A 121,896-nucleotide genomic window follows, 5' to 3' on the forward strand; every position below is an offset into this window, starting at 1 on the left:
ACGACTGAGCAACTGATCTGATCTGATCTGATCTGATGAGTTAGAAAATAGCACAAAGCTAGCAGGACTATTTTCCTATTCTAAGGAACATTTTTGTATAGGAAAAAAGAGATGTTTCTTCTAGTGGTGCCTAAATTTAAATTTCCAGAAGTTGGAGCCCGGCTGTGCTTATAGAAGGCAGTATATTATGCTGAATTGTCAAAGTCCCAACTTGTATTGCTAAACTTCTGCGGCACAAAGAAGTTCTAAATTAGCACATTAATTTCAGATGCTTTCTCAAAATTTTAGTTATTTTGCATTTTATCTCAATTTTAGAACTTATGCTATTGCACCAAGATATATTGGTTTTAAACTACTACTTGATTTTAAATTACTAAGCACCTCTTGGATGTCAAATTGATAAGCATCAGTTTGAATTTTTGCAATTAGTGCCCATAGGCACAGTGATAAATGACTGTCCAGAAGAGGTAACTGAACATTCTGAGATGTGTATAAATCATGTCATAAAGAGAACTATGGAAAGAATTAAGGCTGGTGATGGAGGTGTTAACCTTGAATTTCTCAGAACTATTAAGGGCTGTTTTAAGTGTAGAAAAGACTATTCAGAGGTTGGTTAAATTTTAAGAGTCAATAATAAATTTAAAATCATATTTTCCCTTAAACTTTAAAGATTAGTCTACGAGTCTTATTTTGTTTATAATCCAACCAAAGTTTTAAGTCACTTGTAAGTGTCTTTGAAGGCAGGAGGAGAAGGGGAGGACAGTGGATGAGATGGTTGGATGGCATCACCGACTCTATGGACATGAGTTTGAGCAAGCTCGGGGAGTTGGTGATGGACAGGGAAGCCTGGTGTGCTGCAGTCCATGGGATCACATGACTGAGCGACTGACCAGACTCCATGGACTGCAGCACAGCAGGCTTCCTGTCCTTCACCAACTCCCGAAGCTTGCGCAAACGCTAATCCATCGAGCAGGTGATGCCATCCAACCATCTCATCCTCTGTCATCCCCTTCTTCTCCCGCCTTCAATCTTTCCCAGTATCAGGGTCTTTTCCAATGAGTCAGTTCTTCACATCAGTGACCAAAGTACTGGAGTTTCAACTTCAGCATCAGTCCTTCCAATGAATATTCAGGACTGATTTCCTTTAGGATGGACTGGTTGGATCTGCTTGCAGTCCAAGGGACTCTCAAGAGTCTTCTCCAGCACCACAGTTCAAAAGCATCAATTTGATGCTCACCTTTCTTTATAGTCCAGCTCTCACGTTCATATATGACTAGTGGAGAAACCATAGTTTGACCAGATGGACCTTTGTTGGCAAAGTAATGTCTCTGCTTTTTAATATGCTGGCTAGGTTTTCTTCCAAGGAGCAAGTGTCTTTTAATTTCATGGCTGCAGTCACCATTTGCAATGATTTTGGACCCCCCCAAAATACAGTCTCTCACTGTTGCCATGGTTTTCCCATCTATTTGCCATGAAGAGATGGGACCAGATGCCATGATCTTAGTTTTCTGAATGTTGAGTTTTAAGCCAACTTTTTCACTATCCTCTTTCACTTTCATCAAGAGGCTCTTTAGTTCTTCTTTGCTTTCTGGCATAAGGGTGGTCTCATCTACATATCTGAAGTTATTGATATTTCTCCCAACAATCTTGATTCCAGCTTGTGCTTCATCCAGCCTGGCATTTTGCATGATATACTCTGCATATAAGTTAAATAAGCAGGGTGATGATATATAGCTTTAACATACTCCTTTCCTTATTTGAACCAGTCTGTTGTTCCATGTCCAGTTCTATCTGTTGCTTCTTGACCTGCATGCAGATTTCTCAGGAGACAGGTCAGGTGGTCTGGTAGTCCCATCTCTTTAAGAATTTTCCACAGTTTGTTGTGATCCACACAGTTAAAGGCTTTGGCATAGTCAATAAAGCAGTAGATGTTTATCTGGAACTCTCTTGCCCTTTTTGATGATTCAAAGGATGTTGGCAATTTGATCTTTGGTTCTTCTGCCTTTTCTAAATCCAGCTTAAACATCCAGAAGTTCATGGTTCATGTACTGTTGAAGCCTGGCTTGGAGAATTTTGAGCATTACTTTGCTAGTTTGTAAGATGTGTGCAATTGGGTGTGGTAGTTTGAGCATTCTTTGGCATTGCCCTTCTTTGGGATTGGAATGAAAACTGACCTTTTCCAGTCCTGTGGTCACTGCTGAGTTTTCCAAATTTGCTGGCATATTGAGTTGCAGGACTTTTCCAGCATCATCTTTTAGGATTTGAAATAGCTCAACTGGAATTCCATCACCTCCACTAGCTTTGTTTGTAGTGATGCTTCCTAAGGCCCACTTGACTTTGCATTCCAGGATGTCTGGCTCTAGGTGAGTGATCACATCATTGTGGTTATCTGGGTCATGAAGGTTTTTTTGTACAGTTCTGTATATTCTTGCCACTTCTTCTTAATATCTTCTGCTTCTGTTAGGTCCATACCATTTCTGTCCTTTATTGAGCCCATCTTTGCATGAAATGTTCCCTTGGTATCTCTAATTTTCTTGAAGAGATCTCTAGTCTTTCCCATTCTATTGTTTTTCTCTATTTCTTTGCACTGATCACTGAGGAAGGCTTTCTTATCTCTCCTTGCTGTTCTTTGGAACTCTGCATTCAAATGGGTATATCTTTCCTTTTCTCCTTTGCCTTTCACTTCTCTTCTTTTCACAGGTATTTGTAAGGCCTCCTCAAACAACCATTTTGCCTTTTGCATTTCTATGTCTTGGGGATGGTCTTGATCACTGCCTCCTGTACAATGTCTTGAACCTCCATCCGTAGTTCTTCAGGCACTCTGTCTCTCACATCTAATCCCTTGAAGCTATTTGTCACTTCCACTGTATAATCATAAGGGATTTGATTTAGGTCATACCTGAATGGATTAGTGGTTTGCCCTACTGTCTTCAATTTAAGTCTGAATTTTGCAATAAGGAGTTTATATTCTGAGCCACAGTGAGCTCCAGGTCTTGTTTTTGCTGACTATATAGAGCTTCTCCATCTTTGGCTGCAAAGAATATAATCAATCTGATTTTGATGTTGACCATCTGGTGATGTCCATGTGTAAAGTCTTCTCTCGTGTTGTTGGAAGAGGGTGTCTGCCATGACCGGTGTGTTCTCTTGGCAAAACTCTGTTAGCCTTTCCTGTTTCATTTTGTACTCCAAAGCTATATTTGCCTGTTACTCCAGGAATCTCATGACTTCCTACTTTTGCATTCCAGTCCCCTATAATTAAAAGGACATCTTTTTGGGGTGTTAGTTCTAGAAGGTCTTGTAGGTCTTCCCAATTACTGCATTTCAGACTCTTTCATTGACTATGATGGCTACTCTATTTCTTCTAAGGGATTCTTGCCCACAGTAGTAGATATAATGGTCATCTGAGTTATATTCCCCCATTCCGCTCCATTTTAGTTCACTGATTCCTAAGATGTCGATGTTCAGTCTTGCCATCTCCTGTTTGACCACTTCCAATTTCCCTCAATTCATGGACCTAACATTCCAGGTTCCTATGCAATATTGTTCTTTATAGCAGCAGACTTTATTCCATCACCAGTCACATTCACAACTGGGTGTTGTTTTTGCTTTGGCTTTGTCTCTTCATTCTTTCTGGTTATTTCTCCTCTCTTCTCCAGTAGCACATTGGGCACCTGCCAACCTGGGAGTTCATCTTTCAGTGTCATATCTTTTTTCTTTTTCACACTGTTCGTGGGGTTCTCAAGGCAAGAATACTGAAATGGTTTGCCATTCCCTTCTCCAATGGACCATGTTTTGTCAGAACTCTCTACCATGACCCGTCTGTCTTGGGTGGCCCTACACATCATGGCTCATAGTTTCCTTGAGTTAGACAGGCTCTGTTTTGGTTATTTAATGGATTTGCCAATTAAACACTTTCAGAAATTTTGCATTACATTTATATATTTAATATATTTCACTTCTTTATCTCTAAAAATTGTTTGACTAATGAACTTTCCCAGGGGAAATAATTCTTATAAATTCAACATATTAAACTTAAATGCAACAAAGTTAAAATTCTCTTAAATGTTCGTGCTATTCCCCAAATTTAAAAGATTTCAATGCTAAGTAACAAGTCTATATCGAGTACTCAGTTAACACATATAAAGTATAAATTGGAAATTTGACACTCTAATTGATTTGATTCTCCTAAGTATTCCTAATACAGAAGATACTAAATTTGCACATATCCCCTAATCTCATAGAATGACAATATGGCTTTGATTATCTTAGATATTTCTGTACTTGATTCTGAAACTTCCTGGAGTGGAAAGATACTTCTCCCCAGTGGAAACCATTTTACTGTCCAGACAGTTTTGGTATTACTGTCTCGGCTTGCCTGAGGCTAGACAACGGCTGGAAATCTCAGGAGGTTTACTGTATTCTTTTTGGTGACTGTGATGGGACACACTATACCTGGTTCTTGCAGCTTTGACTTTGACTCTGTGATTTCCGGAGCCAAGCAGTCCTTTAACCCTCGAACATCTAATCGCTGCAGGGAAGTCTGCCATGCCTCATTCTTTGACTTTTAAGATTTGTAAATAAGTGACCTTTACATACAACTCTGTAACACTTCAAATTGTATGGAATCTCACAGAGCTCTTGTGCATTTTGAAATGATATCAAATTGAATTTTAGATCTCTCTCCTGGCTGCTAATTTTCCCCAGCTTCCAGGGTCACAGTCCTGAGAAACCTGTCAGGGATTCCTGTGTTACGCTGCTAGAGGACTTGCACAAACCCTTGTAACCAGAGGTAAAACATCCATGATTTTTCTCAGAACAATTTTACTTGTTTACCAGAATCAGGTATCTTCATTTTGGAATAGGAATAGGTGCTTCATTTTGCCTGTATAACATGATTTTCAAGTTATATTTTCAAGATTTTCAACTGGCCATCCAGTTATGCACTATTTTGGTTTTCAGCCCTGGATTATGATAACACTGTTCCTCCCCTCCTTCCTGGACCACCATCCAGCCTCCCACTTCTTCTTTTCTCTATAACACACGATAAGTGAGTACTTGCTTTCAGCTGGGTGTGGTTCTAGAATAAACAGATAAATGAGATAGAGGTTAAGTCAAAAAACACTAAAAATGGCTTAAAACTTTAAAAAATTGAGATAAAACTTTCATATAGTAAGATGCACAAATTTTAAGTATTAATATAAGCTCAGTGAATTACCAACAACTTAGAAGTTTTCATACATTGGCCTTCAAACTGACAATTCAAGCCAAAGTTCATTCATTTTATTGGGATATTGTGCTCATTGGCATTGAATTTTTAATAAAAATTCAGTTATCCCCTTATGAGCACAATATCCCAAATAAAATGAGTGGACTTTGGCTTGAATTGTCAGTTTGAAGCCCGTTACTCAGAAATTTATGCATTGCTGGTTTGGAGCAGGGTCAGTATATTTCTATTTCTAGTTCTGTGTGGCCTGAGAGCTAAGAATGGTTTTTATATTTTTAAAGAATGTAAGACAAAATAGAAGAAGGAGGAGGAGAAAGAAACAGAGACTATATGTGGACTGCAAAATTTAAAATATTTACTATCTGACCCTGTACAGAAACGTTTGCTGGTCCTGGAGCCATAGAAGAAAGCAAGCTAACTGTCAGCCAAGGATAATGGTGGCTTTTCTCTGCTCTCTAGCCCAGGAAGCCAGATGTGTCAACAGCTTTCCTTTCTGACTGGTATTAATATGTTGCTCAATCAGAAAAGTGTTTAAATTTTTACTAGCTTGTGTCAGCCCCACCTAGTGAAGTTAAATACAAGGAAGAGTTTGCCCAAGCACTGTGCCAGAACCACTAAGTCAGGACACAGAGGTCATTGACCTTAATCCTGAAATGAACTCAACATTTCAGAAATACAGGAAGAGTTATGGCTATGTCGAACTATTTTTAAGGCTGTGAGTGTATTTTGAAGACTTTGTTATAGATACTGTCATCATTGGCTGGCTAAGGGATCCCCTGGGACTTTTGCAGCAGGTGTGTGTGTGGTGGGGGCGGGGGGGGGGGCGGGGTGGGAGGGGGCGGCGGGGTGCAGAAATCAGGGAGTGGATGCCAGGGGCTGTGAGTTGATTTCCAACCTTATTCCCATCTCTCTTTCTCCAGATGATCCAAATGCCTCGTCAGGTCTGTCCAGTTTGCAGTGTGTTTTCGCTGTCAATCTTCTCCTGTCCAGAGGGGAGTTCTGGTTCATATCGGGCAGCTGGACCAGCTTTGGGTCTGATAACTGAAAAAGGTCAGCAGGGGAATTCCAGTGGTGATGTTGGAATTGTTGTTGAGGTTTGGGTTGGTCTGTATTGTTACACTGAGTATGGTTACTGGCATACAGAGGGTGAGAAATAACCGGGAGAGTTCAGGTCAGTTCAGTCGCTCAGTCGTGTCCGACTCTTTGTGACTCCATGAATTGCAGCATGCAGGCCTCCCTGTCCATCACCAACTCCAGGAGTTCACTCAAACTTACGTCCATCGAGTTGGTGATGCCATCCAGCCATCTCATCCTCTGTTGTCCGCTTCTCCTGCCCCCAATCCCTCCCAGCATCAGAGTCTTTTCCAATGAGTCAACTCTTTGCATGAGGTGGCCAAAGTACTGGAGTTTCAGCTTTAGCATCATTCCTTCCAAACACCACCCAGGTCTGATCTCCTTTAGAATGGACTGGTTGGATCTCCTTACAGTCCAAGGGACTCTCAAGAGTCTTCTCCAACACCACAGTTCAAAAGCATCAATTCTTAGGCGCTCAGCTTTCTTCACAGTCCAACTCTCACATCCATACATGACTACTGGAAAAACCATAGGCTTGACTAGACGGACCTTTGTTGGCAAAGTAATATCTCTGCTTTTGAATATGCTATCTAGGATGGTCATAACTTTCCTTCCAAGGAGTAAGCATCTTTTAATTTCATGGCTGCAATCACCATCTGCAGTGATTTTGGAGCCCAAAAAAATTAAGTCTGCCACTGTTTCCACTGTTTCCCCATCTATTTGCCATGAAGTGATGGGACCAGATGCCATGATCTTCATTTTCTGAATGTTGAGCTTTAAGCCAACTTTTTCACTCTTCACTTTCACTTTCATCAAGAGGCTTTTGAGTTCCTCTTCACTTTCTGCCATAAGGGTGGTGTCATCTGCATATCTGAGGTTATTGAGATTTCTTCCAGCAATCTTGATTCCAGCTTGTGCTTCTTCCAGCCCAGCGTTTCTCACGATGTACTCCGCATATAAGTTAAATAAGCAGGGTGACAATATACAGCCTTGACGTACTCCTTTTTCTATTTGGAACCAGTCTGTTTTTCCATGTCCAGTTCTAACTGTTGCTTCCTGACCTGCATATAGGTTTCTCAAGAGGCAGGTCAGGTGGTCTGGTCTTCCCATCTCTTTCAGAATTTTCCACAGTTTATTGTGGTCCACACAGTCAAAGGCTTTGGCATAGTCAATAAAGCAGAAATAGATGTTTTTCTGGAACTCTCTTGCTTTTTTGATGATCCAGCGGATGTTGGCAATTTGATCTCTGGTTCCTCTGCCTTTTCTAAAACCAGCTTGAACATCAGGAAGTTCACGGTTCACATATTGCTGAAGCCTGGCTTGGATAATTTTGAGCATTACTTTACTAGCATGTGAGATGAGTGCAATTGTGCAGTAGTTTGAACATTCTTTGGCATTGCCTTTCTTTGGGATTGGAATGAAAACTGACCTTTTCCAGTCCTGTGGCCACTGCTGAGTTTTCCAAATTTGTTGGCATATTGAGTGCAGCACTTTCCCAGCATCATCTTTCAGGATTTGAAATAGCTCAACTGGAATTCCATCACCTGCACTAGCTTTGTTCATAGTGATGCTTTCTAAGGCCCACTTAACTTCACATTCTAGGACGTCTGGCTCTAGGTAAGTGATTACACCATCGTGATTATGTTGGTCATGAAGATCTTTTTAGTACAGTTCTTCTGTGCATTCTTGCCACCTCTTCTTAATATCTTCTGCTTCTGTTGAGTGAATGTAGACATTCTAGGAATCAGCAAACTAAAATGGACTGCTGCTGCTGCTAAGTCGCTTCAGTCATGTCCGACTCTGTGTGACCCCATAGATGGCAGCCCATTAGGCTTCCCCACCCCTGGGATTCTCCGGGCAAGAACACTGGAGTGGGTTGCCATTTCCTTCTCCAATGCATGAAAGTAAAAAGTGAAAGTGAAGTCACTCAGTTGTGTCCAACTCAGTGACCCCATGGACTGTGGCCCACCAGGCTCCTCCATCTATGGGATTTTCCAGGCAAGAGTGCTGGAGTGGGGTGCCATTGCCTTCTCCAAAATGGACTGGAATGGGTGAATTTAACTCAGATGACCATTATATCTACTACTGTGGGCAGGAATCCCTTAGAAGAAATGGAGTAGCCATCATGGTCAACAAAAGAGTCCGAAATGCAGTACTTGGATGCAATCTCAAAAACGACAGAATGATCTCTGTTCATTTCCAAGGCAAACCATTCAATATCACAGTAATGCAAGTCTATGCCCCAACCAGTAACGCTGAAGAAGCTGAAGTTGAATGGGTCTACAAGACCTTTTAAAACTAACACCCAAAAAAGATGTCCTTTTCATTATAGGGGACTGGAATGCAAAAGTAGGAAGTCAAGAAACACCTGGAGTAACAGGCAAATTTGGCCTTGGAATACGGAATGAAGCAGGGCAAAAGCTAATAGAGTTTTGCTAAGAGAACGCACTGGTCATAGCAAACACCCTCTTCCAACAACACAAGAGAAGACTCTACACAAGGACATCACCAGATGGTCAACACCGAAATCAGATTGATTATATTCTTTGCAGCCAAGGATGGAGAAGCTCTATACAGTCAACAAAAACAAGACTGCAAGTGGACTGTGGCTCAGATCATGAACTCTTTATTGCCAAATTCAGACTTAAATTAAAGAAAGTAGGGAAAACCACTAGACCATTCACGTATGACCTAAATCAAATCCCTTATTATACAGTGCAAGTGAGAAATAGATTTAAGGGCCTAGATCTGATAGATAGAGTGCCTGATGAACTATGGACTGAGGTTTGTGACATTGTACAGGAGACAGGAATCAAGACCATCCCCATGGAAAAGAAATGCAAAAAAAACAAAACGGCTGACTGGGGAGGCCTTACAAATAGCTGTGAAAAGAAGAGAAGTGAAAAGCAAAGGAGAAAAGGAAAGATATAAGCATCTGAATGCAGAGTTCCAAAGAATAGCAAGAAGAGGTAAGAAAGCCTTCCTCAGCGATCAATGCAAAGAAATAGAGGAAAATTACAGAATGGGAAAGACTAGAGATCTCTTCAAGAAAATTAGAGATACCAAGGGAACATTTCATGCAAAGATGGGCTTGATAAAGGACAAAAACTGGGAGAGTAGTTAGGCTCTAATAAAAATGGGTGGGTCTTGGGGGAAAGTTTGCCATGGAAAGGAAAATAGCGTGCGAGCTAGGAAATATTGCAAAAGCCAAGTTACACAGGCTGAACTAAGATGCCTGGGGTTAGAGACATTGCCATTTGCTGGGTTCCAGGCTCAGTAGGGCACGCTGCACACCAGGCTTATGGCAGGAGAATGAACTACCCGCCCTGCTCATTTGCATGGTCTCTAGTAGCCTTGGCCTGGCTGTGAGGCCTGAGCTTGTTGGCTAGAGGCTGGATACAAGTAGTTGGGTTGGGTTGGTAAGGCCCAGGATGGACGGGACTGTTACCAATATTATTGAGTAGAATATTTGATGACGCTTGTCATTTTATTGAGCAATTACTATGTGACAGACATCTTATGAACAATATCCCTACTCATTACTACAGGCAAGTTGAACATTGCCTTATTTTACAGAATAGACAACTACAGGTCAATGAAACAAAGTGATTAACTCTATTCAAGCAGCTAAGTGGCAGAACTGGGCAATGGATCCAGGTCTCTGAGTCCAAAGAATAAGAACCACTTAATTTTATACCCAGTGTTCCTTCCATAAGGGAAACTTACTGCATGCAATAACCAAAAGACAAAAACCAAAGTCAGTCATCATACATCCTAGAATATACATACCTACCCATGCAAAGATTGAGATCTATCTAAGGACTTTGGATTCAAAACAACGCTGATCTCAGAATCCTTTGAAATGTTTGCACAATGAATTTAGACAATTTAAACTGAGCATCTTTTTTGTGTGGGTCAGTCACTATGCTAGCTGCTGAGTTTGTGGCAAATGAAATACACATGGTCATGGCCCTCACCGAGCTTCCAACAGAAGGTGTTGGAGAGGCATTAAACAAATAAGTAAGATAATAGGTATGTAATTGCAAATTATGCAAATGTCTACCAAGAACAGGACTGGGGTGGTATGAAAGGGAGATTAATAAGGGATTGTACTTCAGATTAAGGAACAGGGAGGACCTTTTAGAGGCAGTGACATTTAAGTTGAAACCTGAAGGATGAGCTGGAACCAGCTAGAGCAGTGGTCCTCATCTGGGGACATTTGCCAGTGCCAAGAGACATTTTGGTTGTCACAGCTGGGCAGGGCATAGGAGGGGGGTTGGTGGTGTTGCTGGCATCTAGTGGGTAGAGGCCAGAGATGCCACTAAACTTCCTACAGTGCAAAAGACAAATTCATGGCAAAGAATTTTCAGGTCCCCAATTTTCAGGCAATGGTACTGAGGCTGAGAACCAGCATGTGGGAAAATCAGCATTTGGGAAGGGTTCTGGTCCCAGGTGGGCTAGTGCTTGACACAGCCCAGAAGTGGTGAGAACAGCGGCATGACTGAGTCAGTCAGTGTGGGGGCGCCAAGAAGGATGAGCCATTCATCAAGAACCACAGAATGGGTCATTAGACGGCTTTAGATCTCATTGCAAATCCTCAGTGAGTCTGCGCCTTCATCCATTTCAAAAGTAGTGATGTGATCAAGTTTCTGTTGTCCAGGAATTTCCAGATGGATCAACTTCAAATAAGAAGGAAGTGTCAGGGTATGGGGAGGAAAGAAATAGGTGAGGGGGATTAAGAGGTACAAACTTGCAGTAACAAAATAAGTGAGTCACGGCATGAAATGCACAATGTCGGGAATATATTCAATAATTATGTAAATCTCTGTATGATGACAGATGGTAACTAGACTTATCATCATGATCATTTTGAAATCTATAGAAATATCCAATCACTGTTGTGCAACAGGAACTAACGTGGTATTGTAAGTCAATTATACGTCAAAAGCAATCAAACGAACTCATAAAGGGATCAGATTTGTGGTTACCAGAGGTGAGGGGTGGAAGAGGGGAATTGGAGGAAGACAATCAAAATACACAAACTCCCAGCTGTAAGATAAGTTAGTCCTAGGGGTGTAATGTACAACATGGTAAGTATAATTAGTACTGTCGGATCTTGCATAAGAAAATTGAGAGTAAAGTTTTTGTATTTCTTTACTCTTGTATCTGTGTGAGATGATAGATGTTCACTACATTTACTGTGAGCATCATTTCGTGAAGTGTGTGAGTCAGATCATTATTCTGTACACCATAGCTTATGCTGTGTATCAGTTCTATCTAATAAAACTAGGAGAAAAGAGATAGAAGGGAGCCTGGGCTGAAGTACTACATTAACACGTTCCTTTTCTGCTTTTAGTAATACAGTCTGTAGTAGAAAAGCATCTAGTACATTTTGAAGCACAAATTACCAGGTCAAATGCTGCCTATTGACTTTCTTGTACCTTTAACTAGACTTTTCCATCACCTTCATCTCTTTTACATGTGCCCACAAGTTTTTGCTGGGGTTGACAGTGTAACCCTATAGCCAAAGTCAGACTGAGTCACTTTTAATGGTTTAATATATCACCCATTTCCAGAAAAATGCAGTGTTATGAAAATTCCCATAAATTTTTCTACGTAAGTAGGAGCAAAAAGGTAAAAAAAAAAAATTCTTGCTACAGATGTCAGTGGGTAACATTGCACAAGCTTCAGAACATAAATTTTTTTAATCATCTATGAAGTTGGCATTTAATTAATGGACTGGTTTCTTAACTATTTTGGTATTGTTGCATTTCAGAGAAAAGGTTGGACGTCCTAACTACTTCATGGAGGGGACTAAAGGAAGTAAAATATAAAGAAAAAGAGGGCATACCCTCTTTAATTCTGCCAATGATAAGATTTTAAACCAGCCCTCGAAGAAGCAAGTTATTAAAATAAAGATATATTTATAAATATACGAATATGAAACCATATATTTCCCATATATAAGTATATACATATGAAGCTCTGCAAGTAAATAGATAAAAAAAAGTAAGGACACGGCAGAAATACTAATGTATTCACTCCTGAATTCTCTTCAGCCCCAGCATTGCACACAAGCTGGTAATTCTCAGCCCTGGCTACATTTCCTGAAACTTTCCCCAACTAACCTTTCTTACTTTGCTGGGAACTCCTGGCACCAGGGACTGCTTCTTTCTTTTTCAATAATTTTTAAGCTCATTTGCCTGGTGCCTCAGTAAGCATCCAAAGTGTCGTGACAGGTGGATGGATGAATGGATAGGGGAACTAGATATTTAATTTTGAACTGTCCTATCCTTAAGTGTTTATTGGATCTGGAGGACAAAACACGGTGGCCTCTTCTGTGAGCTCTGCAGCCTGTCCACATGGTAATCAGCTGACACAGTCGCCAATGACTTCTTGGTGTAACGTGGAGTCCTTTCAGCCAATGTCCTCACGACATCCAATCATTATCTTTCAGACTGAAAAATACCATAACATGGGTGGATCTTGAAAATATGACACTGAGTAAAATGTCAGAAAGAAAGACAAATACTGTAGACAGAAAGAAAAACATATAGTCCCACTTATATGTGGAATCTAAAAACAAAACAAGAAAACAAGCTCATAGATATAGAGAACAGATTGGTGGTTCTGGTGGGAAGAGGGTTTGAAATGGGTAAAGGGGGTCAAAAGGTACAGACTTCCAGTTATAAGACAAATGAGTTCTGAGGATGTAATGAACAGCATGGTGACTATAGTTAATAACAACTGTATTGTATACTTGAAAGTTTCTAAGTGAGTTGTTGTTGTTCAGTCACTAAGTCGTGTCTGACTCTTTGCAACCCCATGAGCTGCAGCATGCCAGGCTTCCCTGTCTTTCACTATCTCCTGGAGTTTGCTCAAACTCATGTCAATTGAGTCAGTGATGCCAACCAACCATCTCATTCTCTGTCACCCACTTCTCCTCTTGCCCTCAGTCTTTCCCTGCATCAGGGTCTTTTCCAAAGAGTCGGCTCCTTGCATCAGCTAAATGAGTAGATCTTAGAAATTTTCATTACAAGAAAAACATTTTTATAATTGTGTATGGTGATGGGTATTAACTAGACTGATTATAGTGATCATTTTGCTACCCACTCCAGTATTCTTGTCTGGAGAATTCCATGGACAGAGGAGGCTGGCAGACTACGGTCCATGGGGTCAGGAAGAGTAGGATACAACGGAATGACCAACACTTTAACACACTTTTGCAATATATACAAACATTGAATCATTATATTATACACCTGAAACTAACAGCACGTTGTGCTTGCATGCTCAGTTGCTCAGTTGTATCCGACTCTTTGCAACCTCATGGACTGTATCCTGCCAGGCTCCTCTGTCCATGGGACTTTCTAGGCAAGAATACTGGAATGGATTGCCATTTCCTCCCCCAGCGGATCCTCCTGACCCAGGGATCGAACCTGTGTTTCCTGCATCTCCTGCATTGGCAGGCATATTCTTTACCATTGAGTCACCTGTTGCATGTCAGTTAAATCACAATTTAGGACTTCCCTGGTGATCCAGTGGTTAAAGCTCTGCCCTTCCAATCCAAGGAACACAGATTCCATCCCTGGTTGGGGAACTAAGATCCCACATATTGCATGGCCTATGTATATATTAGATATATATACACCACAATTTTAAAAAGTGAAAAAAAGTATAGTGAATGATAAAAATAGACTGAAAGGGAGTATTAGGATTTTTCTGTAATGTGTATTTTCTGTGTTCTTCATACTCTTAATTGCTTATGATTTTAGGTTTCAGGAAATAGAGCTAATTATTTTTTAATCAAATTTTTAACTCAACCCTACAATACTCACCAGGGTACATGAGAATTTTAAATGCCACTCTATGAATTTAAGCACAAATTTTAGTTCTTAGCTTACATATTAGAATTATTTAAATGCTTTGGTATATACATATTCATATTTTTATTCCTGATTTCATTGTAGAGCAAGATTCTGTTACTTCCCAACATGTAACTCTGCCTTTCCCAGCACTTGACAGAGGGGCTGGTTTCCATTCCATCTTTTTCTTTCATTCAGATCCTTATCTCTTAACCTTGACTGTTGGAACTAGAGCAAATGTTTTCAGACACTATAAATATATCAAAGTAAACACAATGTTGACAATTTAAGGGCAGTGTAGAGATCTAATCCTGATCACAGAGCAGAAACCACCTTCTCTGACAAATAGAACCAAGAGAAAAATATGGTTCCTGGCGTCTACTGTGTTCAAAAAAGAGAGAGAAGGGAGACAGTCCAGTTATTAAATAAACTCTTACCATCTGCTTCACAGGCAAGCAAAAGCGCTAACATTTGAAGCAAACTGAGAAGAAAATGCCTACTTTTGCAAGGCAGAGGCATCTGGTTGCTAGACCAGAAAAGAGACGGAAAAAACTGGGACTAGGAGAGTGGGGAATGTGTGAGAAGTGGAGGCTGGGAAACAGAGAAAATGAAGACTCTTCTTTCTCCTTGGAAACACGGGGCCCGAAGTTGCTCCGCACTAAGGCGTGGAGTGGCACGTGATTGTTCCTGTGGGCTTATGAATGTTGGCATTCATTCATTCACTTATCTTCCAGCAGATGTTCATTGAGCATTCACCACTAGCCAGGTACTGTCTAGGTGTTTGGGATACATCAGTGGATGAAACAAAGATGCTCATCTTTGTGGAGCTTACATTGTAGGAGGGAGAAACACAGAATACCTACAGTAAATAAGTAACTGCAAAGGGAGTCAGAGGTGATAAATGTTATGGAAAAAAAGAAAAACTAGAATGGGATCAAGAGCGTGAGGTAGATGCATGGTCAGGACTTGATACGACCTGGATTAGGTGGCCAGGGTAAGTACGTCTCCTTGAGAAGGAGATCTGACAAGTACTTGAAGCAGGTAAGGGAACCAACCAAGTGGCAGTCTGAGGGAAAAGCATTGCAGGTAGGGGGAACAGCTCGTGCAAAGGCCTTGCGCTGGGAGGGCAGCTGGCGTGGAGGGGTCAGGGTGGTGGGGGTGGAGAGAGGGAGTGTGATGGGAGGGGAGGAAGCTGAGAGCAGGGTAGAGCACTACATGTTCCCTCTGTCCCCTTCCCTTACCCCACCTCCTCCCCTCCCCCAGCTTCTAAAACCCTCCTGTGATTCTCCCTGGAATTAATGATCAATTATCACAAGGCATAGTATCAGACTAGACATACCTCAGTTGGTAAAGAATCCGCCTGCAATGTAGGAGACCTGGGTTTGATCCCTGGATTGGGAAGATCCCCTGAAGAAGGGAAAGGCTACCCACTCCAGTATTCTGGTCTGGAGAATCTCATGGACTATGTCCATGGGGTTGGACACGACTGAGCGACTTTCACTTTTCACTTTCAGACTCTTGTCATCTTGTTCCAATGTGGACCCTACTTCTTTAGCAGCCCTGCAAGGGGGATCTTCTACAGCTCTCATATCACTGGGCCTGAGAGCTTTTAAGGTATTCTGCTGGGCAAATCCTTTTCCATCCTTTCACACTCAACTTATACAATGACTAGGTGTGGTCAATTTAAAAAGTGATGTTTGGGAACAAAATCTGAGCTCAAGTTTTTCCTGGGACAGTTGACAGTGGACTTTGGCAGGTCATTTAATGTCATATCCTCAGTTTTATTCCTTGTGAGATGGGGATAATAAAACCCTGTCTCTCAGGTTTGTAAGGAAGGTGGAATGTAGCAGTGTCTCTGTGAGCGCTTCCTGAACTACTCAGGGGTGAGCCTGGTGACCTCCTGTGGTTTGCAGGAGGTTCTCAGTCATTGCCTCCCCCTGGCGCTTCTGTCTCCATGCTCAAGCCTGCTCACCACCCGAGGGCTTTATTCTGGTCCTGGAAGAGTGACCAGCAGCATGTGGGGCAAGCCAGGGTCAGAGCCCTAAACCAGCGGTGGATAAACACCCCGGCTGCCCCGCCCTTGGCTGGGACAACTGTGCTCCAGCTGTGCCCTGTAATTGCTGACTGGATAATACACCCTTTAGCAGCTTCCCTCCATCTCCTATTTTATTTCCTTACTCCCTTTCTGGTATTTCTTGATATTACCTTCCAAATAAGTGGCAGAACTAGAACCTGGTCTCAGCCTGTCTGATTTCAAATCGCTAAATTATAATGCCTCTGATGTTGCTTCAAATATTGTTTTTGGGTAAGGGTTATGTCACATATGTAAGTGGATTTACCTACCTCATGAACTTAGTCAAATTCTTTTAGATATTCATATTAAGTTGAAGACAGTTCCAGAACCCCAGCTGCCAGATTTACAAGAAGTCTAATAGTCCCCCTTTTTTGGTTCCTTTTTATGAGTTGTTGAAATAAAACTCCAACACACCATGGTTACCTCTAAAGTCTGAAAAGGGCCTTTGTCTAACCTTCACAAGTGATGTATCAGCTGCTGCCACTTTCTCCACCCTGCACACACTGTTGCAGAAAAAAAGAATCCTCCCCACTCTGCAGGTGATGGTGGTCAGCTCTGAAATGGTACCTCCTGGGTAACTCCCAGCAGTTGGTTTTTTGAGGGTGGTTGGGCCATCCCTCCCCACCCTTCCCTTCACCTCCCCTCCCAACGCATCGCATCTCATCTCATCTTGTCTCATCTCATCTCATCCCATCCCATTCCTCCCACAGTTCTAGGAGGGAGGGAGGTGCGTCCATGGTTCCTCTCACAACCCCATGCTTAGAGCTCGCTTTCTGGATCATCATCTCCTGATCCTGCTGGCTGGCCAGGGGGCGTTCCAGCATCTGCAGGACCCAGGTTGTTTGTTTTCATTTTTCTTCTGTGTGTTTCCATTTTGTTAAACATATAAACACACAAAGTCAATCTCTTATGACTTAAGATCAAAGCAGTGTTTACCTTGGGAACAAACATCCATAGCAAGAGGGAGTTCAAAGAGGACTTCAGGGTGCTGGTCCGTCTTGATCTAGGTGGCGCCTACCTGGGTGCGATCATTTTGTAGAAGTTCATCTAGCTACATAATTGTAATGTGTGTCCTTTTCTATATGTATGGCATCTTTCAATAAAAACGGTTTTACAAGTAAAAACAAAAATATTAAAGAACTGTGAATTATGTTTCCAATTACATTTGGTATATCCTAACTGATGCATTTTTAGATCTCTCTATGTTCTAGGATCCAGCTGTTAGGTTTCCATGATTATGGGGACATAGCACCCAAGTTAATTTCAGCAATCATGAGTTTCTTTTTTTAATATAACTAACAATGGCTGCTTTTCTTCCCTTCAAGTATTATTCAGGTGTAATGACACATAGCACTGTGTACATTCGAGGTGTACAAGATACAACATAAATACATCATGAAATGATGACCACAATAAGTTTAATGAGCATCTGTCATCTCATACAGATATAAAATAAAAGAAAAAGAAGAAAAAGTTTTTTTTCCTTGTGATGATAACTCAGGATTTAACTCTTTTAAATTTCATACACAACATACAGCTGTGTTAATTTATCACATTGTATATTACAACCCAAGTACTTACTTACAACTAAAAGTTTGTAACTTTTGATACCTTCATCCAATTTAACTTCCCCTCTCCAAAATCACTGCAGATGGTGACTGCAGCCATGAAATTAAAAGACACTTACTCTTTGGAAGGAAAGTTATGACCAACCTAGATAGCATATTCAAAAGCAGAGACATTGCTTTGCCAACAAAGGTCCGTCTAGTCAAGGCTATGGTTTTTCCAGTGGTCATGTATGGATGTGAGAGTTAGACTGTGAAGAAAGCTGAGCACTGAAGAATTGATGCTTTTGAACTGTGGTGTTGGAGAAGACTCTTGAGAGTCCTTTGGACTGCAAGGAGATCCAACCAGTCCATTCTGAAGGAGATCAGCCCTGGGATTTCTTTGGAAGGAATGATGCTAAAGCTGAAACTCCAGTACTTTGGCCACCTCATGCGCAGAGTTGACTCATTGGAAAAGACTCTGATGCTGGGAGGGATTAGGGGCAGGAGGAGAAGGGGACGACAGAGGATGAGATGGCTGGATGGCATCACTGACTTGATGGATGTGAGTCTGAGTGAACTCTGGGAGTTGGTGATGGACAGGGAGGCCTGGCGTGCTGCGATTCATGGGGTTGCAGAGAGTCGGACACGACTGAGTGACTGAACTGAACTGAACAGAACTCCAAGTACTCCCCACCCCTGCCTCTGATAACTGAAAATCCGATCCCTTTTTCTACCAGTTTGTTTGTCTTTAAACTATAATTGACACCCAGCATGGTATGCAGCACAGTGATTCAATATTTCCATGTGTGTGTATGTGGCTGTGTGTTTGTGTTAGTTGCTCAGTCGTGTCTGACTCTTTACAAGCCCATGGACTGTAGCCTGCCATGCTCCTTTGTCCATGGAATTCTCCAGGCAAGAATACTGGAGTGGGTTTCCATTCCATTCTCTAGGGGATCTTCCCGACCCAGGGATTAAACTACAGTCTCCCACACTGTGGGCAGATTCTTTACCAATGGAGCCACCTGGGAAGCCCAGCAATATTTCCTAATCATCACAAAATGATCAGCCCAAAATGATTTGTGGGCTCCAAAATCCCTGCAGATGGTGACTGCAGCCATGAAATTAAAAGATGGTTGCTCCTTGGAAGAAAAGCTATGATCAACCTAGACAGCATGTTAAAAAGCAAAGGTCCCTATAGTCAAAGCTATGGTTTTTCCAATAGTCATGTATGGATGTGAGAGTTGGACCATATAGAAAGCTGAGTGCCAAAGAATTGATGTTTTTGAACTGTGTTGGAGAAGACTCTTGAGAGTCCCTTGGATTGCAAGGACATCCAACCAGTCAATCCTAAAGAGAATCAGACCTGAGTATTCATTGGAAGGACTGATGCTGAAGCTGAAGCTCCAATACTTTGGCCACTTGATGTGAAGAACTGACTCACTGGAAAAGACCCTGATGCTGGGTGAGATTGAAGAAAGGAGGAGAAGGGGACAAGAGAGGATGAGATGGTTGGATGGCATCACCGACTCAATGGACATGAGTTTGAGCAAGCTCCAGTAGTTGGCGATGGACAGGGAAGCCTGGTGTGCTGCAGTCCACGGGGTCGTGAAGAGTCAAATATGACTGAACGACTGAACTGAACTGAACTGAGCAAAATGATCATCACTGAATCTGTTTGATGTAGCCTTTCTCTGTTAACTCTGGGGCAGGCTCAGCTCACCTGTTCAGACCTCTGCTAACCTAGAATTAATTTAATTTCAGGGTCATTGTAGTTCACCTTGGCAGCTTCCTGTCTTCACATATCAGAGAACTAGGGATGGTTAAAACTTCATTTTCTTGCCTCCCAGAAGACCCTGAACTCACTCAAATCAACCCACTGTCTCCTTCCTGTCTCCCTAGTTTTAGATTACAAGGCTTTCAGCCTTGATTGAGACACAAAATTTGGGTTCCATCCTAATCCCAGGACAATGCCTGCTTTCTTCTCCTGTGTTTGCCAAGAAAGTTCACTCATGTGACTGTCCCAGGGCAGAGCAGGCTCACCTCTCTGGTACAAATCATTTGAAAACTATTCATTAGTGCACACTTTCAATCCCGGACAAAGCTTTGAGGCAGCCTCTGTTTAGGAGGTTTCTCTCAGAAGTTCTGATTTCAAAAGAAGAGCGGATTAAGATAGAGAAAGGCTTTCCTCCTCCTTGAGCTGGGAATAGAACATGAAGTATTCTATTGCCCCTTCTCCCAGCCTCTAGGAACCACCATTCTACTCTCTGTCCCTGTGAATTTGACTAGTTGAGGTAACACATATGAATATGAAAGGAATCACACAATATCTATTCTTTTGTGACTGGCTTATTTCCCTTAACATAATGTCCCCGAAGTTCATCCATGTTGTAGTGTGTGTCAGAATTTACTTCTTTTTTAAGGCTAAATTATATCCCACTGTACCGGAAGCGCCCCTGGAGAAGGAGATGGCAACCCACTCCAGCATTCTTGCCTGCGAAATCCCATGGACAGAGAAATCTGGCAGGCTACAGTCCATGGGGTCAAAAAAGAGTCAGACACAACTTAGTGATTAAACAACAACAATTAATGTATATACTACATTTTTGCTTATCCATTCATCCACTGATGGACGATGCTCGGGTTGCTTCCAGCTTTTGACTGTGGTGAATAATGGTGCTATGAATGTGGCCACAAACATCTCTTTGAGACCTTGCTTTCAGGTGTTTTGGATATATTCCTTGAAGTGGAATTACTGGATCCTATGTGGGTGTGTGCTAAGCTGCTTCAGTCATGTCTGACTCTTTGCGACCCCATGGACTGTAGCCCGCCAGGCTCCTCTGTCCGTGGGATTCTCCAGGCAAGAATACTGGAGTGAGTTGCCATGCCCTCCTCTAGGGGAACTTCCCAACCCAGGGATCGAACCGAAGTCTCCTATGTCTCCTTCCTTGGCAGGAGGGTTACTTACCACTAGCACCACCTGGGAGGCCCTACTGGGTCATATGATAATTCTATTTTTTATTTTCTGAGGAACTGCCATAGTGTTTTCTATAGCAGCTGTATGCTTTTATATTTCTACCAATAGCACACAAGGGGTTTTTTATATTATAGATATAAACTTTTATGTACATTTGTTTTATTTTTAAATATTCTCATTCACTATATATTGTATCTACTGGATTTAAATCTTGTATTGATTAAAATATACTGTAAACTTATACTAAAAATTAATTTTCAGGAATATGGTATCTAAAAAGCCAAGAGGGACTTCCCTGGTGTCCAGTGGTTAGGACTGTCTACTTCCTCTGCAGCGGGTACAGCTTCCTTCCCTGGTTGGGGAACTAAGATCCTGCATGAGGCTCAGCATGGTCAAAAAAATAAATTAAAAAAAATTGAGAGTTAAAAAAAATTAAAAGCCAAATGGTACACTGTTTAGGAAAAGAAGAAAGAATTCATGCAGAAATGGATTGCTTTTGTTACAGTTTAAAGGTTTGACTTAACAGCATTTCAACCGTTGAACATAATCGTCTCTAATATTAACATTATTAGAATAGAACAATCATGAAATTCAGAGTGAACTAAAGCATCTTTTTTGAAATATGAAGGAAAAATCGGACATACTAGACATTTCAGAATCTGGCTACCAAGGATGTGAGCAACAAAGTAAGAAACTGCCTTTTGTGATAAATTTTGATAGTGCTCTGAACTGGCCACCAATTTCCAGTAAAAGAAAAATGATTTAAATAGAACATAGATTTGGGGGATGATGGAGGCATTCAAAATCTTGATTGTGATCATACAGTTATATGCTTTTGTGAAAACCAATAGAATTGTATTCTCAAAACACTGAGCATTTTCTTTACTCAATGAGCCTTAGACTTGATTTCAGAGAAGTACATAACAAATTCTCTTGGGGAGGATGTGGTAAGAAACAGGTAAATTGGTAGGTAAAGATTCTAGAGACAAGGAGGCCAGTTTAAATCTGGTATGATAGTCCTGTAGAAACTGTTCACTCTGAATTTCTTTTTGTCCTTAATTTTTGTGGAGTTCTTCACTCTGCTCAGCTTCTTTTATGGCCTATTACGTAGGTAACATCTCGTTTTTTTTATGAGATCTAAATGTTCCTTGCTTGTAACAAACCTAAGAAGCTAACTGGATGCTCCGGAATTGCCTAACTCCACTGGAGGCTGGGAGTTCAAGGGACTCTTAAGAACACACATTTTCTCAAGGTTGGGCTTAATTACCTTTCAGTAAAACCTTGGCGCAGGGACAGCCATATTCAAGGTGCATGTCAGAGCAAAGGCTTCTCGTCTTCGGAGGTTTTCGCCCACATCTCAATTATGTTTTTCGTTATCCTTGGCAAGCTGGCTGTATTTCTAAATCATGTGGCGTTCTCCCTAAGACTTTGTGGATTCTGAGGTTTATGTTTTCCTCCAAAGCAACTAACAGTAGTCAACTGGTGAACAAGAATGTGAGCAAGAAAGTAAGAATGTGCTGTTTGTAATAAATTTTGATAGTGCTCCGAATTGGCCACCAGTTTCCAGTAAAAGTAAAATGATTTTAATAGAACACGGATTGGGGGGATGATGGAAACAGTCAATATCTTGACTGTGGTTATGTTTACACAACTGTATGCTGCAGACCCTTGCAACTGTATGTAAACTACTCTTTTCCACAGTCTGGTTCATAGATAGAGTATACGAATCCTTTTTTAGAGGATTATGATAACCCAGAGTTGGAAGAGGCTTGAGGGTCTCGTTGTTGAAAATGTGGTGCACCGTTCAGCATCTGTCACCTGGAGGTCTGGGAGAAATGCAGAATCCGGGCCCAGTTCCAGGCCTAGTAAATCAGAATGCACGTTGCAACACAGCTCTACCCCAACCCCCTCCAAGTGTGTGCTCACTGGAGTAGCGCAGCGGGTTGTCATCTGGCCTCACCACCTACCTGGACCTCAGCTCTGCCTCAGTAGTCCTGCAAAGAGCTCAAGCAAAGTTAATTCATTGCATTTTTTATCTTACAATATTATTTATACAATATTTGCATAATACAGTGTTTATATAATATAATATGGACATTGAGCAAGATAGTGAAGTCGCTCAGTCGTGTCCGACTCTTTGCGACCCCATGGACTGTAGCCTACCAGGCTCCTCTGTCCATGGGATTTTCCAGAAGAATACTGGAGTGGATTGCCATTTCCTTCTCCAACAATCTAATATTGAACAAGATAATACACTGATTATTTTGGCTGTCATTTATCATGTCGATAAATGTGTTTTAGCAGAAGTTTGCTCAGCATGTAAAGCAGTCATGGATCCAATCAGATTGCAGTTGTACTGCATTGCTGAGAGCTATCTGCTTAATATTGGGTTGGCCAAAAAGTTCACTCGGGTTTCTCTGTAAGCCGCCTGAATGAACTTTTTTGGCCAACCCAATATTTTCAGATGGAGGATCATCACAGAGTAACAGGCAAGAGCAAAGACCTCTTGTGCAGTTTCTTTACCCTTCACCTTGTGAATCCTCTGGTCATGTAGGGGGCAAATATTAGCCTGGAGTCATACTTGTCACTGATATTCCTGAGACTTGTCCTAGGAGTAGGATTATGTACATTCAAATGTACGTAATATTCAGAATTTAGAAATATGTAATTCTTGATGCCTTCACCCTAAGTCACTATATAAATGGTTCAAATTACTCAAATTTAAGCAACATATTAATTTGGCCTTATTCCAGTTTCTCAAAATTTTAGGATTCTTTTTTTTCACTTCTGCCTGCCTTAATTTAAAGTTATTTATACCATTCCTCTGCCAAGCTGTGTATTTACATTGAGGCCATCTTTCTAAGTGTGGCTCCACAATCCTCGATTGAAACCACAGGACAGAGGTGTGAAGAACACCAAGTAGGCTACAGTTTATTATGTAATATTCTAATCAGGGTCTGCAACAGCATCCCTTAATCAAACATTAAGATTTCCACTATATATGAAATAAGCAAGCACAATACTTCATATTAATAAAAGCTCTAAATATCTTCTTCTTGGATCAGATAAAGTTTTTGCTGCAAAATTGACTACATTGTTTTTTCTGTTTTTATAGTTTTTGTTTATCATGTTTATACATTTTGCAGTTGTGGATAAAAAGGGATGGATTTTTTTATAACAACAAAATGAGAGGAAATTTGAGGCGTGTTTTAGCTTACCTTTTGCCTGTAAGTAGGAAGGATTTAGCAAAAATTAGTGTGAATAGGTGTTTATCAAAACTAGGATTTCTTGGAATAGTCCACAACTTTCTCGGCGTTAATAACCAACATAGTCATAACATTTATCATTTGACGCCAGGGCTGACCCTCCATCTCCTGTCAATTTTCATCCCCTCTATCTTTCTAAAAGAGCCTTGGTTTTATCTAGAGTGCCAAACTAAAATTCTTTGCTTCCCCAGACTATCTCGTAGTTACAGGGACCTTGTGACCTTGCAGAGTTCCATGACATGTAAGCAGAGAGTTGCTGTGGAAGCTTCTGTTTTCCTGGCACAAATCCAGCCCCTTCCTACCTCTCCTTTCCTTCTTCTCCTTGTCTGGAATTCAGATGTGACACCCAGAGGTGCAGCAGTTATATTCCAAGAAAGTGGTGACAGAATGAAGACAAGTGAAAATCAGAAAAGGCTGTTTAGCCTGCGTACCAGCCTCGGCCTGCCTCAGACTTCTTGCTACATCGGGCAAACTTAGTACTTTTAAGCAGTGGTTTCTGAATTTCTGTAATTTGTGAAGGTGAAAGTGAAAGTCGCTTAGTTGTGTCCGACTCTTTGTGACCCCATGGACTGTACAGTCTATGGAATTCTCCAGGCCAGAACACTGGAGTGGGTAGCTTTTCCCTTCGCCAGGGGATCTTCCCAACCAAATGATTGAACCCAGGTATCCCGCACTGCAGGCGGATTCTTTACCATTTGTAGCTAAATGTATTTCTAAATGCTATGGTGTACTGCTGTCTTGTTTCTCCTATTGATTTTTAAAAATTATTTACTTATTTATTTTTGCCTGCACTGGGTCTTCGCTGCTGCACGTGGGCTTCTCTAGCCGCAGTGAGTGGGGACTACCCCAGCTGTGGTGTGCAGGCTTCTCATTGCAGGGACTTCTCTTGTTGCCGAGCACAGACTCTAGAGTGTGGGCTCAGGAGTTGTGGCATATATCCTTGGTTGCTCCACGGCATGTGGAATCTTTCTGGGGCAGGGATAGAACCTGTGTTTTCTTCATTGCCAGGTAGATTCTGAACCACTGGACCACCAGGGAAGTCCTAATTTTTATATCAAATTTATTGACTCTCAGTTCAGTTCAGTTCAGTTGGCTCAGTTGTGTCCAACTCTTTGTGACCCCATGGACTGCAGCACACCAGGCCTCCCTGTCCATCGCCAACTCCTGGAGCTTGCTCAAACCCATGTCCAGTGAGTTGGCCATGCCATCCAACCATCTCAACCTCTGTTGTTCCCTTCTTCTCCTGCCTTCAATCTTGCCCAGCATCTTTTCCAATGAGTCAGTTCTTCACATCAGGTGACCAGTACTGGAGTTTCAGCTTCAACATCAGTCCTTCCAATGAACATTCAGGACTGAATTTCTTTAGGATTGACTGGTTGGATCTCCTTTCTGTCCAAGAGACTTCTCCAGAGTCTTCTCCAGCATCACAATTCAAAAGGATCAATTTTTCAACACTCAGCCTTCATTATGGTTCAATTCTCACATCCATGCATGATTACTGGAAAGACCGTAGCTTTGACTATATGGACCTTTGTCAGCAAACTATTGTCTTTGCTTTTTAATATGCTGTCTAGATTGGTCACAGATTTTCTTCCAAGGATCAGGTGACTTTTAATTTCATGGCTGCAGTCACCATCTGCAGTGATTTTGGAGCCCAACAAAATTTGTCACTGTTTCCATTTTTTCCCCATCTATTTGCCATGAAGTGATGGGACCGGATGCCATGATCTTAATTTTTTGAATGTTGAGTTTTATGCCAGCTTTTTCACTCTCCTCTTTCACTTCCATCAAGAGGCTCTTTAGTTCTTCACTTTCTTCCATAAGGGTGGTGTCATCTGCATATCTGAGGTTATTGATATTTCTCCTGGCAATCTTGATTCCAGCTTGTGCTTCATCCAGCCCAGCATTTCACATGATGTACTCTGCATATAAATTAAATAAACAGGATGATAATGTTACGAAGCTCAAAAGTCAGTAAACAGGCCAGGTTGGTGGGAAGAAAATTTGCTTTATTTCAGATGCTAGCGACTGGGGCGGGTGGGGTGGTGGTGTTGGCAGATATCTGTCTGAAGGCCGACCCCTCTGACAAGCAAGAAGTGAGAGGTTTTATAGACAAAGTTGGAGGTGGGTTACGTGTAGAAACAGTATAGTCATCTTCAATTTGATCATCAGTGGTCTAACTAATATCACCTTGATTGTTTTAGGTACAGTTAATCTTCAGTTCCAGGGTGCACTTGTTCCATTTCTTTGCGGCCAGTTCTTGGAATTGTGGTACCTCAAGTCCTGGGTACAGTCTGGTCATCATGCAGTTAACTTCTCCACTTGGTGTTTTGGTATTTATAAGACAGCCTATAGGATATGGCTCAGAATATTATCCACAGCCCTTGAGAAAGAACTAAAGGTCCTTGACTGTGTTTAATGACTACCTTATTATTATTTAGTCTCCTTAGACTGTTTTCTTTTATTTCAGTATTTCTTATTTCTCCGATTAAACTTAGTCTTTGACTACTGAAGTTTCCCACAGGCAAAAGGCAGGCAGAAGACATGGTCGGGGGTGAGGATTATAGAGCCCTGCTCTGCTTCTATCCCTCCTTTTCTTTGATATTCCTCAGTCTTGAGGAGGGACAGGTGCAGAACAAGAAAGGCAGCAAATGTGCATAGTACCTGCACAAACATTTGAAAACTACTAGACATATTACAATGAGGATAATAATCAAAACGTACTTTGTACTATTTTTTGTCTTAATGATTAAAGCAGATGTACAATGTATGTTTAATACATTGTTCAGTAGGCCACAAACAGGCTGTTTGGGTTAGCCTAAAGTTTAAATTAAATCGTATATAGGCCAGAATGATTTTCTCATATCTCAATATGTGAAAATTTCTTTAATCATTTTTTTTCTTTTGAGTTGTAACTCTTTCCATAGAGAGCATTGCTAATCATTTTTTTTTTTTATTGTCAGAGTGATTCATTTGTCTGCTCTGGATCCATCCATGTTGCTCAGTGCTAGGCCTCCTTTTTATTTATATGTTTGTCTCGTGTCCACGTTGGGGGAAAACTAATCAGATATCAGAGGTATGTTAAAAGGAAAAAGTTTTAGAGGCCATATATTTTATCATTTATATCCAATTGTCACACAAAATTGTACACGTGCTTTAAGTAATATACTTAAAGCCACCAATATCACGAGCAGCTATAGTTGGTGACGACTTTACTGGACAATTTTTCCATCCTGAACACTGGGGTCAAAAGTATGATTAGAAACAAAACAATTACTTTTTATTAGAAGCTGTTTTTTTACTAAATCAGATCAATATTTCAGGAGAACTTGGTTTTCTTTAACAGAGAGAAAAACCAACTTTAGTCTTGCATCAGTTTACTGTTAATAAAATTCATTTACCTAATTAAATTTAGTCTAATCTTAATTCTGACAACATACACAATTGTTTCTTTCTAATTTCTCTTTTACAAATCTTTTGTCACTTTCTAGATCCAAAGAAATTTTTCTTTTATTTCTTTATCCAGAAACAATTGAAGGACAAAATTATTATCATCACTTTTTTTCAACATAAATATCTCCATTTTTTAATATCTTCTCTTTGTTGACAATGTATATCTTACTTGTTTTACTTACCAAAATATTTTGTTTATCATTTTTATATATCACAATTTTTAACCTTTGGAAGTTTTAACAGAGCCAAGTGATTGAAATGTTATACCAGAATTTTTTGATTTACAAACTTAAGAACATACTTTATAACCTCAAAAATGCACACATTTTTTTACAGCATAGTTTTTCTTCATTGGTAAAACACATATGTTTAATAAACCCAAACATCTTTAGTTTCCCTCTTAGGAATACAAAATTAGGTAATCAGTTTATGGAGTACAGGCAGAATAGTCAAATTTATATTCAATTTTAAAGCCTTTTTCCTTTGCATAGTTAACCCAAGGCTGAAGATCCAGGCAAAGTGAACTGTGTTTGTATTTCAAGGACATGATAAACGTCAACCTCAAACATTTTTTCGGGCATATTTTTGTTTTTTTCAGGGTCTGAAAAAAAGTGTTTTATCAAGTTTAGCTTTCCCTGACTGTATACATAAAAATGACCAGTTTTTTAAATTTCAAGACTTTCTTCTTGATCAATCTTCTCCAGAGTCTGAAGAATACTGTAGCCATATATTGTCCAAAAAAAGTTATCTTTTTTTTTAGTCATAAATTTACAGCTAAAATTTTCCCTAATGAATTGAAGCTGAATTTCCCATAAGGCAACAGGAACACCAATCACACAAATAGAATCTACACTCACACACCAGATGACTGATCCGTCATAAACCCTCTCTGAGGGTGACCAGGGTGGAGTCTCAAACAAACCTTTCCCCAAAACAAGCGGTCCTCAACGGTAGACGTCAGAAGCAATTGGCAAAATGCCCGAATGACACTTGTTGCTCACAAACGATCCTCAACGTCAGACACACGTCTGAACCAACTGGCAAAATGCCCTAGTGCTCACAAACAGTCCTCAACAGAACCAATTGGCAGGCACTCCCAAATGGGACGTTTGCCCGTGTGCACACTGGTGGACTTAGCCAGTCTTGGAGCTCATCAGCTCATCCCAAATGCAAGTTTCCATTCCACCAAGAAAAGCGGCAAGTTGGCAGCCAGTGCTGAGCAGGGGAGACGCAGGGAGGATCCTCAAAACAAAGGGTTTTGGCAGCTGCTAGGAATGTCCCCCAGTCCGCTACTCAGGGCTGGCTAGCCACCGGCAGCAGGCTAAGACACTGTCAGAGCCATTGCGCCCCCTAGAAGACCCAGGAGAGCCAGCCATAGCCAGCAGTAGCCAGACCCACGTTTGGCACCAAAATCTGTTACTGAAAGGTATGTGGGGCGGGGGAGCTGTCCGGCTGCTCGCTGTTCAAAAGCCAGGAAACAGGCCAGGTTGGTGGAAAGAAAAGTTTGCTCTATTTCAGATGCCGGCAACTGCGAGGGGTGGGGGTGTGGTGGACATCTGTCTAAAGTCCAACTCCCTCCGTGACAAGCAAGGGGTAAGAGCTTTTATAGACAGAGTTGGGGGGGGGGGGGGGTTACGTGCAGAAACAGCATAGTCATCTCTAAAAGTCATCTTCAAATTGGTCATCAGGTCTGACTAACATCATCTTGGTTGATTTATGCAGTTAATCTTTAGTTCTGAGGTGCACTTGTTCCCATTTCTTTGCGGCCAATTCTTGGAATTGTGGCAGCTCAAGTCCTGGGTACAGTCTGGTTATCATTTAGTTAACTTTTCCATCTGTTTGGTATCTATAAGACAGCTTACAGGATATGGCTCAGAATATTATCCACAGCCCTTGAGAAAGAACTAAAGGTCCTTGACTATGTTTAATGACTACATTATTATTATTTAGTCTCTTAAGACTGTTTTCTTTTGTTTCAATATTTCTCACTTCTCTGATTAAACTCATTCTTCGATTAAAGTTTTCCACAGGCAAAAGGCAGCCAATAGACATGGTGGAGTAGTAGACAGTAAGGATCATAGAGTCCTGCTCTGTTGCAACAATATACAGCCTTGACATACTCTATTCCCAATTTGGAACCAGTCCGTAATTCCATGTCCGGTCCTGACTGTTGCTTCCTGACCTGCACACAGGTTTCTCAGGAGGCAGGTCAGGTGGTCTGGTTTCCCATCTCTTTCAGAATTTTCCATTGTTTGTCATGATCCACACAGTCAAAGGCTTTGGCACAGTCAGTAAGGCAGAAGTAGATGTTTTTCTGGAACTCTCTTGCTTTTTCTGTGATCCAAAGGATGCTGGCAATTTGATTTCTGGATCCTCTGCCTTTTCTCAGACCAGCTTGAACATCTGGAAGTTCACAGTTCATGTACTGTTGAAGCCTGGCTTGGAGAATTTGAGCATTACTTTGCTAGTGTGTGAGATGAGTGCAATTGTGTGGTAGTTTGAACATTCTTTGGCATTGCCTTTCTTTGGAACTGGAATGACCTTTTCCAGTCCTGTGGCCACTGCTGAGTTTTCCAAATTTGCTGGCATATTGAGTGTAGCACTTTCCCAGCATCATCTTTTAAGATTTGAAACAGCTTAGCTGGAATTCCATCACCTCCACTAGCTTTGTTCGTAGTGATGCTTTCTAAGGCCCACTTGACTTCACACTCCAGGATGTCTGGCTCTAGGTGACGTACCATACCATCATGGTTATCTGGTCATTCATATCTTTCTTGTATAGGTCTTTTGTGTATTCTTGCCACTTCTTCTTAATATCTTCTGCTTCTGTTAGGTTCATATCACTTCTGTCCTTTATTGTTCCCATCTTTGCATGAAATGTTCCCTTGGTATCTCTAATTTTCTTGAAGAGGTCTCTAGTCTTTCCCATTCTGTTGTTTTCCTCTATTTCTTTGCACTGATCACTGAGGAAGGCTTTCTTATCTCTCCTTGCTATTCTTTGGAACTCTGCATTCAAATGGCTATATCTTTCCTTTTCTGCTTTGTCTTTAGCTTCTCTTCTTTTCTCAGCTATTAGTAAGGCCTCCTCAGACAACCATTTTGCCTTTTTGCTTTTCTTTTTCTTGGGGATGGTCTTGATCACTGCCTCCTGTACAATGTCACTAACCTCCATCCAGAGTTCATCAGGCACTCTGTCTATCAGATCTAGTCCCTTAAATCTATTTCTCACTTCCACTGTATAATCATAAAGGATTTGATTTAGGTCATACCTGAATGATCAGTGGTTTTCCCTACTTTCTTCAATTTAAGTCTGAATTTGGCAATAAGGAATTCATGATCTGAGCCACAGTCAGCTCCAGGCTTTTGCTGACTGTAAGAGCTTTGCCATCTTTAGCTGCAAAGAATATAATCAATCTGATTTCGGTGTTGACCATCTGGTGATGTCCATGTGTAAAATCTTCTCCTGTGTTGTTGGAAGATGGTGTTTGCTATGACCAGTGGGTTCTCTTGGCAAAATTCTGTTAGCTTTTGCCTTGCTTCATTTTGTACTCCAAGGCCAAACTTGCCTGTTACTCCAGGTGTTTCTTGACTTTTGTATTCCAGTCCCCTATGATGAAAAGGACATCTTTTTTGGGTGTTAGTTCTATAAGGTCTTGTAGGTTTTCATAGAATAGTCTACATTCATGCATAGAGGCATGATAATTATAACTCTGTAATATGCCCATATCCATTATTGCTTAGCTTACTAAGTAGAAACACCTTTAATTTGTGTCAGTTTTCAAGGTTCTTTTAAACTACAAAGAGGAAGTACTACACAATGCTTTTCTCATCAGTAGCTTTTGTGGAATTCCTTGTCTTACGCAAGTGTTTACTCAGGTAAAATGAGGCCCCTCTTCTCCTAATATAAATTGCTATCAAACAAATCACTGTAGAAGTTGAGACAAAAGGTTTAGAATGATTTTGGAAAAATACTTTTTCTAAATAACTTTAGAATATTTAAAAAATTTTGACAGACTAATTTGTTTCCTTCATTCTTTTCTCTTCTTAGGCAATATTTACAACAAAGCTTAGTTAATAATTGGTCAGTTCAGTATTCAGCTCAGGTCAAATCAATGCATTATAATTCAATCCATGCCATTTGACTCTTTTTCAGATTAGCAGATTCTTTTCTCTAAATGTTCTGTTCTTGCATTACAGATTCTCTTCCTTCCTCCATCTCTTGGACATGTGGAACATTTATTTTAAGGTTCCTTTCAAATGTCCTGTTGTGTAAAGTTAATAGAGCCAAACCTTCTATCTGTGTGGCTGCCAACTCTCCCTGGCTGTTCATTTCCTGTGACCATATCTTCAGAGGTAATCATGACCTCTCTTTGGGTCCTATTTGATCTCAGGGCTGTAGAAGAATCTTCACAGATTGATCTCTTGTTGCCTTAGCTGTAATTCTGCTGCTGGCTGAATATTTGTGCCCCCATGAAATTCATAAACTGAAACCCTGATTTCCAATATGATGGTATTTGGTGGTGGAGCTTTTCTTTGGAAAGTGTAGGTCATGAGGGGGGTGTTCTCATGAATGGAATTAGTGTCCTTATAAAAAAGACCCCATCATGTGAGGTTACAGCAAGAAGACAGCTGTCTGTGAACCAGGAAGGCGTTCTCACCAGACACTGAAGATGTTGGTGCTTTGATCTTGGACTTCCCAGAACAGAGAAATACATTTCTGTTGTTCATAAGATACCCAGTCTATGATAGTCTGCTCTAGCTGTCTGAACAGATTATGGCAGGCTCCATGGTGTTCACTGTTTCAGTATAATTTTTTCCCTTTGTCTCTTGGTTTGAGGCTTTCATACTGTGGGGAGAGCAGTTCAGAGCACCTAGTCGGTACTTCTGTAGTGGTTCAGACTGGGAATTGACTGTTCCACCCATGGGCTGGGGTGGGCTGCTCTTTCCATCCCATACTCGGGGGCTGGTGGGCAATTTCATTTTTTAAAAAATTGAGTTTATTATCAGTATTGAAACTTCAGATGATTTTATTTGAAAAAGGACTTCTAACAACTCTGAAAATAAAAAACCTACACACTTGGCCCAGGGTGCTAGGTGACAACCATTCCCAGGAGAGGAGAAGCAGCTCCCTTTCCAGTATGCAGAAATCTCTCTACTCTCTTTTTGACTCCAGACACCAAAGCCTTCCTTTGTCACTGACCACCCCGTGTCCGGGTGTGTTCTCCTTATGGCTGACTTAAGAAGAAAGTCAGCTGTGTCTTGCAACTCTGTCTCTATCAGTACAGTGGTCCCCCATATAGAAACCTTCAGGTTGCAAACTTTCAAAGATGCGTTCACAGTGTTTGCCATCACTGTCTCTAAGTGAAATCGCAGAGCGCCCTCCGTCTCCTGCGGCTGGCCATCCTTCGGCTGCACCACCTCCCGTGTCCTCTCCCTCCTCCAGGCTGGAACTCGTCTTCTCTGATCACTGGATCCTAACCCCTGTATGCCAGCTACTGTTCTGTGCTACTGTCCTTTTCTAGGTTCTGCACTTAAAAATGTTTTCTTCACTTTTGTTTTTGATGTGTTATTTATGTGAAAAGTATTATAAACCTGTTACAGTACAGTACTATATAGCCAACTGTGTCAGTTTGGTACCTAGGCTAACTTTGTTGGACTTACCAACCTATTGGATTTACAAAGTGCCCTCAGAATGGAACTCATTCATAGGTAAGGGACTGACTGTAGTTGGAAACCAGAGGTAGATGAATATGACAGCAGGATTAGCAAGAAATAAGAGAGAATAATGATGAGTGGAAATAAAGAATACCATATGCACTTAATTTTCAGAGAAAATGTGGCTTTTTCAAAACAATACCACCTGGCTAGTTAACTCATTTTGGTGATCATCTTGGCTCCTGTGGATGCTTGAGTTTTTCTGCCTCAGGCAAGTTGGGCCCTAAGTCAGAGGAGTTCTTGAGGTTTTGAGTAATTTAGAATCTATCTGAGCCTCAGTTTCATCATCTGAGAAACCAGAACAATAAAACTGCCTCATGTAGAAAAGAAAACCAACTGAAATTGGGGAGGAAAGCATTATGTGAACCATTAAGTGTTACTAAAGTGTATCATTTATATGTAGGGTTAAACTTTCCCTTCCTTAATTTTCCATTTTATAAGGAAATTCTTTTTTAACATTTTCAAATTGATGAGAATTCTTTGTGCATGCGTGCTCAGTCATGTCCAACTCTTTGCGACCCCATGGACTTTAACCTCCTAGGCTCCTCTGTCTATGGGATTCTCTAGGCAAGAATACTGGAGTGGATTGCCAGTTCCTCCTCCAGGGAATCTTCACCCAGGGATCAAACCTGTGTCTCCTGCCTAAAAGTTCTTTGAGAGCATGAACCAAATAAATAAACCCCTCTACCCAGATCCCATTCCTGTGGTAATTCCCCCCATGTAGGAAAGCTAGACTTCAAAAATAGCCCTAGTCATATTTTTGTGTAGTCCCCTCCATTTGGGTCCCTGTAGTAGCTTATTTTGATATATAGGATATGGGAGAAGTGACACTGTGATTTCTGAGCCCAGGTCATGAGAAACCCTGGAGCTGATGCTTGTGTTTCCTGGAACACTTGGCCTAAGCAACAGTGAAGGAAGCCTGACCCTTGTGATCCTGCCACTTTGTGAGGAAGCCCAGTCAGGCACGTGCAAGGGCTTCTGGAGGAAGAGAGATGCTCAGCCAGGCCCTAGCTGGCCCAGCTCAGGCACAGACATTTGAGGGAAGAAATATTCCTCTGACTGCAAGTCCCTGAGACATCCCAAATGAGAATCTGCCTGAGGACTTGAATCAGCATACTGTAAGAAATAATACTAAGTTCTTAAACCATTAAATCTTGGGAGTAGTCTGTTAGGTAATAATAAGTAACATGAATACTACATTAATCTACAAATTTAATGAGATCCAAATAAAGACACCAACAAGATATCAGAGCTAAACAAGCTGATTCCAAGATTCACATGGAGGAAATCAGTTAGCAAGAATAACCAGGGAAATTCTGAAAAAGACAAAACAAGATAAAACAATGAGGAAGGAGGGTAGAGTGAAGGTGGTGAGCACTTATAACTTTTTTGAAAATATAATAATTAAAACAATTTGATACTGGAAACTCCTGGAGATAGGAACTCTAGGGCAATGATGGGAGACAGAAACTCTAGAACATATGTAGAATTTAGTATATAATAACAATGATATTTCAAATCAAGAGAGAAAAGGCAATTATTTAATCAATGGTGTTTGTAAAGCTAAATGGTCATCTTGAAAAAGGTGAAGTTATATCCATACGTTACATCATACACCCAAATAAATTCCAGATAAATTAGACATTTAAACATAAAGAAAAAAACACAGTCTATTAAAACACCAAAATATTCCATGGGAGAATCACCTTTGAGTGGAAAGATCAAAAGCCATACAATAAAATTCAACTACATTAAAAAAACAAAACAAAACCAAACCCTGTACAGCAAATGCTACTATAAAGAAAGACAAATAATAATAATCTAGGAGAAAATGTTTGCAAGACATTCCCCAGTTAAAGGCTAAATTTTAATATGTAAGATGCATCTTCAAAATAATGCATAAACAAACAGGAAAATGAACAAAAAATGAATGCACAAAAAAGGAAATAAATGGCTCATAGACCCATGAAAATACGCCCAGCCTCATAATGAGAGCAATGCAAATTAGATATACCTAGAGAAACCATTTTTCCTTATCAGATCGGCTGAGCTCCAAAAGTTTAATAGTACACCGTTTTGGCAAGGTTGTGAGAAAATAGGCCCTTGGAGTTTAAATTGGAGTTTAAAGGGGAACAACTTCTATGTCACTGGGTGAATATTGCAAATCTATAAACATTGCAAATGTATATGTCCTTTGACCCAGCAACTCTACTTTTAAGACTTTTTTCCTGTAGATTTACTTCTGTGGAATAACATATCTTAAAGGTTTATCATAGCCCAAAATGGGAAGTAACCTAAATGTTTGTCCTTAGGAAAGTGTTTCAATAATAGAATATTCTGCAGCATAGTAAAAATAGGGAAAGTCTTGAACAGGGAACAATCCATGTTGTGTGTGTGTGTCAACTGCAGGGTATGCAACATTGTGTATACAGTGTTTTATAGAACTTGTCAGAGGAGGAAAGCTATGTATACACATGTCTTTACATGCATAGGAGTTAAATATTTCAATACACACACACAGAAGTTGATATCATTGGGTGCCTTTGGATAGAGAAATTAAGTGCCTGGAGGTCACAGCTAGGAGAGAAACATCACTTTTGTACTTTTTGAATGTACTGCATTTTATAAAATTAAGCGAATAGTATGGATCTAAAGATTTAAATAACATAAATTTCAAGAACAACAAACTGTGATGATAGAGGTCAGAATTGCTCTACCTCCATAGGGAGATATTTACTGGGGAGGGGTGATGGGCATCATTACAGAGGCCAGCAGGGATGTCCTATGTCTTCTGTCTTGAATTGGATGGTGGTTCTGTTGCAGTCAGGGGGACCCCCTTCCAGGGCCCGAGAGTGGGCTCTTGTCTAACGCTTTAAAATGAATTGTCCCAGGAGACACATGTACTGAAGAAATAAAAGACTTTATTGGGAAGGAAATGGCAGAGCAGCAGGTTCAGTGCACCCAGGAGCACTGTTCTGCCATGTGGCTCACAGTCTTGGGTTTTATGGTGATGGAGTTAGTTTCTGGGTTGTCTCTGTCCATTCAGTCTGACTTAGGTTTCCTCCTGGTGGCGCGCACATCACTCTGCCAAGATAGAATCCACCCCGGAGGATTTTAGAGGGTTGGTAGTTTTATAAAACTGTTAGGAAAACCACTGACCGAAACCTCCCACCCTGGCCAGAAACCAAACAATTTGCATGAATTATCTTAGAACAGAATATCATGTCCTAGTAAGGAGCATGAAACTAACAAGTCACCACCAACCAGGAGAATTCAGGAAAGGTCAAAAGGAGACAGGAGACACCAGTCCACATGTACTACCAACCCCCTGGAATCCTCCTGATTGGATTCCATCTTGGCTGAGTGGTGCATGTGCCAGCAGGAGGGAACACATATATATGGGCTTTCCTTGTAGCTCAGCTGGTGAAGAATCTGCCTGCAATGCAGGAGACCCCAGTTTGATTCCTGGCTTGGGAAGATCTGCTGGAGAAGGGTTAGGCTGAAGGAGGAAACAGACAGAACAGGCTCCATCTTGAAAGCAGAACTCAATCTTAGGCGGAACTGTGGACTTTGATCTATATGCCCAGTATCTATGGATACGACATACCAACTGGAAAACCAGGCCCCCGGAAGGAAGAGCCTCAGTGCTCGTACCTAGACTCTCCGTCGCCTGAAAGAATACCCTAATTATCTAACCAAATAGAATCATATATTCTATTATGCTTATTGGGGTATGACCACAGGCCTGTTGATAATTGTCTACTGTTAACTACCTAGGCTTAAGGCATATGAATCACTGGTTAACTTTGATCGTATCTTTCTTTTCGTTTGTTCAGACTGCTGCTGCTGCTGCTAAGTCACTTCAGTTGTGTCCGACTCTGTGCTACCCCATAGACGGCTCCCCTGTCCCTGGGATTCTCCAGGCAAGAACACTGGAGTGGGTTGCCATTTCCTTCTCCAATGCTTGAAAGTGAAGTCACTCAGTCGTGTCCAACTCTTAGTGACCCCATTGCCTGCAGCCTACCAGGCTCCTCTGTCTATGGGATTTTCCAGGCAAGAGTACTGGAGTGGGTTGTTCAGATTAGTTTCAGGCAATTTGGGGAGGTGAGTTTGGGCACGTACACTTAGGGTATATAAGGTTTTCACAGAAACTGGTTGGGGTCCTTGGCTAAGAGGAGACTTTGTCTTGGGCCCGCCAGTGTAATAAACTGCACTCCACTATGTGCATTGTCCTTCTGAGTGAGTTTGTTTCCCGGAACACATGGCTACAACAAGGCTACCCACTCCAGTATTCTTGCACTTCCCTGGTGACTCAACTGGTAAAGAATCTGCCTGCAATGTGGGAGACCTGGGTTTGCTCCCTGGGTTGGGAAGATCCCTTGGAGAAGGGAATAGCTACCCACTGCAGTATTCTGGCCTGGAGAATTCCATAGACTGTATATCCATAGGGTCGCAAAGAGTCGGACACGACTGAGTGACTTTCACTTTACTACACTTCATATATTTGTGCACTTTACAGTAAATTATACCTCAGTACATTTTAAAAAATGAATAATTAGAATAATGGGAAAGGAAATGAACACATACAATTAAACTGAACATTCTGTAGAATCCTTGTTCACTCTAGTCTTGTCTTAGTTCAGTCACATAATTTCTGCTCACTTGACTTTTAGTTTTGTAGAGTTTCATATGAGTATATATATGTGTGTGTGTGTGTGTGTGTGTGTATACACAAAGAAGCAGTGATGCAAAGGGAAGTTGTGGCCAATCTGTAGTGTTATTTCTGTTAAAAATAACTTCTGTTGACCTTACTTGAGTGGCTGGTTATTCCATTTTCCTATAATCATGCTGTGTTGGTAAGTGACTCATGATTACTTATTTGTTCAGGTGTAAATAGACCAAGTCACACATACTTTTAAGAATTTGATATTGAACTTGGCTTCCACATAGAATGAGTTGCTAAACATTAGCTTGGTACAACTTTGAGTAATTTGCAATGAGTCAGCAAAAGCTTAACTGGGAGAGTGTGAACCAATGACAAATGCCTTTTGAAAGGCAACTTTGATCTGGACCAGATTACTGCCTGCTTCCATTCTGCAATGTCTGTCTTTGCTTTTGGTGTAACAAATACATTTTCCTGCATTGAATATGTTTTCCTAGCAACAGTGGTGAGGTGTGGCAAGGCAACACATTTGGAACAATGTGTGTGTCCTAATGGAATAGGATCTGGCACCAGTGACAAAAGAGTCTGAAGGTGCTGAGTCACTGTGATTAGGTGATTTTCAGTGACAAGGATGTGGAGATCTTGACGCAAGTGCATTTCCTTTTGTGGAGTGAGTCTGGAGGCACTGTCACATGATCACCTTTCATCCACTAAAGCTCACTTTCCCGGTGCTTCTCCCTCTTACATAATAAAACAGCAACCCCCATCCCTTTGTTCCTGGGGGGAAACAATTTAGCCTTGCTGCCTTCAAGCCTCTGGACTAGATGCCCCTAGGAACCTAGGACTGATGCTCAGGATCAAACCCAGACAGAGAGAGCAGACTGGTAGTTGCCAAGGGGGAGAGGGCATGGGGCAGGGAAGGACTGGGAGTTTGGGATGAGCAGATACAAAAATACATCCTATTTTAAATAGGGTGGATAAACAACAAGGTCCTACGGTATAACACAGGGAACTATATTCAATATCTTGCGATAAACCATAATGGAAAAGAATGTATAGTATAACTGAGTCACTTTGCTGTACAGTAGAAATTAACACAACTTGTAAATCAACTATACTTCAATAAAGTTAAAAAAAACACAGATTTTGGGTTACTGAGCAAAGGTGTATGTGTGTGTGTGTGTGTGTGTTGTGTGTGTTGTGCATTTGTATGTATCTGTGTGTTCTTAACCTCAATAGTAGGTGGTTCAGAAGCTTACTCAATACTGAACACAGTAGAAAGTATTTCAAGTTACTTTAGAGAGAAAATTATGAAAAAATAATCTCTAGGAGCCAGACAACTTTCTGGAAATCCCTCGTGATAACATCAAGGTCCACCCAGCAAGGTGGTTATTTGTGGCAGAAGCGTGGTGACAAAGAGGCTGGAAGGATCAACAGAGACCATCTTTCTTGGAGTGGTGTTAGTACTCATCCTGCAGGAGGCAATGCTAAGATCACCGAAAAACATCCTGAGTGATGGGTATCCTTTCAGGATAAAAGAGGGGCTCGGGAAGCCCTTGTGTTGTGACCCTGCCTTTGGTGGCAACTATTGAACTGGACTGTCCTTACCTGCCTGGTCTTTGAACAGGGAACTCCTTAGTGAAGTGGCCATACTGAATTCATCTGTGGACCCCTAATGTCTACAGCAAATGTCCTGTTGAATTAATGAATACATCCATCTATCCTCTACTTTTTATCAAAGCTCTGAGATATGATGAAGAAAACTAGAGTCTCTACTTGGGTTTTGGATCCTTCTGTATTCTACACTCACACGATCCTACACATCAGTGTTAACTATGCCTGCCACAATTACTCCTATTGCTAAGTTGGCCTTCAGTCTTCACATGTACAAATTTAACTGACTTTGGTAATTTTCTCTCATCACATTCCCTGGTTCCTCCCTTTTCATTGTAGGCATATCCAGGTGGCCTTTGCGTAACAGTATGAACTGTGGTGTTGGAGAAGACTCTTGAGAGGCCCTTGGACTGCAAGGAGATCTGAAACCAGTCAATCCTAAAGGAAATCAATCCTGAGTATTCATTGGAAGGACTGACGCTGAAGCTGAAACTCCAGTACTTTGGCCACCTGATGTGAAGCTAACTCATTAGAAAAGACCCTGATGCTGGGAAACATTGAAGGCAGGAGGAGAAGGGGATGACAGAGGATGAGATGGTTGGATGGCATCACTGACTTAATGGGCATGAGTGTGAGCAAGCTCCGGGAGATGGTGAAGGACAGGGAAGTCTGGTGTGCTGTAGTGCATGAGGTTGCAAAGAGTCGGACATGACTGAGTGACTGAACAACAACATGAGGTTTTATTTGTATGATCCCCTCTATTTTCTGCACAAATGTTTGTTTCTCAGGTTTTCTGTTTCTTCTTCACATTTTTCTAATGACTGAGGTCATGAAAGAGGACCTTGAGAGCTGATTTCATATCTAGGGCTCTGGTTAGACACAGCCTCAGGGAACTGTGGCTGGTTTATAGTCTCTTCTTACTTAAAAAATAAAAATCCCTTCCTTGACCTCACTTCAGTGTCCAGTTGCCATGTCATTTTCCACAAGTGTTTTGACCCAATGTCTATGAAGAAATTGACGTTTCCACCCTCTTCTCCTCTCTGCCCATGACTTATCAGAACACACTGCTTTCTCTAAAGCCTGGTGTTTTTCTTCTGTCCTTGATCCAGTGAGCTGTTTTCATAGCCCTCCTTGATGCTTACTTAATCGGTTTAACATTGGTAAAATGACAAACAAAACCAAACCCAAAGTGTTCCCTCTTTCGAGATGGTCTCCCCATTCTGACATCCGTAACCCCGAGTCCCTGTGCACTTCGTGAACCTACCTGGTGATTTTTCAAGGTCGTTCTCGCGCTTAGCATCCTTCTGCTTTCCAGGTGAGCCCACCACCCTCCTCCCTCTGCAGGGCCACGTGTGTGTGGTCCGCTCTCAGCTCCGTGTTTTTATCTCACTCAAGACACCCTTAACTCCACAGTCCCTTGGTTTTCTAAATCTGTTTTTAAAAACTTGTATTTCTGTATGTATTTTTGGCTATGCCGAGTCCTCGTTGCTGAGCGGACTTTTCCCTAGTTATGGCGAGTGGAGGCTACTCTCTGGTTATATTCCGCGGCTTCTCATTGCAGTGGATTCTCTCGGAGCACAGGCTCTGGGTCATTCGGCTTCAGTAGTGGCGCTGGGCTCAGGAGCTGCAGCTCTGGGCTCGAGAGCACAGGCTCAATAGCTTCGGTGCTTAGGCTTCATTGTTCTGCAACATGTGGGATCTTCCCAGACCCGCGGGTGGATTCTTTACTACTGAGCCACCAGCGAAGCCTATTCTAAACCTATTCTAAAACCTCCTTCTCTTCAAGGAGAAACTTGTCTCCTTATACTTTCCCTACTCTGATGGCTCCCTCAGGGTTTGTGTGAACCCTTTTTTCTTTGTATTAACATAATACTAATTTATCAACACATGTATATTTTTGGATAAATATTCATTAGCTTTTGTTTTTTCATAAATGCATATTGCTCCCTAAGACCCTTTTTTCTATTTGTGTTTTTTTCCCCAAAATGCATCGTACCATCTCCCAAACAGTGGACACTAGCAAAATGTTGGTTAAAGTGGATAATAATTAAAAGTGTAATATTTACTCCTGTCAGCGGAGTAAATATTTAACTTAATATGAGTCCGAGCCTGTTTGTCTGGACACTGCCACTTCCTGCTTGTGGGAAACTTGTCTGTTGCTGACTTCTTGCTTCTCTGGTCTTCTTTTCCTACCACGCTCAGATGTAGAGCACGGTGTGTATGACGTTGACCAGGACATTGTTCCTAAGGATTTTGTTACCCAGGTCATATGCCAATGTATCATAAAAACCAAGCACTCGCTCACCAGGCTGGATACTTATGAGAGAGATGATGAGGTTATCTGGGAGAGATGAAACCTCCAGAAGTGTCTAACGCCAGATGGCTGGAGTTGAAGTTCAGGTTTTGCTGTATTCTAGCTGTGTGGTTTAGGCCAAGTGGCTTCATTTGTCTGTGCCTCAGTTTCTTCTGCTATAAAATGGGGGTGATGATAATTGTACGGATCCTCCAGCGTTGTTACGAGGGTTCAGTGGCAGTGTGTGCACCGCACTAAGCCCTCTATAAGTGCCAGCTGCTACTGCCACAACTGTCGTTTAAGTTTGCCTTGAATCTTTATATGTGTATGTGGATTCAGATGCTACACATAAAGATTCATGAAAATGAGTTGTTAGGTTCATTCATCCTTAAGAAATAGATTCTGGAAGGCCAGGATAGCACCCACCAAGGTTTACTGCAAAGGCAATGCCAACTCCAGAAAGGGTGGAGAAGAGTGAAAACTCCTTCCTATTCTACCAGCTCTGCACTCTTGAACACTGTTGATGTGAAGACCAAGAAAGGCAGAAAGACCGGTCCAAATTAAAGGGACTCCTAAATGTGATTCATGATCCGTTCTTGTTCCCGGAATGCTCTGAAGGACATTACTGGGGAAACTGGAAGATTTGGAATACAAGCTGAATGATTGGTAATGATTGTTGTATCAGTGTCAGATGTCTAAGTTTGATAAATGTAATGTGATTATGTAAAAGAATGTTCTTATTCTTGTAGTGTGTGTGCGCACATGTGTATGTATGTGTAAGTGTGTGGACATGTGGGGACAGAGAAAAAAGAGAGTCAGATGAGGGGAGAGAGACTGGGAAAGTGAAGGTGGCAAAACACTAGCGTTTGATGAATCTGAGTTATATAGGCTTTTGGTCTAATTTTTGCAACTTTTCCATAAATTTGAAATTAATCCAAAATAAAAAGTGAAAAAATTTGTCCTATGATTTGGAGACCCAGTTTTCCAATTTGAAAAATGGATTAATTTTACTTTATGGTCTTTGGGAATGATGGTAATATTTTATGAGTTGCAAACTGGGAAATCTCTAAGTTTTAAATGTTTTAAAAATCTTGTAGGGACTTCCCTGGTAGTCCAGTGGCTGGGGCTCCATGCTTCCAACACAGGAGGTTTTGGCTGCCTCTCACACCTCTTTTTCATGCTCTTGACTTGAAAACAGGCTGGTTATCCTGTAATATATTGCTTGATTATTGATTTGACTGATTGCTTCCTGGTGGTGATCTTTGAAATTGTCCTTAATTCCTTGTATTTCCTGAACGTTAGAAGTTAGAACTAAAGCCTTAACTAGATTCTGTTTAGCTTTTTTTTTAAATTTATTTTTAACTGGAAGATAATTGCTTTCCAATACTGCGTTGGCCTTTTTTTTTTTTTAATTGGAAGATAATTGCTTTCCAATATTGCGTTGGTTCCTGCTATACAATAACACACATCAGCCCTGAGTACCGGTATGGCCCGTCCCTCCTGAACCTCCCCCTCATCCCACTCCTCTAGGCTGTCACAGAGCACACAGCTGAGCTCCCTGCGCCCATACAGCAACTTCCCACTGGCTCTCTATTTCACACGGGCAGGAATACTTGACAAGTGGTGCATGTACTTCATCATCATAAGATACCTGATCTTTGGCCTTCACACTTAGAGCAACACTAACATTGATCACTGGCTTTAGGTGATGGCAGCTTGATGGCTTTGTAAAGTTCCCCGTCAACTGTCTTCTAATCCTTTTATCATCATTGTTTATTATTGCATGAAGCAGTTGCTTCATGAGAATCAAAAATGTATGTTTCTAATTAGATCATTTCCATTTTTATGGTTGGAATTATTAATTTTTTAAAAGAATTTTTTAATCGCTGGTTGGGGAACTAACATCCCACATGCTGTGCAGTGCAACCGAAAAAGAAAAATAAAAGCAAGCAAATAAAAAGTTAAAAAAAATTCAATTTGAAAATAAATAAAAATCCTGTAAAGATGACATTAAGGCACATTAACAGATACACTCAGTCAAAGATGACTGAGCGACTAACACACACATCATGGTTGAAACTTCCAATTCATCCAAAGTTCTCAACATAAAAACTAAATGTTCTTAAAAATGTATAAATTCTTAGTATAAAAATACTCCAAAGTAAAAAGGCAAAGTCATGGGTTTTTTTTTTAGTTCTGAAATATTCATATTCATAGAATAAAAATCTGTAAGTACATTTTATCATCTTTGATGTATAGTTTCTTTTTCTGTGCCATATTCAGCTATTAAGTTGTTATCAAGATAAGCTTTTATGATACAAAGTTAATTTTAAAATCAAATTACCAATAGCAGGGAATGTTAAAAACATGACAAATGGGCTACCAGTTTAAAATACATGTTCTCATGCAACACATAAAATTATTATACAGCCAGCATCTCACCCAGACACTGAAAAAATGATGAATCCACAGAACCGTGACACTGGAAAGGAAGTGGAAGCAGCAGTCGGAATCTGGGAGGAAACACCATTAAGTGAAAATCTTATGGAGCCTGACTGACAGTCCCGGGCAAGAGCAGGCACAGCTTTGCCCCCTGACATGGAAAATCTTGCTGGTGGTTGAGAGAGCCTTCTGCCTACTTCCTGCTTCAGGAACCCATGATCTTTATCAGCCAGAGCACAAGGCAGCCATTCTGCTGCTGTGAAGGTTAAAAAATAAAAGGGACAACAGTGTAATTTACAAAAGGAAGAAAGAAGAAGGAAGAAGAAGAAAAATAAAATTGCCATTTTATTAACATTAGTGTCATTCAAAGCAAAAATAATTTCCCAGAAAAGCAAGGGTCATTTCATATTGATAAATGATATAATCCACAATGAAGATGTAAAGTTTGTGAACCTTTATAAAATAAGACAGACAGGCTTAAAATAGAAAAGGAAAAAAAATTTATGGAAAATCAAGGAGAAACTGGCAGAAATATGAATTGTGGTAAGAGGCATTGACATGTCTTTCTCAAGATTTGGAGACTGAAGAATAAAATAAGATTCAATCAGTAGGTTGATATTGAACGATGTATCTTACAAGTAAGGGTTACCCTATGCCTTTGACTGTAGACAGACTGGCTTCACAGCCTCCAGTTCAGCTGCCAGATCCTGGACCAAAGTCCTCCCTCCGCCCCTGCTCCCCACTGGGCTCCCCATCTGGGCAGTGTTTGTTGACCGAACAGCAAGGCACCTGTGCCTCGTGCCCTCAGGCCCCCACCACCCCACCCTCCTTCCCTGCTGAACCCTGATGCTTGGCAGCTCTAGCGAACTGCTCGTGTTCTTTGCTGAAAGGGCTGTGATGAAATTTCGCTTCCTTCTGCTTGTTTAAAATTAAAATTAGCTATTTTCTTAGGAAAATGGTTATATACTAGGTCACAAACAGAATTTTGCTACATAATAAAAATGAGAAAATGCAGAAGCCACATTGATAGGGTCATAGCTAACATATACTATAAGTTCAAACAAAACTCTTCAATCCATGACTTATGTAACAATTTCCAAAAGGAAGTCTTAGAACATTTGTGTTTTGGAAACTTCAGTTTATAATCTGCAGAAGGATATTCATTACAACCATGTTTGTAACAACAAAATGTTGGCAAAACCCAAATGTTTGTCAGTAGGGAACCTGGGACATCTGTCAATGGAGAATTATGCAGCTGTAACTGACGAGTGTGTATAAGTTTGTTACTATCTCATCTCCATATATTCTGCAGGATGCATTATTATCTGAAAAAAGCAAGATGGAGAAGATATATATATAATATGCTACCATTCACTCAAAAAAATGTGGCAAGAATATGAATATCTCTTTGCTTATATTTAAGTCACAGCAAGAAAATAAGAGCATAATAAAAAAACTGAAAAAATATAAAAAATTGGTTACCTGCCCTGGGAACAGGGTGGAGGAAACATGAATAAAAATCTTACTTTTTTGATTATACCTTGTTTTGTAGATTGGACTTTGAAACCATGTGACCATTTTTTGTGATTATGAAATCAAATTAAATTTAGAAATAATTCCTAAAAACAGCAAAATAAAGATTACTGTGTTAAGTTACTGACTTAACTATACAGAGAGGATTATTTCAAGTGACTTAAAAAAGCCCAGTAATTTAATATATAAACCTAGTGGGATATGGAGAAGGCAATGGCACCCCACTCCAGTACTCTTGCCTGGAAAATCCCATGGATGGAGGAGCCTGGAAGGCTGCAGTCCATGGGGTCGCTAAGAGTCGGACACGACTGAGCAACTTCACTATCACTTTTCACTTTCATGCATTGGAGAAGGAAATGGCAACCCACTCCAGTGTTCTTGCCTGGAAAATCCCAGGGACGGGGGAGCCTGGTGGACTGCCGTCTATGGGGTCGCACAGAGTCGGACATGACTGAAGTGACTTAGCAGCAGCAGCAGCAGTGGGATATATTCTGAGGATAAAAAGAATTGCAAACAGCTTTAAGCCGCTTTCAATTATCATGCTGTTTGTAATAATGTTAGCATTGCTGTTTTGAAACTATGGTATATAGTACAAGATATGGCAAATAAGTAATTATGTTTATATTAATAAAAATCAAGGGGTTAGCATGAGAAAAATATATGAAATCAAAGAATAGCTAACCAAATAACCCTAAACTTGAACTGAAAACATCAGTATGATCTCAGAATGTATTGCTCTTAAAAAACAAAAAGAAAAACAAACAAACAAACAAAAAAACCCTTATTCCTACCTCTGGCCGCCAAAAAAGCCTAGAAATAATGACTGTCTTAGTAGTGATGTGAACCGATAGAACTTGGACTGTGTTTCCTATTACTATTTTCCACTAAAAGGAACCTGAATTCTTGAAGAAATAGCTAATTTCAAGACTGGGGCAGGAAAAATTCAAGAAGGTCCTGGGACATATTGTCATATGATAAAAGCAAAAATTTTTCAATGACCATAAAAATAATGACAAAAAGAACTCAGAAGTCAATCTGAATGGATTTTCAACCGCCAAAAATGGGAGCATTTGGACTATGGATTGAAACTCAGGCTTTCCTAGGTGGCGCTAGTGGTAAAGAACTCGCCTGCGGATGCAGGAGACTAAGTTACGCAGGTTTGATCCCTGAGTCCAGAAGATCCCCCAGAGAAGGGTACGGCAACCCACTCCAGTGTTCTGTCCTAGAGAATCCCTTGGACAGAGGAGCCTGGCTGGCCACAGACCATGGGGTCGCAAAGAGTCGGACATGACTGAAGCGACTTAGCTTGCAGGTATGTTTAAATCTATGAGTTCATAAAAAATAAAGAACTCCTGATCACCTATAGTGGATTCCGAGAACTGGCAAATAAAAGGAAAGAATCAAGGGTTTATCTTATGTTTCTTATACCTTGGGGTAATCAAATAGTCGACAAGAAAAAGTTTCTGTATTATAGAAGCATTTCTGCTAATAAGTGAATGAAGAGTGGAGAAGGCAATGGCACCCCATTCCAGTACTCTTGCCTGGAAAATCCCATGGACGGAGGAGCCTGGTAGGCTGCAGCCATGAGGTCGCTAAGAGTCGGACACAACTGAGCAACTTCACTTTGACTTTTCACATTCATGCATTGGAGAAGGAAATGGCAACCCACTCCAGTATTCTTGCCTGGAGAATCCCAGGGACAGGGGAGCCTGGTAGGCTGCCGTCTATGGGGTCGCACAGAGTCGGACATGACTGAGGCGACTTAGCAGCACAGTGAGGGAATATTTGCATGCTCTAATGAAATAATGAACTTGGACAAAAATTCCTAACACTACACAAAGAAAGACAACTGGGCATTACATATCTGCTAACGAAAAGTCCTGTCATTATCACCAGTGATGTCTTCTAGCTAAAATATCCAGTCCGTTATTAAGTCTGTGTCCAACTACCCATCGGAGAATGAGAACAGGGAGTGCAGGGGACAGCCAACAGGTGAAAAGACACCACGTGGATGCAGTCAGGAATACCCAGAGTGCTGGAAATTCTCCAGAACAAATCACCCTGGTATCCTCACCATGTAAATGGCGAGAAGGGGAGAGTGGGTAGCAATCGCTGTCTGTGCTCATCCTGGTCTTCTGTACCCTTCACTGTGCTCAGCCTGACTTCCAGTGGGCACTGGCTCCTCTTTGTGCCAAAGGAGCTTTTCCTCTGAACCGTGGGAGGCTGCTCTGTCCGATTTTGAAAGGTCAGGAGTGCCAGGAAATCAATGCCTGCAGAAGCAGCCCTTAATCAATGATTAAATCAAGTGGGTGAATAAGTATCCAGCTTTTTCAACTCTCAGGGAGATAATCCTGAGGGGCGTATGTGTGTGTGTTAATACCTTTTCCAAGAATTCCCCTGAAAGGATTAGGCTTCTATTCTGCACTGGTAAATGGTTAAATGGCCTTGTTGGTTTACGTTTAATACCCTTTGTTGGTTGTCTTCTCCCCCTGACTCCCCTCTCTCTTTCCCTTGTGGTGTTCCCTGAACTTAAACTCCGTGGATCTGAATCCTGTCTTACGGTCTCTTTTTGGAGGAACTCAAACTATAGCAGAGGAAGAAGTTTAGCTTAAAAGTGACTTAAGAGGCAGGGAAATTTGCACACTGACTGGATATTTGATAACTATATAGAGATTTTTTTTGGTGTTTTATTTAGATGGCATAATGCTATTATGCTTGTATTTAAAATCAAAACTAAATAATAAAATTATACAGATAAAATGTTATGATACCGGCAATTTGATTTTAAATAATATGGAGTTGTGGCTGGGAATACAGTATAAGACTGACAATGAGCTGACAATTTTTAAAACTGGGTGATGGGTATGTGAGGATTCATACTTTTTTGTGTACTTTTATATATGCTGGAAATTTTCCCAAATTAATAACCAAAAAAAGCACTCCCAGGGTGTTGTTTATAACTACTTAGTGCTTGATACTGCGTTGTACAGAGTAAGCCAAGAGGCACTCAAAACATTATTGTTGAATTAACATGTTGTGTCTTATGTTGGGGATACCAAGGCAAATACTGTTGATGTTAATACTTTTAACTGACATACCGAAACGCTTATGTAGAACAGGGGGGAAAAAGTCATTGAATCAATTAGAATGATGTCAGCTTTTAAAAATGTCTTGTTTGTCCTATCACTAATTAAAATTTTTCTTTGGCTTATGATTATTCATCATCTGTGGCTTGAAGTTATTCTTCAGTTGTGAATGTTTTTATTGTAATACTTAAGTGCTGGAATTTTTGGGGCATTTTGATGGCTCAGTGGGACAGGATATGGGACAGAACACTTCAAGCAGGACTCAGAAAATCTGAGCTTGTGAGTGCTGAATCTTCAGGGCTATGTGTTTGAAATTTACAAGGTGACTGTTTTGTAGGAATCAAAACCTGATATAACTAACACTTTATCGAGAAAATCTTTACAAGTATTTTATGTTAAGTGGAAGGGTAGGGTATATCTGAAGTCTGAAGCTAGTAAAAAGAAACTTGTAAGCAATTCCTACAGAAATTTTTTATCTTAAAATAGTATAGATATAGATGTATGTATAAGTCCCTAAAAAATCCTGTCACATCCCAGGAGTTCACACAGGCTGAGATTTGCTTTTTGTAGGATTTTCTAGTGATATGACAATCCTTATTTTCAAGCTATTAGTTTGACATATCAGTATTCAGTTTGATATAATATTAATATAAATATCATAATAAGATGTGACTTTGATTGTAACAAGACTCACTAGAAGATTATGAGAAGTGCAAAGGAATATTTTTGGAATGTCCTTCAAATGTCCTTAAACTGGAAAAAGTGAAAATTTAAATATTATATATATAAAAAGTCTAGCTATTTTTTTCACTTCCTCTTAACAAAGTTGGTACCAAAGTAACTAAATAGCTTCATATAGTAGACAATTTTTTCTTGGATTTATTCCTAGTTCTATTTCATGTATTTTGTTTTCCACCAATATGTAATTTATGTTATCAAGCTCTATTTTATAAAACCGTCTAAGTGGCTTATTATTCTTTATAGAAAATGGTGTGGGAGTAACTAATTAGCCTACTAGTTAAATTTTAAAACTGTAACCCAGTAGATAAAGATTGCACAACGTTGTTCTCATAGATTGTTATCCTCACAGTAACATTCATGGAATTTATTTTCCTTTTAACAATTTTTTGCAGTAATATTTATTTATTTTGACTGCACTGTGTGGCATGTGGGATCTTAGATCCCCGACCAGGGATTGAATCCGTGCCCCCTGCATCGGGAGTGCAGAGTCTTAACCACTGGATCAGAAAATAAATTCTGGTACCCAGAATTTATTTTCTAAGGTATTTCAGAAAATGATATTCTCATTCACATCATGAGCTAGATTCACTCAAATTTACTACTTGGATTTGGCTGTTTAGCCTGTATAATTAAATCCTAACAAGTTTGCTACTTCTTGGAATCCATCAATAAATGATGGATTTAATATTTCTGTTAACAAAGAGTCAAAGAGATTTACTATAAGCTCTAAATAAGTAATTTAATTTCTTTAAGCTGTCAAGAAACTGTTTGGTTCCCCCAAAGGACTCTGAATCGGCTAAACATATTATTAAGAAAAATGACTGTCAACTTCCTTTCAACTCAGTAACATAAAAAAAAATCTAAGACAATAGTTCATCCTAACGTCATTAAATTGTAATTCTCAGTAACTCCCAACTTTCTCTCGCCATAAATTTTATCTGCAAAATTTCAATTTTGATCTTGATGCAGAATGGTGCTGACTTCTGTTCCCCTTCCTTTGACCTTAGTGCTCCGCGGCTTCCTGAACCTTCTCTAAAGTTCTCATCTGAATCCATGGTAGGGCTTCCCTGGTGGCTCAGTGGTAGAGAATCAGCCTGCCAATGCAGGAGACATGGGTTCGATCCCAGGTCCTGGAAGATCCCCTGGAGAAGGATATGGCAACCTATTCCAGTATTCTTGCCTGGGAAATCCCATGGGCAGAGGAGCCTGGCGGGCTACAGCAAACGGGGTCGCAAAAGAGTGAGATGTGACTGAGCAACTAAACAACAACCCTAAGTGTCTGAAAGCACATTCTCCCCATGCTGTGGCATGTGAGGGCACAGAAGTGCCCCTGAGCAAACGTCCTCCATCCTCTGCCCGCTCCCCGTGCCTTGTAAACTTGTCCTTAAGTTCCATGCACTCCTGGGCCCACTAACAGAAATTCGGAGGATGCAAGTTCTCTGTTACTTTGAAGGGAGGGGTGGGAGAGACCGGGCCTCTGGTGGTGGAGACTTGTCTGAGCTCTACAGGCCTGTCGACAACCCAGGAGAGCAGACGTATCTATTTTTTACATCTGGAAACTGAGGCCTAGAGAGGGCACTTGGGCTCCTTAGCTGTGAGCCGTCAGTGAGCCTCAGCTTAAGTCAGATCCTTTTATCTACAGCATGACTTCCTGTAGGACTTACCAACCCGCAAGCGGTGACTCAGAAGAAAGCAGACCCTTGGGGGATGGGCCACCACCCACTGTGAGCTGACATGGCCTTGAGCACAAGGGAGATCAGGCTGTTCTGGGCACCTGGAGGTGGAAGTCGACCAGTTACCCCGCTAAAGCGGGACACTGAAAGAAACGGGAAGTAAAAACGTTCAAGTTTCAAATTCCTGCCTGTCGGCCAGCTCAAGCTGGAGCTTGTTTTACAGTAGAAATTAGGCAGCCAGACCGGTCTGTAGGGCACCGATGTTTTTGTTGAAAATGTATGTTTGACTCTGGTGAAACAGAGTCTTTTACCAAATCGAGGGTCTCTTGTGTGTTCTGCAGAAGTGTGCATGCTTGGTTGTTTTATTTTTTCCTCTTCATGCTGTTCAATGTCTCTTTTTTCTTTTCCTCTATCCAGAAATACCAGTTAAAGAGGGCAAGAAAATGCTCTCTTTTATCAGAGTTACACATCAGGTGGGAAGAAGGCTGTGTTAGGTGAGAGGGTAAGATCTGGGTATTGTAAAACCAAGCAGCTCATCAGTGATTCCAGACACCGAGACACCCTCTCTCTCATCCTCCACTCCCATGGGGTACCGTGCTCAGATGGTCAAAAGAGGGAAGCTGGGTGATGGGCCTGCAAAGATTTTCACTGATTTTTCTCTGTTTACCCTTTTCTATGTGCTATTTCTAGATCTTCAGTATGATCTAGGCAAGGATTATTTGTTTGCAACAAGTGAAAACAAACTGAATCTTGCCTAGGTAACGTAGGGGAGGTGGGTGGATAAGGGCAGGATTTGAGGAAATATCCTGAACTTCACTTGCAGGAGGTGTGCGTGGACCTCCGGGGAACTCTCCTGTCTCCTGACTGGGGTGACAGCCGCTCTCTGCTATGTCCCAGGACCCTTGCTATGAAGTTGCCCTCGTGACTATAGTACTGTAATAGCTACATAACCACTCAAGTTCCCTTTTTAAGAACGTGTCTTTTGGGGATGTCCCTAGTGGTCCGGTGATGAAGACTCCGTGCTTCCACTGCAGAAGATGCAGTTTCAACCCTCGATTGGGTAACTAAGATCCCACATGCCTCCAGATGCAGCTCCTCTCCAACCCCTGCTGCCAAAAAAAGTGTTTTTTAAGCCAAGGTTTTGCAAGTTGCTTCAGGAAGATTCTGTAAAATGCTTACAATAAAAGTCTTATTAATTCACATTCATCTTAAAAAGTGTAATGAATCTACACCTTGTAACTTGTTTCCTGTAAGTATAGACGGAGGCTGCGTATAAGTCTAGATGATCAAGCAGATAGTGATGGGCTGCCAGAATTTCTAAGAGGTTGGGGGTCGTTGTTGGGGGTGGTCAAAGAATCTGTTCCCCCAAAAGGCATGTGGCTTCTGGCCAGCACAGCTCAGAATTCCTTCCCTTCTCTTCCCTCCTCTATTCCTGGTGCCTTCCTAAAATGTCTCAGAGTAACCAGGTGGAGTGAAGGATAAGCTATGTCACCCTTTGAACACACACAGTTGCTTCTGCGATACACGGCTGCTTGCAAGCGTTGGGTGTGCTGTTCTGGCCTTTGTCCTTTGAAAGTTTTAAAGTCACTTCTTCATCTTGTATCAAATACTGGGCCAGGGGTCAGAGTCCAGAACATTAGACTCAGATGATAAACTGGTGGGTTGTAAATAGGGACAAGAATGGCACTAAATTGAAATAGATCTAGAATGAGTTACTAAAATTAAGGAAATGAGAAGCAAATTTGGATCCACTTAAAAAGAGCAAAACATAAAGAAATGTTCTATTTATGAACAGAATGAAAAGAACTGGAGAATGAAGAGAACTTGCTTGTTGTCTGGTGACTAGTTGGTCATCTCTCCTGCGGTCTCTGGCCCTGCTGTACTGGCCACACTGTGGGTGTAACTTCCAGGAGATGGGACACCATGAGACAGGCACCTCCAGAGGGCTTGGTCAGGCTGACACCATAGGTACTAGAACGCCAATGTGATTGGCACCGAAAGGCCAAGAGATGCCTGTGGTCCGATTAGAGCGAGAACATTTAAGGTCACAGAGATGTGGAAACAGTTTTCTTCTTCCCTAGGAAAGGATGATGCAATAGATGACAACAAGCATCTGGGTAAATCCCTCCATCCAGTCTTGGACGGCATTCACGCCACCTGGCAGGTGGGTGGGAGAAGTTTCTTTGGTCCCAAGTGTTCTTCCAGGGCCCACATCCAGCCAGAGCCTTTCAGTTCTAAGCCAAGAGTGGGGCCAACATTCCCAGTCCATTTGAGAATGACCCAGAGAGTGAGATGGGGAGAGGAAGAAGCCACTTTTAATCTAGCCTGGAGGAGTCTCTAAAGCCTTGATCTGATTGAGGAGGGTGTGGTCTCATTGAGCAGTGTGTGGTACAGTGTTATTTTTAACTTGAAATTAATTGATTTATTTTAACTTGAAATTAATTGAATCGGCTGACTGTTGGGCATTGGGGATCTAAACATGAAAATCACATGGTCATACCCCTTACGGAGCTCAGAGTTTAGTGGAGAATGTGGATAAATATTTATGGTATTGTGTGATGAGAGCAACTGTAAAGCAAGTTCCAAGACAGAAGGAATCTTCTGGGCTTCGTGTTAGACACAATGCCTCTGAAACGCCCTCTTACCTGCAGGCTGGTGTGGGCCTAGCTCCAGCTCCTGTTCTGCTAAATGAGACCTGAGTCTAAAGATCACAGATTATCTCATATCTGGAGCCATGCCTGCTGTCTGAAATTTCCTTGTGGTTACCAAGTTACTGGTCTGGTCCCTACAGGCCCATTAATTATTATCCATCCCACATGGCTACTTCTGGAGCAGACACTGGATAGGTAGTATCAGGAACGGTACAGCATGTGTTTGTCTCAAATAATCTTTGAAACAGGCCTGCTCCCATTTGGCTGCTGCTGGAGAACCAGCACCTTTGCTTCCTGGTTTCTGTTATATCCTTTCCCTCAGCCCTGTCTGCCAGGCCCAGCTGGTCAAAGAGCTCAAAGGGCGAGACATTAGTATGGGAGAGACCTGAAGCTCAAGAAATGAGCAGTAATGTCGCAGCCTGGATGGGAGGGGAATCTGGGGGAGAATGGATACGTGTGTATGCATGGCTGAGTCCCTCTGCTGTTCACCTGAGACTATCACAACATTGTTAATTGGCTGTATTCCAATATAAAATAGAGTTCAAAAAAAAAAAAAAAGAAAGAAATGAGCAATAAATAGTACATCATAATCACAGATAATTCAGCAGCCCATGAAAATAGATGACCCTGGAGGGCTGCTGTGATGTTTAATAAATATGCTGTCTCTGACTCTGAGTGGTTCTTTCTGTGTTAGTCTTTGGGGGAAAACAATCCTTGCTACATGCAAAAGTATAAAAGACAGTCTGTTGAAAAGATGAAAAAGGAGCTTCTGTTTTAGACAAAGCTTGTGAAGGTTCAAGGATCGCTTATCTACTGGTCCAACTGAGTTTCAGTGGCTTAAAAATAAAAGAAGAAAAATAAATACAGGTATTCTGGTCTTCTCATTCTACTTAAAGGCACATTTCCTAAGATTTTCTTCTCCACTTAGAAATAGGAATTGAGAACTATTCAGAAGAGATACTAGATAAGACTAGAATTTCAGTAACCTGAAGATAAAACCTATTCTTAGAAGTAAATGCTTGGTTCCAAAAGGTCTCTGAACACCATAGAGCAAGAAAGAAACCAGTTACTGGCTCAGATAACATAATGCTACTACTACGGCTGCTAAGTCACTTCAGTCGTGTCCGACTCTGTGTGACCCCGTGGACGGCAGCCCACCAGGCTCCCCCATCCCTGAGATTCTCCAGGCAAGAATACTGGAGTGGGTTGCCATTTCCTTCTCTAATGCATGAAAGTGAAAAGTGAAAGTGAAGTCGCTCAGTCGTATGCAACTCTTAGGGACCCCCATGGACTGCAGCCCACCAGGCTCCTCCATCCATGGGATTTTCCAGGCAAGAGTACTGGAGTGGGGTGCCATTGCTTTCTCCAGATAACATAATAACTAGCATGTATTAGATGTTTGGGCTTCCCAGGTGGCGCTAGTGGTAAGGAACCCACCTACCAATGCAGGAGACATAAGAGATATGGGTTCGATCTCTGGGTGGGGAAGGTCCCCTGGAGTAAGGCATGGCAACCCACCCCAGTATTCTTGACTGGACAATCCCATGGACAGAGGAGCCTGGTGGGCTACAGTCTATGGGGTCACAAAGAGTCAGACATGACTAAAGTGACTGAGCACACACGAACATTAGGTGATTATTATAGTCAGGTACGATTCTAAATGCTGTATATGTATACTAATTTATTTATTCTTGTAGGACATAAAAGATTAGCAGCCCCTTCAGGTTCTGGTATGTTCTAAGACGGGGTTAACCCAGAAACTGTCACGGAAAGACAGATTCAGCAAAAAGACAGCAGCCAATATATTAGAATCAAAGTCCCTGTGGCTTAGCGGTAGTGACTGGGCATTGTGCCCTTGGGGAAAAATTAATGAGGTCAGAGCAGACTGGGCAAGATCAGGTCTGGCCCTTTTGCCACAGAGCCTGGATTCAGAGATGGTCTGATGGAAAACCAGGCAGACAGTGCAACTGAGGCATTCAGCCACAGGGCCGGGCCAGAAAGGCACAGTTTGGGTTGAGAATACGGACTTGCCTGATGAAAGCCAGAGGCTGGCAGAAGGGATGAGGGAGCTGAGAGGAGCCTCAGCCCCTGGGACAAAATGGAGGTGCTTTTTATAGAGCGCTGGGTTTGGGATGCTTGGGGGACCCCGGGAAGGCCTTGAGGGTCCCCAGCACTTTTGGAGATACCCTGCTGTGATTCGATGACTCTAGCGAAGGAGGGGACGAGCTACAAGAATGACCACAGCGGGGAGAAGTTGTGCTGGGTTTCATCCCAGCACCAAGCATAAGAGTTTATCCCCTTGTCAGAGACTTATCCCCTAAAGGCAGAGAATTATGCTTTATTTGGCAGGCTTTGCTGAGGTCTTAAGCCTGGGAAGCAGCCTCTCAGGTAGCTCTGTGGGACTGCTCTGAGGTCATAAGGGAGGAGTCAGATATATAATTTTTGCAACAAAAACCATGAATTTAGGAATATCAAAAGATGACTGTTAATTAAAGAAAAGCAGCATCTCAAGTGGATGAAAGTAGCCCTTTTCTATGGATGGGAAGATTGAGGTGTCTGCGCTCCTTGAAGCCATCCCTCTGACGTGCACCCAAACTACACAGGGCCGGTACCCAGCTTTTTCTCGGTCCCAAGACCCCTCAGGTGCCCCGCGGCGGGGCGGCTGTCTTGGCTGAGGGCTCGATGCTGCAACGTCCTTGGTTTACTGATAAGGCAGATGCCCTGCTTCAAGCCTTAGAGGGCTATTCTAAACTGTGATTCAGTCTTCTTTTCTATTCGTTCTGGGATTCTGATTCTTAATAGTGCTCACTTCTGGCATCTCTATTGTTATGATTGCTAGGGGGTTTTGGTGGTTTAAACCCTACCTGGCTTGTACCAATAGGTACTAATGCCAAGCATTAACCACTAAGCTCATAGGCTTGTTATGAACCAGGAGGTTGCAAGTTACTGCTGGTAACCCGTGTGTTTGGGGCTTTGTGATATCCTTTAGTTCCTAATTCCCTAAATCTAGATAAAGCATTGGCAGACTTCTTCTGTAAAGGGCCAGATGGTAGATATTTCAGGTTTTGCTGGCAACGCCCAGTTCTGCCGTATAGTGGGTAGCAGGGATGAACAATAAAACAAATGGGGTTGGCCGTGTTTCAATAAAACTTTATTCACAAAACAAGCCGCCATCGGGTTGGCATGTGGGCTCCCATTGCTGACCCATGATATAAATAAACACACAGGTGAGCAAACAGGTAAATAACTTTCATGCTCTTCACAAGCAATTTTATTTAAAAATTTTAAATTGTCTTTTCCTGAAGAATGGGGAAAGGAGGACCCGTTTTGCCTGCGTGGAACCATGTCACTGTCATTTCCCTTCTATCTCACGTTGTGACTTTGGAAACTAACAGCCTTAAACCAAACTTCATGCCTGCTTTTAAGATACAGAAAGAACGTGTTGTTCCAGGCTTCCTTTAAAGAGAGGGGCCCCCTTTGCTATCCCCCCACCAAGCTAGTGAAGTTCTTTGCTTGCAGACGGCCTCTGGTGCGAGTTGAGGAGCGTCTCTGAGGCAGTCTCTGTCTTCTTTCTCCCACGTTAATGCCAACAATGACCAACTAAACAGCTTTTGGGATTTTACCTTCTGGGGTGACATCCACATGAAGAACAACAGATTTAAAGACAGGACAAAGACCATTTCTTCCAAAACTGGAAGCACACTAAAACAGAAATCAAGTGAAACAGTAGAAGAGAGTTTTTCTTAGAAGATCAAGTCTAAGGGTGAAAACGTGTATACTCTCCTCATTTAAGGAGTGAAGATACTCAGACTGTGGGCAAAGCTTGACTGACTCTGAATTCTCCTCAGCAATTAGCAAATCCACACCTGTTATTGCTTGCATTGTGTCCCCCGCCCCCAAAGAGATGTTGAAATCCTAACCCTTGGTACTTGGGAACGTGATCTGATTTGTGATAAAGGTCTTTGCAGATGTGATCAAGGTAAGTTGAGGTCATTAAGGTGGTACCAATACAACACCCTAAGGGAAGTTTGGACACACACACACACACACACACACAGGAAAATGCCATGAGAAGACACAGGAACACACTGGGAGAAGGTGGTCACGGAGTCATGGAGTTTCAAGTCAAGAAACGCCGAAGACGGGTGGAAGCCTCCAGCAGCTGGGAGAGAAGCACAGAACAGATGCTCCCTCACAGCCCTGCAGAGGGAACCAACCTTACTGGCACCTGGATTTTGGACCTCTTGCCTCCAGAACAGTGAAAGAATACTTTTCTATTGTTGTGAGTCATCCAAATTGTGGTCATTTGTTATGACAGCCCTAGAAATCTAGTCCACCGCCTGTGGACTCAGATAAATCCTGCGCAGGGCTCCCCTCTGCTCATGTTTGCCAAACACCCCCTTCCTCCTATTTAGATGCCTCAGGAATGGAATAAATTTAATAATTTTGCCATCAGATGCAACAGGCTGCACTCTGGGTTTAGTTTGACTGCTCTTTCAGATAATCTGGGACTTTTAAAGTCTGATGGAAGTGAGCATTTTAATACCCATCCTCTTTTTGTTCTGTGAACTCAGGGACGATGCCGAAGGCGGTTTGGCAAACAGTCAGCCACTGGTAGTATGACTGCAAAACCTGATATGTCAGCTATTGTCCTCCTGTATTAGCGGCATCTTTGGGTGCCATGAACTCATGAAATATAACAAAGCAGTGTATTGTCTAAACTCTTCTGAATATGTGGCTGGTGTTCACATAACTCCCTTTGTCTTGGTCTGTGCCTGTCAAACGGGAATTCTCTGGTGTCTTTGTTTCCCTGTGGAGCTTTCCTCTCTAATCTGGTCCGTGTTTGATGACATGCACAGAAAGGGCACCATGCACCTGGCATACCCAGGTCACGACAAGCACTGCTGAGCCGTTCTGCAGTCTCCGCACTCCAGGGGGAAGGGAAGGAAATTTTCCAGGAAGAATTGTTACAACTATCACACTTAGCCTGTAATACGTACGTGCCAAACCCTCCTCTAGGCACTGACAGAATATAACTCTTTCCGTTCTCATGGGTACCACTTGAGGCAGGTACCCTCATTCAACTGCCCAGGCATCTGAATTGCAGGGATGGTAAATAAAACCTGCTGGTCACAAGATTGGTCAGGGCTGGAGCTGAGCCGAGGAACCCAGGGCGACTAGCTGCAAAATCTTGGCTTTCACCATCACTGTTGGCTTCCTGGCTGGAAATACTCCCATCCTGAATCTGAATGCTGTGATTTTTTTTTTCCACTGAAAACTAGTCTTTCTATCCTTTTCAGCTAATGCAAACATTGGGTCTATGTCCTTGCCCAAGGCTGTGGGATCATCTTTGGAGGAAGGGGAGAGGATGAGCTGGCCCCTGGAGCCCAGCTTGAGGGAGTCACAGTGGGTGGTGGTACAGAGGTCTCTCCATCTTGGAATGAGGAAAACCAGGTGGGCACCATCTTCCAGCAGTTACATTTCCTCCAGCTAGGCCCACTCACCAGAAATCCCTGTTGCTGCCGTTGTTCAGTTGCTCAGTGGTGTCTGACTCTTTGTGACCCCATGGACTACGCATGCCAGGCTTCCCTTCACTGTCTCCCAGAGTTTACTCTAACTCAGGTCCATTGAGTTGATGATGCCATCCAGCTATGTCATCCTCTGTTGCCCCCTTCTACTCCTGCCCCCAATCTTTTCCAGCATCAGGCTAAAAATGGAATATTTTACTTTAAAAAATCATGATATTATATGATACCATTAGTGACAGTGACCATTTGGAGCTCTACTCACTTCCTTACAGAATACACACATTTTGGCAGGGGATGTCAGAGACCCAGGAAGGGAGGGCTAGGTCCAGTGCCTTGTCGTCCCGCAGGCCAGCATCTCCACCAGCTGGAGTGGGCAGGAGAGAAGAGAACTAAGGGAAAGGATGGTCAGAAATGCTTTGAGGGCAGGGTTTCAATCCCATCTTCCCCAACACCTCTCCCTGTCAATTAAAAAAAAAAAATTAACTCCTTTTATCTTAAAATAACTTTCAGAGATAATATAACCTATTATACAATCAGTATAATGTCCCACCTGAAAAATATAGAAAAAATAAAAGGAACATCAGTGAAACTCGTAATAGTTTGATATCTGTTGCTCGGGATCAACTAAAATCACAGTGATGTAGCCAAATGTTTGCACCCACGTGGAGCCTCTGCAAAGCCACACAGAGGCGGATGCACTGAATCGAGGGTGTGTGTCTGACTCAGGCATTCCCCGTGGCCTTTACTGCAAGAGCTGAGGTCTTCCAGGGGTGAGCAAGTCAAGTAGAATTATTACAAAACGAACTACAGTCGTCCTCTGCTTTAAAAAAAAATTATCAGCAAAACAACATATAATTTTCTTTTTAATCTAGCGGCATTACTGGGATATTCAGCTTATATCAAAATAGAGCAATAATACTGTGTGCTAATATGGAAAAACAGAGTCGACTCCTGGATCTGTCACCTTCCTGGATTAGTTCCATGGTTAAGCAGGATGTGGTGGACAAACAACACGATCCTACAGTATAGCTCAAAGAAATATATTAGTATCTGATGATAAACAATAATGGAAAAAATATTAAAAAAGAATGTGTATATATTTATATATATATATAAGAGAATCGCTTTGTTGTACAGCAGTAATGAACAGAACATTGTAAATCAACTCTACTTCAATAAAAAAATAGGATACATAAACCATCATTAAGTGACTTTTAAAACATAATAAATATTGATAAGATAAAATTAAGAAAAAAACCAAGCTGGGCCCCTTCTTTGAGTGGTGGGATCTGGAGACCCACATGACAGCTGCCACTTGCCACCTGCAAGTGTGGAGACAGGCAGCCACGCCCTTAGGTTTTCCCAGCATCCTCTGGGGCTGAAACACTCTATCCAAGGGGACAGGCAGCCACGCCCTTTGATTTTCCCAGCATCCTCTGGGGCTGAAACACTCCATCCAAAGGGACAGGCAGCCACGTCCTTAGATTTTCCCAGCATGCTCTGGGGCTGAAACACTCCATCCAAGGGGACAGGCAGCCACATCCTTAGATTTTCCCAGCATCCTCTGGGGCTGAAACACTCCATCCAAGGGGACAGGCAGCCACGCCCTTAGATTTTCCCAGCATCCTCTGGGGCTGTAACACTCCATCCAAAGACTCTGAGGTGAGCATGTCCCCGGTCACAGGGTTTCTCTCGTCCCCTTTCCCTCTCTGTGCATTTCCTTCTCCCTCTTCTGTCCCCCGACCACGTTCTTCTTCATTTTACTTGCTTCTTACGTTCTCCAGTTCTCTCTTTACCTCGCCCAGACCCTCCCCCTTCAGCAGGAGGAGGTGACGGCCGCTTTCAGGAGTGGAGCTGAGGACTGCTTGTCTCTGCTTGTCTCTTGTGGAGAACAGATCTCATCGGGCTGCACCCTGTGGTCCTCCCAGCCCTGGCCCCCTGATCCTGCACACTCTTTCTCTTTTTTCCAGTTCTCAAGTTTTAATCTATAATTTCAACTGTAGACGTCAGACGATACTGTCTGAGGAACACTGTGATATCAGAACCTTAACTCTTTAATACAGTTTTCATATAGACGCTAAGGCACCAAACAATGGCTAAAATATATTTGTGCAAAAACTTACTCACCAGCACTGTGCCAGGTGCTTCAATACACATTACTGGCTTTGATGTCTGTCAAAACCCCATTTTGCAGATGAGGACTAAGACTTTAGGAAATTAAATGGTAGGCCAAGCTCACAGATCTCATAAATGACAGAACTGGAATATATGCTTATGTACCAGGTAAAGGGGCACCAGAGAACCAATTTCCCTCCTCAGAGAGCTGAAGTGAATCTGACGGCTGGTATTTACTGGATGGGCTTCCCAAGTGGTGCTACTGACAAAGAACCCACCTGCCATTGCAGGAGACATAAGAGACGTGGGTTCGATCCCTGAGTTGAGACAATTCCCTGGAGGAGGGCATGGCAACCCACTCTAATATTCTTGCCTGAAGAATCCCGTGGACAGGGAAGCTTGGCGGGCTACAATCCATAGGGTCACAAAGAGTCAGACGTGACTGAAGCAACTTGGCACATACCCATGCATTTGTTGGGCATTGCACGTGTCATCGAGTGTGCCACTTGCATTATCTTATCATCATTATCCCCTTAATAACCCTATGATGGTAAGGCCATTATTAACATGGCCACCACGGCCTCCCCCTTACAGATAACGGGCCAGAGGTAGGAAGGTTAAGTAGCAAAGCAGAGGTTCAGACTCAAGCTGACTTCCTAGGGGCCTGGATTCTTTCCCACTAGTCTAAGCTGGTGAACATATTCCCAACATCTGGGATCAGGGAGGAGTGGCATTTGGGCTGAGCTTAGCGAGGAGAAGGGCTTCCCTGGTGGCTCAGATGGTAAAGAATCTGCCTGCAATGCAGGAGATCCGATTCCATTCCTGGGTCAGGAAGATCTCCCTGGAGATGGGAATGGCAACCCACTCCAGTATTCTTATCTGGAGGGTTCCATGGACAGAAGAGCCTGGAGGGCTACAGTCCAAGGAGTCACAAAGAGTCGGACATGACTGAGTGACTAACACTTAGGCAGGAGAGGAATTTCCACAGGCAGAGGTGGGAAAAGGGGTTCTGTGCCTAGAATGGCTGGAGGGTAACAGAGCAGGGGGATCCCCACAGCTGTGCAGACCCCTGGGAGGAAGGCGGGAACCCGGGCAGGCAGGCGGCCTGTACTTTCTCCTTTATATTTTAGAGACATGGGGTTTTTTATTTTTCCTTTTTTTCTCCAGCTGAATATTGAAGGGAATGAACTTTACTGTTGAGCCTTTGTAATTGGAATAAACATATCCCTGTCTGTTCTGAGTGGCTATTAAATGATGCGTTAGCAGGACTGCTGCCATTCCTCCTGGTGCTCTGGGTGCTGTGTGTACACAGGGGATGGTCTGAAAGCAGGAGCTGGAGTCCAAGTCTGGATCCCACCCTGTGACTTCATCTTCCTCATTCTTCTGCAAGTCTGGGGCAGTCATATGTGCCCCAGCTTATCCTGGAAAGACATTAGGGGGGTCCAAGAGAGAACAGATGTGCAAGGCTTCAGAAGAAAGGTGCTGTGGAACTCGAAGGAGTCAAATCATGTATTACTCTGATGAGTCTGTTCTTTTAGAACATGGCAGTCATTCACAGCAGCCACAGGAACTCAGTGTAGAAACGCCGTGACCTGAAGTAATCTGTTGGGTGCCCTAGCGTTTTCATGTACATGATATAATTTAATCTTTACAATTGTCCTACGAGATAAGCAGAATGGTTATGATTAACTACCATTTTTACAGAAATCAAACCATTGGTTTAGCAGATGTTGGATTTAGATATAAAACACCAGTTTTCCAACTCTCGATTTAGGCTTCTTTCCAAAGACGATAGATGAGGTCACGAGGGGATAACCCTTGTTAAACTTTTTGGCAAAATTCAAGAGAGGACAGAGTATACACTTATAATGCTCTTTTTTTTTTTTTTAAGAATTTTAATTAATTTTTGGCTTGTTGTTTGCGGGCTTTTCTCGAGTTGGAGTGGTGGGGGCTACTCTTCGCTGCAGGCTGCGGGCTTCTGGCTGTGGTGCTTCTCCGGTTGCAGAGCGCGGGCTCTCGGGCACACGGAGTTCAGTAGCTGCGGATCCTGGGCGCTGGAGCACAGGCTCAGCAGTTGTGGCACATAGCAGGTGGGATCTTCCCAGAGCTGAATCGAACCCACATCTCCCGCATTGGCAAGCGGATTCTTCACCAACTGAGCCACCAGGGAAGCCCTACAATGCTCTTTGAATGTAGTGCATGATCCACAGAAACACTTGATTTCTAAATCTTTTTTTAAATCCAGTTGGCAGTTTGCCTCTTTTGCGTTGACCCCTGTAGAGAAGTTGCCTCTCCCGCAGGATCCCACGAGGCTCTGCACACACCCTGGGGTTCCCGGCATTGCATCATCCGGCAATTACTTGTTTACACTTCTGTCTCCCAGCCTCTCTCCCACACCCCTCCACCCCTGGGGACTCCCAAGGTCTAGTCATCTTGGGTCCAGAGCCTAGCAGGTTGCTAGACATAACAGTTCAAGATGTATCTTTATTTTTTCACAAAGGGAAAATTTGTTTTGACTGCATAACATTTAAAGACATTTAAACAGTAAAGGATATATCCTAAACAAAGTAAAGGTTAAAAACAAATGGAAAAATAAGAAACAAAGGTGAATGTCCCCTAAACTATGAGTTAGTGATTATAAAAATATTGCAAGACTAAGTTTATCTGGGGGTGGTGTTGTCATTTGGGTGTGTGTGTGTGTGTGCATGTACACTCATGTGTTGTTTTTAAAAACAATCAAAATTTTTGAGATATTAACCTACTATTATAGATTTCCAATAACAGCTCATAGGATATAGAAATGATCTTTATGCTTTTGAATGTTTGCTTCTGGCCATATTGAAGTTTAATGATGGCTTAAATGATCATGGACCTTTTATTTTAAACAAAATATAATATTTATATGATTTATTCTCTACAGGAAATAATGTATGCATAAGAATTACATAGCAACCACTTATATTTGAAAAACAATACCTTAGGAATTGTCATTTTATCACAAATGTGGCATCAAGAAAAAAATAGTGGTTAAACTAAAAACAGATAAATTTACTTTTAAAGAGAGAAAACACAGGCAAATTTCCTGTGGCTGTGGATGCACAGGGGCCAGTGAAAGCGGAAACAGACCTGCATGTGACCCTGGGTTCCAGAGTCCTTAACTCTCCTCCTCCCTCGGGGACCTGATGCACTGATCTTTTAGGACCTGTGCCCAGGGCTGCTTGTCGACTGGAAGAATATTAGCTCTCAACTTAGTTCCTCAAAACAACACACATTTATTCTAGTTCTGTAGGTTAGAGGTGTGACTTTGCTCTCTGGTTTCTTTGCATCAAAGTGCGGATGGGCTGGACTCTATCTAATAGAGAGGCTCAGGCTAGGCTCATTCAGGTTGTTGGCAAAACTCAGTTCCTTGCAGCTGTAGGTCCGAGGTCCTGTTTCCTGGCCAGCTGTCAGCTGGGGGCTGGCAGTAGCTTCTAGAGGCCTTTCTTCAACCTTTGCACATGGACAACTGCAACTTGGCGGTGCAGTGAATCCTTCTCCCACCTGGAAATTCCCTGACTTCCTCTCTGACTCCAGTTGGAGAAATTTCTCTGGTTTTTCGAGGTCTCAAGTGACTAGATTGGGTCCATCTGGTGAGTCCAGGATAGTCATCACCTCAAGATCCATAACCTTAATTACCTCTATCAAGTCCCTTTGGCCACATGTCACAGATATGCACAAGATCCAAACAGTGGGGTGTGGCCATTAATCAGCCCACTCTAGGGCTGCTTGGGGAAATTGGAAATTTACGTCAGCTGATTTTTGCCAGGTACAGCCATTCCCTTGTCTTAGCTCACTGAGCTTTCTTCCAGTTGTCGAAGCTGCCAGCCAGCTCTCTTGAGCTTTTTTCTCATGGAAGATAATCCATCTAGCTTTCCAAGAAGGAAGTTGTAATTCTTTCTCCAGACCTTCAGCCAGACCTTCTTCTGGCTGGAGTTGTGTCTCCAATTCATGTTTCTGATGCTTTTCTACATTTTTGGAAGTTTTTCCTCTAAGAGATAAATTACCTCCTCAGCTGGTTTTCTGCAAAGTTTCACTGTGTGTTCTTGACACAGTTCAGACAGTATTTGAAGTTCAGTTGAAGTTCTTGTCTCGCACCTTTAGGCTGTTAATTTTTAGACATTAAGATACTTGCTCAGTTTGGACATTTTTCATTTGAACTGTAAACTCTTCATCCATCTGATTTTAGTCAAATTATTTAAAATAATTCCAGTTTTTCTCTTTCAAGGAAACATTTAAGTAAGCAGCATTGATAAGTTTCTTCAAATTGACTTCTGACTGATAGTATAAGCAGCTGTGTTCGAATCACTTTTTTCATCTAATTCAAATGTAATCTTCCCTAAACTAAGCAGGCAGATGTATCATCTTCAGTATAGTTTCAGTTAGAGATGTGAACTGGCTCCCTTCATCATTTGAAACTATTTTGTTTTGTATGATTTGAATTTTTTTTCCCTTTCTTTAATTCCTGCACTTTCTTCCATCTCATAACTTCTTGGATCAGCAGTTTAAGGCTTTCCAGAAGATGAGTGTTTTCATGCAAACCATTCATCATTTCTCTCTGAAGTTGTTCTACATTCTCCCGAGATGCCTATAAGATATTTTTGGTGTGAGTTACCAGGCACTGGGGGATGTTGATGCCTCTTCAACTGACTGTACGTCTGTCCTTGAAGGTGAGCCAATGTCACACCAAGAAATGAGAGGTTGGGGGTCTCGGTTTTCTATCTTTTGTCAGGAAGGCCTACTGTATCCTCAAGTGAAGAGATGAACATATTCAGATTTTTGTCACATGCTTGTAACTTCAGAGGACCGGTCTCCACTAGAGGTGACTCAGGCCTTCTTGGGTCTTGTAAGCAGTCTGATCTTCTCTCTGACTTTACTGTAGTATTAATCCCTGGCACAAAACCTTTTGCTTTACTCTTTTCCCCACCTTATAGCTCAGTTAGTAAAGAATCCACCTGCAATGCAGGAGACCCCAGTTCAATTCCTGGGTCAGGAAGATCCATTGGAGAAGGGATGGGCTACCCACTCCAGTATTCTTGTGCTTCCCTTGTGGCTCAGCTGGTAAAGAATCTGCCTGCAATGCGGGAGACCTGGGTTTGATCCCTGGGATGGGAAGAAATCCCCTGGAGAAGGGATCGGCTACCCACTCCAGTGTACTGGCCTGGAGAATTCCATGGGCTATACAGTCCTTGGAAAGAGTTAGACATGACTGAGCAACTTTCACCTTTCCCTCCTTAAAGTACACGGGCTCTTTCGTATAAAGAGCAGATACCACACTCAGTGGGAAATTCAGAGAAAACTGAGCACCATTCCCAGCATTCTGACCACACAGGGGGACCCAGCTGTTCCACGGCTGCTGGAAAGATATTCCCGTGGCAGTCAGCAGGCCCTCCATGGCTCCAAAGAACCCTGCAGCTCTGTCGCTGGTTGCCAGTGTCCTGTGAGCCACAGCTGATACTCTGCATGGAATCCTGTGGAGTTCTGACCCAAACAAGTGCCTGATATCCAGGGCAGACCATCAGTGGGGCTGGATTCTATAAAACAGGGCTCTCTAACTTTGCACTGCATGAGCAAAGAGAAAACGCACAAAGAGAAAGTAGAATTATGTAATGTGGTGCATTGGGAAAAAATGGAAAAGACTGCAGCCTGAGAAGCACTGGCCTCTGGGGGTTCCATCTGGCAAACCCACAGCCAAATCCCTTCCACTACATCCCAACAGCAAAGAGGAACTGAAGAGTCTCTTGATGAAAGTGAAAGAGGAGAGTGAAAAAGCTGGCTTAAAACTCAACATTCCAAAAACTAAGATCATGACATCCGGTTCCATCACTTCATGGCAAATAGATGGGGAAACAATGGAAACAGTGACAGACTTTATTTTCTTGGGCTCCAAAATCTTGCAGATGGTGACTGCAGGCATGAAATTAAAAGATGCTTGCTCCTTGGAAGAAAAGTTGTAACCAACCTAGACAGCATATTAAAAAGCAGAGATATTACTTTGCTGACAAAGTCCCTATAGTCAAAGCTATGGTTTTTCCAGTAGTCATGTATGAATGTGAGAGTTGGACCATAAAGAAAGTTGAGCGCCGAAGAATTGATGCTTTTGAACTCTGGTGTTGGAGAAGACTCTAAGGACTTGAGAGTCCCTTAGACTGCAAGGAGATCAAACCAGTCCATCCTAAAGGCATAGTTGTTCATTGGAAGGACTGATGCTGAAGCTGAAACTCCAGTACTTTGGCCACCTGATGCAAAGAACTGACTCATTGGAAAAGACCCTGATGCTGGGAAAGATTGAAGGCAGGAGAAGAAGGGGATGACAGAGGATGAGATGGTTGGATGGCATCACTGACTCAATGGACATGAGTTTGAGCAAAGTCTGGGAGGTGGTGATGGGCAGGGAAGCCTGGCGTGCTGCAGTCCATGGGGTTGCAAAGAGTCAGACATGACTGAGCGACTGAACTGGACATCCCAACAGCAAACCCGGGAGGCATCAAAGCAGGGCTGGGCCATCACTCGTTCCCTGCTCAGGAGTGTGGCAGAGCATATGGTGGCATGTGCTCCATCCCTAGGGAAGCCCCCCGCCCCCCCCCACCCCCAGTGTAAAGTCTCCTCCTGCAGCTTGGAGCCCAGGGCTGCCTGTGGTCACAGGGACCTCTCACCCCTGAGAACTCCCTCTCTCATCTGCGTTTGGTCAATGTAGTCAGGGTCAGAGGACTGACAGACTTCACCAAAGGCACTGACTTATTGAGCTGGATTTCTACTGGAGGATGGGCTTCCCTGGTGGATCAGTGGTAAAGAATCCTCCTGCCAATGGTTTGATCCCTGGGTCAGGAAACTTCCCTGGAGGAAGAAATGGCAACCCACTCCAGTATTCTTGCCTGGAAAATTCCATGTAGGCTGGCAGGCTACAGTCTATGGGGTCACAAAGAATTGGACATGACTGAGTGACTGAGCATGACTAAATGAATTCATCAGAAATCAAAGGGAAGTGACAGTATCTCAATATTCCATGGACTTTCGGTGGAGCCAGTTTGTCCCTGTTTCAGCCAGTCCTTCTTGGATGGAGAAGCTCTCCTCCAGGGACCCTGCCACCTCCAGCACGTGCCTTCTGCCCTTGCCTGGGATCAGTCTCCCACCTACTGTATCACCTTCAGAAGGGTGCCTCTGGGGAGAGCCTCTGAAGAATGGGCAGATCCTTCTTTCAGCTGAGTTTACCACCTTCTATGTTATTTAATGTCACATTTTAGTGTCTCTGGAAGATGTCCTAGTATCTCAGGTCAGGGCTGGTGTTGTCCATCACCCAGGACTGTGACCCGAGTCCTGACTGGTCCTCAGTGTCTTTATCCATGAGGGAAACGAGAAAACCATCATGAAGGCCTGTGGGGGATCTGAAGGGCTCGAGGGTTTGGGCTGCAGGTCCCCTGCTCCCAGGAGTCCCTCTGTCTATGGCCCATTCCTGAACCAGAAGAAGTCCTCTGGGGGTCAGTGGGTGGGCTCCAACCTTCTCAGGTTTCTCCATGTGGCCAGGAACATGAAGGCCCTCAAGATGTATTTGAAGAAATGAATGTTGCCTACAAACTCATTCAGCTCCCATGTAATTTAAGGCAATGGCATCAGAATGGCTGTTAAATCTCAGAACCAAACGTGATGAGACATATATACGTCTCTGTCTCTATAATCTTCATCTCCACCTCTATTCCTAGCTCAGTCTGCTCCAGCTGGGGCTGCTGTAACAAAACACTGTAGACTAGGAAGCTCCACAACATACATTCATTTCTCACCGTTCTGGAGGCAGGGAAGTCCTGAGAGTTAGTATGGTTGGAGTCTGGATGAAGGCCCTCTTCCTGGTCCACAGATGGCCATCTTCTCAAGGTGACCTCATAGGGGAACAGGGAGGGCTCGCTCCCCCTCTTCTTACAAGGACTCTACTCCCATCATGGGGCTCTACCCTCATGACTTAATGATCTCCCAGTTATGACCAACTTAGATAGTATATTGAAAAGCAGAGACATTACTTTGCCAACAAAGGTCCATCTAGTCAAGGCTATGGTTTTTCCAGTGGTCATGTATGGATGTGAGAGTTGAGCTGTGAAGAGTGCTGAGCACCGAAGAATTGATGCTTTTGAACTGTGGTGCTGGAGAAGACTCTTGAGAGTCCCTTGAACTGCAAGGAGATCCAACCAGTCCATTCTGAAGGAGATCAGCCCTGGGTGTTCTTTGGAAGGAATGATGCTAAAGCTGAAACTCCAGTCCTTTGACCACCTCATGCGAAGAGTTGACTCATTGGAAAAGACTCTGATGCTGGGAGGGATTGGGGGCAGGAGGAGAAGGGGATGACAGAGGATGAGATGGCTGGATGGCATCACTGACTTGATGGACGTGAGTCTGAGTGAACTCCGGGAGTTGGTGATGGACAGGGAGGCCTGGTGTGCTGTGATTCATAGGGTTGCAAAGAGTTGGACACGACTGAGTGACTGAACTTAACTGAACTGAAAGGCCTGCTTCCAAATACCATCACATTAGGGGTTCAATATAGGAATTTTGAGGGGACACAGTCCCCTATTACACATAACATTGTAACTATATATATAAGTACATATATATGTATAAAACTATATATAGGACTTGTTTTTACATTTAGCTGGTATTTATTTAGTGATAAATATAGATAGATCTAGCTAGCTACAAAATTTAACAGGATATATATTTATATTCATATATATATACACCATTTGACAGAATAAATATAAACAAATATATTCTATCAAATTATATATAATTATATAATATATATTTTTATTCTATATAGTAAGCACTAAATGCTTACCAGCTATTTGCTGAAATTAGTCCTAACCTGCTTTTAAAGGTTTGGCAATGTTAGAGAAAAAGTATGCTATTTAAAAAAATTTAATAGAGAAATAAGTATAGAAATATTATCAACCTTCTAAGAAATTTAAAAGTAAATAGGTAGATGTAGAGTAAGGTTTGTCTGGATAATTCCCTTTGCCTGTGATGTGTTCTCAGCAATAGAATTCACGATGTCCCGTTAGTTTGGAGAGGTTCTTGTTGCCATGGTTGTCGCAACGGCCTTCATTATACTCACCTCTTCCTGGGGCAAAGGAAAGCGCTTTGAATGTAGTAGATGTGCAGTGATTGATTATTAAATAAATGAATGAGGTTTCCCTAGTGGCGCAGTGGATGAGAATCCACCTGCCAGTGGAGAGGACACGCGTTCCATCCCTGGTCCAGGAAGATTCCTGCCCACCACACAGCAACTAAGCCCATGTACCACGGCTACTGAACCCTCCTGCTCCCACTACTGAAGCCCACGTGCCTAGATCCTGTGCTCCTCAGTGAAGAAGCCTCCACAGTGAGAAGCCCACCACAAAAAAGAGTAGCCCCACTCAGTAAAACTAGACAGAGCCAGTGCCAAGCAGCAGAGACCCAGCGCAGCCAAATCTAACTAAACAAACAGAAATCCAGCTGTTTAAAAATAGTAATAAGGGACCTTGTGTACGGGCTAAGTCGCTTCAGTTGTGTCTGACTCTGTGTGACCCTACAGACTGTAGTCCGACAGGCTCCTCCGTCCATGGAATTCTCCAGGCAAGGATATTAGAATGGGTTGTCATGCCCTCCTCCAGGGGATCTTCCTGACCCAGGGATTGAACCTGCACCTCTTACATCTCCTGCACTGGCAGGTGGGTTCTTTACCACAGAGCCACCTGGGAAGCCCCATAAAGGACCCTATCATTCTTTGAAAATAATTGGAATGGGAATCTAGCAAGCAGTAAGTTACATGGGTTTGTAATTTCATTCACGTGTTCACTCATTTATTCAGTCAACAAAACGTGCTGATCCCCTGCTGTGCACCAGGCATGTTCTAGATGCTGGATGTTCACAGCAGTGCCTGAGACAGACAAGGTCCTCTCTCTCAAGGAACATATTCCCAGAAGGGTGACAGAACGTCAACAAGCCAGTGAGAAGGTACCCAGGGTCGGCAGCTGGTGTGGAGGTGTGAGTCCAGCGAGAGCCGGAGTCCCGGGGCTGCAGTCACAGAAGAGCCATGGAGAGGGACACCTGCTGGAGAACAGGCCAGAAACACCGCAGCCACTCTCTCCCACCTCTGACCTCCCTGTGTCCTCCCACAGGAGAAATACAACCTCTCAGCTGAAGAGTCTGAGTCTGGGTGCTAGTCCCTGGGGATCAGCCTCCTGGAGCACAGAGCCAGGCAGAGACAGAGCATGATCAGGGCCCAGCGGGGTCAATCAGGAAGCTTCTCACCACATCTGAGCACCCTGAGTGCAGGCTCTAAGTTGGGTTTACCTTTCTCTTCTCCATAGCACCCAGGGAACACAGAACTTGGCAAGGAGCACATGCTTGCTAATTTAATTGTGTGCTGTGGGGTTGGCCCTGCTTGATCTAAATATGCGCTTCAGGCATCGGGCACCCCATGGGGAGTTCTTCACTACCCTTGGGGAAACACAGCATCTTGTTCACCATGTATCACAGCAGAGCGCCTGGTACTTGTAAACATTTGCTAAATGCAGGTTCTTTTTGCATGCAGAATTTTCTTTGTTACCCATATGCAGAACTCTGATCGGATAAAACATTTCTCCACTTCAAGCTTGCACTAAATGGAAAGGTTTCATAGAGGTTAGGGAAGAAGATTTGGAGGACAGACTGATTATTTCAGTTTCCTTCCTCCTCTCTCCCTGAGGAATCCTCTCCTGTGATGGTGATGAAGAATTGATGCATTGAGGGGAGAAGGATAAATTAGGAATTTGGGATTAACAGATACACACTGCTGCTGCTGCTGCTGCTAAGTCACTTCAGTCATGTCCGACTCTGTGCGACCCCATAGATGGCAGCCCACCAGGCTCCCCCGTCCCTGGAATTCTCCAGGCAAGAACACTGGAGTGGGTTTCCATTTCCTTCTCCAGATACACACTACTCCATGTAAAATAGATAAACAACAAGGACCCACTGTATAACACAGGGAACTCACATCTTGTAACAATCTATGATAGAAAAGAATCTAAAAAAGAATATATACATATTCTTTTGTACATGTTCATATATGTATGTATAATTGAATCACTTTGCTGTACATCGGAAACTAACATAAGAAGAAAACAAAAGAATCAATGCATAGTATTTCCTCTCTTAGACTACATAATGTGCTCTTCCCCCCAAAGCATCATGCATTAGGAACTTTCTTCTATGGCTGGAATGAGAGAAGTTTAGTCACAGACAAGGACTGTATAGTCCACATTGTCTTAGAAGAAGTATTTTAATAAAATCAAGAAGAGTTTAGAGCATTCTAGAAGTAGAAGGACAAGGAGACCTGTGTGGGGGAGAGGTGAGGGGGGCAATTCTGATATTAGACCAGTTTCCTTGAGTTCATTGGCACCAGCTTTATGCAAATACCCGAGGCTTACAGAACCCATTAAATGTATGCTGGAGACCCATAAGAGCCCCAAATTGAGAAAAGTCTGCAAGAGCTGTCTGCGCTTGTCCTTCAGAAGGGAAGAAGCAAGATCTAAGGAGGGGGCTGAGTGCAAGAACTGTGAGCCCGGAAGCAGGTGGACGGAGAGCATGCTGTGGCATGAGCACAGAGAGAGGGGCACTGGGAAGCTCCTTGTTCCCTGGACAGCCGGGGTGGGAGATGAGAGCTACGGTTTCCAAAGGGTAATCCTTCATCATGTAGAGACAACACTCTGGGAAAGCTTTTCTTTTTCCCTCCCGGGCTCATCTGAAACCTTCTTTCCCCAGCTCCTGTGCATCCAGGAAGGCCACATGCCTACTTCTAGCTGAAGTGATATAGATGCAATTGACATAAATCACTTCCATCCCTAGCCCACCAAACATTCATCCTGCTCAGTGTGCCCCATCCCATCTTGTTGGAGAGGAAAGATATCCCCAAGATGGAAAGAGAATTTCCTAATATGGAGCCTCTGATGATAACCTAAATGTGAATGCAAAGCAAAGATGGTCAGAAAGGTGGGGTAAGTTCTCTATTTGTATCACTGGACTCTTCCCTCCTCTGGGTCCGTGTTGCTGGCCGGGATGGGGAGGGAGTGGGAGAAATGTTTGTTACTATGATCAGAGCCATGCTTCTTCCTTTTTGGCACATCATCCCTTCTGGGCTAAATGAATAATGGTAATTAACAAGGGTCTTCTTTTTGAAGACTGCGATCACTTCTGAATATCAAGGCAAAGTCCAGATGGAAGATCAGTTATGAGTCAGCCTGACTTACTTTATAAGGCTTTGCTCTGAAAGGGATAAGGAAAGAAATTGCATAAGATCTTTAGGCTAATCTGAAGGTACTGTTTCTGTCCAAAGGTTCAGGAAAAGTGCTTTCTCCTCTGTACCACTCTCTAAAGAGCAGATTTGGTCTGAAACTGGGTGGAAGGTTGGTGCCGGCATGAGGAATAATGCACATTCCACCCAGCTTCATAAGCCGGCAAAAGGGCTGGGCAGGGTGTTCCCAGGGGCCACCGGTTGGATCCCTCTCTCCCTAAAGGCCCGTTTGTGAAATGGACCTCCTACTGCTCTTCTCTGTACCGCTTTGAAGGGAGGAAAGCAGAGGGGAAGGTCTGAGTATCTTTTCACCGCTAGTCTTTCTACTTCGTTTGCCAAGTACACTGTGTGCGAAATGGTTATTCCTTTGATACACAAAGGTGTAATTTCATGAAATAACTTCCTGTGTATTATGATTTGGATAGATGGTATATGAATGTCAGGGGAGAGGAGTGCTAACCTGCAGAGAAACTTGGAGCTCTGTGGGGGCTCAAAGAAAATGCGAGGAAACTCTGGGGCCCTTGGCTGGGATGCTCACGATTGGGAATGCCACCTCTGTTTCTGTTTGGGGCCCAATCCCTGGTGGCTAGGTGGTAAAAAAAAAAAAAAAAAAAAAAAATCCACCTGCATCTCCCACCTGGGAGATGAAGGTTCCATCCCTGGGCTGGGAAGATGCCCTGGAAGAGGGTATGGCAACCCACTCCAGTATCCTTGCCTGGGAAATTCCATGGACAGAGGAGCCTGGCGGGTTACAGTCCATGGGCTGCAAGAGTAGGACGTGACTTAGCGACAAAACCACCACCACTAACTAGTCTCTGTACCTGGTCATGAGACTTGGGGAAGCTTAAGAAAAAGTTATTTCTGCCATTTAGAATTTTCTAGAAATGACTAAGATGGCCTCAACTGAGTTTCAATATTTTACTACTAGGACTTCCCCAGTGGTCCACTGGTTAAGTGCCTTCCAATGTAGGGGGTATGGATTCTATACTTGGTTGGGAAACTGAGATCCCAAGGCTGGAGCCAAAGACCAAAACAAAAAACAGAAGCAATATTGTAAAAAAAAAATCAAGAAGGACTTAAAAAAATGGTCCACGTGTAAAAGAAAAAAACCTTTACTGCTAACTCAGATCAAAGGCTGAACACCTCGTGTTGGTTACACGTCATTTGCTCGTTGGATGGTGAGGTGGAAGGGAAAGGCTGTGAGGCTGGTCTCGACAGCAACATGATTTCATTTCCTAAGCGGTGGTTTCATTGCAAATGATGATGAATCCGAGCCTGTTCCGGGCTGGCTGTGGTCAGGGCAGAACCAAGATGAGAAACCACACTTAATCTATGACTTATGCACAGTCAGGACAGACAGACAGACCTGGGCTCCTGTCTGAGTTACAAAGCAAGTCATTAGCAATGCTTTATCCCTTTTTATTTTTCACTAGTCTTCAGGTTATTGGAACAGCTTTTTAAATGATTGTTGCTTCCTTTTTTGTTGTGTTTCATTGAGGTGAGTCATCATGAAAACAAAATAAAGAAGAAAAAAAAAAAAAAAGAAACCAACACCCAACTATCACAGAAAGAACACTTCAAAGCTGCCCACATCTGATCACTGACAAAGCGCTTGTTGAATGCAGCTTTATTGATAGTGAGGAGATCATAAACAGGATATACCTTTTAGTTTGTTGTTCCTTATACAGTACAAGAATGTTTTAAGCAAACAAAGAAATTTTGGGCCAAAATTTGATGAATAAACACAAAGATTTTTAAGGAGTATTCAAGACAAGTATTTTATTTCTGGTTCCCTGAGAGGGGCATTTAAATGATCTTTACCTTCTTAATGTGCTGAAGGGTAAAATTGTTAGTTTTAGAATCTTTAGTTCTCATAATTATGATGGAGGAGTGTTTAGGAAACCAGTCTGCAGTTTTTAAAAAGCATGTATTGAAAAATAATTCCTTTGAATTATTTTTGTGCTAGGGAATATACTCATCAGTGGCTGGGCTGGGAATTCTAGTTTATTCAGAGAAGACTCATCCAGAGTAGATGGCATGAACTCATTTCTTTGTAACTCTGGAAAAAAAATAAGTGAAGTGATATTAGTTTCTTTTATCTAATAACTTGGATGAATTTGGAAGATATTTGGCCAGGGTAACCAGCAAAAGATGGACCTCTTAACACTTACATATTTCCAGGCAAACTTTAACTACACGCACGTTTGTAAAATACACTTATTATAATGCTGCTCTGCCTTAAGTCATAGAGCCAGTCAGTACATTCTCACATGCTTCTTACCTCAATTATACCTCCTCACTCATAACACTCCACTACCATCTAAGCCTGGTTTAGAATTATATTCATCTGCACCATCACTGACCTCCTATTCATAACCATTCTTACAACATAGGAAGCAAAAATAAAACCCATCCAACACAGCTGAAAGCAACTGGTACATCAGGGATAACAATCTGGTATCAAAAGTCTAGCTAAAAATGAACAGACTACAGTCTGGTATCCTGGAAACCTTCACATCAGATCTCTGGCCCATTCCAAAAAAGAGAGCTTGAATTTTATTATTTCAGCTGCTGGGTGGCCTGCTATTTCTCTGATACATTGAACTAATGCTTTTATTTCATCAGAGGACTCTGGGATTACAAAAATAACAAGTCCTTTGCTTTCAGAAAAATAAAAACAGGAACAGGGTTGGATCCTAAAGGCCTGGAAGTGTGATTGATTCTAAGTTTAAAACATAAGGAAAATAAAGTAATTTTCCAGTTGGAAAACATGGAGAAATCGTCAAGTTTTCCAGGAACACCTGCTTCAGTAGTTGGCTTAAAGAGTGTGTTTCCCTTACACGTGGAAGGTGACAGACATCATTTTGATGCTATACACTTTCATGGCTTTCAATTGTCCATGCAGGATGTTCTAAGATGTAAAACTTTCACCAACTCTTATGTTCCTTGCTCCCTACTAATTTGTTATGTCAGAAATTCTGGAATTTCAAATTTCTATTAGTTTTTTGTTTATTGACCTAACTGTTGGAGCAGACGAAACAACAGCAATATACCCAGGAATCTGGTTAGCACAGATATTTGTATTCTGAGTCTTCAGGCAACCAGTGTAGAAAATACATTAAACGGTCATCTCAAACAATTTGTCCATTCTAACCCAGGCTCTCTTCTAGAAAGTCACTACCGAATTTTTGCACATCATATTTTATCAAGCTCTGATGGATGAAAAATCTTCTAGTTTCAGCATCTTTTCTCATTCTTCCATGATAAAATACTTTAATTGATTGGTGGTATTTCATTCGTATCTTAGGCCCCCCACTTCACAATGTTTCTAGGATCTCGGTGGGAGACACATTCAAGAAATTATGTCTATTTGTCCACTTATGGCCTGTAACCCACAATACATCAATTTTCTTTCTCAAAATTAACGATGCGCTGTAGGTTTCTCAATTGTATGAGAATATATCGCAGCAAACGAGACAATATTACAGTCACCCTCACATTGGCTTTGTAAGTTGTAGCCAAAATAATTTATTACAAATCAAAGTTAACTTTACCAGTACTGCTGCAGGGGCAAAAGTCTATCTATGTGTTGCACGTTGCGACTTAAGAGCTCAGTGACATAACCGGCTCCATACATTGGCTTCTCACACAGAGAAGCCTTTATTTTTCAGCCTGGGACAGTAAAGAATCTAGGAGCAGGTCTGCTCTGTATTGCCCTGCATGGGGAGAGGAAACACCCAATGTTTTTACATTAATAATGTCTTATTCTCAACCTACCGTGTTTTAGCCTTTACCCAAGTGTTACCATTAAACACGCAGACACTGAACCTTCTCTCAGGGGCAATGATATAAAATTGTTCCACAAAATGTACTATATGAACCACTTTTCACAGTTCGAATAAAATATTTTAAATATAAATATTGTAACTCTAGCCATAACCTATCTACACAAGGTGGAAGAGGAGGGGGTTCATGGAAACCCAGTTATACCATCATAGATATTCATGTTTCACCATTTAGATACTTTATCTTATTTTTTCAAAATCCATTTGCACGTAACCCATAATTGATAAGCCCTTCCTCTCCAAAATGAACTATCAAAGAACAAAAGGATAAATTATAAGAAAGGAAAATATGTATCATTTACTACCATCATTCCTTTGCTCCCAAACTTGGCAAACATAATAAAAAAGTGATATGGAGTGGATATAGTTTCATTTGTAAAGCTAATTTGCAACAGATGAAATTTTAAAAATACGTAATCAAATGGGCATATATTATTTTAACATTTCAATGGGAAATGAATGTGTTAGATTTTTAATTAAGAAATCAGGATTGATATGAAATGGTCAACAATAAGATTTACCAACAGGAAAATCCATTCATCCCACTTGTGCCAAATCCAGGAATTCTAAACATTTCCTTCATTCTCACTCATCTAAGAGTGGAAGAAATCAAATTATTGTTACTGGTTCCATAACGTTGGGGCTGTGTATGCTTTAAGTTAATGATCCTTAAGGACAGACTTTTATTTGATGTTCTTCTGGGGTCCTACATGAAGGTCAAGGTTGCCTTTAACCATCTTCGGGTAGTTTTTAGATTAGCAATTATATTAGTAATATCAATATTTGCAATCCCTTTAACAGGGAAGCAAAGTAAAGTGCTAATACTTCCAGGAGAAACAGAAAAATGATGTAAATTTACACTAGAAATGAAATGACTGATGTCAGTTTCTTCTCCAAGAGTAGGATTTTATGATAGGAAATACTCTGGAGCGCCTGAGGCATGGAGGACGGAATCACTCTTAAGCCAAAGGCATCAACCTGGCAGCCCCTGGATGGAGTCCCTGTTACTTTCCAGTCGCGCTCTCATCTTAAGCTTTGTGATTTTTCTCCTGGGATGCCTTTCAAAATCTTTTACTCAGGCACGCATAGGAAAAGAAATTGCATTGACACATAGAATTAAATCTTGAGTCCTTATGGACGCAGACGGATTTCCATGTTAAAATAAAGTCTATGAAGAATATTTTTAATTTCCTAAAGAAAAAAAAGAAACAGGACAATCAACTTTTGTACGAGAGATCTTTTACTCACATAAGCTTCCTGTGTTACTAAAATGCGGAAGCACCATCTCCAAGGTGGGTGTAACCGCTCTAGTTTAAAAAGGATGCGGCGATGAAGTGCGCACCTCGAGTGCTGCCTGCCACCCAGTGGCCGCTGAAATCAACGGCTTCTTGTCTCTGTTGGCTCCGGCCCTGTCTTTTGCTTAAGAAAAAAAAAAAAAAAAATCGACAGAGAGGTAGATGATGCCCCACCAGCAACTGCAAACCCCCAAGACGGGTGCCTCGATGGATCTGAAAAGACTGCCCCGTAGTAAATGTTAGATATTTTCCTTTCCTCTCCCACAGCTCACGCTTCGCCGCGCTGGCCGCTCTCTCTTCCCGCGGCGCCCCGGGCTCAGATGCTGACCGGCACCGAGGACACCGAGCTGGCGCGCGACTCCCGGGTCACGGGGTTGGGCATGGCCAGGGCGCAGCACGAAACGCCCACGGTGGCCTCGGGCAGCTCGTCGTCCTCCGTCCACTCGTTGAGCTCGGGGTTGAAGCACTGGATGCACTTCTTGTACTTCCTCTCGCCCTCGTTCCAGCCGCCCAGCAGGTAGGCGCGGCCGTGCAGCACCGAGGCGCCCGCCGTGCTCACGCCCACCGGCAGCGGCGCCGCGTAGCTCCACTGGCCAGAGGCCGGGCAGAAGCTCTCCACGGTCAGCACGTCCACGCGCTCTCCGCGCGGCCCCAGCTGGCTGCCGCCCATCACGAACACGCGCTCGCCCAGCGCCACCGCGCAGTGCCAGCCGCGCGGCGTGCCCAGCGCCGGCCGCTCCTGCCACGCGTCGCGCGCCGGGTCGTAGGCGCACACGGAGCGCGAGTAGGCGCCGCCAATGTAGCCGCCGGTCACCAGCACGCGGCCCTCGGCCACCGCACTGGCGTGGCAGCAGCGCGCCACCTCCAGGGGCGCTTTGGGCAGCCACTGGTTGGCCGAAGGCACGTAGCACTCGAGCGAGGCCAGGCTGCCCTCGGCGTTGCGGCCGCCCACTGCATACAGGAGGCCGTTGAACACGCTCAGGCTGAAGTGCGTGCGCCTCTGGGTCATGTTGGCCAGGTGGATCCACGTGTTGAAGCGGGGGTCGTATCTGGAAGTGGCAAAGCAAGCGTGACAGCCTGGCGGGAAGTACCCGGGGCGGGGGCGGGGCTGGGGGTGGGTGAGGGGGAGACCACCAGCCCGTCGGTGCGAGGAGCCCGGGGACCCAGAGCAACTCCTTGCCGGGATGGAGGCTGCTGATCCTCTCTGATCCAGTAACAAAGTGTGGCCCTTGGGAAAGGCAGGGCCGGCGAGGGTGACTCCCGCTCCTCCCGCGTGTAAAACCAGCCACAACCGCCCCGCTGAGATGACCTCCGGCCCCGTTTCCTCCGTATTCAAATATCCATCCTCCAGCAGGATTTACGGGATGCCCGCGTGGAGGGAGGTGGAGCTGGAATGTGTGGAATGAGAGAAGGGGAAAGGAAACGCGGCCGCATGAAAGCCAATTCCGCGTATCCTCAGACACCAGCCCCCCTAGCTCATCCTCACAGCTTAATCAAGGTAGGGGTTGACTAACTGGGTTTGTTTCTCTTTTTCTCACAGATCCCTTCTTGTTCACACACCTCTCCTGGCCACTGGCACCGTAAAGCTGGTCACTAAGTTTTCTATCCTCTGTTTAGCATGAGAACAGTAGAACTCATGTCTCAGTGCATCAACAAAGCTAAACTTTGGATGTTTCTCTAATTTCTAGCACTTATTATTAATAATAGGTCCGATTTTTTTAGCATAGGTATACACTTTTTTCAGTGATCAACGTTACAATTACTATACCATCAGCATTGAAGTCAATAGGGCAAAAGGTCGAGTACCAACAGTTATCAGCTGGAGGAAAAGAAGCACCCATAGGAAACTAATACTTTCCTATTTCCGTAGTTCCAAGTATTGTAAACACAGAACTCTGATGTTCATTCATGTTTATCTCATTTCACCTCCAAGTCAAGACTAAACCATGGCTATCAAGGCTAAAAATCATTAAGTGTTTAATTTAAATGACACGTGCATATAATAAAATAGTAAAGAATATTTTTTATGATTACTAGATGAAGTTTCAACTCTTGTTCATTAAGTATGTTTGGCTTTGAACCACTACCCCAATAGAAGCACTGCTTTCTGAACATTTCATGTGTATGTAGGTTTCATTTTTTATTATAAATATACAAAAATAACATGCATGTAAATTTCACTTTCTGCAGGATTCGTTATGCTTTTGCTCTCTACATGCATCAAAGATATTGATGGTATTTAGTCTTTAAAGAAATGTTTTAAATTAATTTAAATTAATTAGCTGTCACCTTTTTAATAATCTCAACCTAGTTGCCAGTTATGAATCTGACAGTCATCAGTAGTAACAAGCCAGTTATGAATCTGACAGTCATCGGTAACAATCCACTTAAAAGAAATTTTGCATCCTTTTAATCTTTCTTACTTTGCACCCAGTTTCTTTCAAAAAGGCAGGGTATCATGAAGAGCACCCTGACCAGAAATGAGAACATGTAAATTCCACTTACCAGCAGTATCACTTCTCTGGGTGTCAGATTTCTCACATGTAAAATCAGAATCATCAGACTCTTCCTGGCTTGCTTCACTGGCATATTCAGAAATTTCTAATGCAGAATATATGTGAGTGCACTCTATAAATTGTGAAGTTTTATATATGTGTACTGTGGCGTTATTAGTATTGATTTACTGAGCCAGTGACCTAAGCTAATAGACATGATTAGCTTCCTTCTATGTCAGGGCAATTCCCTCATAATATTGAACCATTTCTATTTCTAATAAAAGAGTCAGTACCTGCAGAAATTGCTGACTGCATGCTTGGCTTGATTTCTTGCATCGTTCTGGTCTTCCCCACCAGCCACATAAAGAAATCCATCCATCACAGCCACACACTGATTAAAACTCTTGGCTGGCATCTCTGTAAGTTTGCTCCATCCGATTTCAGGGTCTCTATACAAGACGTCTCTACTAAGGGACTTCTCTGTAAGGCCTGGACGGCCGCCCACAGTGACAAGCACACGACAGCCCCCTCGGATTCTTGTGCGTCTAGACTGTAACGTGTTCTGATGATAAGGAAGGAGGTGGTAGTTCATAGCATCTACAAGGAGCTTGTGACAGTCAGCATCTTGCATCATTCTCGGTACTGACTGAACATAATTGACCAGGTCTTGTGCAGAGATGGTACCAAAGCGAATATTGCTCAAAAGATCGGCAGCGTATTTCACTCTCTTTTGGTCAAATTCTAACCATTTCATTGCAATCTGGAATGCTACTATTTCAGAAGGCAACTGTAAATCATCATCTATAAGAAGTTCATTGATTTGCTCAAAGGTAAGTTTCATAAAATGATCTGTCTCTGCAAATTCAAGGAAGTTATCCCGGATAAATTTCTGGGCGGCTGCCTTTGCGTTTCTCAGGGAGTATGTTTCGGCAATGTTAGCAATGTACATGCAATTCTCAACGCTCATCTCGCGTATCAGAAAATCACTGCACATCTTGACAAGGGTGTGGATCTGAAGATAAACAGCAGCAGAAATAATGCTTCCTATGGTATACAGGGAGAGAGTGAGCTTTCCGGTGTAGGCGTATGCAATGACTGTGGCCAGGCCCAGTGGTGCGATGTCATTGAGATCCACCCTTTGGGTTGAGGGGTCTTTTTTTAGGATGTTGTAAAAGTATTCACTGCATGAAGCCATCACTGACTTGTGAACGTCAAAGGATTTGGTTTTTGTGCTGATGACTAAGTCACAAAGGAAGCCCTCCTGCCTCATTTTACTCAAACCTTCCAAGAGGTTGGGGCCATAAAAAGCATCTGTCAGTTCAGAAGAAATGCAGCTAAGGCCGTTGCCTCCTTCCAGGAGCCCATTCAGAGCATTGAGCTTGTTGAGGGGACTGTCTTCCACAATGATGGTCATCTCATGGACGTCAGCTTTGTTCTTCCTGACCGTCTTCTTTTTGGGGGCCATGTTAGCACACTGTCACAGGCAAGAACTTGCTAGGAAAAAAAAGACTTGGTTTTAATTGTGCTTTGGACTTAGAAATACTACCCTGAGAAACTTTTCTCTTTTCCTTTGTAAGATAGTAGTTTTTTAACGGCACAATGTAGATTGTCTCAAAAAAAGATCGAAAGACATTGAACTAGATCCACATCTTATTGACAGTTGACTTAAGCATCAATCATTGCAGACAATGCTAGAAAGATTTATGTTATCAAATGAGACCTCTCAGTAGCTATATGGACAAATTTTATACAGCAGAAATGACCAAATATTCTCTGATCTAGCTGTCCAATAATTATGGAATAAGTTAAACATCATTTCAAGGACTGAGCTTGCACTCAGGAAGAAGTAAATTATAACTATGCTTAGTTGCTCAGTTGTGTCTGACTCTGCGATCCCATGGACTGTAGCCCGCCGGGCTCCTCTGTCCATGGGGATTCTCCAGGCAAGAATCCTGGAGTGGGTTGCCATGGCATCCTCCAGGGGATCTTCCCAACCCAGGGGGCCACCAGGGAAGCCCAAATTATAACTACTCTGAAGTTTTTCTCAATGAAATACTATAATACTAAAACCCAGGAATTCATGTTAAATGTAGATGTCTGAATATATATTAGAATACACATGGCTAATAATCAGTGGATAAGAACTTGTAATGATGTTCAAGTACTTCCTACTCTGCATAGTCACTAAAATAATTTCCAGTTGAATTAAATATCTAAAGGATGCATATACACACACAAACTTACAAGCACAAGAACAAAATAGTTAAAAAAAAAAAAACCTTAGCATCAGAAAGATACTTAAGCATAACATAAAATCCAGAAGCATACAAAACTTACAAGAACAAGAACAAAATAGTTAAAAAAAAAAAAAAACCTTAGCATCAGAAAGATACTTAAGCATAACATAAAATCCAGAAGCATACAGGGAAAGACTGAACTCTGAATATTAAAAAAAAGTGAAAACATATCTATAAAACAATATCAGCTATTTAAAAGACAAGCAACAGAGTGTGAAGACAAATGTTTGTAACATTTTTGACAGATAAAAGGTTGCTGCTGCTGCTGCGTCACTTCAGTCGTGTCCAACTCTGTGCAACCCCATAGACGGCAGCCCACCAGGCTCCCCCATCCCTGGGATTCTCCAGGAAAGAACACTGGAGTGGGTTGCCATTGCCTTCTCCAGTGCAGGAAAGTGAAAAGTGAAAGTGAAGTCGCTCAGTCGTGTCTGACTCTTAGAGACCCCATGGACTGCAGCCCACCAGGCTCCTCCATCCATAGGATTTTCCAGGCAAGAGTACTGGAGTGGGGTGCCAAAGTAAAGTTAATACGGTGTCTATTTTTATTTATTTTTATTTTTTGGCCACACCTCACAGCTTGTAGGATCTTAGTTCCCTGATCAGAGATCAAACCTAGGCCCCAGCAGTGAAAGCACTGGGCTATCAGGGAATCCCCTAACATGGTAGTTAAAGAGCTCCTACAATTAAGAGGTAAAAGGTTAACAAAGGAATCTTTGTAATAGAAAGTGGTTGCTAAGAAACATCAATAAAAATGTTATATAAACGACAACAAAAAAAGAAGTAAAAGGTAACCCAACTAGAAAATGGATGAAGATTATGACTAGGTAACTAGTTGTTCACAGAAAATAAAATACAGAGTTAATATTTTTTAAAAAAGCTAAACTAACAATAATCAGGGAACTGTCAACTGAAGTCCAGAGAGCATTTTTATTTTTTGTGGTCAAATTTTGCTTATCAAATGGTTAAAATATCTTAAAATACAAAGAATATCAGATGTTGGTGTGATACTCTCCATACATTGTTGATGGGAGGATAATTGATACAGACTTTTGAATAATAATTTAGCAGACTATCAAAAAAAATTTATGCTTTGACACTAAAGTTCCAAATCTACCAATATGCATCTTAGAAATATATTTATATGGATGCTGATGTATGAAAGACAGTAACCATTTCATATTATCAATATCATAAATATTTGAACCAACTTCTAAACCTATAGGGAGTGTGGGTTTAGCTGTATATTTAGAGCTATGAACAGCTCTAATATTAAATGTAGACCAAACTCCTAACTTATCCCTTCCCCACCCCATCCTGTTTCTCCTTTTGGTAATGGTAGTTTGTTTTCTGTCTGTGGGTCTATTTCTGTTTTATAAATTAGTTCATTTGCATTTTTTTAGATTCCACATATAAGCGATATCATATGATATTAGCTTTTTTCTTACTTAGTATCATACTCTGTAGGTCCATCCATTTTTTTTTTCATTTTTAAAATGTCAAAATCATGTGAATGGACCTAGAGAGTATTATACAGAGTGATGTAAGTCAGAAAGAGAAAAACGTTGTATATTAATGCATGTATGTGGAATCTAGAAAAATGGTATCGATGATCTTATTTGCAAAGCAGAGATAGAGACATAGATGTAGAGGATAAATACATGGACACCAAGGGGAAAAGGAGTGGTTGGGAGGGATTGGGAGATTGGAATTGACACATATATGCCATTGATACTACGTATAAAATAGATAACCAATGAGAACATAGTGTATAGCACAGGGAACTCTACTTAAAGCCCTGTGGTGGCTGGATGGGAAGGAAGTCTCAAAGGGATATGTGCATGTGTGACTCACTTTGCTGTATGGTACACAACATTGTAAAGCAACTATACTCCGATAAAATTAATTTAAAAAGAAAAAAATCATGTTTCTCACCAAAAATAATAAAATCAGTATGTGTAATTCAACAGTTAGCAGTTTGCTGTATATCATTCCAGACCGTATATGCTTATGCATGTAGATATCCATAGATCTTTCAGGGCTTCCCTGTGGCTCCGTGGCAAAGAATCCACGTGCCAATGCAGGAAATGCAGGAGATGTGGGCTCGATCTCTGAGTCAGAAAGATCCACTGGAGTAGGAAATGGCAACCCACTCCAGTGTTCTCGCACGGGAAATTTCAGGGACAGAGGAGCCTGGCAGGATACAGTCCATGGGGTTGCAAACAGTCGGATACAACTGAGCAGCTAAACAACAATTTCCTTGATATAAATACACTTGTGGTTGGTTTTAAGCTGTCAACTACCAGTTTGCTAAATTCCTGAAAATATAAATTGGTTCTTATAAGCTCCAGCATACCACTGTGAGACAACTTATCTCAACTCTGTGCAACTCTGTGGACTATGGCCTGCCATGCTCCTCTGTCCTTGCCTCTTCTCCAGGCAAGAATCCTGGAGTGGGCGGCCATGCCCTCATTAGGGGATCTCCCTGACCCAGGAATCAAACCCGAGTCTCTTATGTCTCCTGCATTGGCAGGCGGGTTCTTTACCACCAGTACCACCCAGGGAAGCCCAAAACAAGTTTGTGCCATATTATTCAGCAATTTGCTTTCTTCACTGGGATGTACTCATGTACATCTTTCCATAACAACACATACATAAATTTATCTCATTCTCCCCAATAGCTGCAGAGACTCCCACAGCAAGGATATATAAAATTTGTTCAATTATTCTCGTGTTGATGGGCATTTAGGTGTTTAGATATTCTATAATTTTTGAAGGATGGTGTGTGTGTGTGTGTATTTTAAGTCTCACTGAGGGGTGACACTTAGCTTTGAGTCCCCCTTGAATGTTTTCAATTTAATTACTACTGGAATAGATGTTTTAAGAACTCTATAACCTTTCTATTGTGTTTGTTCTTGTTCTTTTCCATGTGGAAGGAGAGAAGCAAGTAGGGAAGAAACAGGACATCTGTCTCTTTGCCGGGCCTTTTGTCTTCCTCATTAAGCTCTAATGGTCATGTTCACATTTGTATTTGTTTACAAGACTGGAGTATGTGTGTCCTTCCTCATTCTTCCTTGTGAGCAAAGCCACATGCTTCCTTACCTGTGAAATAGATTTTCAACCCACCATCATTTTAGTCTTCAAATGCATTTGACTTATGTGGTGAGTGACCCGTTATTGGATTTTTCTGGGGAAAATTTAAAAAATTTTGTTCAGCAAGCAGTTATCAGGGTGTGGGTGGCACTGTGCTGGGAGTGAGGGAGCGATACAATATGCAATTCATGTTACACAGACAAACAAGGGCAAGTACGGAAAGCCAGCAAGAGAGTAGGGAAGCGCAGCAGAGTACCTGCAAAATAACAAACAGCAGGTTCCACCACCGGGAGCACACATGTGTCTTCGCAAGAAGCCCTGTCTGTTTCTCCTGGAGGAATCCCTACGGGCAGTTTTTCACTCGTGTAGATGTAGGGCTTATAACTACTCATCAGTCTTTGTTTTGGAGGACATCAGGGAAATCAAATAATATGCTTCTAAATAATCCATGAGTCAAAGAAGAAATCACAAGGGAGATTGGATCGTATTTCAAACCGAATGATAATGACAATATGATGTAAATACCAGCTTGCCTACTTATCTGAGGTGTGACTTTTCACAGATTACTGACCTCTCAGAGTCTGCACAGACTTACCTCTAAAGGAAAGATAACAATGGTGCTTGCCTGTAGAGTGGCCCATGAAAGCTTAGTGAGGAAGCATCTATACAGCATTTAATAGGGTATCTTGCAAAAAGTCATTGTTCAAAAAATTTCAATTGTTGTCATTAAAACAAACAGCCCCTGTTATTTGTGTTTAGAGGAATAAAGGAAGTGACCTGTTTAAGCTTTGAGGTGAAGCCCATCAGAGAGAGCAGCTGCACTATGGAGAGGTAATCAGGGGATTAGGAGAAGATTTCTGGAACAGTAGACATTTCTAAGGGATCTTTGAAAATGCCAGGGAGAGAACTGGAATTCATGCAATGATATAGGCTGAAGAACAGGTTATCTTTATGTTGCTATGAATAAGGGTAACCCTGGAAGTTTAGAAAACTTGGGACACAGATTATGTAAACAAAAGAATTAATATATGGGTGACTTCCCTGGTGGTCCCCTGGTTTAGACTACCCACTTCTGTTGCAGGGGGCACCACTTCCATCCCTGGTTGGGGAACTAAGATCTCATATGCCGCATGGTGTGGCAACAACAAAAAAAAGCAAAACAAAACAAAAAACCCCAAAACAAACAAACAAAAACACGGATTATATGGAACAGGTTGAATCTATGAGCCTGGACCTTAGAATTCAGATGAAAGGAATTGTTTTGTTGTGGTGGAGTTAGGATGGGAAAGTTTATAGATAACAAGAATCTTGCTGGTTCTAGTACTGAAAGCTTTTTAAGAGGAGTAGGTATGGGGGTGGGTGGGTGGGGGAACAAGGGCTTTAAAGCAGAGGAAATGCCCCTGTGGAAGCAGAGAGGGATGTGCAGACCAAGACGGCTGGAGTGATGGAGACAGGGGGGGCAGGTAACACCAGACCAACACAGAAAGGATGCTGGGCGCCAGGAAGGGTTTGAACCTGAGAAGCTGGTACACGACTGGGAAGGACAAAGAAACCTCCAGGAAGGAGAGAACACACTGAGGCCCTAGTGCACTCTGTCACGTTTCCGCCTCGGCTTCCTGCTCTTGCTTCTTGTTACCACCTTCTCTTTCCTCCATAGTCTGGCCTTCCCGCTTCCTGCTGCCCTTGGTGTTCCCTTGGAGACCGTTCAACCCTCCATCTGAATCCTCTTGCCTTTGTCCCATTTCCCCAGGACCCTACTGGGTGAGACATCAGCTGGTCTGATAGATGATCAAGGATATGCATGGTTTCTCCCAGATATGCATGGTTTTTGTTTTGTTTTTTATCAGTGTCCTCCTATGACCCACATACAAATTTCTAACAGAGTTGCCACCGTGGGACATATATTTTTTAATGTATTATTATGATATATTAATATTCAAATAATATTTTAACATCATTAATTTATTTAATCTTAATGTTCTTAATTTGGCAATAAGGAGTTCATGATTTGAGCCACAATCAGCTCCTGGTCTTGTTTTTGTTGACTGTATAGAGCTTCTCCATCTTTGGCTGCAAAGAATATAATCAATCTGATTTTGGTGTTGACCATCTGGTGATGTCCATGTGTAGAGTCTTCTATTGTGTTGTTGGAAGAGGGTGTTTGCTATGACCAGTGCATTGTCTTCACAAAACTCTATTAGTCTTTGCCCTGCTTCATTCTGTATTCCAAGGCCAAATTTGCCTGTTACTCCAGGTGTTTCTTGACTTCCTACTTTTGCATTCCAGTCCCCTATAATGAAAAGGATATCTTTTTTCGGTGTTAGTTCTAAAAGGTCTTTTAGAACAACAGACTGGTTCCAAATAGGAAAAGGAGTACGTCAAGGCTGTATATTGTCACCCTGGTTATTTAATTTCTATGCAGAGTACATCATGAGAAACGCTGGGCTGGAAGAAGCACAAGCTGGAATCAAGATTGCCGGGAGAAATATCAATAACCTCAGATATGCAGATGACACCACCCTTATGGCAGAAAGTGAAGAGGAACTAAAAAGCCTATTGATGAAGGTGAAAGAGGAGAGTGAAAAAGTTGGCTTAAAACTCAATATTCAGAAAACGAAGATCATGGCATCCAGTCCCATCACTTCATGGGAAATAGATGGAGAAACAGTGGAAACAGTGACAGACTTTATTTTTGGGGGGCTCCAAAATCACTGCAGATGGTGACTGCAGCCATGAAATTAAAAGACGCTTACTCCTTGGAAGGAAAGTTATGACCAACCTAGATAGCATATTGAAAAGCAGAGACATTACTTTGCCAACAAAGGTTCATCTAGTCAAGGCTATGGTTTTTCCAGTGGTCATGTATGGATGTGAGAGTTGGACTGTGAAGAAAGCTGAGCGCCGAAGAATTGATGCTTTTAAAATGCGGTGTTGGAGAAGACTCTTGAGGGTCCCTTGAACTGCAAGGAGATCCAACCAGTCCATTGTGAAGGAGATCAGCCCTGGGATTTCTTTGGAAGGAATGATGCTAAAGCTGAAAGTCCAGTACTTTGGCCACCTCATGCGAAGAGTTGACTCATTGGAAAAGACTCTGATGCTGGGAGGGATTGGGGGCAGGAGGAGAAGGGGACGATGGAGGATGAGATGGCTGGATGGCATCACTGACTCAATGGATGTGAGTCTCAGTGAACTCCGGGAGTTGGTGATGGACAGGGAGGCCTGGCGTGCTGCGATTCATGGGGTCGCAAAGAGTCGGACACGACTGAACGACTGAACTGAACTGAATGTTCTTAATTAATATATTTTAAATATGTATATATATCTTAAATAAGAGAGGCTTTTTAGAGTCCTCAAAAGCACTTTGTAAAGGCTTCTTTAGCTCTTAGATGCAGGGGACCATTTAAGAGTTTTGAAATCAGAGTCTGCAGACCCCTTCCTGGTGGCTGTATTTCCCCAGATATGCTCATACGTCCAGTCTTTCTTTACGAGAGCTGCCGTTGCATTCTGTTCCAAGGTCTGCACCTCAGAGATAAAGCTGTCCTGGCACCTGCCCAGGTGTACTCGGTTGGGGCTGAGTTCCTTCAGCAACACTGCAGACGCCTCCGAGGAGCCTGGAGTCCAGGCTCACTCCTTGGAAGCTGGGCCAGGTCCTGATGATGTCCTCTCGGCTGTGGAGATGGTCACCGCCTCCCACACCCTGGGCAATGCTTTTCCTCTGGTGTCTCCCAGGGAGACAGGGCCCTGGCCACAGCCCTTCTCAGTTTAGGGTAAGAACGGTAGGGTGGCTGCAGGGTGCTCCGGTCCCTGCTGCAGGGTCGACCAGCTCCCTCCTGATGGGGGAGCAAGACTCAGAGGCTCTGTTCTCCGCAGGCGCCCTGGGAAGCCTTCGATGACCCTCCGGGCCCCTCACACCGAGGCCTTTCTGACATGGCACGCTAGGGACAAACACACACACTCACCATGCCACGTGACTAACACACCCAGCATTGTTCTACAATCACATTTAAATGAAAAGCAAAGGCAGCCTTAAACGAAAGAAGTTATAAGCAGGCAGCCTGGGTCATGAATGGAAGGAAAGGGGAACAGTTTAATTCACTGCTATTCACTCATCTGGTGGTGGTGCTGGGTTGCTGGGCTGATGGTGTGGGCTTATGGAGGGAGATTAGAAAAAAACAGAATGTCCAGAGACATGTACTACTCAGTCCCAAGGTTATATGTGAACACGTAGTCAAAACAATGCACTGGAACCCTCGGTGGATCTTTCAGTTATTATGTGTCAAAGTGTTAGTTGCTCAGTAGTGTCTACTCTTTGTGATCCCATGGACCGGAGCTTGCCAGGCCCCTCTGTCCATGGGATTCTCCAGTCAAGAATACTGGAGTGGGTAGCCATTTCCTTCTCCAGGAGATCTTCCCAATCCAGGGATCAAACCCATGTCTACTGCATTGGCAGGCAGATTCTTTACCATCTGAGCCACCAGGGAAGCTAATATATGTGTGTGTGTGTGTGTGTGTGTGTGTGTGTGTGAGTGTGTATGAGTTTTTACAATTATACAAATGTTCATTATGCACCCATAATGACCCAATATGGGTCATATTGTAAATGATCACAAATGATGGCCACAGATGATACCAAAATGTGGCTGCAAGGGAGAGGGAGAAATTATGCCAGTGAGTTAGTTGCCTGTACACGTCCTTATATGATCCAGACTATAACCCAGGCTTTGATTAACAGTTTGGAAAGCCTTCCATTCTTATTATATCAACTCAAAGTTGGATGAGCATTCTACTTGTTGTTTTCAAGGCGTTTTTCTTTTTTTGATGAGTGAGTGCTCTGTGGCCGGTGGCTCAGGGAACCCCCAGCTTGGTAGCTGTCGCCATGGGTCCCACACCCCGGCAGCGGGGGCGGGGAGGCTCTGACGGGGGTCACAATCAGTCTGCATGGGGTCTGCATGGTCAGCCTAGCTGAGCAGCCTGCAGCTGGGACACTTGCAAGACTATTTCTCTGTTTTTCTCTGAAGCACAAAGGGCTGGATTCTCCCTCCCCACTGTGGGATTCTAATGAGTCGTCCCCTTGGGATGGAAGAACTTTTCCAGCACCCTGGGACCATGAGTGGCCCTGCCATAGCAGGACACGCTAGACAGAGCAGGTCCAGCCCTGGCAGCGAGCTTGTGTAATGGGATGAGCAGCTATTTGGAGGCACTGCCGGTCCCCTTCTGTCCCTTCCCTTTTTGAGTAAAAGAGGTGCAGGGTGCAGAAGGCTGCAGAAGGCTCCCAACCGAGCCATGCTTTCATTCTGTGGAGGGAACCCGGAGAATTCTTCTCTGGTCTTGAAGCCCACAGCCTCCTTCCCCCTCTGCTACATCCACTGTCTCCCAGAGCAACCTCCCAGGTGCCCTAGAAGAGCTGCCCATTAGAAAGTGGGCAAAAGGCAACATAAGGCCACACTCTCCTCCCACTGCCCGCCACTGCTCTCAGCACTTCTGTCATTTCTGACAATAGGATCACGTATTCAGCATGTGATCAATGAGTGGGCAGTTACATGAGCTGTCAAATTTGCTATGCTCTTTTGTCTTTGAAAATTTTAAGTATGTGAATAATTAACTCCTAAATATAAATCATCAAGCATGAATCTAGACTCTGTATTCAATGGAAACCATTACCTTTATTTCTACCTAAAATATTGATAATATTTATAGAACTAGCAAACGTTGAGGACCACTGTGTTCTGTGCCCAGGTAAATACATGATTTTATTTTTATAAATTTAAACATCATGAAAATTCCAAAAAGGCAGGTGATATTATGTTCACTTTACAAACGAAGAAATTAATATTCTGAGAGAATTTAAAAGACATATCCAAGTTCACACACTGGGTACATAATGAGTAGTGGAGCAAAGATCCGAATCCAGATTGAATCCTGATCCCCTATATTACCCTTACCTCCAGAGCAGCTTGTAATCTTTCATAGGTTAAAAGGTTAGCTCCATCCAGCATGAGCAGATAGAGACTGAATGAGGTGGAACTCAAGTTTATAATTTCAAAGGGTGGATATGGAGATCATGAAATGGTTCTTTCTGGCTTCAGACTGAAGCCCTGAAGCTGCCCTTCTCAATGTGAGACAGATTTGTTTAGAGACGGTCAGAGTCTGTGAGTTTCTTTATCTTATTAGGGGCAGTAAAGCTATGAGATTCTAGTAGTTTGGGTGAGCCAAAAGCAAAAGTAGGTTCAAGGAGATCTTGCATGAATTTGTTGACCAGAGAATCAAACACTTCCTTTTAAGTGTTAGGTTGAATATAAAGTTATCAACTTTTGCTTAAAGACAAATATTGCCAATCTCTTATGGATCAACTTAGCTAGAGACCTGTCTATTTATAAAGTGTACAGACTCTATACCTAATGCTACCTTCAGTTAAATCTGTATACATGATGTAAAGGACTCTGTGCTAAGATTTTTGGCCTTGATTTTGTTGAAAATTTTAGTAAAATAGCTCTTTATTGTTTCTAGTCTTTGGTGTCTGTATGTTAAGGTTGTGAGAAGCGAGGTTGGAAATCTGGTCTGTAAGACTAATGATCTGGTCATCACAGAACTGAGAATTGGGTTTTGGTATTAATGTTGCTGTAACCATCTGAATGATCTGTGGCAAAACACTCAATTTTTTAAGATTTCAGTTTAATCATCTGTCAAATGAGGAGGTATATACCTTTTAGTTCTAAAATTTTACAGAGTTAAGAATAAACAGCTGGCCTTTGCTGTTAGAATTGTCAAAGTCTGGTCTGTATCACTTCTCCCTGACCCCCCTTCAGTGTGGCCTTTTAGACTGGTAGTATCAACTCACGATTAACTGTGGATAAACCAACAGAGATGGGGGATTCTTCATCCCAGGATCATGCATCTGGGTCTGAGTTGCCAACTTTAGCAAATAAAAATAGAAGATTTCTAGATAAATTTGAATTTCAGAGAAACCACTAATCATCTTACAGAATTTAAGTATATCCCAGGCTATATTTGGGACAAACTTATACTAAAAACTGGTTTGTATCTGAAATTACCTGGCTGTACTGAATTATATCAGGCAACCCTTTATTGGGTTGGGTTTCAGGAGTCCAGGAATTGCATGAAAATTTCTGGAATATTATGAAAACATATTCTGCATGTGTGTTCATGTGTATTTTTCTCTAAGTGGGCCCAGAGCTTTCATAGGTTCAGTAAAAGGTCCATAACCCCAAATATTGGGTTGACCAAAAAGTTCGTTCAGGTTTTTCCATAACATCTTTTTGGCCAATCTAATAGATCTGGAACCACTGGACTGAAGTAAGGCTGCCAAGAAATGCTAATGTAATTCTACCCTCTTTTACGAGGGGCAAGCCCACGTGATGGGATCACACTCGTCCCTCATGGCCTGAAACAGATTTCAGATGAAAAACTCCTAGAAGCGATTGCAGAGTGGAACCTTCACTTCGTAAGTAAGAATGTGTTCTTTCCTTCCGCCCTCCACCCCGCCTCCCGGGAGGCCTCTGCCCGGTGCGGCCTGGGCAGCCTTGTGTGCCCAAGTGTCCCTGTCACTCTCCTGCCAGACCGAGCTGGGATCCCAGAGGGCCTTCTCGCCAAGGGGGCGGCAGCTGCGCCTGCCCCGGCCCCAGCACATTCCAGCCACCGCGTGTGTCCGCCCGGCAGCTTGACTCCGGGAATAGAAACAGCCGCCCTCTATCTCTTGCCATTTTAAGCGAAGTCCAGCTTTAGTGGGGGTTTCCATTTTACTGTTCCACTTCCAAATTGATTTCTAGCATAAAACACAGGTCAGTATTGCCACAGGTGCATATCCGGAACAACAACTTGTTTTAAAGTTAAATTAAAAGCTGTTCTTTTTTTGCAGAAGACATTTTGTCAATGGGCTCTCTTTCTGGGAATTCAAAGAGCTGTCTGATTTGTTGGTACTGATTTCAACACAACAGATTATATTTTATCTAAACTTATCCGATACTAAATGCTCCTGATGTTCCTGATAAAAATGAAGATGAACTTCTAAACTTTATGAACAAAACCTCAGAGGTTTATTTTCCCCTCCCTCCTCTCTAACACAGAAAAAGAAAAACCTACATTAGCATTAGAGACGTAAAATGAGTGTTAGTAATTGTCACTTTGCTTTTACGCCTTTCTATGACTATACTTCTTCCTCACATTCCTTAGATTTCAAGAAAATGTTTTCTGGCTCACAGCTTCAGGACTGGAGGACGTGACGGAGGGGGGGTCGTTGTCTATAAAATCACTACCACCGCGAACACACAGACAACCCCCTCCCACCCTCTGTCATTCACCCCCCAGATTTGGAGACTGGGGCCCCAGCTCCTTACCCTCCTGTGTGAGGGGCGTCCCCGAGACTTGCGATGCTGAAGTTTCAGCTGCAAACTCCTTTTGAGAAGCAATCTGCGGAGAGAGGGCGGAGGAAGACCCGGTGCGGAGCCAGCAGCAGCAGCGCTTAGAGTGACCCTTTACCGCCCCGCGGCTGCGGCGATGAGCCTGTGGTCTGCCCTCCGCTCCCTCTCTGGCTTCAATTTCAGGCCACCCCGGGGCAGAGGGCGGAGCCTCTGGTTGGTGGAGAGGGTTTGGGTTTCTTGATCTCCCCACTTATTGAAAAACAAAAAATAGTCAAGCCCCCATAACCTGAGACTGAGGAGAGAAAATTAATTAGGTGGATATGTAATTATCAGAAGCAGATTAGAGTGTGTGTGGACTTGGTCAGAGAAAGGGAATGTCGTGGATAAAATGAGCTTCTGGAAAGGTAAATAGCCTGGTCAGCTCAGGTCCTTTGAGAAGACTGGGCTTATAAATAGACTGTTCTTTAGAAGAGGAGCTTCTGGTAGCTCGCACATGGCACCGTCAACACTGGAGTCAAAGTTCCACGGGGTGAGGTTCACAGCCCCGACTCCCCGGTGGTCTCCAGGGAAGCCTGAGATGAACACGCACCCCAGCACACCCAGAGCTTGGGGAAATACTTTGGCAGTGCTTCCTGTGGGGGGAGAAACAGAGAGGGTCATAACTGACCACAAGCTTTAAATAGGCTCTGGGAGTGTGAAATAGCTGCTAAAAAAGTTACCCTGATAGTAGGCTGCAATAATAGAAAAATAGATCATGGAAAATAAATGTTCTAATTATTCTTGATTAGTCAGATTGTGAGTTCAGCATTGCTTTGCTGCTGTGGCTCACTGAGAAGTTCTTCTGTATCCTGAAGGAGGGGGCTGGAAAGAAGCTGGACGTGTTGGGACCATCTGGAGAAAAGAAGAACCAAGAGAGGACTCAGGAGGAGTGGGAATCCTGGGTGCAAGTGTCCTGGGCGCTGTTGGGCAGCAAGGGGCCTTAATTAAAAATTTTGTGGTTTTAAGATATCAAAAGTTAAACCCAGTGGGTAGAACTTCCAACAAAAGACCAAAGTACTCAACTCTATTCCTGCTGTGATAAAAAATGAGCCTTATATCAGTATTTATGATAATGATGATATAATGGCAAGAGCTTCTATCATGGCATCTGGTCCCATCACTTCATAGGAAATAGATGGGGAAACACTGGAAACAGTGTCAGACTTTATTTTTGGGGGCTCCAAAATCACTGCAGATGGTGACTGCAGCCATGAAATTAAAAGACGCTTACTCCTTGGAAGGAAAGTTATGACCAACCTAGATGGCATATCAAAAGCAGAGACACTACTTTGCCAACAAAGGTCTGTCTCGTCAAGGCTATGGTATTTCCAGTGGTCACGTATGGATGTGAGAGTTGGACTGTGAAGAAAGCTGAGCACGGAAGAATTGATGCTTTTGAACTGTGGTGTTGGAGAAGGCTCTTGAGAGTCCCTTGGACTGCAAGGAGATCCAACCAGTCCATTCTGAAGGAGATCAGCCCTGGGATTTCTTTGGAAGGAATGATGCTAAAGCTGAAACTCCAGTACTTAGGCCACCTGATGCGAAGAGTTGACTCATTGGAAAAGACTCTGATGCTGGGAGGGATTGAGGGCAGGAGGAGAAGGGGACGACAGAGGATGAGATGGCTGGATGGCATCACTGACTCGATGAACGTGAGTGTGAGTGAACTCCGGGAGTTGGTGATGGACAGGGAGGCCTGGCGTGCTGTGATTCATGGGGTCGCAAAGAGCTGGACATGACTGAGCGACTGAACTGAACTGAATGGCAAGAGCCTCTAAGAGGTAGGTGTTGGAGCCAACACTGTTTTCAAGGGTTCAATACTGTTCATTTCAGTTCTACTGGAACAACACTGAGGTCATCCTTTCAATAGACTATTATTTTACATAGCGGTATGAACCCAAGTGGAAGAAATCAATGGCAGAAATGGGAAATCTAAGACACTTTGATTTAAAAACATTTACAGAGTAACTACATGTGCCAGGATTCAACTTCGCTGTGGTTTGTATGCTAGAAATGGGGGGCATAGAATGTGGGTGAAAAAGGAGCCTGTATGTGGGTGAAAAAGGAGTCCTGGTGTATATTAGGACATTTAATCTTTATTTTTAAAGCAATGGGAGCCTATGTATTGAAGTCTATTATGACAAAAAGATGTTCATGATGAGATTCGCATGGGAAAGAATGCTCTGGCATTTGGGGACTTTAACCTTTATAGACTTTAGAGGTTTAGAAAGAGATAGAAAATATTAGGTGAGTTATCAGCAAAGACTGGGGTGGAGTAGATGGTGCTGGTTATGGAACATGGGTTGGGATTGCCTGGCAGGATAGAAGGCCCCACTGAGGTCAGTGGCGGTGACTGTGGGTCTGAGACCTGTCAGTCTGCGTGTATGCTTTTCTTAACCCAACTTCAACTGCAGAGAAACCAGTGAGCTGGACTTAACCAGAGAAGGGGTATTGCAAGGTGGGTAGTTTACTTGTTTCCATTGCTGGTGCCCATCTCTCCTTCACCAACCTCTCCTCCAGACCCTGTACCACAGGCCATCTCAAATGTGAGCTCCAGGAGAGCAAGGATCTTTTTCTGATGAGTCCCAAGTGCCTGAAACAGTGCTTGGCACATATTGGATGATGAGTCATTGTTTATTAATTGACTAGGTGAATAAATGAATGAATAATTAGACACTGAATGAGTACAATGAAGTTAGGGGACGAGAGAGTGGAGGGTGTATGCCAAGGAGTATTATAATGGCAGGCCACAAAACTGAGCTGAGTAAGGATGGATATGAAATCCTAAGGGCAGGGAATTTTTCTTGTTAATTACTGCCATCCCAGAACCAATACGCTGCATATAATAATATGCATATTTTTGCACTGCAAAATATTGCACTGCACAATAATATGCAATTCCCATAATAAACTAGAGTTTATTAAAAAAAACAAACACTGGACATAATTGGTGGCCCAGTGGTTAAGGCTCTGCACTTCAACTGCAGCTGGTGCAGGTTCAATCCCTGGTCAGGAAGCTAAGATCTCTCTCAAAAAAAAATCCACTATTATAAATAAATAAATGATTACCTTAAAAAATAGTACTGACAACACAGCAAAATACAAAGCTGAAAAGTATTGTGATACTTTGCCTTTTCCTTATCCTATTTGTCTCTTATAGAAATTCATAGGGATTCTGTAGCTAAAACAAGTGTGTCTTTTAAAAAAACTTGTATAGCTGAAAGAACCATTGGACAAAAAGGCGTGGTCCTTAAAGTATATGTGTCTGCTGTAGATTACAGCTCTGACCCTTTAGTCAGTTCTCAACTCTTAGATTTAATAGGAAGTCATTTAGAATGCTGTTTCTCAAATTTTAGCGGATATGGGACTCCTGAGAACATTTTTAAACACTCATTCTGGTTAAGGGATGTCTGAAGTGAGGCCCAAGATTCTGCCTTTCTAACTAGCTCACAGGTAATGCTGATGCTGCTGGTCCCAGGGCCACGCTTTGAATAGCAAGGATTTGGAATGCTTGGTTACTCAGCATCTGAAAGGAAAGGGTTTGTTAAAAGGCAATAGAAGCCATTTCATCAGAACTCAGTATTTCAGTATCACGTCTTCAGATCCACTGGAAAAAGTTCCTGACATTTCTTCGTTAAGTTGTAACAGCCCGGACTTCCCTGAAGGCTTAGTAGTAAAGAATCTGCCTGCCAACGCAGGAGACACAGGTTCGATCTCTGATCCAGGAAGATACCACATGCCTCGAGGCAATGAAGCCTGTGTCCCACAACTACTGTGCCCCCAAACAACAGAAACCCACCCACCCTAGACCCTGTGCTCCGCAACAAGAGAAACCACCACAGTGAGAAGCCTGAGCTCCACAACTAGAGAGGAGCAAGTAGAGAAAACCAGCACAGCGATGGAGACCCAGTGCAGCCAAGAATAAATAAACAAACGACGTGGAGCAGCCCTCCTCCCAAACCCAGCTTTGGACCCCTGCCACAACCACCTGTTTGGGAACCCCACCCTCCATATCTGCAGCTAATTTCTACCACCATTGAATGGTACACATGCTTTCCCTATTAAAAAACAACAACGACAAACAAAACTTTCCATTTAGTCTGTTTTTCCCTGCAGTTAAAGCCACATTGCCTTCCACGTCCTCACAGGCACATTTCTCAGGCGCGCTGCTTGTCTCCTGTTGCTTTCCATTTCCCCCTTAACTGTGTCCAACCAAGCCTCCCTGTTTGCCCTCTACCAAGTGATTTGCCAAGGTTGTAAATAACCCCGGGTCACTGGGGTTTTTTTGGACATTTGCCAGTGTTTGACCTTTCAGAATGATTCCACACAGCTGACCAATTGCTCCTACTAAAAATGCCCTTTTCCCATTGGTTTTGGTTTTCCTCAAATTGCTCTGGCTGTTTCTTCTTATCCTCTTTTCCTCACGGAAGGTCTTCTGCTCAACTCTTGAAGATTACAGTGCTTCAGGTCTGTCCTGGACTCCCTTTTCAGCCTCAGAACTGTCTGAAAGACGAGCTCATACATTCTTAGATATCCACAGATATCTAAGAATATCTTTCCAAGACTGGAGTCATCCTTTCCCTCCAAATAGGTTCCTCTTACAATATTCTCTTTGGTAGTGAACAAGCCACCCCTCGTCCAGTTCCTTAAATGGTAAATCTGGGCTCGTACATGACCTCTTCCTCACCACCCTGTGCCCGCATCTCCACATCTGATTGATTGCCATGTCTTTGTGCTACGTATCTATAATTTCTTCTCACTGCTGCCATTCTGGTCCCAGCCATCAGTGCCTCTCACCTGGACCATCGTGAAATCCCCCCAAATGACTTGACTCTGTCCACTCTTGCTTCCCTCCAATCCATCCTCTGCACGGTACAGTCAGTGATCTTTTCACGTCTGATCATGTAACTGCCCTGCCGAAAACCCCACAGCTTTCCATTTCCTTAGGAGAAAGTCTCAACTCCTTCTTGGTTTGCAGTGGTTTGCAAACCACTTTGTAAACGTTGGTTTGCCTCTCAGCCACCTGGTCCCACAGTGTCCACCTCTGTGATCCCTTCATTCAAAACCCTCTTCAAGGGCCCCCAATATTCCATGCTCATCTTCTGCCTTGGCTTTCCATACTTGCTGTTCCAACTGCCCAAGTGATCTCTTCCTCACCTTTGCCTAACGATTCCTAACTCATCCTTTGCCTCGTGGCTTAAATATCACTTCCTCAAAAAATCCTCTCTTGAACCTTCAGCTCAACTTCTGTGTTCCCTCAGCAGCTTCAGTTTCCCTTCCAGAGCATGTGGCTGGTGATGGGTGGAGCCATGATGTGGACCACATGGTCAGGCTCCAGAGGCCATGCTGCTGACCTTGACTTTGATGGAGGTAGGTCTGTCTAATGTGTCCACAGCTCTAATGCTAGTCATAACACGGTATTTAGCACATACATTACTTGGTTAATTAATTGATTACTTAATTCAGAAAATTACTAAATGAATAGATTGTTTTTGTGCTGGAGACTTTTACAAGTGTATTCTTAAGCGGTATAGTGTCTGTTTGGTCTCAAAGGCATCTTCTCATTTTGTAGATTGTCTAGGTGTGGGATGGGCCATATGCTAATTGACTGAAAGTTAGAGATGCATTTCAGTGTATAGAGCAGCATATATACACATTATGTGAGTCACATATGTAGCTTTAAATTTTCTGGAAGTTGCTTTAAAAAGAGTAAAAAGGAACAGGTGAAATTAATTTTCACAATACATTTGATTGAACTCAGTAATATGTATAAAATGGGTTATCAATATAAAATTAGTGAGATACTTTAAATTCTAAGTCTTAAGACTTCAAAACGTGGTCTTTTACATTTTCAGCACATTTCAAGGGCTTAAATTTGGATCTGCTCCACTGTAAGTGCACAATAGCCAGTAACCTTCACCACAGGTGTGTGGATGGTGCAGGCATGTGGACAGTACAGGTGTAAACAACATTTGAAAGGAGCTTCAGCCCCTGAGAGTCTGCAGAGTGCGTGTTATCCTCATTGCTCCTATGATCTCAAGATACACTCCAAATTATTCCAAATAAAAACTGAACTTTAGGGACAGAATTTATCTTAAAGTTGCTCTTTTTTTTTTTAATCATTTTTTTCTACTCTGTTTATAGCATTTTATTTTTTTATTAAAAAAATTAAATTATAAAAGTATTATAACACATTTATAGGAGACTTGGAAAATATGGAGCAAAGTTACATATAGTTCTATTATATATTACAATTATTTTTTAGGTAGATAAATGAAGATTTTTAGTTGGAGTTTTAATATCAAACTCTCAAAAAATTAATAGAATGAACAGACTGAAAAGTAGAAGGATATAGTAGACCTGCAAAGCTATGGACCAATTCAACAGAATTAAGATTTATACAATTTTCACACAACAGTTGGATACACATTCTATCCAAGTTCCCATAGACTATAAACCAGGAGACACTGAAACATATCTAAGGACATAAAAAAAGTACAAAAATTTCATGGTCTGAAGTTATTAAAATCATATAGGATCTGTTCTCTTATGAAATTACATTAGAAATCAATATCAAAAGAAAATAATCCACATATTTTCAAGGACAATGTGACATTTACCAAGAAGGTCTTTGACGTAGCCATTGAAAGCCTCAATCAACCTAAAAGACTGGACAAACACAGAAGGCCATTGCAGCAAAGGAAATATTTAAATGGGAAATTAGTATCAAAATGAGAAATTAACATCAAAGATGCTTTAAAAACCCCGTGTAATTGGAAGTTAAATGTCTATTTTTAAATGATGGGTATATTTAAGAAGCCATAGCAAAGAATATTACAAAATGTTTGTAACAGAATAAAAATTAAAAGAATTTATCATAATTTGTTGCATGTAGCTGAAGTTGCTCAAGTTAATTAAAGTTGCTCTTTACATGGAAACTGGAAAGAAATCCTGACCTGTGTCTTGAACAGTAGCCTGAGAATGGAGTTTAAGCTTGTGCCTTTGTATTTCTGACATTTGGGTGCCCTGGGATGTGCACTTTCATCTCGGGCTGGAGACAGGAAAAGTTAAGAGAACAAAGCTCCAGGGACTTCTCTGGTGGCCCAGGAATTAAGACTTTACCTTCCAATGCATGGGGTACAGGTTTGATCCTTGGCTGGGGAACTAAGATCCCACATATCTCATGACCAAAGGAAAAAAAAACCAAAAAATAAAATGGAAGCAATATTGTAACAAATTCAATAAATACTTTAAAAATGGTCCACATAAAAAAAGAATCTTAAAAAAAGAGAGAGAAATATCTAAGCTGCCAGTTTCTGTGCTCTGAGAAGGCGAGACTGGAGAAGATAGCCCTTTGTTGAGCAAAAGTCAAAGTGTCAGTCGTGTCCGACTCTTTGTGACCCCAAGGACTGTAGCCCACCAGGCTCCTCTGTCCATGGGATTCTGCAGGCAAGAATACTGGAGTGGGTCTCCATTTCCTTCTCCAGGGGATCTTCCCCACTCAGGGATCGAACCTGAGTCTCCTGCATTGCAGGCAGATTCTTTTACCATCTGAGCCACCAGGGAAGCCCTTGTTGGGCAAAGGCTACAGCAAGTCTTTGGTTGTGCAGAGTCATCAAGGAGCAGAAAGGGGGGGAGACCAACAGGCCTTAAGTGTGAAGCAGGACGTGTTCCTTCCGGCTGCTGGACCTCTAACCCACCTTCTGATGGCTGCGTGCTTTCCCAGGCCATAAGGCTGGGTACAAGGCAGAGTCGGTCTTCCACCCTAGAAATCAGGAAGCCAGATGCTTGCTTTGCCAGCTTTCTTTGCAGGGATGGCGTAGTTGAGTGCCAGGCATGGACCTGAGCCTCCGACTGGAGGTTGAGAGCTGATGGTGCAGCCCAAGAGGTGGCCTGCCTGGCAAAGGGGGTGCCCTGGCTTGCAGGAGCCCCGCGGGCACTGGGGCCAGCGGCTGCCTCACTGTTCGGGCCCTGAAGCATTCAGTTGTGGCTTCTGCGGCCCTCTGCGGGCCGCTGTGGTGTCTGGAGCTTGTCTGAGCTGTGGTTCTATCTGCAGAAGACGCGTTTTCTCCTTTCCTTTCCCTGGTCTGTTTCTCTGGTCGTCCAGCTGAAACGATTCCTGAGCTGCACGGGATCCTTTTTTAAGAAAAAAATATTTTAATTTTTTAATTAAAGCAATCACTGCAGACGGTGACTGCAGCCGTAAAGTCAGAAGATGACTGCTTTGGCAGGAGAGTGATGACAAGCCTAGGCAGTGCGTTGAAAAGCAGAGACATCACTCTGCCGACAAAGGTCTGTATAGTCAAGGCTGTGGTCTTCCCAGTTGTCTATGGTTGTGAGAGCTGGACTGTAAAGGAGGCAGAGCACCAAAGAATCAATGCCTTCCAACTGGGGTGCTGGAGAAGACTCCTGAAAGTCCCTTGGACAGCAAGGAGATAGAACCAGTCAATCTGAAGGGAGATGAACCCTGAATTTTCATTGGAAGGACTGATGCTGAAGCTGAAGCTCCAGTATTTTGGTCATCTGATGCGAACAGCTGACTCATTGGAAAAGTCAATGATGCTGGGCAAGACTGAGGGCAGAAGCAGAAGAGGGTGTCAGAGGATGAGATGGCTTGATGGCATCACCAATGCAATGAACATGAACTTGGGCAAACTCTGGGAGATGATGAGGGACAGGGAGGCCTGGCGTGCTGCAGTCCATGGGGTCGCAAAGAATTGGACACAACTGGGTGCCTGAACAACAGTGTAACTGATTTACAACATTGTGTTAGTTTCAGGTGTACTGCATAGTGATTCAGTTACATATTCATATGTATGTATGTACATATATATGTCACATATATGTATGTATAGATATATGCACACATATATGTTAATATGTATACACATATTCTTTTTCAGATTCTTTTCCCTTACAGATTTTTGCATGATATTGAGCACAGTTCCCTGTGCTATACAGTAGGTCCTTGTTGGTCATCTATTTTTTTTATAGCAACTATTAATCCCAAACTCCTAATCTATCCCTCCCGTCCTCGCTTCCAGTAGACCCCTTTTCTCCTTAGTTACACAGTTATCTAGCTCAGGAGCTCGTGAAATGAGGGGCACTGAGGAGCTAGGAGCAGACCACCTGGGAGGCAGGAAGGTTGGGGCTGAGGCGCACGACTTGACCTGGAGTCTGTGGGGAAAAGGGGCCCGGGAGGACTTTCTGAGGCTCAGCGGCCACAGGACCCACGTCAGCAAAGGGGCCTGACGATCTGTGTTCAGTGGCTTGCGTTCTGTGGAGTGAGGACCCTCCACAGCGCCAGGGTGTCAGGAAAGCCTGCTCTCCGTAAACGCTGGGTGGGTGTTTCGAGTGGAGATCACTGAAGACAGCACTTGGTGGGCAGAGCTGATAGGAGAGCTAAGCAGAAGGACGTGATGGGGAGTGACAGATGTGGGCCTGGGGCCCTGGGCCTGCCCCTGCAATGCAGGTGAGGGCAGGGAACTCCCCAAAGGCTGTGACTTTGAGAGGTCAAGCCAGTTCTATTTAAATACTAAAAAGGCTCAGAGACCTCAGTTGACATCCGGGTCACACCAGAGCTAATCCAGTTGTCTTCACTGAGGAGGACACGCGGTGACAGGTCACAGGGAACGACTAGGCTGTTTCCATCGTCACTGCGGGAGGTGGAAACTGCCTGCAAGAGGAGCTGTCAGTGACTCTGCAAACAAATGCCATGCGCAGAGCCAGCAGAGGCCACGTGCCAAGAATTCCAGATAACAGACTCGAAACCTTGCCTTTTCAAGGGGACACAAAGTGGGATGCTTTATTATTCAGACAGGTAGGTCGGAAGCAGGAAGCCGAAAGTTCAGCACAGATGTGTTGACTTCCCATCAAGCTCTAACTTCTGGAAAATAAACAGGAGGTTCATCAATGTAGTCAAAACGGTCATGGAGACTGCTGCTAACTCAGTGAATTCCCACTGCCCGTTCCAACAGCCTCGAGAAATGCCAGCTGTGCTGGGCTGCACTGAACATAGCCAAGAGCTTCTTGATGTAAGTGGACACTTGCGGTTCACATGCTCTGTTGTGACATTTTAAAGGTAGCAGCACTGTTTGGGATAAGACACACTCGGAAAGGAGAAAGCATATTCATTGCAAGCACTTCTGAAAGTATGATGCAGTTTGCAAAACCCAGAGCAAGGTTTCCCTGACTGTAAGCGAGCAGCCACCGTGGGCTGCTTTTCAGTGTCAAATAATGAAAACAGTGTACGTATGAGGGCTGAGGGTCAGCCCGCCTTTGTGGTGGCACTGTTGAAGAGTCTTTCTTCTACAATGTAGATGCCTCTTAATCAGACTACTTGCTGTCCTGGCAGCATTTGGCTTAATCAAAAGTAGGTACTGATTCCTATGACATCACTTCACGACAAAGGTCCATCTAGTCAAAGCTATGGTTTTTCCAGTAATCACGTACGGATGTGAGAGTTCGACCATAATACAGGCTAAGCGTCAAAGGATTGACATTTTTGAATTTTGGTGCTGGAGAAGACTCTTGAGAGTCCCTTGGACTGCATGGAGATCAAACAAGTCAATTCTAAAGGAAATCAACCCTGAATACTCATTGGAAGGACTGCTGCTGAATTTGAAGCTCCAATACTTTGGCCCTCTGATGCAGAGCTGAGTACTGGAAAAGACCCTGATGCTGGGAAAGATTGAAGGCAGGAGGAGAAGGGGATGGCAGAAGATGAGATGGTTAGATGGCATCACCAACTCAATGGACATGAGATTGGGTAAACTCCAGGAGTTGGTGATGGACAGGGAGGCCTGGTGTGCTGTGGTCCATGGGGTCGCAAAGAGTAGGACACGACTGAGCGACTGAACTAAACTCCGCTTCATATGAACAAGCTCCATTCAAAGAATGAGTTCGAAAAGGCAATTTGTTCATAAGTCTGAAGAAGTTGGCCTAGGTACTAACACAATTGGCTGTATACTGCTGAACCATAATAGGCTTATAATACTTTTCACACAAATAATACATAGAAAACAAATACAAAAAATAAAACATTTTTAATCTTGCAGTATAGTACCTGGAAAAGTATAGGAGTATAGTACAACAGCTGGCACACAGGGGCTGGCATCGAGTGAACAGTCAGGAATTCCTGACTGGAGATGGTAGTGCTGAAGGATCGTCAGCAATAGGAGATAAAGGGCAAGCCGTAATGTCACTCACGCCTGACATGGATGGCACAGCTCGTAGTTTCTTGCTGGAACCAGATGCATGTTCTCGTCTTTGAAAGTTTCAACTTGAAGGTTCCTATGTAGGGGCCTTACTGTATAGTTCTCTTGAAATATGTATTTTTCTGGGGTTGGTCTGCTGTGGGGCTTGAGATTCTGCATGGCTAACAAGCTGTCAGAGGCAAGGGATGCTATTGGTCTGCAGACCATGCTTTGAGATACCTCAGTTCTATTCCTGACATCCTGACTTCCTTGCTCTGAGGTAGAATTCAGACGTTACCATTTTCTAAAGCTTTCCAAAGCTCTTTTGTAAACGAGTGGAAGTGATGAGTAGCTTGGGGCCCCTAGCGAGGGTAGGAACACTGAGAAGGGGACTGCATTAGAGATGCTGACTTCTGAATACTTCAGCTAAGAAAGTGTTCTAAAAGATGAGCGTAATATGACTTGAAATTATGAAAGTTTACAAAATAAGAGAATCCTTCATTCTTCACACAGTATAAAGAAAATTAAAAACAAGTTAAGCTATCTCTGCATATGCAACAATTTTCTTTTTCTTTTTAAAATCTTTTCAGGCATTTGGGACCTTAGTTCCTGACCAGGGATCAAACCCGTGTCCCCTGCAGTGGAATTGCACAGTCATAACCACTGGACTACCAGGGAAGTTCTTGCAACAATGTTCTAACTCAGTGATGAGTCACGAGCCTCTTCCACCATCAGTACTCGGAAACGTACCGCATCCTTACTGACACGGTGCTGTATTCCACAGCTTGGTTAAGCCATAATTCATCTCACCAACTCCTTATAGGGGGACATCCTGTTGACTCTAATTTTTCTGTTTTGCAGATGATGCTCTGTGTGCGTATCCAAGGACACATGTACACGATGTTCTATAGGGACAGATTTCTAGATGTGGAAGTGCTGGGTTATTTAAATAATGCTCCTCAAATTGTCCTCCAAATCACATCTTCTTCAAATGGCTCACCAAATTACATTCCCACCATCTTATATAAAAATGCTTTTTCCCCAATCACTTTGCAACTACGGGGCATTGGCAGTCTTTCCAGATTAACCAATATGCCATGTGAAAAGTGGCTCCATGGATGTTGTAGTTTGCCTGTAATGATGAAGGTGTGAGGATGAAATAGATTTAAGTACCTCTTCTTGGGATGGCCTGTCTATAGCTTTTGTCCCTTTAGCTATTTGATTGTTTGTGTTTTTACAGTAATCTTTTGTCTACTATGCATTATAAGTATTTTCAGCCTGTTTGACAGTGTTCCCTTTCTATACAGTGAGATCTATTCATTTTCATGACTGCTGAGTTTTACTTCTTGCTTAAGAAAGACGTCCTTATCCCAAGATTATAAAATATATTCCTGGTTTCTCTATCTGCTACTTGCATAGATTTGTCATTTATTAATCTGTCTGATCATTAATCCTTGTGCCAAATGTACGCTTCACTTAGGACTTGAAGTTGAGCTATTACTTCGTTTCTTTTATTTTCAAATTTCATTCTCAGCATCAGACAGGTCTTCATTATTCCCGGATTTGAATTATCTCCTTTATCATATAGTCAACTCCACAGGTACATTCTGGTCCCTCCTTTTATCTCTTCCTCTTTTTACATGACTATCCGAGCTGTCAAAACTTCTGCAGTCTTATACAACTTCTAGAAAGTTTAGTTTTCATTTTTCTTCTTCTCCCCTTCCTCCTCCTCTTTCTTTTTTTAACAAATTTCTTCTTCACTTTTTTCTAGATGGATTTAGAATTCCCATGTCAGGTTCTAAAGCAGTCTCATTGGAATTTTTACTGCAATTCCATTTTAATCCACGAATGTAAGAATAGACTTTTTTACAGTATTGAGTGCTCCAGACAGAAACAAGGTCTCTCCACTTATACATGTATATTATTCATATATATTTAAAATATTTTTTACAAATATAGATCTTACACATTTCTTATTAGGCTTATTCCTGATATTGACAGATAGACTGATCTATTAATCATCATTTTAATTGATTATTAACAGTATACAACAGCTATTGATTTAAATATCTGCTGTTGCTGTTAAGTAGCTAAGTCATGTCTGACTCGGCAACCCCATGGACTGTTGCTCACCAGACTCCTCTATCCATGGGATTTTCCAAGCAAGAATACTGGAGTGGGTTGCCATTTCCTTCTCCAGGAGATTTAAATATATTTATCTCCTAATCATCAATCTCACTAGGCTCTTAAGGCCTCATGGTTTAATTCATTGTCTTTGGAGTTATTAAGCTTTGATTTTACAAAACCCATTTATTAGTTTCCTTTTTCAACTATGAAGCTAATAAGTATGCAATTGGGAAAATTAGAAATATAGAAGAGAAACTACCCCAACAACCAAGGACAACTATTATTATTTTATTATTTTAGTTGCATCAGTTTTCATTCCTTTTTTTAACATTTTTTTAAAAATTGAAATGTTGTAGGCTTACAGGGCTTCCCTGGTGACCCAGTGGTAAAGAATCCACCTGCCAATGCAGGAGACGCAGGAGATGCAAGTTTGATCCCTGGAAAATTCCATGTACAGAAGAGCCTGGCGGGCTGCAGTCCATGGGGTTGCAAAGAGTTGAGCATGCACACACAATTGAGCATGCACATGTGCACAGTTTTACAGTATAATATTAATTTCAGGTGTACCATATAGTGATTCAATATTTTTATATAGTACAAAGTACAGTTACCCTCTGTCATCATACAAAGCTATGACAAAAGGAACTATAGTCGGTATCTTATAGGTTCTTATAATAATTTATAATGAAAAATAGTATATATGTGTTACTGAATCATTTAGCTATACCCCTGAAACATTGTAAATCAGTTGTACTTCAATAAAAAAATTTTTTTTAATTTTAAAAGAGGAGGACAAGATATATTTGCATGGCTTCTTCCACAGAATTGAAATAACACGGCATACTTAATTGGGTGCATTTCTTAAATGAATAATTGCCTTCTATTTGCCAAACCCTTTTGCTGGAGGCATATTTATCTGATAAGGAGACGTGTGCTTCTCACTTAGGGGCAGAAACACTCGTGTGACTTGTGCACTGAGTTGCTAAGTTAGGTCAGCCCCTCTGCTGCCAGCCTGGCCTGCTGGCATCTGAACCACCCGCTCTGGTTCAGCGTAACCAGGCCTTCTGGCCCTCCAGCTCCACACATAGCTGCTAACCTCTCTACATACCTAGATGCCCCTTTCCAGGCCTCTGAGCAATCACTTTCAGGGTTCAAGTGATGTGGAGGTGGCAGAGGCCTTATAATTCTACTTAGAAGGCTGACTAGGGACTTACCTGGTGGTCCAGTGGCTAAGGCTCCATGTTCCCAATGCAGGCGGCCAGAGTTCAGTCACTGGTCAGGGAACTAAAGACCCAGCACAGCCCTTCCCCCCACAAAACAATTCCAAAAAGAAAAGACTGACTAGACTGTGACATGATAGAGATTTCCCAAGAACACTTTTAGAAACCATTTCCCACATGGCTCTTCCATGGGGGTTGGGTAGCAGAGTTTCTGGGTGCTTCTCCATCAACTGACCCTGTGGGAGGTGGCTGATTCCCCTGCTCTGTGTGATGGTGTTTCTCCCCCTTCTCTGGGCCCTAGCAAAATTCCCTGCAACAGGAGAAACCCATTTACCTGATACCCTATTACTCTGCTAGCCTAGCATCCTCTTTGGAGTATTGGAGGGTGACACCCGGGGTATTTGTGAGCCATTTGAGCCAAGACAAGGAGATGATCTTTCGCTGTGGCTGCATCGCCCACATGACCAACGTGAGGACTGAACTAGAGTGGTGGGCGTGGGCTTTGACCCCTGCTCACATGGAAATGAGCAGAAATGTTGGCACATGGCAGCTGAAGATATTCCAAGTCTAGACGAGCCTTTTGTCGTTTGGAAGGGAGCCAAGCTCAATGAGTGACTGCACCTGTTCATCCAAAGAATCTTAAAAAGATCATCTCAAGGGAGCAGAAATAGTCCTACACTTGACTAAGTCCAGGTTTCTGGACTGAAGAAAACAATCACTTTTTTTTTTTTTTAAGGTTTTGAGCCAGTATTGGTCAGGTACTGGTGAAGATTTCATATTTTTTCCCCTTCTTGTCAATTAACAGGTTTCATTTTTCTTTTGCCCTCAGGGATGAAGGTCTCACTTAAATCATTAGCATAACTCCACAGATTGGAGCTTTACTGAGTGGTGATCTCAGAGGTAGCTTTGAATATTTAAAAACCATGTGTAGAGCAGACCCAAACCGGTACCCACAAAAACAGTGATGAGGGCAGTCGGCTCAAAGGAGCTGATAGAGCACAGCCCCAGCTCACAGGCACCACGACAGATCTCACAAGCAGCCTTTCTCTTCAGCAAATGATACCTGTGATGGAGAGAGCTGAGACACGCCGCAGTACAGAGCTTGACAAGGGCAGGCGATCCCCAAGCCTTACCCTGGCTATCTCCTCTGAATTTCTAGATTATTACAGATTGAGAACTCAAACTACTTGCTCACAGCTGGCATGAAGCTGAGGCATCTTCATTTGTTGCAAACAGGCTGCCGATGCTAAAAAAGGAACTCACTTCATCCGGGGTTAGGTTGCTGCTTAAGCCGGCTCCGACCAGAGCTGTTTAAAACAACTGCGCTGAAATTAACCAAATAGCCACATTACTTTAAAAGAAACACATTGTAGGCGTGAATAAATCTGTGCTGAACAGAAGTGCAAAGTTGTCTGAACTGATGTTTACAGGTGAGCAGGGAGAAGTAAGGATGGCATTGGAAGGGCTGTTGGATTTCATGCATGTGATTGGAGGGTGTGCATTACGACACCAGCACCCATTCCAGTCCTCAGTCCCCAAACCCAAGGGTGGTTCTGGATTCCTGCTCCCACCTCCCCCTTCACAGTCTCTCAGCAAGTCCTGCCAGGTCCAAAATACAACGAGACTCACCTGCTTTCTCCATCGCCACGGCCCCTGTGCAGTCCAGGAGTCTGCCCTGGCTTCCTCTCCATCCCACTTACAGCCACACCAAGGGCCCACAGCACTTCTCTACTTACCAGCCCGCAGTGCACCCCCTCCTTAGAGCCCACAGCGTCCTTCAGGATCTGAGCCCTGCTTCCCTCCCTTTTCCTCATCTTCTCGCACCTTCTGCCCTAAGCGAGTGCAGCACACTGCAGCCCAGGCAGATAGACTAACGGCTTTAGTTTCTCTGATGGGACTTCCCTGGTGGCTCAGACAGTAAAGAAACTGCCGGCAATGCAGGAGATCCAGGTTTAATCCCTGCATCAGGAAGATCCCCTGGAGAAGGAAATGGCGACCCAGGGGACGACAGAGGATGAGCTAGTTGGATGGCATCACCGACTCAATGGATGTGAGTTTGAGCAAACTCTGGGAGTTGGTGATGGACAGGGAAGCCTGGCGTGCTGCAGTCTATGGGGTCGCAAATAGTCAGACATGACTGAGTGACTGAACAACAGCAGCCAATATTCTTGCCTGGAGAATCCCATGAACAGAGGAGCCTGGTGGACTACATACAGTCCATGGGGTCACAAAGAGTCGGACACGACTGAGTGATTCACACTTTCACTGTTTTCAACGTACCTCGTGGTCTTTGCATTGCTATTCTCTCTGCATGGACTGTTCCTAGCATGGCTCACAGCTCAAACATCATCTTCTTACAGATGCCCCCCCTTCCCCGATGGCCTCAGTCACTGCTCAGTCCCTCTATGGAGCAACCAGGCTTTATCCTCTTTATAGCTTGATTACAACCTGACCTCTGCTTGTTTGCTAACCAACTCCTTAATAGAAGCAGTGACTCTATCTGTCTTATTCACTGCCGTGTGCCCAGCGCCTACTCATTCTCAGTTAATAATGGTTGAGTCAGTGAAGAGGATGCCACGTTTCCCGCCCATTTGCTTCGATTTGGACTGTGCCCCCTCTTCCCCCCAAATTGCAGAAGTATAATGCATAACAATTGACAGGAAACTGAGGCCAAAAACTTCCCTTCTCCCCTGCTGGGCTGGGGAGCTGGAGGCTGTGGTTCCGAGGTGGTTTGCCCAGTAGCACACAGCTCACCAGGGGCAGAGTCTGGAATGAAGCCGGGTCTCAGGACTCTGCCTGGCACCCTCCCTACAAAACCTGTGGATGGGCTGGGCTCCAAAAGAACTGGATTTTGTGGCTGAGCAAACAGTAACAAGGAATATGCGATGAAAGGAGGAAGGCGAGCCTGGGAAGAGAATACCATAGGACCCCCTAAAACAGCAGGGATAGGGAACAAGGTCCTGGAATAAAAACTAAAGGGAAGTCTTGTCATCCATCTGCCAATGCAGGAGACGCAGGTTTGATCCCTGGTCCAGGAAGAGCCCACAGGCCTCAGGAAAACTAAGCCCAAGAGCCGCAACTACTGAGCCCACGAGCCATAGCTACTGAAGCCCATGTGCCATAGCTACTGAAGCCCATGTTCCCTAGAGACTGTGCTCGGCAACAAGAGAAGCCTCTGCAATGATAAGCTGAGCACGGCAGATACAGGGGAGCCCGTGTTGGCCACAACTACAGAAAGCCTGCATGCAGCAATGAAGAACCGGCACAGCCAAGATAAAAAGTAAGGGGAAGTACACGTGCAGGGAGGAGCAGTCATTGGCACGGGCCATGGAGGTCAAGGTACAGTCTTCTGCTTTGTAGAAGGGCTTCCAGGGCAGCAATGTGTGAGAAGGCGTGGAGGCTGCCCCGTGAGACAGTAATGAGGACCCAAGCAGGTAGGAGGCAGACTCTCGAGCCCCGGCAGACACTCACAGGCACTACTCAAATGCTCTTGTGGACAAATGTAAACTTTTTATGTGGCTGGATGCAGCCCTGGGGAAGTCAGTTTGAATCCTTTGACACAAAACCTCTGAATCTGGTTGGGTCTTCTTGTTGTTCAGTCGCTCAGTCGTGTCCAACTCTTTGTGACCCCATGGACTGCAGCACGCCAGGCTTCCATGTCCTTTACCATCTCCTGGCGCTTACTCAAACTCTTGTCTATCGAGTCAGTGATGCCATCCAACCATCTCATCCTCTGTCGTCCCCTTCTCCTCCTGCCTTCATCTTTCCCAGCGTCAGGGTCTTTTCCAAGAAGTCAGTTCTTCACATCAGGTGGCCAAAGTATTAGAGCTTCAGCTTCAGAATCAGTCTTTCCAATGAATATTCAGGACTGATTTCCTTTAGAATGGACTGGTTCGATCTCCTTGCTGTCCAAGGCACTCCAAAGAGTCTTCTCCAACACCACGGTTTGAAGGCATCCATTCTTCAACACTCAGTCTTTTTGATTGTCCGGCTCTCACGTCCATACACGACTACTGGAAAAACCATAGCTTTGACTAGACAGACCTTTGTTGGCAAAGTAATGTCTCTGCTTTTTAATATGCTGTCTAGGTTGTTCACAGCTTTTCTTCCAAGGAGGAAGCATCTTTTAATTTCATGGAGGCAGTCACCATCTGCAGTGATCTTGGAGCCCAAGAAAATTAAGTCTCTCACTGTTTCCATTGTTTCCCCATCTATCTGCCATGAAGTGATGGGACAGGATACCATGACCTTAGTTTTTTGAATATTGAGTTTTAAGCCAGCTTTTTCACTCTCCTCTTTCACCTTCATCAATAGGCTCCTTAATTCCTCTTCACTTTCTGCCATAAGGGTGGTGTCATCTGCATATCTGAGGTTATTGATATTTCTCCCGGCAATCTTGATTCCAGCTTGCGCTTCTTCCACCCCAGCATTTTGCATGATATACTCTGCATAAAAGTTAAATAAGCAGGGTGACAATATGCAGCCTTGACATACTCCTTTCCCAACTATGAACTGGTCTGTTGGGTCTTGTGTTGTTCCAAATATACAGTGAACTTGAATTGTGATCAGTGCTGAGCAAAAGATTACCTCTGATGGGAGAAGAGGCAGAAAAAGCTATGGGGTTGCTTCTGAATCTTTGTCATCTTCTCTTTCTCCCAAACTCCTGCCCAGGGTTTGACGGCTCAAGCAGGGAGTGACACAGGAGAAGATGGAGCTGGCCTGTGGCTGGCAGTGGGCATCTGTCCACACACCTGTCCACACACATGTCCTTCTTCTTCTTTACATGGACTCCAGGCTATGACGGATTGTGTCTTGGAATTAAAGACAGTCATATACTCTGGTCCCTTGGTGGGATCCCAGAATTTGCTATTGAGTTAGGAAGGAAACCCAGGATTGGGTTAGAAAGCAAGGGTGATGGGAAAAGTCAGGGCATTAATATTAACGGTGGATATAGTCAGAGGAATTGGAAGGGGGGGCAAGGAATTAAAGGGAGAACTGTTTAAATGAAAGGGGGGAAGCCCACTCAAGGTGGCATCAATCAGTCTATTTTGGTGACTATCCTTTAACTTATCCTTCATACATAATAGGCTGTGTGTGTGGTGGTGGGGAGTGTTCCAGATAAAAATAAATACCAACCACCAAAAAAAAACCTTTTCAAGGAACCTACCGAAGTAATACCCATTTTTTTTTGCGGGTCCCTGACTCCAAAGAAACTTTCTGAAGAAACATCATACAAGATCCTAAGTCTTGGCTTATTTTTGCGAGAAATTGTTCCGAATACATAGTTCCTCTAACGCACTGCACTGGTTGATAATGATCACTGCTGTTCATTACATTTCAGTTCACGGGAGATCAAAATCTTCAACAACCTGAGCAGAAAGGAAGGAGGAGTAACAATAGCTTTAAGACAGGAGGGCCGCTCCCAAGAATTCTTCCTCTTCTTCCCCAACCCCTTCAATAAGGCACTTGCTGGCTTGGTGGTCTTTCTTCCTGAATTTTGCAGCCTGTTTGACCGTGTGGATGAGAGTGCAGGCTCCGGAACCCGGTGAGGAGTGTGTCCACCTGAGGGGCCGCTTGTGCAGGTCAGGAGGTCTGTCCACACCGGGGCAGCGAGGTCTGGGGGTCAGGGCCCACGTGGAGGGAAGAGGGGATGTGATGTAGAAGCGTGTGTCTCGGGTACGAGCATCCAAGCAGAGCGAGGGCGGTGATGCAGGGCAGGATGTCAGGGCTCAGGTAGAGTGGGGAGGCTCTGGGGGGCTCCCACCCTCCAGCGGGCCTGACCCTGAGGGAAACAGGATGGGGGGAGGGGCGCACCTGTCTGGAGGGGGGTGGCCACAGCAATATGGACCTGATTATAAGGAGGGATTTGATTCGATAAATAAACATATCAAGAATGATGGGTGCCAAGTCTCTCATCAGCAAGAGAAACTATTAGAATGGAAAGGGGGGAAGCAGGAGGAACCCTGTGGGGTGTGGTTAGAACTGGCATAGATGCTGTACATTGTGTGTGTGAGTGTGTTCTCTTTGCCGATAACCTGGGAGCAGGTTCCACTCTAAATTCTAAATACAGTTTCCTACTAGAAGGAACCGGAGATCGTTGCAGAATTTGGCTGATTTCAGAGCGAGGGCAAGGCAAATATACCCCAAAATGGCTGTGCTTTTGCATTCACATTGTTGGAGGTCTTCCGCCACTGGAGTATTTTTGTTCTACAACAGTCTGTGTTTTATGTGTTCTCTGCACCTCCAGCCCAGCACACAGTAGGTTCTCAGCATAAATATTTTTGCTGAACACATTTCACTTTCATCTTTTGAACACTTACTTTGAAAACACAGAAAGCTTCAGAAAAATTTTACCTTAAATTGTAAATGAACGCTCCTATGCTAAATGTTTTATTTATGTGCTTATTTATTGAAGTTCAGTTGATTTACAATGCTGTGTTAGCTTCTGGTGTACAGCAAAGTGATTCTTTGCTGTATATACACACACATACACATGTGTATTCTTTTTCAGATTCTTTCTTCTTATAGGTTATCATGAGATATTGCAGATATTTCCATGTGCTGCACAGTACAACCTTGTTGTTTAGTTTATATATACTAGTGTGTATCTGCTAATGCAAAGCTCCTGATTTATCCCTTATCCCTTCCTCCCTTTCCCCTTTGGTAACCATATGTTTGTTTTCTATGTCTGTGAATCTATTTTTGTTTTCTAAATAAGTTCATTTGTATCATTTTTTTAGATTCCACATATAAGTGAGATCATGTGATATCTGTCTGATTTATTTCACTTAGTATGATCATCTCTAGGTCCATTCACTTTGCTGCAAATGGCATTATTTCATTATGGCCCAGTAATATTCCACTGTATGTTTATATACCACATCTTCTTTGTCCAGTGATCTGTTGATGGATATGTAGGTTCCTTCCATGTCTTGACTATTGTAAATAGTAATGCTAAATGGTTTAACAAGAATTTTATTTTCAACCAATTCATAACCTAGAGTATGACCCAGACATCGGATTAGAACACTTATTGAATATTTAGAGGGAAGGGGAAAATTACAGAAGTCAAGATTTTTGTTTCTTTATAAAAGTGATAAAATTCTCCAAATTTTAAATTTTAGCGGAAAGTTAAAGAAGCGTTTAATATGTCTTTTGCTCAATTATCAGTCTGGGCCAAGAGACTTCCATGGACTTTTTCACATGCTCAAGTCTTGCCTGCTAGAGGGGAAACCTGCTTTTGAAGGCAACTGTCACCGCAAGTCTACCGGGAGGACAGGTGAGTGGACAAGGCAGGATGGCGAAGGACTCTCAGGTGGGGACACGCCTGCTCTTTCCCACGGTCCCTTCCGGGGCTAATGGCGCCCCCGTATCTGTCCCCCAGGACATAAACCTGTGGATTGAGATCGGTCCCGCAGACTCCTTTATGCCTCCCACAAAGACACCCAATGAACCCATCATCAAATCATTCTTAACCTCCCAAACATCTCCCCTCTCATTCTGAGCCAGCTTCGCAACGTGCCGTGGCGCGGGGCCCGGCTCTCAGCGGTGTCTTCTGGGGTTTAAGGTTCTGAGGCTGCTGTCTAACGCGTCTTAACCAGGTTGATTCTGGGGTTTTGCGAGGAAGTCGAAGGGGAGGAGGGAGCAGGCTCCAGGGGCTTCGGAGCACGCGTTCTCGGAGGTGCCGCCCTCCGGCCGGGAGCTTCTCCCCACCCGCACCCCGGCTCTGCAGCCCTTCCCGCCGCTGCCCAGGTCTCGGGGCGCGGGGTCAGATCTGTGGGTCCTGGGCCATCGGGGCGGGGCAGGGGGTGGCGCTCAGGCCAACGACCCCTGCGAGGCTGAGGGCCTTGGGGGCTTCGAGCTCCCGCGCCTAGGGCCGGGCCGACCGCTCCGGAGGTCGGCCTCTCGGGCGCTGGACAGGGAGGCGCCAGCTCGGCTGGGGCGGCAGCGCCCCGAGACTCCGCGCAGCCCCGCCATCACCCCAACCCGCACTAGAGAGGACCCCCTGCTCCTCCCTCCGATCTTCCCCCAGGCGCCCCCCAGGATGAGCCGCAAAATTCAAAAGAGTCGAAAACGCTATATTTGTATTTAACACTGGCCTTGCACAATACAAGGATAAGGGGTAACATTCAACGCAGGAATGTAGAGTTAAATTTTTCTTTACTGGGAAAAGCACTAAATGGCAAGTAAAAAATATCCCAAATTGAGAGGGATTTGGGCGGGGGTTGGGGTGCTGTGGAAGGAGACACTTGTCCCTTTCAGGGCACTTCTTGGCACCCTCTCTTGAGCGAAGGGCCCTGTCTTTTTCCTTGGCACTGAGCCCTGCGGCCCCGGCCCTCTGCCCCCAGCTCAGCCTCTCCGTCTCCAGCCCCGAGGTTAACGCTAGGTTCTGGGCCTAACTTACCTCAGGCACCATTTCAACAGCCTCTTCTGGCCTCTCAGAGTCCAGTCTGACACCAGTCCACCCCAGTACCTCCTCCAGTTTGCAAAAGCAACCTTTACCACCCTCCAGAGTCTCAGCTTCGGTGACCTTGCCAATAATGCCTTCTGAGTTTGCTCCAAAGTTACACACTTGCCCCTTCTCTTTTCTGAACTGAACTTTGTATATTTCTATTGTAGCACGTTTAATACATCATATTATAAAAACTGTTTTGCATTTCTTCCTGAGTCAACAGCAGCTTGAAGGCAAGTTCTATTTATTTCTTAATATTCTTTATTTTCCAGTGGTCATGTATGGATGCAAGAGTTGGACTGTGAAGAAAGCTGAGCACTGAAGAATTGATGCTTTTGAACTGTGGTGTTGGAGAAGACTCTTGAGAGTCCCTTGGACTGCAAGGAGATCCAACCAGTCCATTCTGAAGGAGATCAGTCCTGGGATTTCTTTGGAAGGAATGATGCTGAAGCTGAAACTCTAGTACTTGGGCCACCTCATGTGAAGAGTTGACTCATTGGAAAAGACTCTGATGCTGGGAGGGATTGGGGGCAGGAGGAAAAGGGGACGACAGAGGATGAGATGGCTGGATGGCATCACCGACTGGATGGACAAGAGTCTGAGTGAACTCCAGGAGTTGGTGATGGACAAGGAGGCCTGGCGTGCTGTGATTCATGGGGTTGCAAAGAGTTGGACAGGACTGAACGACTGAACCGAACTGATTCTTTATTTGGGGGCTTCCCTGGTGGCTCAGACGGTTGTGTATCTAGCATGTCCTAGGCACTCTTAAGCTAAAAATTCAATGGTTAACAACAAAAAATACCTGCATTCAAGGAGTTGCTGTTTAGTCATTAAGATAGAGAATTGCATAGCAGATTACATTTCAACAGAGAAGGGGTGCTTTCAGGGGAGCTTCAGGGGATTTGATGTAGTTAAGGAAGCAGAGTTTGCTCCAAACTCTGCTTGGAGTGAGAGTGGCATTCCTGAAAGCAGATTAAGCTGAAGCGTGGGTAGGAGTCCCCCAGGCAGAGCTGGGGAGAGAGGTTTCAGGAAGATGAAGCAGGGCCTGCAGAGACTGTACAGTGTAGCCTGTGCCGCTGGAGGTCAGGGCATGAGGGCCTAGAAGGTGAAATGAGCCCAGAGGGGTAGGTGGGGCTGAGTTTTGTGCAACACAAACCCAAGAAGTGAAGAAAACTAGATTAAGCAAAATCTGGACATACTTTGCAGTGGTAAAGTTCAAAAGCATCTATGTAATACCAGCCTCTGGTTTTGCCAGTAGGCATGTACAGATGTGAGAGATGGACCATAAAGAAGACTGAGTGCCAAAGAATTGATGCTTTTAAATCATGGTGCTAGAGATGACTATTGAGAGTCTCTTGACTACAAGGAGCTCAAACCAGTCAATCGTAAAGGAAATCAGTCCTGAATATTCATTGGAAGGACTGATGCTGAAGCTGAAGCTCCGATACTTTGGCCTCCTCGAAGAGCCAACTCATTGGAAAAGACCCTGATACTGGGAAAGATTGAAGGCAAAAGGAGGAGGGGTTGGCAGAGGATGAGATGGTTAGATAGCATCACTGACTTAATGGACATGAATTTGAGCAAACTCCAGGAGATAGTGGAGGACAGAGGAGCCTGGTGTGCTCCTGTCCATGGGATCAGAGAGTTGGACATGACTTAATGACTGAACACCACCACCAACAAATTCCAGCCTGGGTGAGAGTGTGGGAAACCATGGCCCTTGTATTAGGCTGGGGACAACTTTCTGGATCCCAATTTGGTCAAGTGTATTATGAGCCCCTTAATATCCTTTGACACAATAGTTCTACTTTCAGGAACTTACCATAAAAAATTAAATGAGGGTATTAAGATAGTGTTTATTTAGACTTTGTAGAAAAGAGGATTTCACACTTGGGAGATTGTTACTTCTTTTGATATTCATGAAGGAATTCATGAAGTTTTCTTTTTGAGTATGCAAGTCTATTTATTTATCTGAATAGATGGTGTTTTTTTTCTGCTTATGTCCCTAACAAAGTAAAAACTAAACATTATTAGTTTAGTCATTATCTTAGTTGATTCCAAATATGATAAAGCCATTTGTTAAGAATGAAGAGATATTTTCTCTTTTAAAAACAATTCGAACCAAGTGTCTTCATGGTGGATCTTGCTATTTAAGGCGCTGTTTGGGAGTCACAAATCACTGCCTGTCCATGGCAACTGTTGTAAGTAATGTGATTTTGCAACATGGCAGCTTGGACACTGGGCTGCTGACTCCTGCAAGTGATATGGATCGGTTTTCTTGCCTCATATAGTATGGTGCTCCTGGCAGGTGGATTATACGCCTTCAGGTCTACAAACATGATTTTTTAGAGTGATTTAAATGTGGTTGCACATGTTTTAGAATGTCATCAAAAATTAGACCTACCAGTGATCACCCTAGAATTGATAGGACAATGTTAATATTCACCATCTTGGGTCTCATCAGGGCTTTAATAAACTGTGAATAAGCCCGAAATCAACTCTGGTATCAAAGAGCATGCATTATGCCGCTTCCAACTGTTACCTTGCCAGGAAACAAGAGATAAAGGAACTTCTCTGAACCACCTTCCTTGTCTACGATTAGAGCTAACAACAGGTTACAACCGCTATCACCCCATCAGGTGATGCAGGGGATTAAATGAGCTAATACAGATAAAGAAGCCAGCCACACCTGGCTCAGGGTAGACCCCAAACAACGTCAACCATCTCGATCCACAATAGAGAGATGCTGTGAGAGATGCCATTTTCCAAGTTAAAAGAAGTTATGAATCCACTGGGAGAAAACTGCTGTTATGGAAAAAAAAGGGAGACACGTCTGAGCATAGCCTTAAAATTCCTGCTTCAAGAAACCCAATCTCTTCTTTGTTGCCAGCCAAAAAGTGACAGACACGGAACTGCTAGTCTCCAGGTGTCAGAGGTAAGGCAGATGTGGGAGCCCTGGGAAGGAGAAGAGACTAGGACTGCCCTGGTGGGGGAATGGGGTGAGCTGTAGGTAAATTTGAAGAGAGCCACCTTTGACTGGACATAGAGAATGAATGATTACCTTGGAAGAAATCATCTCTAGATAGTCACGGGCTACATGACTTTGCAGTAAGCATAAATCTCCAGAATCCCAAAAAGTCTTCTTTTCTATTCAAAGGTATGTGTCTTTTCCTTATGGTTACTTGACATCTTTCAAAGGGACAGTTTGTAGAGGTTCAGTGTACAGACCCTTAAGTCAGAAAAGACTGAATTTGTATCTTTTTTCTGCCACTTTCTTAGCTGTGTGACCGTTGGCATGTTAATCACCCTCTCTGGGAGGGATTGGGGGCAGGAGGAGAAGAGGACGACAGAGGATGAGATGGCTGGATGGCATCACTGACTTGAAGGATGTGAGCTTGAGTGAACTCTGGGAGATGGTGATGGACAGGGAGGCCTGGTGTGCTGTGATTTATGGGGTCGCAAAGAGTCGGACACGACTGAGCGACTGAACTGAACTGAACTGGGCCATGTGTGATATTAATTGCATCTACTACAGTGAGCTGCTGTGAAAAACCACAATAATCTCTATACAGTGTTTCAATACTCACTAGCACTTGCA

The 121,896-nt window shown here is 43.0% G+C and overlaps 1 protein-coding gene and 1 long non-coding RNA gene across 3 annotated transcripts; one reads left to right on the top strand and one right to left on the bottom strand.

Annotated features, from left to right (window-relative positions):
• The first annotated feature begins 40,288 nt into the window (after positions 1 to 40,288).
• On the top strand, positions 40,289 to 118,630 carry LOC112578412. Its single transcript, XR_003102662.2, has 4 exons — positions 40,289 to 40,784; positions 115,188 to 115,391; positions 117,017 to 117,125; positions 118,571 to 118,630. It is a non-coding gene; the product is annotated as an uncharacterized LOC112578412 (long non-coding RNA).
• KLHL31 (kelch like family member 31) lies at positions 75,478 to 95,436 on the bottom strand. 2 transcript variants are annotated; one of them, XM_006050275.4, is made up of 3 exons: positions 95,242 to 95,436; positions 81,794 to 82,990; positions 75,478 to 80,054 (listed from the first exon to the last, which is right to left on the bottom strand). In XM_006050275.4, exons 2-3 carry the CDS (start codon positions 82,963 to 82,965, stop codon positions 79,322 to 79,324), a joined length of 1,905 nt encoding a protein of 634 aa, XP_006050337.1. In that variant the 5' UTR covers positions 82,966 to 82,990; positions 95,242 to 95,436; the 3' UTR covers positions 75,478 to 79,321. The 2 variants fall into 2 exon arrangements, with proteins under 2 accessions (XP_006050337.1, XP_006050336.1); XM_006050274.4 differs by having other exon boundaries at positions 81,794 to 82,994; positions 95,242 to 95,434.
• Positions 118,631 to 121,896: the final 3,266 nt, after the last annotated feature.

This window comes from Bubalus bubalis, chromosome 2 (assembly GCF_019923935.1).
Source record: "Bubalus bubalis isolate 160015118507 breed Murrah chromosome 2, NDDB_SH_1, whole genome shotgun sequence".
Classification (NCBI taxonomy): Eukaryota; Metazoa; Chordata; class Mammalia; order Artiodactyla; family Bovidae; genus Bubalus; species Bubalus bubalis.

What these genes read in the sequence shown, in the direction of transcription:
- KLHL31 (XM_006050275.4), bottom strand. Translation starts at nt 82,965, where the DNA reads ATGGCCCCCAAAAAGAAGACGGTCAGGAAGAACAAAGCTGACGTCCAT. An exon ending in GCAGTCAGCAATTTCTGCAG is followed by an intron (nt 80,055 to 81,793) that starts GTACTGACTCTT and finishes TGCCACTTCCAG; the next exon opens with ATACGACCCCCGCTTCAACA.